The following is a 121896-nucleotide window of genomic DNA, read 5'->3' on the forward strand; positions in this document are numbered from 1 at the left end:
TAATTGTTACTATAAAGAGAGACTTTACCTTGGTAGAAAACTCTGTGTCGGGGTTGCACTGCAGGATGTCCCGCACCATAGTGGCATTGCCTTTCTCCACAGCCCAGTATAAGGCTGTTTTGTTATCCTAAACCATATACAAAAAGGCAAAAATTACAATCTGCAATATAAAATACAGGAACATATCTTAAGTCACATAATGTTAAATGAATTCTACACTGTTAAGGTATGAAAAAAAAAAAAAAAAGCAGTGAGAGAAATAAAATTGTCACGGGAGGCCAATATGGCCGGGTAGTGGCTCATGACTTGAAATCTGTTTTAGTGCAGAATTCATGAACCAAAAAGACAGATTGTATACATACTTATGACAAATGTGTATCATTTAGCAGAAATAAACCTGATGCAGCAAGTTTTTATGACAACAAAAGTACTTCAATCCAATTTACAGAACTTGGAAGGTTGCTTCCCAGTAAGCATAGAAACATAAGAATGTCCTTACCTGTCCTCTGATGTCAATGTCGGCGTACTTGTTCAACAAGGCCCTAACGATCTCCACGTGCCCACCTCGAACTGCGCCAATCAAAACAGTGTCTCCATTCTGCAAAGTAAAAAAAAATCAGCCTACTTCTATGCAATTCCAAAGCAGGTAGAAATCATCAAGACAGCTACTATTTCTCTGGTCTCTATAACCAAGACAAGATTCTTTATATTATTTTTAAAGGCAAACTAAGCGCTGGCAAACTTTCTTTCTCTTTGTGTATAATTAATGGCTTTTTATCGTTTATAGCAGCTGGTCAACTCCAGATTGTGGGTTAGACCGAGCGCTGGCACAATAGTGTGTTTCTAGCAGCTGGTCAACGCTACAGCGTGGGTTAGACCGAGCGCTGGCGATTTCTTTCTGTGTTTTGTGTACAAATTGTAGCCAAATTTTGCTTCTAGCTGCTATGTAGCCTTTAAACCAATGAATCACTTTCATGTGTGTGCTAATGAGCTGGGGCTTAAAAGCTCCTTGCTTTTCCACTAGAGCCTTTTTGAGCTAAAGGTAGGTGCAATAAGTCTTACTACTCAGTCACATTGTTTGCTGGGGGACTTTATTTTAATTGCATCACAGACTCAAAGTAATTAGACAGTGTAGGACTCACGTACAATGAGGGGCCTTGACGTGGCACGTGAGCTTACATATTTTGGCCAAAGTGTGGTACTACCACCTCATTTTTTGTAAAAATTATTTTTAAAGGCAAACTAAGCGCTGGCAAACTTTCTTTCTCTTTGTGTAAGATTCTTCATATAAATTTGTTGCTCATAGTATATATGAATATACTAAAGGAAAAAATTTAGTAGAAAGAGGGACTTACCTACTACTTAATAGTTCTGAATATACACTTACACGATCAGGGATGTTGACGTAGGTTCCTGCGTCTAAAAGGTCTTGCACAATTTCAGTGTGCCCCTCCTTTGCTGCAATGGTAAGTGCTGTATTCCCATCTTTATCTGTCAAGTTCACATTAGGGTTCCTTTTCAGAATCTCCTTTACTGTGTCCGTGTAACCACCTTTAACTGCTACTATGAGGGCAGTTATGGAGTTCTACAAAAGAAGCACAAATGGAATATAATCATATTAATCCTGACCACCAAACTGTAACTAAAAAAAAGCACGTATGTATTTTTAAACAAGTTACAAGAAGGCTTGGATCTGTGGGCAAGCCATAAAGTCACAGGTTTAAAGCAATAAAAATCTGATTGTGGCAAACTGCCTGCTGGCCAAATAACCCCCATCTGCACACAAATCAAAAATTTGCCCAGTTACAATAACTAAATTACAATAAATACATTTTTTGATCAGCCAAGGTCTACAGACTGCAAGCCCTTAGACTAGATGAGGAAGGAACATGTTTCCTTTCTGTTCCCTTGGACACAAAGACATTATTTTACAATGTTACTATTGATGCTAAAAGCTGGACATCTGTTTGACCACCTCAGTATAAATCCTCTGGACCCACAAACTAGAAAAAATAGCATCACCTTAGCCAATAACTAAACTTGAAGTGTTGGTGGATGATGAATTCTTGTGACTCTAGGACCATTTTAACTAGATAGAGCAGGGGTGCCCAGACTTTTTCCCCCTGACTTTTGACTCCTCCCAGTGTACGTATGCAATGCAGCGTACGTACGCATACCCAATAAACGCCCCGCGCTTATGCATTTCCCAGCTTCGATGTGGTCCACCAGAAATCCACAGGGGATCAACTGGTGGACCACGATCAATGTTTTGGCCAACCCTGAGAAAGAGTGATGAGTATTTTTTTCTGCCGTCAGTAGATGCACACCCTCTAGTTTACACGCCTATACAGGTCCTTTTAAAAAAATTAGCATATTGTGATAAAGTTCATTATTTTCTGTAATGTACTGATAAACATTAGACTTTCATATATTTTAGATTCATTACACACAACTGAAGTAGTTCAAGCCTTTTCTTGTTTTAATATTGATGATTGTGGCATACAGCTCATGAAAACCCAAAATTCCTATCTCAAAAAATTAGCATATCATGAAAAGGTTCTCTAAACGAGCTATTAACCTAATCATCTGAATCAACAAATTAACTCTAAAAACCTGCAAAAGATTCCTGAGGCTTTTAAAAACTCCCAGCCTGGTTCATTACTCAAAACCGCAATCATGGGTAAGACTGCCGACCTGACTGCTGTCCAGAAGGCCATCATTGACACCCTCAAGCAAGAGGGTAAGACACAAAAAGAAATTTCTGAACAAATAGGCTGTTCCCAGAGTGCTGTATCAAGGCACCTCAGTGGGAAGTCTGTGGGAAGGAAAAAGTGTGGCAGAAAACGCTGCACAACGAGAAGAGGTGACTGGGCCCTGAGGAAGATTGTGGAGAAGGACCGATTCCTGACCTTGGGGGACCTGCAGAAGCAGTGGACTGAGTCTGGAGTAGAAACATCCAGAGCCACCGTGTACAGGCGTGTGCAGGAAATGGGCTACAGGTGCTGCATTCCCCAGGTCAAGCCACTTTTGAACCAGAAACAGCGGCAGAAGCGCCTGACCTGGGCTACAGAGAAGCAGCACTGGACTGTTGCTCAGTGGTCCAAAGTATGTCATTCGGAAATCAAGGTGCCAGAGTCTGGAGGAAGACTGGGGAGAGGGAAATGCCAAAATGCCTGAAGTCCGGTGTCAAGTACCCACAGTCAGTGATGGTCTGGGGTGCCATGTCAGCTGCTGGTGTTGGTCCACTGTGTTTTATCAAGGGCAGGGTCAATGCAGCTAGCTATCAGGAGATTTTGGAGCACTTCATGCTTCCATCTGCTGAAAAGCTTTATGGAGATGAAGATTTCATTTTTCAGCATGACCTGGCACCTGCTCACAGTGCCAAAACCACTGGTAAATGGTTTACTGACCATGGTATTACTGTGCTCAATTGGCCTGCCAACTCTCCTGACCTGAACCCCATAGAGAATCTGTGGGATATTGTGAAGAGAAAGTTGAGAGACACAAGACCCAACACTCTGGATGAGCTTAAGGCCGCTATTGAAGCATCCTGGGCCTCCATAACAGCTCAGCAGTGCCACAGGCTGATTGCCTCCATGCCACGCCACATTGAAGCAGTCATTTCTGCAAAAGGATTCCCGACCAAGTATTGAGTGCATAACTGAACATAATTATTTGAAGGTTGACTTTTTTTGTATTAAAAACACTTTTCTTTTATTGGGCGGATGAAATATGCTAATTTTTTGAGATAGGAATTTTGGGTTTTCATGAGCTGTATGCCACAATCATCAATATTAAAACAAGAAAAGGCTTGAACTACTTCAGTTGTGTGTAATGAATCTAAAATATATGAAAGTCTAATGTTTATCAGTACATTACAGAAAATAATGAACTTTATCACAATATGCTAATTTTTTGAAAAGGACCTGTATATGACTTACATCTGCCTTATTTCTAATAAATGGGGTAGACCACTCCCCCCAAATATTTACCAGATGGGGCAAGCCAAGTAATTAACTGACAAGCTTAAAAAGGATATGGTACCAAACATTTATATATGCCATTTACAGTATAGGGAAATGTCAGTGGACATACATTAAAGGGGACCTGTCATCTTAAGAAATAATTCCAAATTGTTTTCTATTGTGTTTGTCAAGCAATATAAACTTTACATACATTATTTTAATCTTTTTTTCTTCAGCCTTGGAATTCACAATTGCAGCAAACAGGCAGGTGCCATTTTGTGGACACTGTTATCAAAGCAGGCATTGCATCCTGCCAAAATCTTGTTTCTGTGCCAGTATGAGGGGACCTAATGCCCATGCCCATGCACTGGTTACACAATTACATTCTGAGGAGGGAGGGGGAATGTGAGGAGTGCAGCAACATCTAAGGGCTCTGGTACACGGGGAGATTAGTCGCCCGCGGCAAAACTCCCTGCTCGCGGGCGACTAATCTCCCCGAGTTGCCTTCCCTCTGCCATCCCACCGGCGAACATGTAAGTCGCCGGCGGGATGGCAGACGCGGCGGGGCGATTTCGGGAAATCGCCGAAAAAGCCTCGCGAGTCTTTTTCGGCGATTTGCGCGAAATCGCGCCGCCGCGTCTGCCATCCCGCCGGCGACTTACATGTTCGCCGGTGGGATGGCAGAGGGAAGGCAACTCGGGGAGATTAGTCGCCCGCGAGCAGGGAGTTTTGCCGCGGGCGACTAATCTCCCCGTGTACCAGAGCCCTAAGAAGTTCTGAATTGAAAGTGAAAGTAACTTTCTGCCCCACCTCTATGCCTAAGGCATATAGAGGTGGGGCAGGCAATATATGACTGACAGCTGGGATTTTTAAATGCTTATATAATGGGTATGGATGTGTTAATAAAAAATTGAGTTTGGGTTTCATGTTTAATTTGAAAAGGGCTTTTATTATACAGCTTTTTATGTCTGGGTGACAGGTCCACTTTAATGTGCTGAATATGCTGCAATACCTTTATAGAAAGTGACACTATGGTTACCCAAATACAGCATCACAACAAACCAAAATAGGTAAAGATAAATTTGCTGACATGAGTCACTAGTGTAGTGCTAGCCATACAAAACAGCTGTTGCAATTGCATGCATCATACAGGGGAACAGTACTTACAGCCCCTTCCTGATCAACATCAGCTCCCATTTGCAGAAGATATTTGACACATTCCAGGTGTCCTTTTCTTGCAGCCCAGATAAGTGGTGTAGTCCCAAACTGCAAAGGAAAGAAAGCAAAGCATAAACAAAGATCTTCATTACAAATGCCTTAACTGAAAATGCAGTTAAGGCATTTAATAAAATCAGCACTCCCAATATGATTTATGGCTGAGAGTCTAACTGCGTACGCAAGCATTCTGTCACAGTGGTCAAAGGTCTTACTGAAACAGATTTTTTCCATTCAGGCTTCTTTTTTTTTTTTGGAGACAAAATTCCAATTTTGTTGCGATTTATCATGCAACAAAACCATGACATATCCAAATTAAAAAAATATGCCATCTAAAACCTGTTGAGATCATGTAGAAGTCAATGGAAGATATCCATTCTACATTTGGAAGGTCTTTCTTTGCTTCATGGTTTTAGAGGTTTTTGTACAATATGAAAAAAGTCACTGTTTTTAGGTTTTTGCGAGTCCTTTTTTTTTTTCATTCATGCTTTTAAAATCTAGATACTTTAATAAATGACTAGACATTCGTGGTTTTTATGGAAAGGAGTTTAGTCGTGGTTTCAAAAAAACTCTAAAACCACAATGTTGCTAAATGGGCCTCCAAGTGTTTATATTTCATTTTTTTGTTTAAAATGTCTGCAACTATATGGTTTCATTTTAAATTCATGTTGCATGCAGCATCCTATCTGACAGTCCTCATAAGCAACCGAAACAGCCGTGCACACACCTACCTTGTCTGAACAGTTGACTTTTGCCCCATATTGAAGGAGGAGTTTCACAATGTCAGAGTGACCTCGGCCGGCAGCCCAAATAACTGGGTAGACGCTGTATTGCTGAGAAAAAAGCCCAAGTGCTTATTATCATGGTTAAAGATTCTGACTTATTAAGATATTAAAAAAACATGTTTGCCTTTAAGGAGAAAAACATTCATCTAACAAAATATAATTATGACCACAATTTAGCTTCCACAGGAGCTCCAGCTATCTCAATCATGAACTTGACGGGATGTTTTGTGGCATGAATGAGTCAGTTTGTTTCCATTATTTATCCCACTGACTGTACATTCCTCTGCCCCAAAATAATATTTGTTATGGAACCAAAAGAAGAATTACGATGTGTTAAATATAATTGCGGTTGCAAAGAATACTGGTGGTTTTGAGTAATACACAGCAGGTCCCAAACAGGCCTGACAGCAGAGGACAAGCAGACAGCTTCTAATATGGAACAACAAAACTCGTACTAAACCCCAAAGCCCCAACTTCTGGCCCTTTAGTTGAATTAAACTCTCTGTTGCATTCTCAGTAAGCCAGGGATTTATTCAGCTATGGAGCCACAGGACTTGCGTAGTGGTGTTAAATCACTGCCACTCTGATGGAACGGTTCATGGAATAAATATCAGCACATACACTATAATGGGAGTAATTCAGCTGAAAAGTCTTAATATTCAAAATATTCAATCTACAAATATAAAACTATGACTTGTTCAAGCTTAGTTCCCTGGACAAAGTGACTTTAGAAATGAGAAAGCTGTTTTTCTTTTGTATATTTTTTTTTGGGGGGGGGGGGGGGGGGGGAGATTTTATTTTTCCTGCTTCTGTCTTCTTTGAGTAAAATGGAACATGATATATTCCATATCTAGAAATTCAGTAAAATTCATGTTTCTTTACCTTTAAAGGGGTTGATCCCTTGTAACATGTAACATGTAACTGTTAGTATGACGAAGAGTATATCTGAAAAGAATTTGCAATTTGTCCTATGTTTTTTTTACTTTTTGGTTAGCAACTGTACAGTTGGGTATTTCAGCAGTTTTCTGGTTGCTAGGGTTAAAATTACCATAGCAACTAGGGACTGCTTATGAATAGGAGAGAACCTGAATAGAAAAACAAAAAATAAAAAGTAACAATAACAATAAAATTGTAGCCTCACAGAGCAATAGTTTTTTGGCTGCTTGGGGTCTGTGACCCCCATTTGAAAGTTGGAAAGAATCAGAAGGCGGCAAATAATTAAAAGCAATAAAAAATAAAAAGTGAAGACCAATTGAAAAATTCCTTAGAATTGGCCATTCTGTGAGATACTAGAAGTTAACTAGAAGGTAAACCACCACTTTAAATAGAAAGTAAAGTATAAGGGTGTATTGCATGTGCAGCAAATGCCTACTCTGCATATCTGTATAAATACCTAAGTGGTAGCTGCCATATGGCTTGCTTTAGCTGGGGTGTTCTACAAGGATCACCAAGGAAAATTAAAAAAAAAAAAACAGAATAATGTCTAATTTTGCTCAGCTGTACAATATAGAATAGGCTGTATATACAATGTTCTTAATCTACCACCAGAACAACTACAAACAACCCAAAAATCAAGATGTCTCACCAGCCCAGTTATGTTTGGATTTGCGCCTTTTGACAGCAGAAGGTCCACCACATCAATGCTGCCTTTGTAAGATGCCCATATAAGGGCCGTCCATCCTCCCTGGAAATAAGGAAAGGGCAATCAGGCAGACAAAAACAATTTTGCTTTTAAAGACTAGAGAAATGCATTATCAGGACTTTTACCCCACAAATACCCCTATAGGGGTGTTGTTGAATCCTGCTAACATGGCACTTCTATAGCTTGTTCCATCTTTATTCACTCAGCACAAAGTTAGTGATTCAATCATTAGAAAGTGTATTTGTCGGTCAAGGTGCATAGCAATTTAGAAAGTGACAGCAGCTTTGTTTTTCTTCATTAAGCACTTAAGTAATATTTATCTGAATACCAATAGCACTAATACAGAGTTTAAAATAATCACCACCTGTTATTAAAAAACAGTTAAAGAACCTCGCCTATGTTCCTTGGACGGTTTGCACAGGGTGCAATAAAGCAGGTTTGGTATGTATTCTTGCACTTACAGGCAATATTGGGCTTATGGCTCACTGGCATTTTGACTGCCGCTGGAAGAGAACAGTGGTGGTGGTCAAAACAACCCTCTCCACTTTTCCCACTCCTGTGAATCCTATAAAGCACTTTTTATTTACTACCATCAGAAGTGAGGACAGGCGAAAAGGGGCATTTTTGCCATTGGTGCTTTCTGCCAGATGGCAGCAACAGACAGTGTGCTATAGCCATCAGTGCAGGGCAAAAGGGACATCTGCCCAGAGTCAGCAGGATCTGTACAGCCCTCTGTGTTGGGTCCACTTCTATTTGACTTGGGTGAGGCCATTGTAAGTAACGTATCAATGTTTGCAGATGACACGGGTTAGGTCCCATCTTAATATTCGTAAATGGTTTTTAAAGTGAGTGGAATTCTCTCCCTGATAAGTTCAAGAAGGGGTTGGTTGGCTTTTTAGTAAGTAAAGAAATACAGGGTTATCAAAAATAGCCCCTTGTACAGGCTGATGTCGGAATGGTCCAACTACTATTTTGGAGTCAGGAAGGAAATATTCTCCCCTCTACAGTAAATTAAAGACTTCAGGTTTTTTTTTTTGCCTTTCTCTGGATCAGCTAGCAGTTAGGCAGGTTATTTATAGGCATTAAGGTGATGGACTGTCATTTTTCAACCTAACAATATCTAACAAAAGATGAAAACTGTATATTGTATGAAGTAACAGAATTATACAAACAATGTCTGGCAGGTCTACAGAAGATAGACAAACAGCACATAATGAAAAAGAAATTGTGGTATCCTCTTCTCCCACACTATGGACAGGGAATTGGGGTTTGCCCACTCTCACCCGTATATTTAAAGTATGGTGCTGGGAATATATAGTAGCTGTTGTAAAAAACACTAGCAGGACTGTTCCTCCACCTCCTGGGGATTGAACTCTAACAAGTTCTATCAAGACAACAAGTAGAAAACAGCATACCATATCTCGGTGCTCCAAATTGGCATTGTAGCTGAGTAGTTCCCTCACAATTTCCAAGTGTCCCTCTTTAGCAGCTGAAATGAGTGCAGTCCAGTTATCCTATGAAAGAGAATGCCAGATTACCACAAAGTTCTAGGAGCTGAGAAGATGGCAGATATGTTGGAAACCCACCTACCAGATGATCGTACCAAGTAGACATTAGAGAGATATTAAATGTTGGGGAAGAAGCTCTCCATAGAATGTGTACTGAAGCTCTAAAAGTAAACACTGCCTACCTTGGTATTTGGGTAATGACAGTGTACACCCATTGTGAAAATTATAGGATGCCAAAGAAATAGCTCATCTTGTTTCTGAATAACATGTACATCGCTGCAGCAATATGGTAAGCAAAAGTATATACAAAGAGCATAGTGAATACAATATATATCAGCTCTAAGTGACTAGAGTAATAAAACCGGTCAGAAAAATGTCAGAAAACCCATTGACAAACATTTTCAGCAGGGGGCACTCCTGTAACATAGTTAAGATATTATAGTGTAAAACTGCTTATATCATGATATCGTAAAATATAAAATAAAAAAAAGGGAAATATAAAAAGAAATTTATTCCCCTGAAACTTTACATAAACATTCCTTAATCAACTAGGCATCATAAAATGCAAAACAAATGACTCCTATAGCTATAACGGTCTGGTGGCCCAAAATAACCTATGGCCTCTCCATTAGACATATAACCCATATCTGGCCAAGTGTTAGAAGACTTACAACATCCTCAAGGTTGCAGTTGGCTCTGTTTCTGAGCAGCTCTTGAACTATTTCGAGGTTGCCTTGCTCAGCTGCCAGCATCAATGCAGTCTGCCCATTCTGTAGAAACACATGGTGACATAAAGCTGTTAGCTAAAGTGTATGCAGGTGAAGTTAGCAGCAACTGGCCCATATCATATCATCAAGGCTGATGCCAGACGTGGTGTAGGGCTGATATTTTCGGCAAGTGGAAAAACGCTTGGCGAAAATACAGCCCTACGCCTGCTACTTGTGCCTGCACCCGAATGAATGAGATACGCTCGGGTGCAGGCACATGTAGCCGATATACGCATGAAAACGGGAGACTTTGCATTATCTTGCGTTTTCATGCGTATATCGGCTACATGTGCCTGCACCCGAGCGTATCTCATTCATTCGGGTGCAGGCACAAGTAGCAGGCGTAGGGCTGTATTTTCGCCAAGAGTTTTTCCGCTTGCCGAAAATATCAGCCCTACGCCACGTCTGGCATCAGCCTAATGTGAGATTCAGCATAACCCTACCTCATCATATCAAGAGTTGCATTACATTCTGTAGAGCAAGAAGTACAGATATAGAATGTGTTTCTAGAACAATGTTTTCCAATAAACCTCAAATAGAACATATTATTTTATCCTTTAATATCTAGTTTTACTCTTTTCAGAAAATATTCATACCCCTCTGCTAACCACTCATCCAGCCTAGTACAGGGAGACTTAGATCCCACACAGGCAGCGGCCCTGGGTCAGCTGGTCCCACCTCACAGCACCCCGCCAGCCCAGTCCAATCCTGCCTTTTACAAGCCCCACCATCTACTTCTCTCTGGTACCCTCTCTTTACCAAGCCCCTTTCTGCCAGCCATGCAAAAGGTATGAATTAAGCAACTCAGGGTCTCCTGGTAAAAATCAAATTGATTTCACTGAACTGAGTAACAGCGTGAGCAGTCATGACCACGCATTCTTAGCCCCTGGCCCCATAGGCATTAAGTGTTAGTCCTTCAAACCTGAATATCAGTAATTACCTATGCTATATATGTCAGACCTAGTTGTATTTTCTCAGACTTTACTTCCTAACACCAAGTATATCTGGGGCAGGCTACAACTGCAGGGGTAGCAATATAAAAAGATCACATGGTATCCCACAGTTAGATTAAACTAATACAAGTTGCAGTATTAAGCTTTCTGTTATAAAGCCACGTTATATTTTGTAGGTGGAACATACACCCATAGTTATATCATTATATTCCCACCCACCATTGACACCTCAAGTCTTACTACCCTTGCATATATCCGCTGAAATATGATTTCATATGCCCATTAATTCTGTCAATGAATATCAATACTACCCTGCAGCTGTTTTTCCCCTTGTTGCCCGCCTGTTCTCTTATGTAGGCTACTGGCTTTCTGTGTGAGTAAGAGAAACCCTACTTGTCCCAGAATGCCTCAGCTGGATGGGACATTTAACAGGTTATTGTATATCTGATATACCTGTGGCATCTACAATTCAACTGAATAGAAAGCAATCATGGGCAAATAGCAACTACCAAAAAGCGATGTATGCCATGGCCCTTGGGGGCTGTATAGAGAAATAGCTATAACTGTCTTATTCGGTAAATAAAATGTTGCTTTTAGTGTGCCAACTTTATATCACATGACTTTTAAATGTGCCTTGTGGAGCTACTAAAAGCCATAATATGAATTACCTCATTCCTTTCATCAACGTCCTTGCATTTTTCCAGAAGAGTTTTTAGAGCGGCAATATTGCCCTCTTCCACATAGGCGAGCAGGTTCTGAGGACCCAAGCCAGCCATTTCCCTCGATAAAGTTGAAATTCAGAAAAAAGCTGTAAAACAAACAAAAAAAAAAACATGCGTTAGGATAACTGAATAAGGACTTTTAATAATCAAGCAATGGCGTAGTTACACTTAATTGAATTTTATGGGCTGCTCAGCCACATAAATGGGACACAGGAGGAAATAAAATGAGGAGATTTAATTTTATAGTGCTCTCAGGGCGGAACGTTTTAATCTCATGAATATAAAATTCAACTGTTACAAAACATTTCCAAGTAAAAACACACACCAGTATTTAGCAGAAAACAGTAGCTACACTTGTACCAAGCGTTATTCACTTTGTTTATAATGCAAATACAAAGGACACACTAGCACATCATGCTATTAAAAGCTACAGAACTCCCACGTGTCTGGCTACCAGCACACAAGGCCAAATAGGGTTATTTTGACCTAAAGGCCATCATTGGGGTGTAGGGATATCAATCTTGATTCTAAATAGCCAATTCGTTAGCCATATACCAGTGAGGCTTCAGGTGAACCATACAACAGCCAATAAGCTACCAGCTTGGTCAAGAGGGGACCTGTTTGACAGCTTTTATCCATACATGGACCAATACCTTAAAAAAGTCCTAGTATTTTACAAGGATAGAAGTAACAGCGCCTGGTCAAATATCCCCTTTTACTGTGAAAATGCGTACATTTCTATGAAGATTTAATTTCTTAATGCTGAAGAAACCTTAATATATTAGCAAGCCAGGAATATAGTTTTTTATCAAGTCTTTCTGGAATCAGGCACCACTAACACCCCCCACCCCCAGTTTCTATAATATATGGCTACAGAGTTTCTCAAGGATTTCTGCCTACTGAAAGATTAAATAGGATTTACATTCACCGTGGCAAACCTTGTTTGTTCTGTAAATGGTGAGAAATGTAGCAGAATCCTGAACTCCATAAAGCAGCTAGATTAGTAAAACCGCATTACAAGACGACATTTTATATTGTGTTTATATCCTATAAAAATGGTTATTCACCTTTAAGTTAAGTTTTAATATGTTATATTAAATATTACTGAGCAACTATATTCTGAGCAACTTTTCAATTGGTCTTTATTTTTTATTTTGTATTGTTTTTTAATTATTTGCCTTTTTTGTGTGCCTCATTCCAGCTTTCAAATGGCGGTCACTGACAGCCAAAAAACTATTGCTCTGTGAGGCTACAGTTTTATTGCTATTGTTACTTTTTATTACTTATCTTTCTATTTGTCCCTCTACTATTAATATATCAGTGTCTCTCTTAAACCACTCCCAGATAACTGAGATAAATAGCACCCTAGCAATCAGATAACTGCTGATATTCCAAACTGAAGAGCTGCATAACAAAAAGTAAAATAATTTAAAAAAAAACTACCAGTAATAAAAAAAGACCAATTGCAAAATTGTCTCAAAATATTGCTCTCTACATGATACTAAAAGTTAACTCAAAGGTGAACAACCCCTTACATTTTAGCATATGAGTAGGAAATTACACTGTATTATATTGACTTGCTGGAAACAGCCACATTTACCTTCGAAAAGTACACTTTTTTTATATGAAATTAGAAAATAAAGCCGGCCATAAAGCAGCAGACTTAAGCTGGCCATACATGCACCAATAATATCATACGAAACCTCGTTTCGTACGATATTCGGTGCGTGTATGGAATTCGGTGCGTGTATGGCTATCGGCCAGGTCAAAAGATTTTGATCGGGGGCGCCATAGAAGGCACCTGAGCAAAATCTGCCGTCAGGGCTGAATCGGCAGAAGGAGGTAGAAATTCTATTGTTTCTACCTCCTTATCTGCCATTTAAGCCCTGAAGGTTAGTGGCGGGTCTGACGATCTTTCGTGTGACCAAAGATCGCAGATCACCACGTGTGTGGCCACCTTTAATATACCTATTCAGCCCCTACAGCCCAAATTGCCAGCTTATCTGCCATGAATGGGCTCTTCCAAGAGATATTTGGCAAGTTTAAAAATCTAATTGGGTAAGGACCACATCAGCATGTTGATACGGTCCTCTTCAAACAGGCCTCAATTATGCTTCCCTGGGCAAATACCTTCTTGTTTGGTGACTAGCTGATCTTTATGGGTATGGTCAGTTTAACCAACCTGTCCTAAATAAATTAGCTCTGACGCCTTTACAAACTGTAGGGAAGTCACCTAGCAAGGCTTTACCAGATTATCCCAAAAGACACCACTAACCAAACTGCCCTAATACACCAGAGTGTGTAACACTCCCCCTAGAAAACTACTATATGGGACACTGTTATGCCCATGATTTACCGAATACCACGTACAGCAGCCTCATGAAGACAAAGGAAAGATTTGCACCCCCTTCACTTAGAGAAAGGTTTCTTGGCCTCCCCATCTCCCTGCACCTTGGGGACCCCATACAAGCAGCTGGCTGTCCCGGGCCACAGGTCCCACATGCAAACACACATAAGCATGTGTCACTATTGTCTGGGGCAAATTAACGCAATGGGCTCTCCTAGGAAGGGAATTAAGAAGGCATTTATTTTTTAATTATAATAATGATTTACCCTGTAACACACTCTAAGCACTGCATACTTTTGTGGCACAATAACTACATAGAGAAAAGGGTTAATTGCTAATGGAGGAAACATGGCAAAACTATGATAACAAGAAAAGCTCTGGAGCTTGGTGGAGTAGATTATTTCAAATAATAATCCTTCTGCTTTGAAGGAGCTAGATGGCCCAATTTACTTCTCTCTGCTCTCTGTGCCACTAGGGAGCTCATGGAGGACAACATACCCCTCTCGGGCAATGCCAGGCATAATATAGAGACAGACTGTCGCTACGTGATTGGCCTTCGGGTACTAAAATAAGACAATTGTGGGCCAAAAATGTAATATCAATATCACTGAATTAAAAACATAAATAGAATGATAACAAGGTGTTTATCAGTTTAAAAGAGAAGAAAAGTATAATCACTGTCGGCCAGATGATGAGATCTTTTCAGCCAAATCAGTCAGGTAGGCCTGTCCGAGGGCCCCATACACAAGCCAATAAACTGGCTAAACATACCATCGGCAGCTTTTTTCAGCCCGTGTATGGCAACTTTTAAGACAATGTACTAAAGATTGGGCCCACCTTTAGGAGGGGTGGATTATACGACTCCAACCTGCAACAAATCCTGCTGCTGTCAACTACAACTCCCAGCATGGGTGGCAGGATATGGGACTTTGCAGTTGGACTACAGCTGTACAGGCAGTGTATGTGTAATGTAGCATTCATGTCATTTAAATATCAGCTTTCCCACCCAGTGCAAATGTACTTTCTGCCAATGCAAGAAACATCCCCTGCAAAGCTGGCCAGCTGCTGGGTGGCATTTGTAATGAATGTGGCACTAGCCATTGGGGCTGTAACCACGCCCTATCGAGGGACTGCTTTCCCTATGAAAGATGATCCATGCCAGGATGTAGCAATGGCTGGGGCTATAACAATGGCATATAGCAGATACAGGCTACAGCCTGGGATAATAACACAATACAGTCAGCAGCAGCACAGCCTTCCACTCTCCCCACAGTTACAGAACTACAACTCCCAGCAGCCCAGCAGCCCAGCAGCCAACCCCAGCAGTCAACAAAAGCTTTAGGCTGAAACCTGTTGTAGTAAACAAGCCAGTGTCTCGCCTCCCCCATACTCAGAACCATACCGGCGCAATACTATACTCATAAGCACCAAAGCCCACCATCAATCATTCACACCACCAACTGAATCACCTTCCTCCGCCCGACAGCCTTCGCAGCGTTCGCTGATTCTAAGCGCCGACAGCCACCATCTTGTCTGTCCTACAAGCAGGCAGCAGCAGGTCATGTGACATGTCAGGCTCACTCCAACACATGGGGCGGGGCTTACTGTAAGGGCTGCTCCTAGCATGGGGGTGTGGCTTATTGCAGCAGGCGGATATGTTGCCTAGTGAGCGGGGAGCTGTTGCCATAGTGATCGCCTAGGTTCTGGTACTTCACATTAGGTTAATAGATGCTCAGGAACCGTAATGCTGCTGGTTTTGTACATGTTCCTCACCATTCATATAGGGCTGGAATAACAGAGGGGGCTATTCATAATCCATGCAGAAGCAATATTCCAGTATATATGTAGGGATCCCCAAGATTTGGGGCCCCTAGAATGGGTTCTCCTTAGACAGGCACTAGAGCAGGGGTGGGCAAACTACGTCCCACGGGCCACATCCGGCCCCTTGGCCTTTTTAATCCGGCCCGCCGACGACGCCAAGTCTCATCACGCGAGACTTGGTGTCATTGGCGGGCCGGAATTAAACAGACTAAGGGGGCGTAACGCTGGCCTGGCCCTGCCCGCCCTGGTCCGGTCCGGCCCGGGGGTAAGTAAATGTGGCCCGTGAGCCCAAAAGTTTGCCCACCCCTGCACTAGAGGGTGGCCTTAGGGAATTGGACACCTAAAATAGGTCCTAGAATGGAGCACTTGGCGTGAGTACCGTAAGTGATCCAACAGAAAAAGGGTCTCAATGAGTAGTAAGGAGATATGCCCTGCATGCTGTATCCATAATATGTATCACTCCTGGAGAGGACTCTGCCTAATAAACCGTTGCATCGATTTCACATACAATACTGTGTCTGCTGTGAATATCTGCCAAGCCCAGAGGACCACTACCAGCTGGTAAGGAATAACTCCAAGAGGGAGTACATTACACCAGGAGTACATGGGTCCCAAGAGGGGCCTAGGAATCTATTAAGTTCCCAGGGGGTGGATTATAGTTCCACAACACCATCCCTGGGTGGAGGCACGCCATTTAAGGGAGAAATCCCTGTAAACCCCCATAGTAAGCGGGGGCTCAGGACTCCTGTAGAGCCAAACTAAAGTGAAACAGCAGGTAGTGCCACAAGCGTTTAAAAAGTGGGCTACATATATACCATGGGTAGGCAAATACAGCCAGCAAGATGGTTATTAAACTGCAAACAACTATGGTCCACTGTCAAAAGAATGCAGGGTCATCCTGAACAGGGATAGGGGGGCTTTACAATATGCTTCACAGTGAGCCATGATTGTGAGCAGTAGGTGGTCACTGTCCTGTAATGGGGCAGGGAGTCCAGTTATGGCAGGGGGTACCCATATGGTAGTGTGAAAATAATGAACTGCTAGGTATGGGGCTCAAAAATGCTTTCCGCTCTGTCTTCCTAAACAAAGATGACAAGGGTCTATGGGTTTAACTCAAGGGCATACAATACAGCCAGCAAGGACCACTTTTAATTTAAAGCATCCTATAGCTTTACTTGTCCTTACATGAGTGTCCCAGTGAAATGGACCTCAAAAGCCAGGGAGGTTGACATTTGGTTAGTTACTGTTTTAAATACCCCTGCAACCACAGGCTGATGATTTAACATCCCTTTAGCAAATTCTCAACTACTACGATCTATACAAATCATTGTTTCAATTTATTCAATTAATAGAATGACTGAAGTTTATCAGAGCACAGGTCACATGGCTGTGGCACCCTGGGAAATGAAGAATATGGCTAGCCCCATGTGAAAATTTAATATAAAAAAAAAATAGATTTCAATGCAGGATTCTGCTGAAAGAAAAGTTTTCCCATGACAGTATTCCTTTAACCTTTGTTGTCCTAACCTGTACATTATACTGTCTCATCTTAACTATGTGATTGCCCAGGACACCTATGTAAATAAGTCCCTGAGAAAGGTTGCATAGCAGGTAATAGTAGTCCTTCTGAATGACTTATTTACATAGCTGTCCTAAGGCCAGATATCCGATTGTGAAGGCAAGAAATACAGCTTTAGGCTAATGTTGCATAGACACTAGCCTTAGGTTAGGACAGTCTCACATTTACACACCAATAGACTGTTTAGAAACTTATAAAGGTAGTACTAGATAAGAATAAACATAGAGTAACATACTATATACAGTTAGAGAGCAAAGTAAAAACCACTCTGCCTTTTTATGGCACACTTGGCCTATTCTCCATCTGTGTTTCTCAACCAGCACAGCCAAAATCCCCGTCACCAGCAGTTTCCATTAAGACAGCACGGTTGAGTTTACATTATCACAAACCATAGGTACTTTAGTGCTTCATGATCCCTGATCTCCTCCCTCCTAGTGTATTTCATGCCATTGGGCACTTCATCAGAGAAGGTGGTATCCCAGGAACCTTCCCTTTTTATACCCAACAAGTATGACAAACACATCTCACAGGGCAAAGACATAAACAATATATCTTTTAAGGCCAAATGCTGCCACCTTTCTTTAACTGTTATATCACAGCTTGTCCACATACGTGCCAAGTAAAGCAAAAATACATATAGTGGTGCAAAACTCTTTGGGGGGAATTCCTAAAAGTGGAGGGAGCCCTTTTTTGGAGTAAAAGTGGTGGAAAAACTGGTGGAAAACACTTTCTCTAGAATCACAAACAGAAATCCGCCTAAATTCCGACTCAACCGCCACTTTTCTGTTTTTCGTGAAAGAAAGACAGTTTACAGACACTTTTGTGAATTTGTCATTTAAACGACATGTATACAACGTTTTAATGACATTTTTCCCCAACATTTTCAAAATGGAGTAAAGCTCAGTGTAACCAATTCTAAGCTCTTCTGTTTTGTTTGGTTTCCCCCAGTTTCCATTTCACACCCAAGGTAGGGGCCCCATTGGGGGGATCAGTAACATATTAATGGGGATTAGCAGCCTATTGTTAGGGGACAAGTTTCTGTCTCACCCTAGAACAATAGGTGCAAAAAGCCTCATTAACATTTTATAAACAAGCAAACCACTGATTAAAAAAAGTTTAATTTATATCTTATATATAAAAAGTTTTTACCTCACATTTGCATGATTATGCCAGTTTTAGCTTAATCAATGAGGCAATAATAACATTTTGAGTGAATATATTGTAAAATTTTTATTAAAAGGAAAAGTAAAGCCTCCCAGGCAAATTTTTAGTTTTAGCAGCAGTGCCCCCTCTTTAATCACTTCACTGACATTTGCCCCAACTTATCTGTGCCCCCATAGCATGTCCAGAACTACAGAGCTGCCTGACAGCATTGGCCCCCACCTGTTCCCAGCAGCCACCTTGGTGGCACATACACTGGCACCCAAACTGGGATATTGGGGTACAGGGCTGGACTGGCCCAACAGGGCACTGGATAAAAACCCAGTGGGCCCTAGTCCTGTTGGAGCTCTATTCACCGGGCATGTTGGTGTGGGGGCCGGATTGCTGCTGCCCAGTAATGAGTAGGGGCTAGAGAATAAGGTATTTAGACCCTTAAATCTTGTCACAGAAGTGGAATTACACAGAAATATAGAAAAAATGATAGATTGTCCTGAAAAAAATGCTGTATAGTTTCCCTGGGCAAACTAAAATTACCCCTCAGGAAATGCCCCCAAAGTGAAATGGCAAATGAAATGCAAAATCCTGCTGGTAAAATCCTTATCCCAAGGCTCCTGTAGCTGTGGGACTGGGTTTGATGGCACCGACAGATTTACTAAGAGCTAAAGGCAAATTCATAAAAAAATGTTGGGAAAATGACAAAATCTGAAAACTGTCTGTTTAAAAGACAAATTCAGTGGAGATAGAGGTTTGTGAATTAGGTGGAAAATCCAACAAATCTATCTCCACTTTTATTTTGTCTCAATATCACCATTTTTGTGAATTCCCCCCCAAATACAATAACAATTACAATTTTTATTAATGATATCCCTAAATGATTTGTGCCACTTACATAGGAAAAAGCTATGTGTCTAACGTGCTAAACTCTCGTAAATGCTTAATAAATCTGTTTCACAAAAAGTAATTTTTCTTTTTTTATACATTTTATATATGTATATATTTTACATTTTTTTTCCAGTGACAACCAACAGACTCACATGCTGTAAGTCACTGGCAGATTCATACTAGTAGTGACTCAGGGGACGACAAACACAGAATCATACAAACTGTATCTGGTTGCCAGAGAGTCATTGTAGGCTTTGCTCAAGAGTCAGCTGCTTCCACCCATCAAACAGAATCTTCTTATTTCTTTATACAACTATATTGAGTCCCAGCAAGGAGCTGAGCAGGAATCTGACCATCCTCCTACCCCACACTAATTACAAAAGGCCCATGCAAAACTAATACTGTGATCTAACACTGGGGGTGAGAGAACATGTATAGAAAATCAGTCATTTCAGGCTCCTTCATATGGATTGCCAAAAATCACATTTTCCAAGCCTGAAAAGGATTTTTGACTTTGAGAGGAACCGTGGATCTTTCTAGTTATGTCTAGCTGGGAGATAAGAAGCCTTGTTGAAATGTTAGTGAAGTGGGAATTATTATTATTATTAAGATGTATTTATAAAACTCTAATATATTCCACAGAATTATGCAATAGAAAGATGTATACATCAAACACGAGCTTATGATCTAAACCAAAAATGTCCATAGCAATGTATAACAGACTAGAATAAAGATATACTGTTACTCCCCTTCAGTTTAGTAAATAATTATGGCAGTATCTGTGCCTCAGTGATGGACCTTGACTTATGCAGCCTAAGCAGTGCAAGAATAACGCTAGGGCCACTGGAGTTACATCCCCAACCCATCACTCACTATGGGCCCATCATATTGTGCCAGTGACTCCCTGTGGTGGGTTTTTGAAGAGGAGTGGGGTGACTATGTACTGCTTTCTCCTTCCTTCCTGCCTGTATGATTTCTATCAGCCAAAATCTGCCCCATTGGCAAATTCCACAATATTCTATGATATGTGTAGAACAGATTGTTAGAAATAAATATGGCTTGGAGATTCCTTTGATTTACTCATTGCAGTCCAGTTATAAGAATAAGGTACATGACTCAAGACCTTAATGCTGCCATTGGTCCAGAGTTCTTTATACTGTAATAATACTTTGTAATATACTGTGTAATAAACCCCTTGGTGCAAGAACTCTCCAAGTTCAACAGCTAGTTATGCTCTGCAAATGAAGCAGCCCCGCAGTTTTAATCCAACATGCAATTTGAGAGATAGGAACTGCTAAAGTCCTACAGAAGGCAGGGGAACCCCAAAGGTGGCCCAGAGTCCAGGTGTATAAAACCAGAATTTTACCCTCAGCTACCCATATGCCAAATTAATTACACAATATTATAACTATGCTTGATTTGTAATGCGTGGTGCACCCTAACAACACTTTTTTACACATTTTTATAAATATGCCCGTTTATTTTGGATACAGACTGCACATGCTAGGGGCCAACACAAGGTGGCAGCATAACATAAGCTGTAGAAAGGCAGCTACATGAACAAGAAAGGCCAATTTGATTTATTTAATATTTGTATTCATTTTGTGCTGAAATAGAGAGATTCTTGGTTGTTTAAATACTAAAAAAGTAGACATCTTCCCTACATAATAGTGGATTTAGTTTTGTTCTTCTTCCAACTTCTTCTTTCTTCTTCTTCTTTCTATTTCTTTTTCTTCTTCTTTTAGTTCCACCTCATCCTCCCCCTTGTTTATATTTGTGTGTTTATTTTTTCTTACATTATTTAATTGGGCAAAGAATTCCTATTTATGCGCCAGTGTGCTAATAACCACAGGTTGTTGACTCGTTCAATAGGCAGTAAATCATTAGGTAGAACTCTATATCCATTCAGTTGCTACAAAGAGGTTGGACAGTGTGACTGCAGCCTGGCAGAGCAGGGTGGTTTGGCAGTACTGGGACAGTTGGTAGGACAGGGTCTAAACAGCATTGCTGGCTATGTGTTAGATATATAAATCACTCTGAACCCAAAATTGTATCTAGAATCCCTGCCATCAAGCAAGAAAGAACCACTGCTGGTCACATAACCAATGGCTTCCCCTGCAAGCATAAAAAGTAACTTTTTCATAAGTAAAGTAAAACTTTTTTTTCTGTAAAATGTTACAGTTTTGCACATGATTGCACTTTGTATTCAGGCACAAAAAAATAACATTGTGTACCTTACACTGATGGGGAGGCTCACCTAACAAACTCCTGTGCCTCCAGGTTCACCCCTATATCTATGAGGAACATTTCTTACATATACTAAATCCAAGGAGGTAATACCAATGGCTACCAAGTGTTTCTATAGGTTACACAGTTGTAATTGTGTCACACACGCATCATGAAAGTGCCTGCTTAATTATTCATCACATACTAACTGCCAGTTATACCAGGAGGCCTTCGTTCCCACATTCTGCATATGAATAATGCAGGACCAATCAGCCATGCCAGATGCACGGGCCAAGAATAACTGATCAAGGCACAAAAAACATATTGGGATTTTAAGAGTGTTTAATTTTTAAGGTGGCCTCAAACTTTCAAAGTTATAAATCATCAGTTGTGACTGCAAAATGCTGACTGTGAACATCAGACAGGATAGTTCAACATGAAAAATGTATGACGTGCTTGGATTAAGAGGGTACTTAACCCTTTTACGTCTGGCGCCTCATTGATCTGCTGCCTTGCTAACATCTAACTGGAAACTTAGGGGCAAATTTATCAATATCCAAGCCCAAGATTTGGCCGTGATTTGAGAATTGATCTAGAACATATTTTTTTCAAACTCAAATTTTTGAGATTTATCAAACCAAAAGAGTCTTGAAAATGTAAATAAAAAACTTTGGTGACTAAAAGCTGCAGAGTTTCTATAGAAGTCAATGGTGAGTGTATCTGAAGCATTCCAGCAAGCTGATATTCAAGTTGTGTAAAACAGTCAACATCTTGTAGCTTCACTGAAAATGAATGGAACAATGCAATTTTGCTTTTCTCTATTATTAATAATATTGGCATCAAGCATCATTTCTACTGGTCAGGCTGCAGGGCCCAAACTAGGGGTAGGCAGAAGAAGCATGTGCCTAGTGTGCAAGGATTGGGGGGCACTAGGACCTAAGGCATGTACCTTTTTAACCCCCCTAACTTTTGGACCCTCTGTATCAGATCAGCAGCTGTTGCAGGTGTCAAGGAGATTCTGAGCGGGGACCAGGTATGAGGGTCAAGTTGTTGAATGGAGCACTGGGGGGGCTTCTTTGTCTACTTCTGTTTTACATGCAGCTGCTACACTGGGGTAAGTGATAACAGATATAGAATTAAAAGTAATGGTAATTAGACAGACTTTTGCATTTATCCAGTTTCATATAATTCCAGTATGGACATGAAAATGATAAAGTGTATAGGATGGGTACCAGGTGGCAGTCGAAATACCTCATGTGCCATTAGTGTCCTATATACAGGTATCGGACCCCTTATCCGGAAACCCATTATCCAGAAAGCTCCGAATTACGGAAAGCCCGTCTCCCATAGACTCCATTATAATCAAATAATTCAGAATTGTAAAACTGATTTCCTTTTTCTATGTAGAAATAAAACAGTACATTGGAATTGATCCCAACTAAGATATAAATCATCCTTATTGGATGCAAAACAATCCTATTGGGTTTAATTAATGTTTTATTGATTTTTTAGTAGACTTAAGGTGTTGAGATCCAAATTACAGAAAGACCCCTTATCCGGAATACCCTTGGTCCCGAGCATTCTGGATAATGGGTCCTATACCTGTACAAGTTAGTAAGTTTCTATCAAGCAAAGAGAGCCGAATAGGGAAAATATAGCTCTACAAAGTAATGTGATTAAGATAAAAATGGGAGAGCATCACAAGACAGCTCATGATATCTGCAGTTCTTTTTTGGCTTAAGTTTAAGAAGGCTGATTCAAACAGATATTCCAGATGTTATTTGTTCTTGGTGGACAAGAGCAATCTGTTTCCAAAAAATAATTTGTAAAGAAGCCCTGTTTGTAGAAAAGAGGAATACGTGTGTCTTCTAAAGGGTCATTTACAATGCCCTATGCAGAGGGCAACTGCAAAAAAGGTCACAATTGCCCATTTTTTGCACTGGGCCACTGTGAGGGGCATTTTGGATATAGCCACAGGCTATTAGAGGCCTGCAGAGTGCTCTTTGAGTGTTGAACAGCCTGCCTTATGCTGCCCTAGATTCAAAAGGGGTAGTGGGGATATAATTTGCTCCTGCCCCCTTCCTTGTGCATTATTGTGAGGAGGCAGGTAGGATGGCAGGATACACCCTGCTGTGCCGCTTTGAGGCTGAGCTCTTCAAAATAAAAAATCCAGTGCTCAGTGCAGAGAACAGTGTAGAGGGGGCACAGGTGTGCCATATTGCACCCCCTTACTCTTTTGCTCAGTTTGCTTACACATCATATACCTATTGCCCAAACTGCTACCAATTTAGTCTTAGGGTTTGGCTTTAAATCAAGCTCTGGTTAATATAAATATATGTCTCTGGTCAAAGATGCCTAAATAGCCCTTTAGGACCATGCCACACGGGGCTAATTCTCAGCAAGCGAAAGCCGTTTCGGGCAGAAATACACTACGTGTGCCTTCACCCCAATGGATTCAATGCATCCAGGCACAGGCACAACAGGTTTTTAGAGCGAAGGGGTTGATTCTTGGTGAGTGTTTTTCCGCTTGCTGAGAATCAGTCCTGAGTGGTAAAAGCCCTTAAAATTGTTATTTCTAAAATGATGCTGAACTTTTGGAAAACCTGACCATATGGGGGTACTTGTGTGTTAATAGCCTTCTAAAATGCATACGCTATTAAATAGAAGGTCCGTGACAGGCCACTTACCCCATGTTGCAGGCATAGGATTATTCAGGATAACCTGATTTCAAATAGTTTAAGTTTAAATATTGTTTTAAATATCAGTGAGTGTGATTTCTTCTGGGGTTGTTTACAGAGACCCAGGATGCAATGCAGGTCCAAGAGCACTAAGTCCTAGGTGCAAAGAGGCAGCACTGTGAATGCAATGCTGTTATTGGCTATCCCCCTCCTATTGTGCTTCAGGCACAGACCATTAGGACAAGCCAACCCCTCATTTGAAACACAAATAGGGGCCATGGCAGATATATGGGGAGTTCAATATAAAGGCCATTTTTAAAGATAGTGATCATTCTTAGCCCATGAAACTTGCACGATATATTATTAAGTATTGCATACACGATTAGAGGGATTCAGTTATGTTATATGTCTCCTTTAAGCAGGGATGGACTGGGGGGTGAAGGGCCCACCAGGGCTCCCGCCCCAGGGGCCCTGCAGGTGCCCCCGCCGGCCGCATCCCCTAAGTCTCTCCCCCCCCCGCAGGGGCCCCCCTAACCCCCCCTCGCAGCGCCCCCCACCCGACGTCCTCCCCCGAGCACGCGTAATTTAACGTGTCAGGAGTAGCGGTCGGGCAGGGGGAGCACAACAAGGGTCTGGTCTGGGCCGCCGGGGCCCACTAGAGCTGGGGCCCACCGGGATTTTTCCCGGTGTCCCGGCAGCCCAGTCCGACCCTGCCTTTAAGTTAGGGCCCCCTTATTCTATGACAAGGTTATACTTATAGGGAAATATTGGTGTACCAGCCGGCCCTACATTTTTAGAACCATTAATCCAAGTAATTATACTACTGCCAAGATAAAGGCAAAGAAGAAGGGCTTTATTTTCCAACAATAGACCTGCATTCATTTAAAAAAATGTGGAAATATTGTACTGCCCCACTGGGGCATATGTAGTTTCATATATACTTACTGTATTGATAACCCACAGTCTTACATTATCTTCTTTGTTTTACTTGACTCAGTATAGAGCCATCTTGTGTTATATTCCTGTGGTGCAGCATGTTTAAAGGGAAACTATACCCCCAGAATGAATACTTAACCAACATATAGTTTATATTATGTTAAGTGGCCTATTAAAGAATCTCACCAAACTGGAATATATATCAGTAAATATTGCCCTTTTACATCCTTTCCCTTGAGCCGCCATTTAGTGATTTGCTGTGTGCGCCCTCAGAGATCAGCTGACAGGAAATAATGCAGCTCTAACTGTAACAGGAAGTAGCGTGGAAGCAAAAGGCAGAACTCTGCCCATTCATTGGCTGATGGGACCTAGCATGTATGTGTGCCTTGGCTTGTTTGTGTGCACTGTGAATCCTATGATCCCAGGGGGCGGCCCTTAATTCTTAAAATGGCAGTTTTCTATTTAGGATTACCCAATGGCACATACTACTAAAAAGTATATTTTTATGAAAATGGTTTATTTAGATGAAGCAGGGTTTTACATATGAGCTGTTTATGCAATATATTTTTTATAGAGACCTACATTGTTTGGGGGTATAGTTTTCCCTAAACTTGCTAGCCGACACCCGACTCAGGTCACTGGTTACTAATGAGCCATGTGATCATCAGATAGGACAGCCCTTTACATTCAAATACAGGGACAGGGTAGGTTATCTTATATGCCATTCTCCTTTGTCCAGCCTAGGGTGTGAAGGTATTCTGTTTTTATCTCAAGGAAATATCTTTTGGCAGGGTCGGACTGGGCCGCCAGGACATTGGGAAAAAACCTGGTGGGCCCCAGCGGCCCAGACCCAACCCTTGCTGGCGTTCCTGCGGCCGATGGTGTTCCTCCCCTGACGTGTTAAATTTACGCACGCTCAGAGGAGGATGTCGGGTGGAGGCCCCTGCGGGGGGTTAGGGAGGCTCAGTGGGGGCAGTGGGTTAGGGGTGCAGTGGGGGTCCCTAGGAGATGCGGGGGGCGCACCTGCAGGGCTCCTGGGGCAGCAGTCCCGGTGGGCCCTGCACCCCACAGCCCTACCCTGTCTTTTTTATCTTACAATAAAGGTCAAGGAATTAGCTACTGCTAAACGTAAGTTCAATCCTATTTTCTTACTACAACTTACTTGAGGCAGAATAAATATACTTAAAATTTTTTTTAAACTTACAGTTTAATCAAATTTTGAAGATACACATTAAAAAAAACATAGAGAAAGAAAGATAAAAACAGAGTGAGGAGATAGAAGAGTACAAACACAGCACTGCTGAGGTCCCCGGACTAGAAATCAGTAATCCGAAAATGATGACTTTACAATGCAAAGTACACGGTGGGATCTGAACTAAACACCGAGATCTGCCTCGTACAGCTATTAAAAAAAGAACACCTTTTTCAAAAAATAGATTCTGGATTATTAAAAATGAAGGTCACGTACACAACATCTTGTTTTGGATTGGGAAAATCTCCAAATACTGTGAATACAGACGGGGAAGCAATGGTTGAGATGGTGTATGTTGTTCTAGTCGTTTGTAAAGCCTCACTCGAGAAAGTCGCTCCTCCAGTCCAGTCAGCAAAATCAGTTTTTGGGGTACAGATAAGCGGATCAAACAGAATACACACACTTATGTAAAAAGGCGCACGTGGAACAATGATTAATGATTGAATATCTGCCCCCCCAGTGAAAATATGCCATATTGTGAATTCCTTAAAGGGGTGGTTCACCTTCAGGTTATCTTTCAGTATTTTATAGGCAATATTCGTAGCAACTTTTCAACTGGCCTTAATTTTTTATTTTTTTTAATTATTTGCGTTCCTCTGATTCTTTCCAGGTTTCAAATGGAGGTCAGTGACCCCAGCAGCCAAAAAAAACAACTCCTCTGTGAGGCAACAATATTATTGTAATTGTTACTTTGTATTACAGGTATGGGATCCGTTATCTGGAAACCCAATATCCAGAAAGCTCCAAATTACAGAAAGCCTGTATCCCATAGACTCCATTTTAATGAAATAATTCAGATTTTTAAAATTGATTTTTCTTTATTTCTGTAATAATAAAACAAAACATTGTATTTGATGCCATCTAAGATATAATTAACCCTTATTGGAGGCAAAACAATCCTATTGGGTTTAATTATTACTTTATTGTTTTTTCAAGTAGACTTAAGCTATGGAGATCCAAATTACGGAAAGACCCCTTATCCGGAATACCCTTGGTCCCGAGCATTCTGGATAATGGGTCCTATACCTGAACTTACAGTATCTTTCTATTTAGGCCCTCCTCTATTCATATTCTTGTGTCCCTTTCAAACCACTGCCAGGTTGCTATGTTAAACTGGATCCTAGCTGCTGAAATTCTGAACGGGAAAGCTGCTGAACAAAAAGCACAATCGTTTAAAAAAAACCAAAAATGAAGACCAATTGCAAATTGTCACAGAATAGCACTCTGTACATCATACTAAAATTTAAATTAAAGGTGAACAACCCCTTTAAATTGAAACCCCTTAAATGTAAGGCAACCTTACCACTGAGAGCCCATTTTGGACAATATACAGCACTCCATGGTGCTTCTCCAGGAATACCCAGGCCCCAGGCCATTATCTGCTAACAGGAGTACAGGCCCAGGGTATCCGTTAAATAAATATAATCACGGGAACTGGAGGAGGTGCCTAACATTTGGCACCCCCCCACTGATTATAAGTTTCCTTCTCCTTTAGGTGGATTGAGTTGGTGAGCTATTGAAACTGAAGGTCTAGATAAAGTGTCCTCCATCTATTGGTAATGGCTGCCGATATTTATTGCACAAACACGAAGGAAAGATTCTCTCCAAAAGGATTTGTGACTGCTGATCTGTTCATTCTTACTCCATCCTTTTGCAGCTTGAAGGTGTGATGTTAAATACACAATCCCTGTCTCTTCCCAATGAATTATTCATGTTGGAATGTTAGTCAAGGCACCTTCCGCTGTACACTTGATTTGGGTCCCAGTCAATAAAGAACCAAAGATCTAATTCTAAACAGTAATGGAATAAACTTGATTTGTCTTTCAATTGTAGAGATGTGTTCCTTAATTTACTCTCCAGGACCAGTATGAATCCAGGTTTTCATTATACCCCTGATTGAACACAGACTTCATATACTTGTAGTTCAGTTCTTTAGACTGTTTCACTCTAGGAAATACCATCAATACTTATATGTCAGTGGTCTTGGGCTGCATTCCTACTTCTGCATCTAAAAGAACCGTAGGATATCAATATTGTGGGCTGAAACTCCATGGCACCAATGACCATTTCAGGTAATATGAAGAGAGAGGTCCAGCTGGTGGGTTGAGCAGTGTGAGTGTATGTTTGGTATCCTGACAACATTTCAATGTTGTACAAATCTACATATACTGGATGTCAAAGCTGCAGAAAACTTTCTATATATAAGGTTTATGAAATAAAAAAGCCTGGTCCCAGTTGCCCAAGAACAACTTTTTGTTTGCATTGAATGTGCCTATGACAAAATCTAAGAAGCACACGTGGCTCAAAAGGTTCAGATTAACAATGGGCGATGTGATTTTGCATCCAGTGTAGAAAGATCTGCCCACTTGCCGTTCAGAGGTCTTGTGTCTCAGTTATACTGTATTTGTGGCCTACATCTATTTGTTCTCGCTGCTCTACAATAACAATGGTGGGGAAAATGTAAGATATAAATGTCTCAATCTTTTGAGCCAAGACCCATTTGTGTTATGCTTTAACCATAACGTACAAGAGTAATTACCCCCACCCCACACACACAACCAAACAGTCATAATAACATGCACAAAGTCACAATGAGAGGTATAGTGTGTCCCAATGGCTATTTTAATCTTGTAATCTTGTAATTAAAACTGAATAGTAAAGGGCACATTAATGCTTAAGGCAATAAGCCCTTACACTGAAGGGCACGTTTTAGCATTTCTTGTTGGCTTTAATGGGAACACAGTACAATCTCATTTGTTTTTTTTCCCCCAGATTCCCAACATAATTGTGCCCATTGAACGTTGCCTTAAATTCTGTGCAATATCATATACAAGTTTTGCTAGTGCAAGTTGCATCTGCACCATTACAGGGGCCCTATGAGTGGAGCAAGGGAGCCCTGTACTGTATGGAACACCTGGGCAGTACCAGGTATAAGGCTCCACTGTGCCTTAGGGTGCTGCACCTAGTGTAAGACTCACAGTAATGGGTGCATTGCTCCTTCTAGGTATGGCGTTTCCATGCATATTTGCACACATTTTGCACCTAAGACTGCTTCTGCCCCTGAACTAACTATCTATTATTTTGCTATGTGGAAACCAAAAACCCATTCTCCATTGGAAAGAAAAGTCATTCCCCTAACACAAACCTTCCTTTTAGGAGCTTCTGTGAATTATGGCTTCTAGTCTGAACCTAAAATCCACATATTACACTCTTTACCTTCCCACACCTTACTGCATTGCTGATCATTTGTAAATTGTAATTAAAACTGTTATATCTGAACATATCTCCTTCAATGTGGCAAAATATTTACTTGCTGTGCATTAAGGAGCGTGATTGTGTGTGCCCCTGGCTTTGGGCCAGTCAAAAAGCAGAAGCTGCTTCTGGAAAATTATCAGAAAGGAATCACAAGACTGGCTCATCTGGTCAGCAGACCAAGCAAATGTTGCTCCATCACAACCCATTTAATATCTCCTATAATCTTCTAATAAGACCACAGCATATAGTAACTCTGATCATGGAACAAGGCCAAGGATTTAAAGGCAAACTAATCATTTAGAAGTTCTAGTGATCTTGCTGTTGCCCGCAGTGGAAAAGAGACACCAAGTGGTGGGTTGCCCTATATCGCAGTCACCTCTTAAAAAGGTAACAGTCCTGCACTTAAATCAGTTTTGCTCCACACAACGTACTCTACATAAATCTTACAGACAGACAGACATTTATTCCCTTAATAAAAGAAAATTTAATCTGGACGGATTCATTTGACTGGATGTGACGTCAGTCCTTCCCTCCATACCCAAAAGTTTTATTTCAGTGTTCAGAGTAAAGTCTTGGGTGCTATCAGAAACATAAAGGCAAAAACGAATACACCAGCCCAACAAAACAGGACACAAGAAGAGCACCCACTTGGGCCATATGGCCAAAATGCGCTGAAGACCATTGGTAATACTATATACTTAAATGCTTGAGCTGCATAAAAATAAATGAAATGTTCTGATCTATGCTTAAATGAAATATCTAAGGGAAAGTAAACTTTGGCTTACTCTATATTACAGCTATATTGCCAGGTAAGGGGGGAAAAGTTTCTACTGTGCGAGCAGTAATTTCTAGGGTCATTTACAAACAGTGGGCAAAGTCGCACAGGTGCACTAACCCATTTGTTAGTTGCCATATTGTTCCTACCTACATCTACTCTGCATGACCCCCAGCGTGTGTATGGGGGGACAGCTCTGTTTAGCGGTAGCATAGCCAGCAGCAGTATACTTCTTAATTTACAACTTCCTTCAAACTGTAAGTAGGGAGTTCCTGCACCTCTGTACAGGTTCTAGGTTCTGGGCTTAAGAGAAGTGGTGGGCAGCAACAATGTAAACTGGAAGTATAATGGTGGTTACACTATGAGGCCTAGTGTATGGGTTTGAATGGGTCTATACTTACCTATAAGACAAATAAAACAGATATCTTACTATTGATTATGGTATAGTCTAATACAGCTCTGCTTTATCGCAATGTTATCGCACTTCTTCCCTCCAGCAAACGCCTTTATTCTGCTGTATGCTCATCCTGGCGTCTGCTTTGGTTTTCTGCCTTCAGGAAATATGGCAACGTTAATATTTTCAGGGTTATTTGAGGTTTGTTTGGAGAGACACAGCCTTGGGTTTAAACAAAGCCATCAGGCTCTTGTGTGTAATGCACAGTGTCATGTTTATGTGCCTTTTTTTGACTGAAGTGGAAGCTTTTAACTGCAAGAACTGCAGGCGGTGGTTGCGTGGGGCAGCCCCAAGCTATTATTCCTATTTATTCCTGTACAGTCATCAGCTTAGGCCCCTGAATAGCTTTAATTGTAATCTTTAATTAATGCATCGTTTGACTGGGCAATTATTAAACGGCAAATGCTAATAGATGTTGAAACTGGTTTAAAATACAGATATTATGTACAGTGAAAATAAAGCAACTTAGTGTTAGCATTAGCAGTAACCACTGGGCTAAAGCCCCCAGCAAATAAGGGGATGTTGGGAGTTGTTATTTAGCAAAAGTTGCTGAGGCAGAGGTTAAAGATCCCTGAACCACGATGACAAGGGTAGTCAACTCCACTAAGGCAGTTATGTCCAAACCTTTCCATCCAACAACAAACCCTATTAAAATAGTGTTAGTACAGGTATAGGATTCGTTATCCAGAAACCAGTTACCCAGAAAGCTCAGAATTGCAGGAAGGCCATGTTCCATTGACTCCATTATAATCAAATAATTCATTTTTTCTCTGTAATTATAAAACAGAACCTTGTACTCGATTCCAACTAAGATATAAGTATTCCTTTTTGGAGGCAAAACAATCCTATTAAGTGTATTTAATGTTTAATTTATTTTTTAGTAGATTTAAAGCAAAGCATAGAGATCCAAATTATGGAAAGATCCCTTATCCAGAGTTTCCAAGCATTCTGGATAACAGGTCCCATACCTGTATTTAAATGCATAAATGCCCATTGTGCCACTTTCTAAACAGGGGATTTACACAGGACATTTAGGGGCAAATGTTAATGCTGTAATTTACAGCAAACTCCCTTTTCTTCTATTATACCAGCTGTGTGACAACTGCTCTATGTAGAAATATGGTTTTGTCCAGTAATGCCAAAATATTTTTTTTGCCTGGCACCAATACATAAACCAATCATCATAAACTGCCAAGTGGAATGACTGCCTTGCCCTCATAAGTACACTTCCTTAGGTGGCTATAAATCAGATCCAAAACCTAACTTATATACTGCCCCTGGACAAACCATTAACCTGCCAGCCTTATTTCTTTATCTCATTAGGTAAAGAAAGAAGGACAGCATGCACAATCAGCTACTGTCCTACATATGGGTCAGTCACCTTCGGAAATATCTATATATACTGTTTGGCTTGTACAATGCACCCCTTTAACAAAAGGAGCTTCACCTCTCTCACTCAGTCCAGGCCCAGACTAGAAATCTATGGATTCTGGCAAAGAGGGGCTGCTGTAAGATGCCATAGACAGTCACTATTTATTGGGCTGCTGGGGGCTGTTTGGGCCTCTGTGGACTTGAAATGCCAGGGCCTATTCTGAATCCCAGTCCAGACATGACTCCGTCCTTAAACATTTAATCTCCATTCCTTTAGAAAAGGTAGCACCAGAGCTGTCTTTAGGAGGACTAAAAAGAGTCAGTTGTCCAAGATACCCTGAAGAGCAGTGTTTGAGAGTAGGTAGGAGGAATAACAGTTATGCCAAGGCTAGACGGCACACTGGGGCAACATGGCTACACTCTTTCCATCAGCATAGCCCAACCTGTGCATTCAGTTCTTATTGAAGTTCCATTTCTAGCGCCTATCATCAGAAGTTAGGCAATATGCTGGGCAGCCTTAAGTTACATAAATAATGGCGATAGTCAAGTCTGTTTTGCCCTGGAATGCTTTACCAGTAAAGGCTTATATTCGAGCTGGGTATCAATCACCCATGATATTACTCTTCCTATTGATAACTCTGTATGAACTAATAAGTAAAGCAGTAACTTTATAACCTTCTAGACTCCAAAGCTGCTGTTGTATGAGCCAACTGTATGAGCTAGTTCTGTCCTAAGCTCCCTTTGTATACCAAATACTGTATACAGGGTACTCTCCTGGGTACCATGAAACGGCACTTCTATAGCTTACAGAGCTGCAACCCCAATTCCCATGCAAGCTGAAGAAGTCATAAACCTTTGGCCTCCAATTTTTGTATATTGTGAATTAGAAATCCTGCCGCCATACATAGCTCTCATTTCTGGGGCTAGCAAACCAATGCCTGGATACAATACCTAGGTCACTAACAAAACCAGCTACTTACTGTAATACAATATTCTTGTAGCTGACACTTGCAACATACCATGCAGTTAACAAAACGTATGGCTCCCCGGCCATTGTTGGACTACATCTGCTGGCTGGCAAGGGACACTGGCATTGTAGTACATCAACCAGAGAGAGACACATTATGCAGAATTCCAGTCTTTAAAATGTATCATGATTTCTATTAAACAAGAACCCCGGGCAATATATTTTCCCTTAGAAATGGCAGCAGATAGCATTCCATATTGCTATTGTACAAAAAGGTCTTTCCAAATGAACTGGTTCGGTTTTTAACCCGTGCAGCTGTCCACTATTTTTGCTTCAAGTATATTTCTATTTACTAATTTCATTTACAAATTTAGTAGGCGGAAATCACTATCTTCGTTGGCGACGCGCTTGTAGAAATGACAAAATGTACACATGGGCGCACCGCCTAGTAATTCCATTCAGTACGTGGATGGATTAAGGCAAAGGGCTGAACAGGATTTTTCTAGTTATCTACATTTCAGTGACGTTATCGTTTAACCCCTACAATGCCGTTAGACAACATACGCTCATCAAAGGAACACGTACATAACTTGGCCCTTGGGACGCATGTTACAAGTCCTGAGTGCCCATTATAAAATAATGGAAATATTATGTGTAAGGCTAGGCCCACGTGGCGAGGCATTGCGGGGTTAACGATCTTCCTTTGCGTTTGGATCCTTACATAGAATGTATTGTTAATACCATCATGTCCTGTGCACAATTACAAACCAGTTAGAGGTTCTAAAAAAATGGAATTTAAAAAACATACAAAAGGCTATTCCCCTGTCATTGGGCAGCACTGGGACGTCGCCAGGCTGTCTCTTCCCTCTGATTGCTGTTGTTGTTTGTGGTGGAATGGCTGTTCTGTTCTGAGATATTGTCTTCTGTTCTCTGGTGGCCCACTGGCTGAGAGATGGGTGCCTTCTCTTCTTCTCTACCCTTTTTCCTTGCCCGAGCTGGCATTGCGAGCAGCACCAATATGCAGGCAATGTGCAGGCAGTAGTACCAGAAGCTGCATGAAGGGAGATTGTATTGTTAGATAGGTAATACAGTAAGAACTCAAAGAAACAAATGTCTCGGGGAGAAAGACAATAAAGTACTTTGACAAAGGAAAACCTGTGTATTTCATGTTCAGCTCTTTTAGAAATTGGGCAACATTATTGTATATCTCTGGGATTTGAGCACCAAATATTATCCTGTGTGCTGTTTGACACAGGGATTCAGTAAGCTTATATTATGTCCCATTGCCTTTCAGGGCAACTTGTACTGAAGGAGATGTTAAGAAATATGTACAACCCGAGATCCTTTAGGTTAAAAATCTGCTTGACTGGGGGTTGTTCTTATTTTGTTTTATTAATGTTTTGTCTTATTTTTCCTCTTATGATCGAGTTAATTCTCAGAATATTTTACTGAGAGTTGCTCTGCCTGCCCCTATGACCACTCAATGACCCAACCATTTTTACTTGTTGGATCTTGATAATATTCCATGAATCAACCCGAGCATTCTGTTCATGGAAGGATTAAGGCAATGGGTTGAACAGGATTTATATGAGGCTCCTGAAATTATTCCTGAACTCAAACGTTCAGTATAATTAATAAGAACTCCTCCCACTCAAAGAGAAGCTGGGAGCTGATTTTTAACCTCGAAGATCTCAGTTTGGACATATTTTATCTTCTTCGGTGCACCTTGACCTCCAGTTGCACAGACCTTCAAGGGAAAAGGACTTTACATTTTTGTTTGTTGGACCATGAGGCTCATTAAAGTATTCCATGAATCAATCCAAACATTGAGCGTCACTAGTAAGGCTCAAACATAAGTGTTTGGAAAAACCTATCCAACCACTTTGCCACCCTATAATATTCTTCACCGCATTGGGAACATCCTTGTATGCCTTTATGAAGTTAACCCAGTGTTACAGATAGCTGCATGGATTTTCAATACAGTAACAAGGTCCTTCAAGAACATTGTGACAGACGCATATTTTAATGCAATAAACAATGCGTTGCAGGCTTATACTTCACTTTCCAAAAGTGCAGTCTCCCTTTTCATCCCTTACAAAAACCTTGGGCCTTACGTGCGTTCTAAGTTATACAATAAAGTGACAGACTGAAAATAGGTTCTTGATGACACATTTAAGACACGGTAAAAAAAGAGAAATGAAGCGTGGGGCAAAAAGGGGAGGGAACAACAAACAAGAAGGCACAGAGCAAGGCAATAAGACGTAAATAAGTTTTCAGACAGGGCACTTAAATACCACAGTGCAAAATACAAATTTATATCAAATTGGCTAAGTCCTATTAAAACCGAAGTCATAGCAATCATAGTACTCATAGTTTACTTTCTGAATGCTCATATTTTCTCAGCTGTAAATGTCATTCTCAGGGCCTTCTCTTAGAAAATTCACACGGACTACTTAAACTATCATTATATTCACTCATTGTCTTTGTACCGATAGTTAGCACTGGGGTAATGGCCTATGTATCACTCCTTCTCTACAACATCACAAATGGGTTGCTGCCTGCCCAAAGCTGCAGTATCACAAAATAATGGGCATAATAATGGCAAAGGATTCATACTGATATAAAAACCTCTAGGTAAGAAAAGGGAGGAACATTGTTTACATTGTATACAAACATTCTGCCTGTTTAATCCCCTTACTATGCTGCTCTAGAAGATAAATACCTTCTAGAGCAGCATAGTAAGGGGATTAAACAGGCAGAATGGTTAGATCTGGGTTAGAATAGATTATGCCTAAATAAGAAGACCAAAGTCATTTCGGGAACTATTGGCTAGTATTTCTAGATTTCATTGTTCTCCATTGGAATAGTAGGTTAGTATTCTCCTACAAGACACTATGAAACCTAGACAGCCACAGCAACTACTAACCTCACATAAGCCTTAGTAGTACTCACCTATAAAACTGTAGGGAGGGTTTTACAGACAAAAGTACAAAGGGTGCCACCGTATAACTTATGGCTACTTGCGTTGCAATCCAGGTAATGACATCGTATACAAACATGAGCTCAGAAGAGTGCAGAAAATGGTGCCTGGCATTGTTTCTTATCTAAAAAAAATAGAGTAAAATGTGGCATTTGTTACATGTGCTTTTTTAGTTCAGTATTATATCCTAAAATAGCTAATATTCAGCTGAAAATATCCAAAATACAATCAGCTGGATTTATTCTCATTGGGGATAGAAATGAAAAAAGCACATAAATTACCAATAAAATTGCCAGCAAATCAAATCATTTTTGTAGCACTCCCAATGGGTAACAGCTTCTACTATACCTCTTCAATAACACCAGGGTGTTTTCTAATAAAGAGTTACCCAACTGTTTCCATACAGAATGCACATAAGGTGCTTTAATAAAACCGTTTGAGGCCAGATCCATTGTGAAATAATAATGCTATACAAGGAAATCTTGGGGAAATCTAAGGCAGGCTGAGGGGTATATAATGTGTCCCCTGTACCCCCAGTGGGACAGTCCTGGTCTGGCAGTATAGCTTAATTTACAAACATAGACACTAAAGTGCAGAAGGACACTTGCCAATAGTAATCACCATCTCAGCTTTATTTTTCCAACTTGTAGTAGACTATTCAAAACTGTTTGCTTATTGGTTTCCACTGGCCTTTGCACTTTAGCACCTACATTTGTGTGTTAGTGTATCATAATGTATTAGGTCTAAAAATGCCCTCCTTACCCTTCTTGCAGCCAGGGTCATCAGGCTGCCAGTGAAAAAGGTCATGTAATATCCTGGGTACACTCCATGCCAAATAGCTGACAGCAGGAAGGTCTTCGCTGTGGCACTGTATGTGGCACGCTCATAACATACTCTGAGGGAATAGAATGAGCACAGTATTAGTGAGATGTACAGCAAATACCTCACATATTATAATACAGGCATTGGATCCCTTATCCGGAAACCCGTTATCCCGAAAGCTCTGAATTACGGAAAGCCCGTCTCCCATAGACTCCATTTTAATCAAATAATTCAGAATTTTAAAACTGATTTCCTTTTTTTCTGTAATAATAAAACAGTGTAGAGAACCCTGTCCCCTGTTTCTCAGTCTGTGACATCATCCAGCCTAGCTACAGACTGGGGAGGAACCTAATTGGCTGGATGCCCCAGTGCACGTCTGGGAGAGGTATGCTTAAGGTTTGGAGCCAAAAATCTAGGGGCGGGCCCAGCAGTTTATAAAGGGAGCCCCTGTTGTTTTTGCCAGTGTTTAAAGAGAGATCCAGAGTGAGCAGCCAATACAAACTGTGTGAGTTCAGACTGCAAAGAGAGAAGTCTGCGGGGCTGCTGGTGATTACAAAGTCCTCTGTGGAATCTCTGTGTGTGTCCCCTGGTGAGAACAGGTATTGCTCATTTGCCTGCTACGTGGGAGCAGCCACCTTTCCATAGGGGAAGGTACTCTATGGCAAGTAGCGCTACATGGGGGACTTAAGAGCTCTTGGGGAAGGGACTGAACTGACTAAAAGGTTTGTGGTCTATCTGGATCCAAGTTGGGACTGGGCACCTATAGAGACTGTGCCAGCAGTGGATAGACTGCACGGGTTCCTCAGAGCAGGATAATCAGTTATCCCTAAAGCTGTTTTATATTCTATTTCAACAGTTATATAAAGTTTGATATTGCTGCAAAACTGTGTGTGATTATTCCTAGTGGAAAGTCCCTTGAGGTGTGTTCCTCAGTGTCCACTAGGTGGAGGCACTGTGCTAAATGCCAGTTCCCAGTATCTTATAACTCAAAGAGAACAAATTCTCCTGCTAAAACAAGTAAACAGCGCAGCAGAAGTGTGCCAAGAAAGGGTTACAAGTACCTTGTAATTGATCCCAACTAAGATATAATTAATCCTTATTGGGGCAGAACAGCCCTATTGGGTTTATTTAATGGTTAAATGATTCCCTTTTCTCTGTAATAATAAAACAGTACCTGTACTTGATCCCAACTAAGATATAATTACCCCTTATTGGGGGCAGAACAGCCCTATTGGGTTTATTTCATGGTTAAATGATTCCCTTTTCTCTGTAATAATAAAACAGTACCTTGTAATTGATCCCAACTAAAATATAATTAATCCTTATTGGATTCAAAACAATCCTATTGGGTTTAATTAATGTTTTATTGATTTTTTAGTAGACGTAAGGTATGGAGATCCAAATTACGGAACAACCCCTTATCCGGAATACCCTTGGTCCCGAGCATTCTGGATAACGGGTCCTTTACCTGTACTTGCAGACAGGTAATGGCTACCTCCAAATGGGCATCAGTGCCTATAATTTTACAATTTATTATAATGTATGGAGCAGAAACATGGATGTCCACCTATTTAACTTTTGTTCTGCTGCTCTTCAGTTTGGATTCTATGGTGCTGAGCTGCCAAGAATCAAACTGCCAGCGGCGTAGATTCTGCATTTCTGGTTTCCTCTTTGATTTATGCTGCAGGGTGTAGAAGTATGCATTTACACTGACCAATCCCTGTGCCCTTGAGTTTACAATCTGAGTAACAATAACAGGACCTCTACAAAACTGCTTTTATGTAGGTGCAACAATTGGTGGATTTGAGGGGTATCCTACCATAATATAGTCACTCTTTATAATGTTAGATTCTTATGTGTGTATGAAATTAAGCGAGAGCTGAGTTATTCCATCACACTTTGTAGTCCAGGAATGGGATCTGCTCAGTGTTGGACTGGTGTGTGGGGGGACCACAGGGGCTGTCACCTCAGGGACCCCACCCCAGTCACAAGCTCAGACCTTTGCTTTTGTTTTCTTGACCATTCAAATCTAATTGCTGATGTTTGTCTCTATTGTAAATTATCATATATAATTAATAATAATTAATTAATAATTGTTAATAATCCCTTAGTGTGCCGGGCAGAGTGCAAAGTAGTAGTAAGAGTAGTATAATTGTTGAGTCTTTGTCTCAGGGTGTTGGCTTCATTATATCATTCCTGCAACATTTCATTAGGAAGATATAGATGCTGTGGGCCACAAGGCAGATTGAGGGGAATGTGCCTAGGAAACTGGGGTACCATTCACATGTAGTACAGCAGTGCAGAGAAGGATATTTTTTTACTGAATAATTTTACCCCATCAAACTGATAGATTTCCTCTCCCTAAATTCTTCATCTAAACATTTCCCAGCAGCATCAGAGAAAGGCTGCCAACTAATGGTGGCCATACACTGTAATATCCATTAAATTAAACTGAGGGGCATAGGTGCATCAACAAGCAGGTGTGGCTCCCGATTTGAGGGCAAAAATCAAACCTGCTGATTGAGATCTGGGCAATTTCAGGGCAGATGTCGGTTGGGGAGGCCCATCAGGGGTGCCCATACATGGGAAGATAAGCTGCCAAATCGGCCTTAAGGACCAATATTGGCAGTTGAAATTTGTCTGTGTACGACTTTCTATACTTGTCAATTGTAACAGACATTATACCCATCAATTGCTCAGAGCGCCCTCTGCTGGGTGGGCAGGCAGAAAGGCGAAAGTTTAATTTACCGATGCAGGAGGCTTTCTCTGATGCTTCCCTGCTCTGTATGACAGGAGAGATAGAACTGAGCAGAGGAACATCAGGAGACACTTGCTGATAGGTTACTGGGCAAACTTTTACATAACATAACCCCAATAGAGTCAGTTCTGCTCACCTACCTCTTGAGCCACAGTGCCGTCTGTATGTTCCAATTATCGATAAACATCTTAAAGCTTGTTGAGAACTGTAATACAAAGAACAAATAGAATGAGTTGATAAATGAGAAACACCAGGCAACAGGAAAAACATCAGTCCCAAACATTGTCATCTCTAGCTATTACAGCTCAGTCCCTTAAATGGAACTGATTTACCCATATGCTCATTCAAGCGAGACTGTGGGTGTTTAAAATAATTTTGCATTGGTGCTATAATAATTTCATCTCCATCCACACTTCTTTGTATCCTCAGAAGGAAAAAGCTTTGCTCTCACTGTAAACTAATGGCTGATCCAATTACAGGGATCGTGCGCCCAATGCCTTTCTGACATTTTCCATTCATAAGCCTGCAGCCACATTCTGTAAAATGTACCTCCTGGCTTGCTGTCAAACTAATGCGAGGTTGTAAATACTCCTGCAATAAGCGGACCTGCTTAGAATAGACAGGTCTTTGCATTATTCAGAATAACATTGACTTTATAAGATGCAAATCACTTGCCGAGGCAAAATGATGTATAATCAGTGCATTTAGAAACACAACAGCTATCTTTAAAAGTATCCTGGGCTGGTTTCCCAAACCAGTTATTTATACAGAGAAGAATGTATGCCTGAGGCAGGCAGCACTGTATACAGAAAGAGGAGCACACAGAATATGCCTTCAGTCAAAATGCAAACTGCACTGGAACCCTTGGACTGGGCTGGTGGGACCCCAGGAGAAAGCTATTGGGGTGGGGGGCCCTTGAGGTGGCAGCCCCCAGTGGGCCCAAGACTCCCCAGTCTGACATTGCCTGTTTTTGTAAATGAGGTCCTGGGTGTATAAATACAGATTAAAGTGATACTAACATTTACCAGGTTTTGACATATCCAAAAAACCATGTCATATCACATATCCATATCACTTTAAAACTATTCCTGGTTAAGATTTAAATGCCCGAATGCATCACTCCCTCCCAATACAGGACCCTAACTGGGATTTTAAATAGGCACTGGTATTTCAAGTATACACAGAGACCCAAACAGGCCCCCAGCAGCCCACTAAGCATTGACTTTCTATTGAATCTCACAGCGGCGCCTCTGCCATTTGCCAGAATCCAAGGATTGCCAGTCTGGGCCTGCCTAGCCATGCCACTTGGTATGGGGACAGTGCAAACACTCTAATCTAAGTTGCTCCACCCTATCATGTCCTTGAACTACACTGAAGCCAAAGGATCCATGTTCAGTGCAACAGCCATGGGAGTCGGCTGCAAGAGTCAGGCACAGGCTGGCGAATGGCACAGGGTGAAACTGTAACAAACATTTATATAGCCAACAAGTCCACCTTCATATGCTTCTGGTTGATGGACAATACCTTGCACAATCTTATACCTGATCTATGACAGTATGATTACCTGATGAGCTACAGCCCAAAGGTTCATAAAGGCAACAACCACCTACCTCTATTTGCTTTATATTTAGATTTGACACTAAATCCCAGTTTTCTTCTCCATTCTTATCGTAGCCTTGGAATCCAAACCCAGCAGCATTATTGATAGCATCAGCTGAAAGGAGCGAGAAAAAGACAGTGGTTAGTGGTCTGTAACAGGCACGTATTGTATAGCAGCATTTGTAAATATACTCTGGTAATCTACCTATAGCACCTTTACACCATGTCTGCAGTTTCTTGTGGCTGATTTAAAAGAATAAGAAAAGTATTGTAGCCTTTCATATATATATATATATATATACTCGAGTATTACCTAAGAAAACTGAAAAAACTTATTGACGCTAAGCCTAGGGTGGGAAATGCAACTGCAACTGCTAAGTTTCAATAATCAAATAAATAACAGATAAATAGATAACTTTAGGGAAAGAAAAATGCTACAGCAGCAGATAAAAGCAAGTTTAGGAAGGCTAAGGAAGCTGCCATACTAATTATCAAGTACTTGGACCCCAGTGTACAAGTCCCACCACAGTACTACAATAGTAGTTACAAGGGCAAAATAATTCTTGATGCTGGACTCAAATTTTTTTACAAATTTTTGTAAATAACAAGTTATTGTACCAATTACTTACTCTGGCTCGTGCAGATGGATGTGCAGATGGATGTGCAGATGTAACGCACTCGTTGTGCGCACCCACCCTCCCTTCCTCCCTCCATTTGTGTCCATGCATACCTCCCTCCCTCCACTTGTGTCCGTGCATACCTGCCTACCCTGGATCTGCAGATGTAACGCTCTCGTTGCACGCACCCAAATCCCCCCGTGGACGGACGTGTATCCGTGCGTACCTGCCTGCGCATGCACTCACGTCAAGTGCGTGCAACGAACGTGTTCAACGAGCCAGAGTCAGCACATCCATATACTCAAATATAAGCCAATGGGTTACTTTTTCAGCACATGTTTAGTGCTGAAAACCTCGGCTTATACTCGAGTATATACGGTAAGTCCTTGAAAATGTTTTAGAGAGACATATATTTCCATAATATCCCATTTTTATGTTTATTCACACTAAATTAGTTATTGTAATTTGTAGCTACCTAAGCTTAATGGCAGAAGTAAGGTTGCCCCCTAGTTTTCCTGATCGTTTTTAGAAAGCTTCTAATTCTTTATTGTTAGGAGGGTAAGGATTTACTTCCTTCTCTTCTCTATGTCAGGTATAGTCTTAGCCAACAGGGTTGGGTCTGGAAGGTGTCCCCATGCAGGTGTAGACAAACCCTTTAGAAAGTGGGAAATCTCTCCTGTGTCAGGGATGTTAGTTAGGCAAAAATGTAATCTATACAAAGCCTGGAGTGAGCAGATTTCCAAAATAATAGTCAGAACTTGACTTGAGGGGGGGATATGTGACCACAAAGGAGCCAAATCCCTGTTGATGAGAGGACCACGTCAGAGTGCTGATGCAGTTCTCTCCTGATGGCCTGCATTAGAATATGTTAGTGAGGGTCAAATGATCAGATCATAACGATATTGCCCAGCACAAGGCAGCCATAGCAAGGAAAAATATACTCTTCTGGCAACCTCACCAAATGAGAGGATCTCCATATGTATGGCCACTTTTAGATTTAAGCTATCTAATAGAACCATTACAGGTTGAGTAGGATTAGTACCCCAGGCATGGTAGGCTCAAGCTATAAAGATTAGGTTTTGATGTGTGTGCAGCTACAATATGCTAAGGGCACCCTGATAGTGACACCTCCTCAAGGCAAGTTTTAACCCCAGAGCTCTTTTTTATCCCTGGGCCCTGTACATTGCAGGCAGTTATGGGCAATTATTTAGAGAAGGATGAACCAGTGCAGGGTGTAAGGCATGTGAACAAACTGTTGTAATAAATGTTGTGACCAGTGATATGATCAAGTCTCCAATAACTTCCCTCTCCCCCCCCCCCCCTTTCTTTTCCTATTTGTGATGCGCCAAGAAGGGCAAAACATCCCAAGTTACAAGTAACACCACAAGATGGCAGCCTCTCTCTGATTTCACGCAGGCATCTTACCGAGCGTCCATGCAAAGTAGTACTTTGGTCTTGCAGCCATTAAAGACAAGTAAAGATAAATGATCCTGTTGAGGACCGATGATGTTTCCTGAAATTGTTCATCGATGTTGTATTCCACTGGCAATATCCGCGTGGCCGTCATGTAAAATGCTAAGGAGACTGCAGAGACTATCACTTTATGAATAACAGCCGACTGAAAGACAAAGATGGAAACGATATGAAAGGAGTGGTTATTTCTCTAACCCCTCAGTTCTAATTGTATATTCCACTAGGACCATCAATGGACAGATATAATGTTGGCTTTCCAAAGATACCCTGACAAGCAATAGAGCAAATGCTATTTATTAGTCCATATTATTGTGCGTGTTTTATCTAATACATGCATTATCTTATCAATAGGGCCACTGGAAGTGTTATCACACACTGTACCAAACAAATGTGATTATAATCAGAAGTAGTTCAAAGGTAGGACTTTATTGGCTAAGTGAAAAGACACTTATAGCAAGCTATTCATTTTAAGGTGGCCATACATTGGCTGATTACAGCTGCCGAATCAGCCCACCCAACTTAGCTGCTCATATCTGGAAAAGATCCGCTCATTTGGCAACCATATTAATGTGTATGGCCACCTTAAGCCAACAGCACCACAATCTGTACTGGGTATAATAATAATAATAATAATAGAGGGAAAGATATGTGCTTACTGAAATACCCACCATGGACACCAATGGCAAGATGGAGTCCTGATGGGTGGACTGGAAGCCTGTCAGGGGCTCAGAATTAACTGGGACCCAGGACTGACACAAATAGAGTGAGCATTTATGCTGAAGGGTCAGGGTTTGGGTGTCTCAGAGAAAATCTGGTTGGATCTAAGGGCTCGGACAGGTGGACCCAGATGGAGCCTATTTGATTCCAGACAGCAACCTGCCTATTTAAAAGTAAACATATATTCAGGGCTATCAAATATTTATTTTAAACTGACAGAATAGAGTATTATATGCATAGGTTATTTCTTCTCTTCATACAGTGTTTGCGTATGTACATATGAATGGGGCTGAAGGCCACAGGTTAAATGTTCCTGTCAAATTGGGGGTTTGGGGTTCATCTCAGGCCAAAGTAAGATTATAACAGCTTTAGATAAGCAATGATCTGGGCACATATAGTCACATTATATACTATAGGGAAAATAAATGAAATAAATTCCCAATTTATAAAAAATATACATATATCTCTAAAGAAAGCTGAATGTGAAGCCACAGCCGATAATACTTCTTGCACACAATTCTAACTTTTAAGGCTCATTTCATTGTCCCTTTCAGTAGCAGTAAGTCCACAGTTTAATAAAAGAATGCGGCTGGTATTGTCTTGTCACTGCCAGAATCAGGAACGGGCAGATGTGATACGCACTGCTGGGCACTTGCGCTGAATGCGCTGTGACTTGTGGATATAAATGCTGCCAGCAACACTGCTGTATCAGCCTGAAAAGACGGGATATTATATTAGGCCTTGTCAGCCAGCATTATGTCGGGGACAGGAGAGAGAAGCTTTAACCGCAAGTTCAAGAAGGACACGTAGCCAATATGGTGATCACGCTACATCTACTTGATGTGTAGTCAAGGTATTACGTAAGCTGCAAGATGCCCTGTGTATGTATATATATATATATATATATATATATATATATATATATATATATATATATATATATATATATATATTAGAGTATATGCATGCACGTGATATACACACTTTATTTGCACTTCAGGTTTAACACTGGGAATTTACAGGGACAGTGCGTCCTTGACCCATAAAACCAATTATTGGTGCCCAAGGGGCATATAAAAATAATGTCACAGGGGTCTGACTGGAGCAAATTTCACAGTCACATTTCAGTGTTTTAATTCCCTGGGAGTTGTACTCAAAAAATGCTTTGTGTATTAAATGGTAATCATTCCCTGCAAGCTGCCATGGCAGTATGGTAGACCAACCCACTTCACGAGTCTCTGACTTTAGGTTAAAAAAAAAAAGTAATGTGATATAAATAGCCTCCATATAATAAGGCCACACTTGGCGATGGCTGATATGCTCATGAAATGGAACTTTATATTCATGTGTCTTAGTTTAGATGAAAGACTTACTATTCTGTGTCCCATTGAGGCAGTGTCAGAAACTACCTCTTAGGGCCAATGGAGAACCTGAAATCCCACTGGTACAGCTATCAGAAGTTTAGGAAGGTATTAGGAAGTATTTAGGAAGGTTTTGTGCACCTTTGCTTTAATTAGACCGCATAGGGTTAATCAAGCCAAGGACTGGGCCTTGTTAGGGTTAGGAGTGGGGAGCTGTTTTCCTTTCAGGCTACAGGTTTCCCTGGTAGTTCTAAAGATGGCCTGGGGTTTCAGGTTACCCCAATCTTTTAAAGGGGACAATAAGTAGAAGGGTTAGTACCCAGGTGTCATCTATCAGCTTAGGGCTTTGGGAAAGAAGTTTTTCCAAAACTTTGGGGTTTCTCACTTTTTAAAGGAAAATCCAATATAAATATGCCAGAAATCAATGTTTTGAACTAAACCCTGGTTAAGGAGACACTTGTGGGCCAGAGCTTAACTAAATGGGTATACCTATGCACAGCTTATTTTAACATAAGCAAAAGAATAGAACTTGAAAATGTATTCTATGTATTCTTTTAAAAAAAAAATATATATATACATTTTTTTCCTTTATATTTTTCTGTTATAAAGCAGTAAACTTGCTATACCCCTACCTCTCACTTTAATCAGCTTCATCAGTTTAACTAGAGATAATGAACTCTGTATAAACCAACCCACCCCTTGCCCCTGTGTGGTGTCTTTCTGGCTTAAACTAGGGAAGGGTCCTTTACGCAGAGGTTTTTCTGAGCACTGTTAATCTGATTACCTTCTCTTCCAATTACTTGCAAGAACTACAATTTTGGAAAAGTAACATACTTTCAGTTTCACTGTTTGCCCTAAAAATGTTACATAAATAAAACAATAATAAAGTTGTTAAAATAAAATAAAAAAATGTTAAGGACAACTCCTGTTCATTAATGTCACCCTATTATGTGTATTTATTGCTGCCCTCTATATCCCTGGTACTATAACAAGGTGGCTATTACTGGTGACTGGGTATATCCCCAAGACCCCAACCTTATTCTGGGCAATAAGGGGTCTGGGCAAATGTTTTACTACTAGACAGGGGGCAATGTAGCAATTCTATGAGAGCAATATTTGCAGACACCTAGTTAGTTGGTAGCGATATTTGTAATGGGAGAGAACTGGGTGTTGACTATGATAAGAATGTGAGAAATGAGTTAAGAGAACTGATTCTAGATCAGTACCTGCATGAAACACAATCTAAATACCCAGACACAGGAGATAAGAACCAGCTCGGTTACAATATCCCAGGGTGTGTACTGTGGGAGAAGTGAAATTATGTCTGGATTCCATAATCACAACAAGCTTGTGTGGGCACGTCCACTGCAGCAAACAGCCAAATATCCAAATATCATGGAGAATTACAGCCACTCCTCTAGCAGGGGGACAAGTGCTGAATTGAATAAGCAGGAACATAAATAACAATTAACTCTTAAAGGCTCATTTACTGGACCAGGGATGTATGCTGGTTTTATCCACAATGCAGCCTTTTCCCCACAAAATTTTAGAGTAATAGTTGGGGCTTTATTTACATATTGGCAGTTCCTAGGGCAGCAGCTTTAGGGGGGCCTCTTAAAAAAAGAATTGCTAAAAAAATCTCCCCACTGCCCACTAGACAGTTGCAGGTAAATACAGCAGAAAAGCTAGGGTTGCCACCTTTGCTGCTTGTAAACTCCAGGCAGAGAGGCGGAGCATGATATCACTGGGTGGGGCAGTAGCATCACAAGGTGGGGCTATGACAACAGCGACTGGCAATTGGGCAATCGTTGCGTCAAACTTGGAGACCAGAATATCCCCCCCTCCCTTCCCTTCAGCTATGTTAGGGTTGCCACCTGTTGACCCGGGCAGCCCAGATAGGGAAAACCGGGCAGGCAGTTAGACCTGGACAGCCCTATCGAAAACCAGGTTGCCTGCGTCAAAACCAGACAGGTGGCAACCCTTTGCAAAGCTGAAGGGGGGGATCCTAGTGGGCAATCCTAGTAATAGCCCTTTGGCCCCTACAATAGGGAAAGTTGCTCACCATTAAACATTTCTTTTTAGCCCAAGCTGCCTGTGTGACATTAGCTGTTCAGCTATTAATGTACTGCAACTCCCATTATCAACCAATAGTCTGAGGCTGGACATGAATTGTATAATATTTTTCTCAGGGTTGGGTGACCCCACTTTATGTTTAGGCAAAGGCACCCTGTTATCTGTCTCTGGCCTTGTTTGTGAAATTTCTTACAATCATTCTAAATCAGACAAAATATTTGCATGATAAATAAAACAGGATACACCCATTTGCTCATTGCGGTATCAGAATGTGACTCATGAACTGAATTAGTAAGATTAAACTATCTGTAGTACATAATGCATTTAGGCAAATTAATTACCAATACAATGTTTGAACTTTCACCACTGATATTAACTCTTGTGAATACTAACCATTCCAACATGATCAGGATTAAACATTTATAGCTAACATTCTGTTATTCTGAGCATGTGGATTTGTACAGTCGGAATCCTGTGCATGGCTGTAGGAAATGGGGGGTGAAGGAAATGGAAAGGAAAACATCCTTACGTTTGGACAAGGTTCTTTTTGTTCGTGCTTTGGGTCTTCTTTCCCGTTGGCTTCAAACTGTTTCAGCTGATATGATCTGCCTTCAATGAAAGCAATATAGTCTTTATATGAGCATAGTGGGCCTGCCAGGATACCCATGAAATTACAGTTGTAACTTAAATACTCCAGTAGACTTGGCATGCGTCTGTAATTCAAAGATAAGCAGCTGGTGAGATAGGGGGAAATGGGACAGGAAATAATCCTCCATCCTATAAAACCACACAAATTTTGCTCTATCAATAGGCACACTGCAACACGCCCTGGTTTAGTGCTTTATTACCTTTTGGGTTTTTATAACTGGCAGCAAAGCAGTGCTTCTAGACCTGTATAGTGTCCCATACACTTGAGCAATAACAATAGTTATATTGAGGAATAGTTTTAGCAGCACTTTATTACCAGTTCTGGCCAAGAGTCTTTCTTTAGGGCTACAAGTGAACATTGGAGACGTTCACAACCAGGCATTGTAAAAGAATAGCAGACTTGTGAGTCCATGAATATGTGCTTTGAAGCACAAAATGCACAAGGCTCTTTATTCTTTATATATGTTGTAACTCTTTTTTGGCTGTAATACAGACAAATCTAGCTAGGATGGATTAGAACACTGGGTACACTGGACTCTCTTTCTTAGGATGGGCTTTTACTATATGGAAGAGTATACTCCCAGCTATCTCTCCTGGTTGGAGCAAAGAAGCTGCTCTTGGTTACTATTCCTGATCTAACTCACTTTCCTAGAAAGTGCTATAACGCATACGTACAGGGCCGGAACTAGGGGTAGGCAGAATAGGGGCGCGCCAGGCAGGAGCCTCTCTTGCCTACCCCTAGTTCACTGGGGCCTTGTTGAGCCCAGGCTCAGTGGAACATCCACGTGGTTCAACAGATACAGACCAAAGGAGAAGTACCCACCTCCTGCTAAACATAATATCACAGTGCACAAGTGGTCAAATGGCTTGTGGCCAATAATGAACAATATGTAAATATAAGAAAATATACAAGGGCTTCTGCCTAGTAACTAGAAACAAGGAAATGTAGGTTTAAAAGCCATAGGCGCATAATAACCTTATAGGGCCCTACATGTTCCTTTAATAAAATCTTCTATTCTTTTACAACACCTGGTTGTGGGGGTTTTGTGAGAGCCAGCCCATTCTACTGGTAATCGGTTATCTCCTTCACACTTCTGGGCACCATATAACACTTACTGAGTCCTACTTTTTGTAACTGTAGTACTTCTTTTCCTTACCGATGCAACTGTTTACAGCTAAATATCTTTATAACACCGTATTTCAGAAAATAAAATGTGATATTCCATGCTGCCATTTGAATTATACTCGTGCTAAGTGAACCGATGTGGTCTAGTAGATGTGATACATATCAACATTATGGGAGCAAAGAGCCAAGAATGGGAAGTGCCAAGTGTATATACTTCATGCAGGATGCAGCTTTTAAGACTGATTTGTGCTTGTGATGTATGACTGTTTTACCATAAAAGCTCCTCGCACTTCCAGCACACAAATTGTGGCTGCTGTACCAAGACATCCTTTACAACAAGGCTTTTATGCAACTGTATCTTGTAGCGCTTGAGCAGATGATGGCTATGAATGTTGGGAGGGGCTTAGTAGAATGATTTATGGATGTCGTAATATACAAACCTTTCCCTTATACTTGGGCCTGGACTGAGATTCAAAATAGGCCCTGGCATTTCAAGTACACAGAAACCCAAAATGCACCCCAGCCAGCCCCCTAAATAGTGACTGCCAGTCTGGGTCTGTATATGTAGATAAAGCAATTTACACAAATAAATATAAATATATATATATGTGTGTCCACTTTAGATTTGTCCCAGGTATGGGGTGTTTATCTGCAGGTGAAACTAACAGACATGAGAACAGCGGGTCTACAGGAATTTCAGTACTTGCAGCAATATTGACCATAATTAGTTATCAATGGGATATGATGGATATTCTGTTTAATGTTTTGGACTTTTCCACTTCCCTTTGTTGTTGTTAATACATTCACACATTACTGTTTATAAGACTTTGGAGTGGCTCAGGAGCAAAATGTTGCTCACCAACCCCTTAGATGTAGGCTCCCAGTGGCTGCAGAGAAGGTGCTTTTTTTTCCAATTCCTGGTTTGGAGGCAAGTTTTGGTTGCATAAAACTATGTGTACTGCCAAACAAAGCCATGGGCATTTATGGCAGAAAGTTAGATTCTAACTTTCTAGACTGCAAAAGAAGTCTGAGAGTCTGAACGAAATATAATTGGAATTCAGTAAACAGAGCAACCAAAATGGCATTGCAGTTGCACATCCAGAACTTTGCAAGGTACCATACCAGTTACTTGATATATATCAAGGCCACACCAAAGTCTACATGTGCAAGTCACACTTTAGATTCCACCTTCCAAAGATCCACTTGTTTCTAAGTTTTCCCCTATGACCAACCACAGGATTCTTTAACCTGTATATTGAGAATTTCCACATCATAGAATAGAGGTACCCAAAATCTAGGGTTGCTCCCCTAGGTGCAACCCCCCCAGGTGCTCCTCTAGGTGTTCCAAAGTGGTGGATGCAGGGATGGCAACCCCCCAGAGCTTGTATTTAGAAGATTTCTGATTATCCCTGATTCACACCCCATCCAATGCCCCCAGTGCTGCCCCAGGCCAAGAAGTACATCTAGGAGACTCAGGCAGATGCCTGCATTTAGAAGACTATTCAAAAGGGTTTTCAACATTGCTAATGTTATGTTCACATTTTCATTTGTGGAAAAGATTGAAAAGCCCTAATGATAAACCCCAAATAGGAATTCTAAAAAAAAAAATGCCTAAAAACCCCTGTTTTCGATATCCTTAAACAGAGCAGTAAGGAGTTACCATCATAATTAAGATATTGTTCACAGTTCACCTCCACCACTGTGTAAAGTAAATAATGAATACTCAGTGTCTTTATATCGGTCTAAGTATATTTTATAAAATATTCCATTTATATCAATATTGATATAAAGTTTCCACAGCGTTGACATATTCCTCAGCACTTTTATAGAGATTATACATTATTCACATGGGTCCCTTAATAAGCAGAGCAAGCATATTTCATGCCGACATGAGAAGGCAAAGCATCTTATAGCTTGGAGCTTCTTGCTCAGATCCACTGCGCGTCCATTTACGCTGTGTGTGGCCCAATGCCGAACTCATTTTCTGCTGAGCTTTCAATGTGATTTTAAAACAGGCTTGGCCAGGTTATTAAGGCTATTATTAAGTTATAATATCTGATTATTATTATTATAAATCGCTTCCCCTTGGGCTTTTTAAAAATGTACAGTGTACACTAATATGGAAATACTCGTACAGGTATGGGACCTGTTATCCAGAATGCTTGGGGCCTGGGGTTTTCTGGATAAGAGGTCCGTAATTTGGATCTCCATAACTTAAGTCTACTAAAAATCATATAAATATTGAATAAACCCAATAGGCTTGTTTTGCCTCCAGTAAGGATTAATTATATATTAGTTAGGATCAAGTACAAGGTTTTGTTTTATAATTACAGAGAAAAAATCTAAAAATTAGATTTGCTTATAATGGAGTCTATGGGAGATGGCCTTTCCGTAATTCGGAGGTTTCTGGATAACGGGTTTACGGATAAGGGATCCCATACCTGTAGTTCATTTTATATTTTCATTTCCTTCTCTTTTAGACTCATGTATCAGTAAAATTGTATGAATTGGTAAGACGGTCCTGACCAATATCCACTGTATGTAGCATGGATATACAGTAAGTCAGTTCATCAACTGGGCAGGTTTATTTGCTGATGTGCCATGTTGGCCAGTGTATGCATTGGCAGCTGAGGAATAGAGTGGAACTGCTGCTCCTCTACATTTCCTGCTATTAGTTTAGGCGGCCCAAATGGAACAATAAAAAGGCGGCCATACAAAACCATCTATGGCAACTATTACGGTATCGATCTATTGGACACACAGGTTGGATGCAGTACAGGATTGGTCGCCACCTTAAGTGCATTTTCTGGCAATTGGCCATTGACAAGACTTGACAACTTTGCAGAGAACTTAGTATAGTATTATGCTTACTGTCATGGCAACTGGGACTAAATAAAATGAGAACTTTTCATGTATATGTTACAGATCTCTCTGATGCACTTGAAATAACAAATGTGCTTATCTACATCCTACTGGATATCACACTACCTTTCTAGTTACCATACATAAAATAAGCTTGCTAAGAATGCAGCCAACCCTAGGATACACGTACAATAAGTATGCTCCACTGGGCACTGCTGAGTTTTTATTTGGGAAATTTCCACGCTGGTTGTACATACCTCAGGAAAACCTCAGGAAAACAGGACATCAATGTCTAAACATACTGATGCCTGACTTTAGAAGCTCTACGCACAGATGACCATTTGACTTTTTGTTTCTCCATTATCAGAGTATAGTGGGGGGTTAAACAAGAAAGGGAATAGGAATGGTTATAAGTAATAGCCAGGCTACAACAGACAAAGCTAACATATTGAGGATTTTTCTATTTGTATAACTAGAGTGGGCTGAAATATATCACACATCTCACAGTTGCCCTTTAATGCCTTCATTCCTAAGGATATACTAAAGTACATCCCATGAAAAAGATACATATTGGTTATGCTGTACTTGGTTGATCGGACACATGAATATACAGATTTATACTTAAAATGATTTACTACAGATGAACCTCAGTCAGAACCTTGACCTTATAAAGTGAAATCAAGTTAATGGCTGGTCCTGTTACTATATGGTCAGAACTAAAGTTCCTGGTCTAAAATGACATTTAATACTCTAATCCACTTAACCATATTTAACCCTGCTTCAAGATGTAATAAGATATAAAACTTTTGCTATCTCAGTCTCAGTATAAGGCAGGCAAAGGGTAATATCAGGAGCATCATCGATCATGATCATCGATACAACCAACCAGCAGGTAGCATTTACAAGTCACCTGTTTAAAAGCAAGCATCTTATTGGTTGCTATGGGTTATTGCTCCTAGGCAAGCATTGTTCCTTTTATTACATATGGGGAATCAATTGCGTCTGTCTGAAATAAAGAATTAGGTTGAAGAAACGATTCATTATTCCACATCTCTGGGCTTATAAATCCAAATGAATAACATTGTCGGCAATGAAAACAAAACAAAGTTTCTTTAGGCCAGGGAGGCAATATCCACTTTAAAGTGAATAATGTAAGGCCAAGGAATAAGTATGGATTTAACTATAGATATATAAGAATCAATGTTCATCCAGTTGCCATATACGTAAAAGATATGAAATATGGGTAGTGAAAATACAGTGTATGTATTAGTGTGCCATTAGTCTGGAAGATAAATTAAATTATAAACTCCTCCATGGCAGGGATTAATATGAATGACTAAACATTCTGTCAAACAGACTATCATTCTCTAAAACACTACATAATACCAATGTGAGCCACTATAAGACGTGGCATGGGGCATATTAAATTGTCTTTACTTTACACTTTAGACCAGGGAACCCCAACCTTTCTTACTCGTGAGCCACAGTCAAATGTAAAAAGACTTGGAGAGCAACACAAGCACCATAAAAGTTGATAGAGGTGCCAAATAAGGGTTACAATTGGCTATTAGGCAGCCTCTATGCACCCTATCAGCTTACAGGAGGCTTTATTTGGTAGGAAATCTTGTTTTTATTCAACCAAAACTTGCCCCCAAGTCAGGAATTCAAAAATAACTCCCTGGTTTGGGGGCACTGAGAGCAACATCCAAGGGGTTGGGGAGCAACATGTTGCTCACGAGCCACTGGCTGGGGATCACTGCTTTAGACCATACAGCTCCTATTCCCTTTTCGTCCATATTCTAAAATGCCTACAGACTACAGTACATGTGGGCCCAGTGAAGACCCGGGTAGATATAGCTTCCCTTTAGGATCATATTTTAGAAGAGTGAAACACATGACTCTCCGCATTTCTCAGTGTTGGCTGAGGTAGAGGCAGATGTAGGTCTTTGAAATAATGCCCAGCATTGTCTCTTCTGAATGCTTCTGGCAACATCCGATAATTTTGGTTAGATTATAAATGCAGGGCTGTTTCAGAGACAACTTGGCTGAAATAAACGCTCGTAATGCCAAAAAAACAACGTTATTAAAAATGATGACCTTAAAATGTACTAGAAACACCATCAAACAGTTATAAGCGATCATTATAATCAGAGAGAAATAGCTTGCCCATTCACGTGCAAATAAAACACAAATAGATTCTTACCCCCCCCTTCATATCAGTTACAAATAGACTATTCTGTACAGATGCAAATATCTTTATAGGGACCCAGGAGCATGAATCTTATGATGATTAGAATTAGAGCTGCCTCCCAGTCTGAGGCTTATAGCAACTGTAAATAGGGATGTAGCGAACCTCAAAAAAAAAAAGTTTGCGAACCCGTTCGCGAACTTACGCCAAAAAGTGCGAATATTCGCGAACTTTGCGAACCCCATAGACTTCAATGGGAAGGCGAACTTTAAAACCTAGAAAAGCCATTTCTGGCCAGAAAACTGATTTTAAAGTTGTTTAAAGGGTGCCACGACCTGGACAGTGGCATGCAGGAGGGGGATCAAGGGCAAAAATTTCTCTGAAAAATACTTTGTTGACACAGGCAGCTGGCAGACCTAGCGGAAATACGCGGCGTTTTTTGCTATTTCGCACTATTAGCACCATGGAAACGGGATTTGCTGAAAAACGCCATGTGTGGCTTGTGCGGCATTTTTAGTCCGAGAAAAAACGCAGCGGAAAAACGCCACACGAACCCAAATTGCGAACATACGTGAAAAGTTTGCTAACTCACAAACACCCGATATTCGCGCGAATTTGTTCGCCGGCGAACAGTTCGCTACATCTCTAACTGTAAAATACTTTCAGCTCTGAACTGGGACCACCAACAGCGGGTTTAGAATAAAATATGGCAAACAACAGGCACCATATAAATGTAACTGTTACCAGTCTTGCTCTGGATACCTTGGGGGCTAACCCTACTGAAGTGAGGGCCACCCTGGCCAAAAATAAAACTATCAGTCAAAAAATAAAAATGTAAACCAATTGCAAAGTGTCCCAGAATATCAATGTCCGTGTCATAGTAAAATTTAATGTAAAGCTGAAAAAGCCTCAAACTGACTCTTTTCTGCCCCCTAGTGCACCAAGTATGCAAAGGGGCTTTTCAAATAAGAATCTTTCCATCTAGTACTTTGTCAGTGATACTGAAATTACCATTCAATACTAATTTGATAATATTACATGTAACACAAGCTGCAGAACACTGGTTGGGTGTTCAGAGCCAGAAAAGGCTGATTAAAAGAGAAGGAAAGGCTAATAAAGAGTTAATCTCAAGCTGCAGGCATACCTTCAGTTCTCTCAATAGTGCCCTTAATTCTCCCCATATTTCTCCTGTTCAGATGATCAGAAGCCTCATAGGAAAAAAAAAAAAAACACTGAGCTGTGTAAAGAAAGTTCCCATAATGCCTCACTCCTGCACTAAGACCAAGACCCACATACATGCTCAGTTAGTAAGACTATGAGGAAGCTTCCTGCTGATTGGCTCAGATCCACATTCCTAAGGGGGGAGGGACTTCTTGAGGGAGGGGGGAGCAGAAGAGAGAAGAGAGCTGCATGTCTCTGGTACAGGAAAACAAAGACAACAAATCTTTTGACAGAGAACTCAGTGCAGTGTTTCTGTGAGTGCTTATGGCTGTATTTACATAGACCTTTCTGATAAAGCTTACTTAGTTTTTACCTTTCTTTCTCCTTTAATGCCTTTGGCCCCATTCATTTGAACCACAAAGATTCAAATGTAAACAGAGCAGGTTGTTTTTTTCATTGGAAAATGGGGCCTAGCATGTATGTGTGCCTTGGCTTGTTTGTGTGCACTGTGACTCCTATGATCCCATGGGGCGGCCCTGAATTCTTAAAACGGCATTTTTCTATTTAGGAGTAGCCAATAGCACAAATTACTAAAAAAATATATTTTTATAAAAATGGTTTATTTAGATGAAGCAGGGTTTTACATATGAGCTGTTTATACAATATATTTTTATAGAGACCTACATTGATTGGGGGCATAGTTTTCCTTTAAGGAACCCTGTCTCAGATATAACCCACATTCAGTGCTAATTCTCTTTCAAGAAGAAAAGTTTGCAGTTTTCCATGAATACTGTGAGCCACTCAGGGTCTCAGGGATTTGCTTTAGAAAATTTCCAGCCTGCCATGTGCCTTTTCGGGACTATTCCAGCACTGGTATTTATGGAACAGCCATTGAAATTCACAGTACGGAACCCAGAAGGCCCTTCTGTGAATGCACAATGAGCCCATGCTGTAGGCTGTGACTAAATCATACACTTAGTGCTCATTCTTTCATTTACTCTTCCCAGCTGGAGCTCGCTCGCTGGCGAATATGATCCGTAGGACGAGGCCACGCACACAATAGAATAAGGGCGCAGAATGGAACAAAGATCCAGACAATTTGTTACAGATTAGAGAAACACTAATGCTCTGATATCACTGGTGTCCCCTGCAAAGAGCATGATGTACATGTCTTGTACTCGTATATAATACTCCATACTAATAGCCAGGGGGTCAAGGGCAGCCATATTAACTGCGCCACCTGCTTCAAGGGCACAAGATGAAATGTTAACAAGGCAATAAAAACGTCACTTCAATTCTTTAACAAATGAATCTGTAAATACAAATATATATAAATATATACACACATAGCTGATTTGCTGTAACATTAGACAGACAATTTCAAAAGGTGGCTCTTTAATATATAATCTTATTATTTCAGTTTTGGAAGAGAGAAAGCAGTATTGTTCCATCTTACCTAACGGCCAGTCTCCTTTGAGATGGTGTTAGCTCTTCTTCTTTACAAAATATTCCTTAAAGACAAATAGCATCGTGTTTAGAAAAGGGGAGAGAAAGAATTTATTACAATCTCATTTACTATAGGGGGCAAGCAACAGGGGCCGTCAAAGGGAATACAAGCCTTTCCAGCCACTCAGGCGTCTAATCCACTCAGGCTTCTAATCAGAACTGCACTGGGCAAGTCTTTTTATTTTGCATTTGGCTACAACTCAAATTAAACATTGTAAAGACAAGGTCTCCTTACCATCCCGAATCTCAAAAGCCAAGCTTGTTATTTTCTGCGTCATAATCATCATTGGCCTTTGATGACAGCAAAAGAAAAAGAAATCAAGTTAGGGTAAGGGAGCAATCGTTATGACATGTACATCTATGCACCACAGCTACTCTTTATCTTCACTACAGACAAATGTAATGATAAGGGAAACATTCATACACTGTTTCCATGCAGGAATAGAATACAGGCTTGCAGGGGTGCACCTAGGATACAAGAAATGGCTAAATGATGAAAAGTAGAGGGTAAAGGCTATTTTAGCAGTAAAGAGACAACTAACTTCATAAATACCTTTAGTTTTGGATTTGGAATGATATATTGGGCAGGGAAGAGTCTACTTACTTCTGCCTATATAGTGCATACAAAAAAAACCTTAGGTTTGGGATTCCTCTTGAGAACTAGATCTCGGTTTGGACCAAAGAGACCTCCATACTTTTAAAGAATATTGCTACAGAAAATCTCATTTTGGCTCAGTATTTGTCCACTAAACCCACACATTATTTATCAAAATTGTTCTTAGTTCAGGGGGATAACAATGCTTACATAGATTAATGGTATATCTGCCTGTACAGGCTAATGGAAAATCTAAGGAGCTTCTTCTGTTATAAGAAAGTCATTTAGGCAGTGTTCATGTAACTGGGGGACTATGTCATGCCCCTGGACTGTGAGATTAAAGCTGGCCATACACACACCGATACTATCGTACGAAACCTCGTTTCGTACGATATTCGGTGCGTGTATGGTATGTCGGCGAGTCGACCGATATCGCAGGAAGCTGCTGAAATCGGACGACTCGCCGATCGGCCAGGTTAGAAAATTTTGATCGGGCGCCATAGAAGGCGCCTGACCAAAATCTGCCGTCAGGGCTGAATCGGCAGAAGGAGGTAGAAATCCTATTGTTTCTACCTCCTTATCTGCTGTTTCAGCCCTGACTGTGTGTGGCGGATCTGAAGATGTTTCCTGCCACCGATGGTCTTACGAAACATCGTCAGATCGCCACGTGTATGGCCAGCTTAAGTCCAATTCTGCCAATAGGATGTCTGTGAGAAGTGAAAAAGAGTTTGAGCCAATCCTGCCAGTGAGTCAATGGCTACATGACTAAATCTACAAGCTGAGCCAGTAACATCTCCACAGAAGCTTGAAAGGGCAATTAATATTCCCTGAGCTCCAAATATTTCCATTAGACATACCTAAAGGGGGAAAAATGAAGGTATAGTAGCGCTGTAAGTAACAAGATTGCTGAGTCAAGGAGATCTAGGGTCAAGTCCTCTTCTCTGTAAACAAAATGTGACTGAATCTTGCAGGAGATGGTGCAGTTTGACCTGCTGTTGTGATGCAAAGTGAGAACATTCCCTCAGGAGGTAAGTTAAAGAGCCATACTTTAGATTTTATAGCAGGCACATGGTCTTTTTAAATGTAAGAAAGGCCAGGAGTGCTCCCCAAGCTAGTGAACAAGACTCAGCAGCACCCTCTGGTGTCTGGGAAGGGGCAAGGGACCATTGGGAAGCTTTGAGTGGTTGCCAGATTCATAGTCTGTTGGGCTCCCTAAGACCATTACTTAATTGCCCCTCCATAGCCCTACGCACCAAACTAGATTACATGTTTCATAAGGGAAGAGACCTGAAAAATTCTGTATATAGCCTTGCGTATAATTAGTAGCACCCTTTATTCATAAAGATATACATGATTTCAGATTATGTCAACACAGTACTTAATCTGAACTCAACTGGTTAAAGGAAAGCACTTACCCAGAGAAATCAGCTGAATACTGTCCATAGTCAAAAATATAGACTCTTGCAATTTGGCACAAAGTGAGGTATCCCAATGCAAACACAAAGCAGAATCTGAAAGAAAATAAATACATTAGAAATTAATATTAGTGTCATTCTCCCCTGCAGCTACAAGATGTTATATTTAAAATGATGAAATACCAGCATTATGTATATCATATATAAATACTGTATATGATTATAATCAACTAACAGTTATTAGTTGATTATAATATATCAAAACTTCCAGAAGTTGATTTATTATTATTACAAAGTTTCTTATTCATTGAATTCCATGGGGTCTATGGCCTGCCCCTGGCCAAAAAAGGGATGAAATAAAGCACACGAGGAGCCACAAGTCTATACCTATAACATATATCTTTATAACTTAGGGCCCTATTTATTAACATTGGAGACAAACATCACCGGTAAAGTTGCCTACAGCAACCAATCAGCAATTAGATCTGAATGGTTGCCTACAAGTTAGAAAACAAAAGCAAAGATCTGATTGGTTGCTATGATGTTTGTTTCCAATGTTAACAAATACGCCCCCTAGTATAACTGCAGTGTAGGCCTGGTTGGGTGATGAGAATAGTTGAGAGGACTTATCTTGCATTTATCCCAACCTTGAACTAATGTTCCCATCATCCTCAGCCAGACTGGTTCAGGTGACATGACCCAGAGCTTTGTTTAGTCTCATGGCTCACAGAACTTATTTTTAACCAACAAAGAAGCACTGTCATTACTTTTATTAGAAACCACCCATCACCAGAAGTGACATGCAGATTTCAGCCAGACAACCCTTTATTAAATTTAATGACAGACTCTTTGGTGGAGATTGGGTTGAGAACACCCTGCGTGCCATCTGTCTTTGACAAAAGCTGCCCACAAATGATAAGATTCTCTGATTTGGTGAGGTCAGCAAACAAGAAGATCTTTTCCCGATATGCCCACCTAAGGAGGATGATATCAGATGTAATCATTGGACCCTAACAACTAGGATAATGGCTGTTGGGCAAGCACTGCATGCAGTTGTTGCAGCCTCAATCCGAAGAGAAAAACAGACCTGCCCCATTGACATCTGGACAATTTTCAGCCAGATATTGATTAAGTAGGCCAGGGTTGGACTGGGGGGTGCAGGGCCCACTGGGGCTACTGCCTCAGAGGCCCGGGGCCCCCGCCGCAGCCTTCACACCCCCTTCACAAACCCCGCAGGGGCCTCCACCCCCCTGTCCGACCCCCCAAGCACACATAATTTAAACTTACCTTCAGCGCATTGGGGGAGGGAGACCGGCAGTTCAGGGTAGCACCCTGTTGGAATCAGGTCTGAGCCGCCAGGGCTCACCAGGTTTTTTCCCAACCCTGAAGTAGGCCCATTGGAAAGCCCAACACATGCCCAGGTAAGGCTTAACTTAAGGCTTTGACCAAGGAACCCTGAACTCTTTCATATAAAGTGAAGGACAACAACACTGAGAAAAGAGTTTAAAAGCAAATCCACCCACCCACCCATGGGTTAAACACAGAGCTTACCCCAACTCCCATTTATAATAGCCATATTCTGTTTGCTTGTATCTTTATTGAGGCTTATGGAAATGACCTCTGAACAAGGCGAAGGCACGCACAATACAATTATAGCTTAATATAAGCCAGAATGATTTTAATGTATATTTGTCAAACTCAACGACTCCGAGATGCCATGGTAACCAGGCTTATTAGATCTGCCAACTCAATGTAATGAATCCCAGCAATGTGGATTCCACACGTTCTGCCATTGTTCCCTAATAGAAAAGCTGAAGCGGGTTTTTGCTCTATTTTCTATCCGGCACAAAGAGAATGTAAAAGAGAATAAGTGGGGCATTAATGCAGAGTTCCCCTGCACGGGTCTCATACAGGGTGCAGAAGAGACACCGATTGGCTGAGATCTCCAGTACAGGGAGGGCATGGATTTGGCATCTCGGTGTGGGACCAGGAGAAAGTATAAAGATAAGCATGGTGGCTGTCCTGTAACGTTCACAGTGAAAGATAAACTAAACAATAAACTAGAATATATGTGAGTCCATGGAATGCTCCCCTAGTGCCCTAGGGGCAGTTCAACTTCACCCAACATATCAGTTGCAAGTTGTATCCTGCAAAAAATGACTTTAATTGGTTTCTGTGTTCTATTTTTAAATTTTTAACTTTATGTTATAGAATGTCCTATTTCTAGCAACTCAGCAATTGGTCTTCCTTATTTATTTTTAATAGATTTTGTCCTCTTCTGACTTTTTCCAGCTTTCAAATTGGGGTCACTGACCCCCAGCAGCCAAAAAACTATTGCTCTGTGATGCTACAATGTTATTGTTATTTTTATTCCTTATCTTTCTGTTTAGTCCCTCTCCTATTCATATTCTGTCTCTCATTCAAACCACTACATGGTTGCTAGGGAAAACAAGACCCTAGCAACCAGATAGCTGCTGAAATTCCAAACTGGAAAGCTGCTGAACAAAAAGCCAAATAACTGAAACCATAAAAAATATAAAATGAAGACCGACTGCAAATTGTCTCAGGATATCAATGTCTATTTCACACTAAAAGTTAATTTAAACGTGAGCAACCCCTATATAAACTCTGCAACTTTCTAAACTGGTAACATTTGATACAGGAGTTGGTACATTTCAAGCAAGCTCACTAGGCACTGATATTATATATCAACTAATGTATCAAATGGAAATAGAAAGTCAATCATCTGGTTACAAAGCTGCTATTGGGGACCATGAAAGTGGAAAAACAAAAAAAATAGTTTCCAACCACATTATTTGTGGTTGAAAACGATACGTTTGTGAAGGCGCACCAGGCCTCACCAAAAAGGGTGAGAATTTCAGTGTTTAAAGAGTAAATGACAAACGACTATGCTTGATGGACGCTTAATTAAAACGACATGCTTTCTCAGGAATAAGAACACCCAGTGGGGGGCACTGACATGAAGTACCAGACTTCAGAGCTTCAGAGCTTTATCATTCTATTCCACATATTAATCTACATTCCTTACTAAACCACTCGGTCCTTTCAATGTCAATTTATGTCATCTACAATCATTCATTTATTCAAAATTTGTACCCACAGTGCAGGGAGCTGCCGTACATGAAACGACGAACACCAAAGGTTCCGTTAATTACAGGCAGCTTGTGTGAGATCTGTGGCTTTAGGTTTTTAGTGGAACTGTAACATTCCAGAAGACTAAGGAATCCTGCCGTATTTAGCCCAGATCTGGGAACTGTTAGCTTAGACTGCTCTCAGATGGCTCAGTGGTAGAAGGGAAGATGCAGGTTATTATAGGGCTAATGGGCTTTTCCCATGTTAGTTTATTTAGAGCAGCAAAACTAATAAGTGCGGTGTTGCATTCTGCACTGAAGCTGTCATTCTATCTATTCTTTGGGTTTTTCAAAACTCAGCATTTCCACAGAATCCACAGCTTTTGTCAATGGTTTGTCAAAGTTTCTTGCCCATAGATTGCCAAACTTCCCTCCAAGGAAGGCTCAGATCAAGGACCAATAAGCACGAGTGCTCAGGTCAATACTGCTCCAGCCTAGAATGTAGGTCATACATGAGTCCACATTTTTTGAGGTATCCAGGACACCCTTGGAACTACAGCAAGATGACTAGGGATGAGCAAACATTTCATCTTGTGTTCGGTTTACCCAAAAAAAACACAGTTTGTTGCGCCGGGAAAAAAACATGGACATTATTATTAGCCACCCCTTTCCTTCCACATCAATCAAAGCCCTCCCCTCGCTACCTAAGGAGCTGTCCAGAAGAAATTGGCAATATGGGAGCCTATTTTTACTATGAAGAACAGTTGTAACATAGTAGGAAGAAGCTTCTCTAACAGGGCAAGGCAATGTGGATGCTATGGCAGAGCTAAAAACACCTTAACCAACATTTAATTTCACCTTCCCATTCACAACAATGCAGTTTGGTGGCATTTCACCATTTAGAAAAATTGTTGCAGTTTCCTGAACATGATTGATATCATATATCTGTATCCACCAGATCTAGACTGGGATTCAAAATAGGCCCTGGTATTTCAATTACACAGAGGCCCAAACAGCCCCCGCCAGCCCAATAAATAGTGAGTGTCTGTGGCGTCTTATAGCAGCCCCTCTGGCATTTGCCAGAACCCACAGATTGCCAGTCCAGGCCTGGTATCCATTCCATATGTGTATGTACCTAGGGCAGATCCAGATATTAATCTACTAATCGTACTGCACAAGCCAATTAGGTAGATAATGGGGCTGCTGAGGGGTTGGAATTGCAACTTTCTTTTAACCCCCAGCCCACTAGCGAGGGTGCAGTTGGGGGCACTGGGAGTTGTAGTACAGCAATAGCTAAAAGGCCAGAGGTAGGATGTCCCTACTATAAATTCTGCACTAGTCTTGCAATGCTACATTTTCTAAATACCTCAAATGTTTTTTCAAATCTCTTTTCACGGTTTTCGCTGAGTTCCAATTACAGTGAGTTTTGCTCTGTAGGAAAAAAATTGAATTCCCCATTGATTTCAAGACAAGAGAATCTTTCTCTGTGCAGAAGAACAGAACGTGGCACGAAACAAATGGCGTTGTTACAGCACGAGGCGCAGTGTCGATATTTAGGGCGGCAGGAGAAAAACAAGAATAAGTGGGTTTCATATCACAGCAATGTTCCGCCTGAGCAGAAGTCAGATATAATAGGGCACTCCAGTTATCTGTGGGTCAGGGCAGGTCGGCACGCTGAACAGAGGGCATTCTGTAACAGAATAACATCCAACTCCCTGTATCCTGCAACAGAATAACGTCCAACTCCCTGTATCCTGCAACAGAATAACATCCAACTCCCTGTATCCTGCAACAGAATAACGTCCAACTCCCTGTATCCTGCAACAGAATAACATCCAACTCCCTGTATCCTGCAACAGAATAACATCCAACTCCCTGTATCCTGCAACAGAATAACGTCCAACTCCCTGTATCCTGCAACAGAATAACATCCAACTCCCTGTATCCTGCAACAGAATAACATCCAACTCCCTGTATCCTGCAACAGAATAACATCCAACTCCCTGTATCCTGCAACAGAATAACATCCAACTCCCTGTATCCTGCAACAGAATAACGTCCAACTCCCTGTATCCTGCAACAGAATAACGTCCAACTCCCAGTATCCTGCAACAGAATAACGTCCAACTCCCTGTATCCTGCAACAGAATAACGTCCAACTCCCTGTATCCTGCAACAGAATAACGTCCAACTCCCTGTATCCTGCAACAGAATAACGTCCAACTCCCTGTATCCTGCAACAGAATAACATCCAACTCCCTGTATCCTGCAACAGAATAACATCCAACTCCCTGTATCCTGCAACAGAATAACATCCAACTCCCTGTATCCTGCAACAGAATAACATCCAACTCCCTGTATCCTGCAACAGAATAACATCCAACTCCCTGTATCCTGCAACAGAATAACATCCAACTCCCTGTATCCTGCAACAGAATAACATCCAACTCCCTGTATCCTGCAACAGAATAACATCCAACTCCCTGTATCCTGCAACAGAATAACATCCAACTCCCTGTATCCTGCAATAGAATAACATCCAACTCCCTGTATCCTGCAACAGAATAAAATCCAACCATTAAAACGGCTTGCATTCTGGGAAAACATTAAATCTGGGGGGGGAAAAAAACGCAGCTTGCCTGAATAGGACTGCAACAAAACGGCATTGATTCCAGGAACCTGTAAAATCTGGGGAAATAAAAGCCGAGTTCAACTGTATTTGTAATATAATTAAATATATTAGTGCTGGGCACAAACACTATCTGTATTTGCCCCCATTAGCCCACAGTTCATATATGTAAGGGGCCTAGGGCACAATTCACTGCTTTTGGCCCAATAATAGCAGAATAAACTGTTACTCCCTGAGCATGGCCCTCTAAAGCCAGCCATACACCCACGATAATATCGTACGAAACCGAGACCGATATCGCAAAAGGCTGCAGATATTGGTTGACGTGTCAATCGGCCAGGTTAAAAGATTTTGATTGGGCGCCATTGAATGCACTCATGCAAAACCTACGTTCAGGGCTGAATTGGCAGAAGGAGGTAGAATTTCTATTGTTTCTACCCCCATATCTGACGATCCAGCCCTGAACATCAGTGGAGAGTGGGGACAATCTTTTGTGCGACCAATGGTCACACGAAAGATCAAAATTGCTACGTGTATGGCCACCATAAGTGCTAGCAATACACCTGGCCATGTCTATCACACAAAACCCATTTAATAATACAAAGAAATAAAAGGTTAACGTTTATCTGTTATGCAAATAATTGTTCTTGCCCCATGGATTGCAGGAGCCATCAGTACAATAGGGGGCTTGGGGCCTTTAGATTGATTCCGCAGGTTATGTAACTAAAACATCAGTTTGTTGATATAATCAATTGTAGCATACCGACGCCAGCCTGTGAATAGCGCTGACAACATCCATTGTACTTTCTTGTTTTCTCAAAAATGGAAAGGTTTCCCTTTAAATGTGGCCTTTTCTTGTACTGTAAATAGTAAATAATGTCGCCATGCTACCAACTGCCTGGCTTTGTATTCTCCGTACTCACTGCCATCCATTCATTCTTTCTCTTTGTGCTCTGGACTCTGTCTCCTACAAACCCATGGAGTGAATGCAGCGCCGTGGGGCATATTGTGATCATGTTTGCGCTGTCAGGTAGGGCAGGAGCCATTAACTCCCAGTCTGGCCAGCTTGGGGGCTTCTCAGGCTACTCTATTCCCTCTCAATGCTTGCAAGAAACATCCCAGTAACCATGGTGATTATCTTGTTGAAGAGATTTATATGAACAAAACGCTGTCATTTTTTCAGGTGCAAGAGCATCACAGCCATTTAATGAGGCTCCCCTGTTAAGTACGGCTATGGCAGCCACGTCTTCATTCCTAATTTATCCAAGAATATTCTGGCATTTAGCCGCCTGCAGTTATCTAGCAAATGTCTTCATCTAATTGCGGTTAAGGCAGGCTAGGTGCAGAGATGGCCCAAATCTGTGCCAGTAGAAACCATGCAGAGACTATTGGATGGCTAAACCATGGCATGCTGGCATAAGGAAAATGATAGACAAGATTTAATGCAAAGGATAGCCTGAAAAAAAAAAATGTTATTGCTCTTTTTATCACACAAGTTATTTACCCTTTAACCTAATGGCTGATACCTGGCAGGGCCAAATAATGTACTGAACTGACTTACCTTTCCCTGCCATGTGTACAGTAGCGTGAAGGGATGAAGTGTCCCTTGAACACTTTCCATGTTGGCACTGGCTCCTATCTGATGGGCACGGCTTTTTACTGCCCTTTGCACTCAGCCGGCATTCTGCGCAGGTAGCACTGCTGTTTGCATGCAACATATAGAAAAACTGAAGCATAGTTTGTTTGAACTCGTACAGAAAAGCTGTGTAATTAACACTAGAATGGAAAGAGGCCTTGGAGTGGGCCATTTTATGACCATAAAATAATGGGAACATCAAAGGGTGAGGGCCACAAGAATATGCCCTCTCTGTCTAAAACTGGCCCATTGGCTAACCATCTAATCTGTGTGACAGACAATAGGGCACGGCCTTTCTTTCCCGGCTGATATGAAAACACTTGCCTCTAATGAGGCTCAGTTTAGAGCCCTGGGCATTGTGACTGAGTGCTGGTATCACTGTCCTGCCCAAGTCGCCCAAGCATTGATTTTTTAGCAGAGTAAAACAGGTTCTCTTGCAGTATTTCCCTGTTACAGATCTAATAAATGGTAGTGATGGTCCCCATCCCAAGGCAAGCAGAAGTATACACATTACTGACAGTGTAGGAAACTATCATGCCTTTGGGGTGGGGAAAAGACTGCTATAGTTAATAACCCGTGCCCCCCCCCCATCAGGTAACAGTGAGTGACAAACATCTCATAGTTCCAGGTTCCAAAAGCAGCTGCCTGTCATTATGTCATTACGTGTCCTTAGTTCCAGCCTCCCCCGGGAATACCAGCATTTAGCTGCAATGTGTGCAAATGCACAATCACCGGTGGTACCAAGGGACAAGGACAGATCTGTCAATTTGCTGTTCTTTCCCAAGGTTACCGAGCCCTGCTTCTAACCCATGGGAATTGACCAATTCTTGCATCCCCTAAGGAACCACTTATCTAGCACAGAAAATCTAACATAAGTAATAAAAGGGTAACGGCACAGAAGCGTTACTGCCTGACCCGCCACACCATGGTCACTTTTTTTTTTATCTAGCTGGCCAATATGTTCTATATTCATAAGTCTGAAGTTGCTGAACTACCACTCTCAAAATTCCACAAAGCCAGTAGGATTATTTTATAATTGAATAATATAAACTACAGTCACCCATAATTAATCCACCATTACTTTGTTCCAATTAATTACTGGACACTGCATAATTTATGGCAGTTATTTGGGTTAGTTTTTACCCTGCCCAATATAATTCCATCTGAATTAATCACTTTACATCCAGTACAATCATTTTTATAAAGTTAAATCGACTGCAGGATTGTACCAGTGGTTAACCAGTTGTAATATCACCTTAAAGGAACAGTAACACCAAAAAATGAGAGAGCTTTAAAGTAATAAAAATATAATGCACTGTTGCCCTGCACTGGTAAAACTGGGGTGTTTGCTACAGTAACCCTACTATAGTTTATATAATAAGCTGCTGTGTAGCCACGGGGGCAGCCATTCAAGCTGGAAAAAAGGAGAAAAGGCACAGGTTACATAGCAGATAACAGATAACAGATAAGCTCTGTAGAATACAATAGTGTTTTATCTGTTATCTGCTATGTGCCTGTGCCTTTTCTCCTTTGAATGGCTGCCTCCATGGCTACATAGCAGCTTATTTATATAAATTATAGTAGACCTTTTGAAGTAAACACACAACTTTTACCAGTGCAGGGCAGCAGCACATTATATTTTAGTTACTTTTATACACTTTCATTTTTTGGTGTTACTGTTCCTTTAATGCTACTGCATGGGGGAGTACATATGTATGGGGGGGGGGTGAGATGGGTTTGATGCAGTCAGCTAGATATGTTAGAACAGACAACTTTACAATGAGCTTTTCTAGCACTTTAGCTGTCCGGGCATATTGAAAGTTGTAGTTCAGCAGCAGATGGAGAGCTGCAGGGTACAGGTAGAGACTGCCATGGGAATATCAGACTGCTGACAATTTCCTTAGATATGCTGCTTAATCAAACCAGTCACGCCGTGCCACTTGGCATTTCAAAGTCTATCTGCCCAAGCAGCCTAGGGCAGGAATTGGTCCCTGGCTTGCAGAGGGCACACACTGCCCGAGGTACAGACTCTGCACTAAAGACAAGCTTGTCATTTACCATAACCTTTCCTCGTCAGATCTCCTTGGGCACTTTCCTAAATCTCTGTGTTACTGCTGTGCGGCTGCAAAGGCCTGTGTTTTATTTATAGAGATCGTGTAGGAAATCTTTGGGCTGCTTGTAAGACTGGCACCTTTCAAAGGCTTTTATAGTTCTGCAGAGCCTTGCTGCAAAGCCTCTGTCATTTTACTGAGTGGTTTAGTTGTACAGGAGGGGCTCTGAGAACAGAAGGCATTTTATAAAGCCAGCATTTGTACAAGCACCCAGGGTAAATAGCACCCTGTCACCCTGTGTGAAAAAGTGTGGTGCCTAAACGCCTACTGACAGTTTAAAAAGCAGTGCACAAAGTTGATAAAAAATATAACTTTTACCCAGACTGACAATCTGTGGATTCTGTGGGCCTGACAGAGGCCCAAACAGCCCTCACCACCCCAATAAATAGTGACTGTCTATGGCAGGGGTCTTTAAACTTTTTAAATGGGGGTCCCTCAGACTGTTGGTCGGTCAGACTATAGTTAGTCCTCAAACTACAGAACGTCCATGCCCCTGCTGCTTCCTCACCCCTGGCTACTACCTGTCTGCCTCAGTGTGGTCCTCGCCCCAGTGTGTCACTGTGTCCCACCAGCCGAACCTAATAACACCAGGGGTGAGGATGCAGCCTGGACAGGAGCCGATTAAACGACCTTGGGGAGCCGTATCCGGTCTGCGGGCTGTAGTTTGAGGACCCCTGGTCTATAGCACCTTACAGCAGCCCCTCTGGCATTTGCCAGAATCCACAGATTGCCAGCCCGGTCTGCTCCTGACCCACCCATCTGTGACATCACCAGAGGGGCAGGCAGGGGCAAATATATAATAATATCGAGTTTGGCCCACTACTCACCCACAACCTTTTAAAGACATGCTTTGCCTACCAAAACCTACCCGACCTGTGGGTTTCTATCTAGCGCCACTCCAACCATAAAGAGTCAGTGCTTAATCACTAGCTACTGATGTACTGTACAGCACTGTATAGAGACAACAAAGACACTTTAGACAAACTAATGTGTTTGTGTTGTATCCATCATTTTTGTAATAATGCAACCCCCCCAGAGTGCAGAACACATATTTTATTAACTGGGTGATCTGTTCTTTTAATGATCTTTGTTTTTATTTTTTTTTTTTTTAATTAATTTTTTTTTTTTTTATCCACATGGATTAAATAGGTGAATAAAACCCAATCCCTTTGCATAGGGTAGGCCAATAACAGAGAGGGGCTGCTTTTAATTAAATTCATAGCTCAATATTAAAGCGTGCAAGAGGTGCAGATTAGTGGCTCTCATGTGAGAGGCAGCCCCTCTTCAATGTAAAGCAATGCCAGCACTCCTCTAACTGCTCTACACGCTAATAAATCTTATTGTATAGCAGCAAAACTGCTGAGCCAAATGAATGATTAACTCTCATCAGCTGTTTGCTCCCACAGCTACCAAAGGCGCTTTGTAAATACATGCAGTTTGCTATAGTTCTGCATAAATAGGTCCCTGGGAAAAGGCATTTTATGGCCCCCTATTCCATAAGGCTGAGTAATTACTGTACAACTGTACAACAGACATGCCAAGAGCATTATTGTATCTTTCATTCTGTTAGTTAATTTCATCCATAGTAAAAGGGTTAAAAAGGCAGCAAGAGGAGGGGACTGGGATTTATTACAGAACAAAATAAATTTGACTTTTGTTCAATAAATACCCAACATTTCAGCTAAACTGGAGAAAGAAACATAGACAGTTGGAATATATGAGTGATTGGGATATAAACATTATAAAGACTGTGTACATAAGAAAGTCAACAGCAATAGATGGAAGTTAGAGGTGATTAAATAAAACACATGTAGCACCAGTAAAGGAACAATGTCGCAGCCCCAGGGGAAGGTACAAAGTGGCAGTTAGGAGAAGATCATTACAGTTTCCCTTTACAGTGAACAGATGAGTGGGTGATTGCCCCTTTGCCAAGGAACCATATAGCAGTACGTGTATCTTTAAGGCTGTCCAGCTCCAAATATAACTATGGGGCTGATTGATATACATAGACACAAATAATAGGCAATTATAGTTTTGAACAATCTTATACAAGTTGGCAACTGCATTTGGTAAACAGAAACTACTAATCCCTCTGTACTGTAAGTTTGAAATTAGGGTCACTAGTGAATCAGACAGTTTGACCAGCATTCCTATGAGCTAAACAGGCTTGAATGCCAACAATGAGCTCTTTTCAACATGCACATACAGAACCAATTTACTGGACAGGGGGACATTGAGATCAGAACTCTGTTGGGTCCAAGGTGCCCCAGGCCACTTTTTTGACTGCACAGTATACACAGCCATGAATATCTGGGGAGTTTATTTACATACATAAGTGCTATATAGCACAAGTGCAGTTGCCAATAGCAACCAATGGCAGCAGCACTGGGGCAATTTAGCACCTAGGTTCCTAAATCAGTCCCAGGGCGTATATGTGCCCAAGAAATGGATAAAAGGCTTGCACCTGTGGTGCTGAGAATCTGGAAAGGAATTCCATAGGAAGGTTGGGCTGCACTCACAATACAGAACTCAGTAGGATGTACAGTCTAATAAAAAAATGCTGCAATAAAAACCAAAGCGTTGGGCCGCCTGGATTCATAGCCGCCATGTCTGTATTATTATTATTATGGAGAGTTCATTTAATTCCACTTCCTGGCATTTATCTTCACAGAAGGGTGCCGAGTCCCGCAGGGGTGCACTCACATTCAGTTCCAGACACGGGAAATAAACATGGAAAGAGAATGATTCATTCTCCTATAATGATAACCTTCTGTACAGACTAAAGAGACCCGGAGAGGAAAAACATCACAGGGACACCCAGTCACTTCTAATACCCAAACAAAAATACCACTGTCTATAAGAATTATATATTTTTCCTAAACTCCCATGTAATGAGTGACCGTCTAAGTCTGATACAGTAAGTAATTCATTTTAATAAAAAATAACTTGTTTTTCTGGGGAGTTGGGGTCTAGTAACCAGGAGCAACAGGTAGCAGCTGGAGTTGTACTGCAATAGAAACTGAAGGGCCATAATTTGGGCAGCGCAAATATAACGCATATCTCCCAAGTCTCCCCATTTTCACAGGACAGTCCCTCTTTTGACAGCTCAACCCACAGTCCCAGATTCATACTGAAAAGTCCCTCATTTCCCTTTGATCTCCTGCACCAAAGCTAAAAAAGATACAAATTTAATTGAAAGTAGCTTTTGGCAGAGAGCCCAGAAATCTTAACGACTGTCACCTGCACTTAGAAACATTGTTTCTTGCTTTTAATAAAATAAGTGGGCTTTTGGCAGAGAGCCCAGAAAGGTAAAAAGCCCCCCCCTGCACTGAGATACAAGTGTAACTAATAAACTAAAAAAAAAGTAAAAAAAATTCAAAAACCACAAATAAAAAATGAAGACCAATTGCAAATTGCAAAATGCAAAATTAAACCCAGGGAACAAAATACACAATAAAGGCCGTATTTCCATCACCATTCACGGGACAGGCGCAGTGCTCTCTCCGCTGATCCATCGGGGCTCTTGACTTATAAAATATTTGCCACTGGAAGCAAGTTGCTATTTTCATGTTTCATGTTGCAATTACCGCCCGGGCGGCACAGCGTTATCTACAAAATCGATTCGCTTTTGTGTAGTGTCATATTTTTTGCCATGGGACGCAGTCTTTCTGATAAGGGTCACAGCACACATATCTGCTGTTATGATTCTATTTGCCATGGCGCGGTCGTGCCGCTCTCCCTCTATTAGTTGTCCAGTTCAGCATTTCTATTACAAGCGGAAAAATAAATGAGACGAGCAGCAACCTTACCCTTTGCTGAGCGGAGAGAGAAAGAACTGGGGACAGTGTTATATGTAACATACATGCTGCATTTGTACATAAGGGATAGCAAGGAAAGGGATCTGGACCTGCCATGTCTTCCTATACATGTTATTAAGTAGAATATTTGGGATACACTGGGCCAGACTCAGAGCAATGACAAAAGCAACTTTATTATTGTCCACATTTACCCTTATGACATATTTTATATCATTTTGAATCATTTTTTAATTATTATGGCTATTATTACTTTTTTATTACTTATCATTCTATTTAGGTCCTATCCTATTCATATTCCAGTCTCTCGTTCAATCCAATCCCTGGTTGCTAGGGTAATTTGGACCCAAGCAACCAGATAGCTGCTGCAATTCCAAACTGGAGAGCTGCTGAACAAAAAGCTAAATAATTCAAAAGCCTTGAATAAAAAAAAAAGAAGACCAATTGCAATGATAACCATTGAGTCTATCTGGGCTGTACCTTGCACCACAATTTCTAAATAGATTGAAACACAGAGCACAGCCGCACTGATCTTGGGCAGGGGCACTAGTGGCAAAGGTTTGGGCCCAAAGGGGCACCGCATTGCACTGAAAGAGGATATATACACAAGTACGGAGGGAGATAATGGGCTATATATATTTATACATGAATGAAATGCTAAAGCTCCCTTCTGTGCATAGCTCCTCTCTATTAAAAGGCAAGCACACCATTAGCAGTATATTAGCAGAAGCCTGAGAATAAGATAACTCCCTGTCCCAGCCAATATACCATAAAAAAGACGGGCTTTGTTACATTCAGTCAGCCTGTCAGAGATTCTGAAGGGGAAAACAAAGAATGACAGCAGTTTCTTTGTCTGTGTGCCACTCGCCGTCTATTCCAGTCAGCCTCCTTGGGAGAGAATATCATGTTTTGTGACTAAAAGGAATGATTTGACACAGTTCTGGAGCAGTGAAGTCTTTGCGGTGGATATTGCCAAGCTGAGATAGCTGGTGGGGAACATGTCATTATATGCCAACCTTGTGCCCCTTCAATCCACCTGAAACCTTCTCACAGTTCCTTTCAGATCCCCAGCCAGAGACCAGATGGCAACGCTGGACCATATTCGGATCAGGAGCTTCCTTCAGACGCTGAATGTGCAATCAAAAGGAATTTGTGCTGTTCTGATGTGGGCAATAGGCAGTGGTTAGTTGGGCAGTCTGTGCGGGGCTGATTTTAGTGAACGGCAGAAACAGCACCAGCATAAAAGAAGCCCCTTGGGATGATAAATGATAAGGACATGTTATATGGTGGTACAATTAGGCCTCCAGTTGTGTAACTGCAACTTCTAGGAGTTCTGGGGCAGGGTGGACATCCTTGATATATGTTATATTCCCCCATTAGTAAGAGGGTCAGTCTTCCTGCATTCTGAGGGCCCATCTTTTGGGTATGGTCCTGAATCTACCCATAGTTGCTCAGCCTACGGCAATCAATATAATACACAAAATGACAAAAAAAGAGTCTCCAAGTCACCTGCAACTTATCTTGGTCAGTGACACAGAGCGGTAGCCAAGGGTGCCAGTGCCCATTGTACTTTGAGCAGCAGCAGGAGGGAATGGCATTAGATGGGTACAGTAAGAGCGAGACAGCAGTTCAGCATACCAAGGGCAATGAGTGCACAGAGCTGCTATAGGCTGGGAAATGTAAAGCAGTCTAGCCCATGCAAACAAATGAAATATGCACAGCACCTGGCAGCCATGTGAATGCAAAGCTGGACCTTGAACCTGGAACTAATGTGAAACAGCGACCGGCTGCTGTATATCTACATTTACAAATAGCTGAAAGCTATGTGGTCTCTACCCCTTCCTCTGTTTTACATTGCCAGTAAAAGCCGCCTGGCAGCCAGGAACAGCTGATAGAAAGCAATTTTGCTAAACGCCAGAGATTAAAATGAATTAAACTTTTAGTATAATAATTTAAATCAAATTACTGATTATTCTTCCCTTTCCAAATATTCCATCCTATAGTATAGTAGGTTTATCCCCCTTTTGTACTTGAACTAAATCCTATCAGCACCACCATTTACCTACTGAAATAAATCCAGATTCCAGCCAGTCAAAAAGAGCACCCCTGCCACCTCCCATTCAGTTCAGTAAGAGATTTTTTAACCAATGCAAACGTATTCCACAACACTGAACATTATAAGGGAGATTTATCTATTTCAAAAGTTGTCATTGTTATTATATGAGGTGCTACAATCAGGCCCAGACTGGCAATCTATGGGTTCTGGCAAATGCCAGAGGGGCTGTAAGATGCCATAGACAGTCACTATTTATTGGGCGGGTGGGGGGGGGGCAGTTTGGGCCTCTGTGTACTTGATATGCCGGGGCCTATTTTTAGTCTTAGTCCGGGCTTGGCTACAATGCTTCATTTAGCACAGTCCCTGCCCCACAGAGCTTACAATTAAATCACCGATACTTATAGGTAGACAAATCCAAGGTCACCCTGAGCCTTGTATAACAACCTAGTGTCTCACTTGCTGAGCAATTCCTGCCATACAGCTTTACTGGGCTTTCTCCAGCGCCACACACTTTTATTAGGCATTCTATCCAAATGTCACTTAAGCGAAGAAGCCATGGCGGAATGACTAACGTGCAGAATAAAAATGGAACTTGGGCCTGGGTATTCTGAGCATGGCAATGGCAGCAGCAGTGAATCACAGCCACCCGCACCTGTAATTCAGTCCTCGCTCACATCTTAACCGCCAGTTAATGATAACTAGCAAGCAATAAAATATAGAGGGTTTTATGGCAATTGCCTCTCTCCAGGCTTCACGCAACAGTTACCTAATTGTAATGTAATCTGCACGTAAACTGTGCGCCTCATAGGCAGAAGGGTGATGGAAGCAAAATAATGCAAAAAGGGAGAATTCTTAAATCATGTACAGACAGTAAAATAGGCAAAACAAGTCCTAGAGCACAAACATACGCTAAAAGTGAAGAAAATGGGCGATTTTATAGACATTATGATAGAAATGTATTCTATTTCGCTGCAGATTTGCATTATATGTAATGGATACCAGAAAGGCTGTCTTTGGCTGGGACAGGGCCCACTGCAGATCAGATTACCTGGGCCTTATTATTTATGAAATGTGGGCAGCCTGTGGGTGGGTGCTGGGAGTCACATAACTGAAGGACTGAATTTTGGACCAATAATAAGTTGCTATTGTCACCATCTTGCCTTACAAGAGCTCCTATTCTCCAGTCCAGAATGGTTATGTGTTTGAGAAACAATAAGTAGGATGAAAACAAATCACCATTATACAGAATAATAATAAAATGCTCCTCATCTCAAAGCCAAAAGCTGCATTTGGAGGAAGGGAGTGACTGGTCATTTCTCCTAGGGACTGAAGGGGGTTATAAGGATTGAGAACTGTCTGTACAGGCCACATAACATTGGTTTATCTTTTGGTTACTCCCCTTGACACCAAGATTGTTATAATCATGGGAACAGAAACATGAAACCCCAGCCATCAAGTAGATGTGAATTTCAGTTCAAGTGTACCAATCATAGTTTGGTAATTATTTATGTGTCATTTAACAGTCATTTGGCATCGACATTTTCATTTTTTCTTCTTCATCTCCTCATTAAGAGAGGGCATAGTGCCAACTGCTGTACAAAGGCAGTCAACTGAAACTGAAGAAATACTGAAACAAATAATTAGTTGTATTAAAAATAGCTTCTTGGCACTTAACTTTCCCTCACTGTCCAGCTTATGTAGGTCAGGTTTCTCCCTGTCTCGGTGGTTTTAATATCTACAGACTTTTTATTGCTGGATCAATAACTGTGGGTTGGATGGTGCAGAGAATGGAGTCAATGCCAGTTAAGGGGCATATTTATTATAGTGTGTAAGCCAACATCACTGGTGATGTTGCCCATAACAACCAAATAGCGATTCGATTTTAAAGGAAAACTATACCCCCAAACAATGTAGGTCTCTATAAAAATATATTGCATAAACAGCTCATATGTAAATCCCTGCTTCATCTAAATAAACCATTTTCATAAAAATATACTTTTTAGTAGTATGTGCCATTGGGTAATACTAAATAGAAAATTGCCATTTTAAGTTCTAAGGGCCGCCCCTGGGATCATAGGATTCACAGTGCACACAAACAAGCCAAGGCACACATACATGCTAGGCCCCATCAGCCAATTAATGGACAGAGTTCTGTCTTTTACTCCCACACTACTTCCTGTTACAGATAGAGCTGCATTATTTCCTGTCTCTGAGGGAACACACAGCCCATCACAAAATGGCGGCTCAAGGGAAAGGATGTAAAAGGGCAATATTTACTGATATATATATTCCAGTTTGGTGAGATTCTTTAATAGGTCAATTAACATAATATAAACTATCTGTTGGTTAAGTATTCATTCTGGGGGTATAGTTTTCCTTTAATGGTCAATTACAAGAAAACAAAAGCAAAGATTTGATTGGTTGCTATCAGCAACATCACCAGTGATGCTGGCTTACACACTATAATAAATAAGCCCCACAATTTCTGTTGTTACAGTCTGGGCATTGGCAGCTCTGTGACATTTTCCTGATGGTTGCAAGTTCTTAGGTTTGGCCCCTGTGGAATGCACCAATGAGCAAGTCAATGCCCCTGATGAATCGGGAGCCTGTTATGTGCAGGGTGCAACTGCTGTGGTTACATTTCCTTAATGATTGCCAATGGATTTATTGGTGTCACATGAAGACAAATTGCCCTGTAGAATAGGTTACTGAGGTTTAATTCCTAGAAAACCCAAGAACAGGAATATAACGCTGGTTTCTGCGTGTATCTCTGGCTCCATTCCCTACCTAATAAAACATATAAACTGTACGCTAAATACAATGTTCATTTTCCTGAAGTTTATAATTTCAGTGCTGCTAGAGAGTAGTGTTTCAATGAAGATTGTCGCCCTAGCTGAGAGACTAATTCTTTTTCCACGTACATTTTCCCTTTAAGAATTATGGGATTTTAGGCCACTGAATTAGGTGTTTATTGTGGAATTATGCTTGATGCACAGATCCAAATGATAATAATAACTCTCTTTATTTATCCTACACACTTTTCAACATTCCGACGTTTCTAATCAAAAAAGTTTCTGTTGTAATGCTTTAATAATATGAGTATAGTGCATATTATAGGTCAGATTTACCAAATCCAGTGCCAGCAATATTGCTTTGTTACCCCAGATACAGTCAGGTGATCCCAATGGAGCTAATAAAAGGGCAACCATATGGGAGTTTTAACCTTATACCCAAGCATGTTGCAGGTAAAACTTAGTCCCTTTGCTCAGTACTAATCTTAAATTACTTATATAGGTCAGTTAGGGTAGGACTGGCCAGAAGGGATGACTTTGACGTAGTTGGCCAGCTTGAAGTATATTGCAATGTACGGACAAACAATCCCTCTTTTTGGAGGTGGGGAGGGAAGGCATTTCTTAGTAGCTGAATGCACGGAAATGCCCTAGTGTCCTATTTCTACATATTGATAATGGGTGAGTGCAGAGGATTTTTTGCGGTTGTTTATTGTTACCCCAGATATCCACCCACTAGGAGAGTTTAATTGATGATTGGATGAGGCTCATAGAGGTCTCTCTGCTAATGTTCCTGTGTGGGGATCCGGCCCCACTGGGGATACCTGAGTGCTAGCATCTCGTGGTGCATGTCAGCGAGCCGGGGAAATGCCATTAAGTATGCTTTGTCCTTGTACCATAATTAGCCTGCTACACCATGACTATTGGTTCTGCATCTTTTATTGTCAGAGGGCTTATTTGTCTGAAGAGAACCAAGGCCAGATTTTGGAGATCTGGAGACAAGAGAAAAACAAGTCAGATTTTGCACAGTGTGCCCCAGCCTCATCCTCATCTCTGCAACATAAATTCTCATTGACTGCACCAACTATCAATCAATCAACCCAGCTTCACATTTAGAATTGTCTCTGAGCTGTATTTTTTGCCAGGTTCCCATGTCCATGGCACAGGCTAGCAGGCCACTAGTTCTTGCTGCTGACTAGGGTGCCAGGGGCCCACACTGAAACTGAAGATTAAGGGGCATAATGTGAGTTTAGAGCCTAATGCATTAAAAACTCACCCACGTTCTATTCATTCCATTTTAAGAATAATATTTATCAGTGGATGAAATTAAGAACTGACCATTTGATAAATATGCTTCTAAAAATCCCTTAGGGATGAACAGATTGTGGGTGAGTTTTTATGTAATAAGGTCTAAACTCACATGTTGATAAATCTGCCCCATAGGGTCCAATATATCTTCTCCACTCTCATAAAAAATCTTACTTACCATCTTTTCACATTATTTTATCCTTACTCCCTACTTCTCTCTCTACTACTCCCTATTTCTCTCTCTACTACTCCCTACTTCAAAATGTTTTATTTCCTTTTCTGTCTCTTATCAGCAATTTATGTTATTATCTTCTGCTCCTCTTCTTCCCTCTCTTCTTTCCTTCATTTCATATCATTTCTCATATTCTCTCCATTCTCTCTTCAGTTGCCATAGAGAAAGAGGAATGGTCATGGTTCATGCCTGGGGGACCTACTAAGGCCTATATGCTATCATAGGATAATATTTTTTGAACTGAACATGGCAGCAGCTTTAGTGCCATGATAGCTACACTCCAGGTTCTATTAAATGAATTTTAACACCACGAGTTTATTTTAATACTGGTAATTTAAGTTATTTCAGATGAATCCTTGGTCCAAAGAAAAGAATGCACAAATAGATAGTATAAAAATGAACAAAATCCCCTGATCTGCTGATGCTTTTTCAAAACTGGGCCATTCTCTCCAACGCTTATTTAGTTCTAAATGAATTCTCAGATCCTCCGATGACCTCCTACCTTAGGGGTAATATATTATGTAATGACCTGGTTCACATTGAGGTCAAGGAATGTTGTTAAGATGCCATAAAGCATCCAAGTCCTTCAAAGATGACAGGTTGTACAGAACAAGGGATTGTTATACATGTGCCCCTATATGCTCACCCCTACATGTGGATCTATCAGATAAGACAATTCAGGTATGGGATCTATTAAGCTGTAATTAGCCAAGTACAGCAGGTGAAATCTGTCACCGACTCACAGCATGTTAGGTTGAGGAACTCACAAATAAATCAATAAATATATAAACAACTATACGCGTCCTACGTTTAGTGGAGTTTTATAATAGCGACACAACTTTAGGAACTGTAATAACTACTAGGTATTTGTCTTCGCAATTGCCAGGATATTACCACTTTAAAATGAGTATGCAAATGTATTTTGTAGATATGTAGGCAATATCTCACAATCTGGCATTCATCTTTATATGCTGGTTGCCATGGTTACATCACTATGTTTTTCTTGACATCGAGTAGATGTCACGTGGTTGCAGTGTGACGGGGCCGCTGCCACATATCTGCCACGTGATAGTGTACTCACTTCATGAGAAATGTACGTATTGAAATGGGACTTTTATATAGATATGAAAATATATTCAGCAAATGGCTCAAGTACCAGTCAGTTAATAAAAGAAGACTAATCATGTAAAATGGATGGATTTATCATAGATCAGCAAGTGAAAAGGCAATTCCACTGAAAACAGATGAGAAGTACCACTCAGTTTGCCTGAATATTGATAGATCTTCAAAAAATACAAATGTAAGCCTTTAAGTCAGCTAGATAACCCGAGCAATCAGTGTAAAATGTGCATTTTCTTAAAGGTAATTACATTTGCATGTCTTGCTCTTTTATTTGCTTACTCTGTATATATCAGTCAGCTTTTTAACCCGCTTTGCATGTTATGGAAATTGCATAGGAATATGCAAGTGAGACCCGGCAGATGTAGTACAAGCAGCAGTCTTTTATAGTAAAGAGAAAAATAAATAAGGTTGAGGAGACTGCCTCATACAGACAAAAGCAAACAAAAGGAATTCTGGGAATGAATAAAAAAAATTCCATTTACATGGGTTTATCCTATAGGCTAAAGCTCACCCACTGGGTTTAAAGCAGAAGCCAGTATAATAGCTGATCAGATTCCCAACTACAGACCGGTTTCGCCCTTCTTGAGGCTCATCAGTGTAGTGCAGGGTTTTCTGATCAGCTTAGGTAGAGTCACCATGTAGCCTATAGGATAAACCCATGTAAATGGGATTTTTTTTTAAGAGTTTGGAATTCATTCCCAGAATTCCTTTTGTTTGCTTTTGTCTGTATGAGGCAGTCTCCTCAACCTTATTTATTTGTTTGTAGAACCACATGGTGACTCTACCTAAGTTGATCAGAAAACCCTGCACTACACTGATGAGCCTCAAGAAAGGCGAAACCGGTCTGTAGTTGGGAATCTGATCAGCTATTATCCTGGCTTCGGCTTCAAACCCAGTGGGTGAGATTTAGCCTATAGGATAAACAAATGTAAATGGGATTTTTTTTAAGAGTTTGGAATTCATAGTAAAGAGACCAAACACAGTCTGGAAGGTTATAGGCTAGTGGTTCCTATTAGGAAGGCTCAGACCAATAGCTAGATGGGTCTAGGTAGCCACTGCTCTAAGCCCTTCCAGGGGGAAGGCCACTAAGGGTAAGATTTGCGCAGATTTGCCTAGTTGCTTTTCTATATCATCCTGAAAGCCCAGATTGAAGCTCAAGTGAACACTGCTTGCTGCTTCCTACATAATCCTGGAACTATTGCTAAATGGTTGGGCTACAGTCTTTCTGCCTTTCCAGGGGCCCTCTGTTCCTCTAATTCCAGTCATATCTTTTACCAACCAACCAGCCTGTATATTATCCTGATTACAGCCCATTCCTGCTTGTTGAGTGGTTAATCTATTGATGTTTGTTTCACTGAGTTGGGTCACAGAGGCCAACAATTTCATAATCAGATCTTCAGAGAAACACTAACAGAAATGCGCCACAGCCAAGAGGATAAAACAAACTGTTACAGCACTTTTTGTGCTGAGGTTGCTCAGTTCAACACAAGTGCACAATAACAAGCTTAAATAATGAATTGTGGAAATACTAAATGATCCTTGTCGTGCTGTTTAATGAAGGGAAGAGAGATTAACGTGATGCTTAGCATGAAGAGATATAGTTATGAACAGATAAAACGTGAAGCTCATCTAACAGATATTGTACTGACAGATATTTCATTGTTCTCATTGCCGTTTGGTTGGCTTTACCCTCCTAAAGCAACGTCTTCCCACCCCCACACCAACACACCTTCTGCCACTTCTAATCAATGCTGCTTGACTTCATTCTGCTCCTTCTACCCAGCTGTGTCCTGACTTTTTGGGTTCTTGTCTCCCTGTTATTGGCCAATGGTTGGTGAGGCCCCTAGGCACAGGCCCCACTTCCCACCTAACAAGGTTACTGATATATGAAAACCTCATCTATAAATGTATTACAGTCATAGGAATATCTAGGAGAATTATGTTTTTAATCCAAATATAACCCTAACTGGCCAACAGGCTGAGCTTCCAAAATATCTAGCACAGCATTTAAACATTTAATCCCTAATCTCTTGCCCTCCATCCTTGGCAACCTTGACTATAATTCCTATCCCAGCCAGTACATTTCTGAGCATTTATTGTTGTGCAGCTAAAGAAAATGCTTCTGGAATTCATTCAATATGTTGGAGTATTTCCAACAAAGGTCGAACTGTGGTACATACATTTTAGAATGTGGCCCTGGTATGGATATGTAGCTCTTATTTCTGGGCTTGAAGCCTACATCAAAGTCAGCCTGACATTCCAGAATGGTTGAATAAAGGCTCAATAAACAGCACACAGAGCTGACAAATTTTAAAAACAAGTGGGTTACTAAAGCAAGCAAATGTACATAGCGTCTCTAGGGATAATGTGCCCAAAGCACATGTGCCAGGTAATTTGTTGTCCAGGAGGTAAGAAAAATAAGTCTCAGATACCCAATGTCATCTCTCTATGGGGAATGCACAAATAGCAGCGTCCATTCAGAGGTATAAATGCAAATATGGAGAAATAATTGTCACTGGCTCATTCCCCGTTTCCAATAATGCACACAAGGCCTTTGTGACTTATGGGATACTGGATACTTGATATAAATGTACCCAGAAACCTCAATATTACATACCCTACTTTAGAAGTTTCCCTCATTTTACTCCTTTTTTGTGCTTTCATAAATATATAAATCATAATGCATTCCCTGAGACAATATAAAGGGTTAATAAAGGGTATAGTAGTGTTAAAGGACATATAAACCCCCCACAAGAAAAATGAATTAGTCAACAGCCTTAAATACCTGCCACTCCATTTTTTTAAAGATCAATAATCACTAAAGATTTCTTCTCCTCCTCTAACCCACTCGGCCCCCTCCCTCAGGAATTTACTTTGGCTGTTGGCTACTGAGCATGCTCAGTTCTTCCCAGCTCAGATTACTAAACACACCCTTTAGTCTAGCAGCCAGTGAAGAGATGCCATTGTTATTTCTATAGAAACTCTCCTCTAGCTCCTATTTTTTTTCTCTTAACCTAATGGTTAAGCTCAGCTTAACCATTACAGTACTCAATCAAAACAGAACTTTTTATCAAAGTAAGTCCTGCCTGTGTAAGCCTGCATTCTCGATTGCGTTTACATCTGCAAACAGCATGTGTGCTGTAAAGTTAACGTCACTGATAAAGTCAGAGTGACAATGGCTGCCAGTTGAAAGCTGCTATTTGTTTTAGGAAAATGTGATGGCACAGGCAAACGTATGTAACACTTGTTTGGCTATGATATGGCAAAACCCAGGCTAGTGATAGGTATAGAGCATGTGTTACATGCGACCTTAATACACAGGAGTGGGCCTCCGCTATATGGGAGGTATTGATGGAGCCGAGGGTGTAGTTGAACTACAACTAGGTAGAGCTTGTGTGGTGCAGATGGAATAATGGACGCCAGAAAGGTTCTTGCTCATGAACTATAGTACAATTTATTGGACAAAGGCACAGCTTAATAGTGCAGCAGGGTTATACTCACAGACACAGCAGTGTATGATGTCACAGATAGTACAACAGATGTGACACTTTAGGCACAGAATAACCCACTTGGAGGATGCACCGAGGATTAGTTGACACCTGAGATATAGACCTTTCAGAAGGGAGTGTTCTGGCCGACTGTGGTCCAGGGGAGAGCTCCTAACACTGGTACCTGGCGTCTAATAAAACCGGTCCCTAAAGAACGACTACAGAGCCGGGGTGGACTAAACCCTTTGTTACAACTCCTGGTTGGGGCTATTAACTGGCCTTGCTAAATAGGCTGACTACAATCACCTCTCCTAGAGGGTGCTATAAATGAAACTGTCTGTGCTGGCTTTACCTCGTTCACGGGGCCCTGTCCCCGACTTAGCACTAGGGTAGGTGGTCCCCTAGGGTACAAATGGCTTCTGGGCCTATGTTCTGGTCCAGGCTCAGTTGGGATCTGTCCAGAACACAGCATGCAGCCAAAAGAGGAAGCCACTTCCTTGTGCAAGACACTATATAGTCTGCCAAGGGGAGTGGTCAACCTGGGCTAAACCTATAGAGGGCAGCCTAATAACAGTAACCTGATATCAGAGGGCTCTGCCCTATAACAATACAGATTAGATAAAGATAAGGGATAACACCATAGGGAGCTTAACCCTATGGGTCCCTACACGTATATACATTGTGAATAAATCTGTATATCAAGAAACATTTCATATCTATACATCCAATATTTAGAATAACAGACCATGTTGTACATTACCAATACATGCTGTACATACATTCAAGAGAAAGCCTCCACACTGCCAATTAAGACATAAATACATACATACATGTACATATCCCTGGGTATTAGATAGCAGCAGTATACATTTCCAAGATTGCTCATGCTCTCAGTGGAGATGAATATTTATATCTTGAACCTGAAGCTTCTAGGGGCTATGCAGCTGCACTCATCTTAGTTTATTTGTATGGGGTTGCACTGCAGCACAATCAATATATCCGCACGGCAAAGTCTTGACCCCATTATCCTTTGATGCAGAAAACAGGAAAGACGTATTTTATTCAAGGACACTGCACTCCCATGGTGTACAAAGCTGTACATGGATCTAAATATTGTTGTTGCAAGAAGAGCCTCTGGAACATGTAGCATCACATATAAGGACAAACACTGAGCAGTGTTCCCTGTAAGCTGTATGCTCATGCATGCACACAAGGTAGGGCACCCGTGCACACAAAACATCATGGAGTGCACATACAATTCAGCATGCACACCAGTACTAGGAACCATGAACATCTCTGCATACGTTCTCACAGTGTTATCCTAATTAAAGCGCAATATAAATTGTACTTCTTAACCTTTACAATTGCCCACCAGTCAAGGTCATGGGACCTTTATACTCTTGAACCTCTCCAGAAGCCACTTGGGCCCTTGCCTGTGTCCATATTGTAGAGGAAATAATGAAAACAATTAGGAAGAACCTTCTTCTGAACCCAACACAAGACAACTTTACCTAACTTAAATATATCTGTAGGCAAAATAGTATATCATCCATAAGCCCTGACTTATTGCCTTTATCTCTATTACACATCTACTGGGTCTTAGTAGCTATCAGAAAGACTTCAAATTAGCACCTAATGGAACTACATGTTTCAACCATGGTGTTTTTAATATGTGATTTGACTCCTAAAACCCTTTCTCTATTTATTGATCTTCTCAAAGCCGTATTTGTGTATTTATTTAAGCACAATGATACGCAGCGTTTGCACAACCTTCTCTTTGGTAACCACCATAACTGCTTACCTTAGTGTATTGACTACAAAACCAGGCAACAGTTATGACCCTTCAACAGTTCAAGTACAGCTCAAGATGAATTCATTTCTGTATTGGTTACAATTGTGCTTGAATTATCCATTGCAGCATGTATGTATATGACCCACCCCCATGACCAAAATGCTATGTATCACTGCCTATATTAGTTATGTAGGCATCTAGACATTAACAGAACCATGGATCTTCATTGTTCTGCTGTTTTGTTAATGGCACATTCTGCATTTACATCTCCTGTTAATGGAGTGCATGCATTTCAGTTTCCAGTATGTGCGATCCTTTCAAGAAAAGCCAATGAGCACCTGAATATTGCATTTACTATACCTTTAGTACAGAAAATATTCTTACTTGTGCATGTTTTCCAGTCTTCCGGCGATCATTATGTAATATGCAATTCCGCTTTGCACAATAAAATGTAAGGCATACCTATGGAAGAAAACAAGATTGAATGAGCCCTTTTAGGAGATCCTTACAAAGAACAAGAGACTTTGGTTGTTTTAGCCGTGTATGTTTGGGCGACTGAACCCTGTGGAGGACGAAATGCCCGACACGGATTCATGTGCCACTTCCAAACCTTTTATATCTGCCAGCAGCTTGTTCCCACAATTCCCTGCATATGTAAAGTCAATAAGGAAAGGAACGTAACAGTGCAATGCATTCTGGGTTATGTAGTTCCTGCATGCTGTCTGTAAGCTGTGGAAAAACTTGTAACATCCATGTTTTAGTCCCTCCTCCCCTGCCAGGATTTCAAATGATGCAGAAAGAGAAGAACTGTTTTGCAGCTGGATTTCTGCATATAAAAATTGTATTGTTTTCATACTTTTTGAAGGAAAAGATTACATTGATAGGTATATTAGGGCTTTCTGTGTTGTGTGGGCTCTTTAACAAATTGTTTTGGAAGCTGGAGTTCTCCTTAAAAGAAAGGCACCATTAAGGCTTAGTAAATCTTGCATACAGACATATTTTGTCATATGTGTTTATTAAAAACTTTAGCCATTTTCGTTTCAAATAAATCTCAAAGTAATTACTCTTTTAAGCCCCAGAAAAACCTATCCCTGTCCTTAATAACCTTCAGAGTTTTTCCAGCTGTCAATGGGAAACACCCCCCAACTCTAGCCAATTATTTATATATGGCTGCCCTACAATGCAGAGCTCATCATAAAAAAACAGTTTAGGCTAGAGGTTAAAAGGATACAAGTAGAACATGTTTAGATAAATTAGTGCTGTCCAACATTTAGCACAGTGTGCCAGATTTGCACTACTTAATGTTCTAGGGACAAACTGTACTGAAATAATAATGTTATACAAAGATGTGTATGGAGCCTGTGCATAGATCTGCATCTGGCACTGAGCTAAATAGGAAATAAACTGCAATTGTAGAGCATTTTAAAATAAAACAGATCTTGATAAAGCAAAAAAAAACACCATTTAAAAAGCATAATTTTTTTCCTCAATATCAGCTTTACTAACTTTATGCACAAGTAAGTTGTTTTCAACATTGGCAGTTTTCAATCAAGACCTGCTTTGGTGCAAGAAGAGTTAAGGTGGCCATACACAGGCCGATTGTAGCTGCCGATATGGGTCCCTTGGACCGATTCGGCAGCTTATCGGCCCGTGTAGGGGAAGAAACGAGGGGCCTGCCCGACCGATATCTGGCCTGAAATTGGCCAGATATCGATTGGGCAGGTTAAAAGATTAAAGCTGGCCATACACGCACCGATACTATCGTACGAAACCTCGTTTCATACGATATTCGGTGCGTGTATGGCATGTCGGCGAGTCGACCAATATCGCAGGAAGCTGCTGATATCGGACGACTCGCCGATTGGCCAGGTTATAAAATTTTGATCGGGCGCCATAGAAGGCGCCTGACCAAAATCTGCCGTCAGTGCTGAATCGGCAGAAGGAGGTAGAAATCCTATTGTTTCTACCTCCTTATCTGCTGTTTCAGCCCTGACTGTGTGTGGCGGATCTGAGGATGTTTCGTGCGACCATCGGTCCATCGTCAGATTGCCACGTGTATGGCCAGCTTTAGTTGGATCCCCGAACCGACTGCCCCATTGCCGCCATTATAATTCGATCTTTTGGCCCCAGGGCCAAACGATCAAATTAGCCTACATGTTCCCCGATATTGCCCACCCATAGGTGGAGATATCTGGAGAAGATCCGCTCACTTGGCGAGGTCTTCACGTGTATGGGCACCTTTAGTTCCGCCAAGTTCTCCAATAATGATGGTAGACAACCAGAAAAAGCACCTTGGAGACATTATAACGGTCAATTCATATGTAGCTGTAGGAATCCTCTTTATGGCTAAGAATTATGCCGTCAGTCAAGTAGCAATTCTGCCATTTTGGCTGAAACATTGGGCTTTGCTTACTTGGTGCCACTTCCACCATGGTCGGTAGTACTCAAACATGTATTCAGTGGTTATAAATAGGTGTACTAACCCTGCAGCTGGGACAGTCAGTTTATACTACATATGAAGGTCCAACTTTGTCCCCATAGCTAATATTAAGGTTAGAGATCTAGGAAAAAAGTGGCTTGTTAGCTATCCAGCCAGAATGTGTGTGTCCCACACAATCTAACCTTAACATTACTTCAAGGTTTTCAGGTTATATAGGAAATACAATTATACCCAAATCTCACCCTAACTGGCCTTTAGGCTGAGCCCCCACTGCCCAAGCCCCCCCAGTTTGGGAACTACTGCTACACCATTCCCAAAATGAAAAAATAAAATATATAAAATAGCAGAACTTACCATCCGAAGCAAAAAAGTGCAAGGTACAGGCCCAGCAGTGTTGCGACTACATGTCGGATTAAGGGACTAGTTTTGCTTGAATGTAGGTAGATGCGGAACCAAATAGCAGCAAGCAAGGCAAAGACTTGGCACGCTACGAAGTTAACCTGCAGGGGGAAGAGAAACATATTTATTACTATCAAGCTGGGAAACCTGAGTCATTTAGTCAGTTATCTTATATGAAGAAGGCCACCGGTCACGGTTTTGTTTCAGTGGCGCCTAACATAGTGAATTACACTCAGTTTGCCCGCAATTGAAAAACACTCTGCAGATAATAGATACTATACATGTGTGCAAGACTGGATTTTTTTTATGTCTAAGCAAAGCCTGAGCTTTAGAAGCGTCACACAAACCAGGGTTGTTTATAGGTTATCTGTCACCCACATATAAAAATTATATAATAAAAGTCCTTTGAAAATTAAACATAGAACCAAAAATTATTTTTTACTAAAACATCCATACCTAAATTTAACACCTGAGCTGTCAATCATATATTTGCTGCTCCGCCTCTATGCCTTAGGCGGGCAGTCAATTACTTTTACTTTACATTTAGCACTTCCTAGATATCAGTGCACTCCTCACATTCTCTTTCCCCCTAATTGTGCAGCCTTTGCATGGATTTAGGCATTAGTCCCCCTATTCTAGTGCATACACAAGGCTTTGGGATGATGCAAAGCTTGGCACCTGCCTTCTTGCTGTGATTGTGAATTCCAAGACTGAAGGAAACAAAATGAAAATAATTTTTATTATGTAAATAATGTTTATTTTGCTCAACTAACAGATTTTTCAACTAAGGGATTTTGAATTATTTCTTAGGGTAACAGGTCCCCTTTAAAAAATAACAAAAACTCTTATTTTGTATACAAAACTGCAATCAGACATGATCTAGAACACTGGGGGGTTTTGCCTTTTGGCTCAAGCCCACCTTTGATGGCTAGGATCTGGTTGAGGCTCTTCTTAGCTCGCAGCCAAGTTACTGATATATAAATATATTGCAGTATCAGTCATTCAGCCATACTGTAGCTCCAAGAAAATGTAGGACAATCTCACCCTAAAAGGCCTTCAAGCTTGACTGCGGCAAGCTTTTTCCCAAAGCCCACCTCTACTGGCCTGTATGTTGGGTTCATCACAGTCTCTGCTACAGGGCCCCTGGTCACTCAGTTTGGGGAACACTGATCTAGAGCTCAAGAGACAGGCACAGAGTCACCCACAGTAGAAATTCCTAGTTACCTCAGGCAACTTAGCTAGTCTGTGCAGGCTACAAAGGCAAAAGTTTGGATGGGCAGGAAGGTTAGAAGAGAATATGTATGGGTATGGGGACAAAGTGAAATGGGCATTACAAAGAGAAAGGGAGTACGGAAGACCAAAGAAAATTTTAAAAATGTTATCTTGGTCTGTGGAATCATTGTCTAAAGGGGAAAACCCATGGGAAGATTGCTGTGCTGATGCCCAACATGGAGGTCAGGAGGCAACCAGATTTTCATTCTGAACAAGTCAACTGTCTAATAATGGGACTCCATAATGGATGTGAGACCTGTCACCATAAAGTTGGGCGGTCCAGTCAAAATACACTCTGCTTTCTGTGTGTAGCCAGCGTAGGCTTTCCTGGTCAGTGCTCTCTTCTCAAAGCAACACTGCAGAGGGACATTAAAAGGGCAGAAAATAATAAATCTGCTGGGTAAGAAATATTCTTATATATATACTGTGGGGATTTAGCTGGTAGCAGCCGGTAGCGGATGGAAATCTGGGCAGACAACTCTGGTTTGCAACCAAAATGATAAGGCTCCTGCCTGTGCTTTATTTTCCACAGTAAAGCAGTATATATCACAACTTGGTATTTGCAAGTAAACAGTTCAAGAAAACAGAAGTCTCACCAGACTGTAGTTTCAACACACGGGATACCCAAATCCTCACTGCCAACGCTCGGCAGTGCTCTTCTGGAGTCCCAGAATCAGGGGAGCTTGTCATCAGTCCAGCCTGCCCCTCTCAGTCTCTCTCAGAAACTGAACTATCTGGTCGTGACTCCCACTGCTCCCTCACAGTGGCAGGTGGCACCCCCAGCTCCTCTGGGAGTCCCCAACACAGGCAGCCCTCCTGCTCTGTGCCCTGCTCTGGGAGTGACCTCCAATCAGACAAGGATTAACCTCCAAGTCTCCCAGCAAACTGAACTCCTGCTGCACACCCAGGCTCACCTTAAATGATTCAGGTGTTGCCTAATTGGCTCCAGCATTCCCTAATTGGCTCCAGCTTTCCCTAGCCATACTTCAGGGTCCTAGCCTCTCCTGCCCTGGAGATTTAAAGGAGCCAGTACCTCAGCCTGGGTGTTATATACCTGCCATCCAACAGACAAGTCTCACTGAGACAAGCCTTTTTGTCACAATACATATACATATATATAGACAGCCAGTTGGTGCATACCACTAACAATGATTACACCTGGGTGCAAGAGCAAATATAGTACAATAAGACAAAAAAGTGTCAGCACTCGCAGGATTTAAATTATTAAATTGAATTATTAATTTAAATCCTGTGAGTGCTGACACTTTTTTGTCTTTCATATATATATATATATACAATCCATAGGTTTTCAGCACACCAACAGACCGAATGACCTGGGTGCTACCAGATTATGCAAGGTTATCCAGAAAATCAGGAAAAAACAGGTGCACTCCAGGAACCTTTAAAAATAAAAGTCAAGATTCTTTATTTAAGTCATTTTAAAAATATATCGGGCCTGATACATTTTTAAAATGACTTAAATAAAGAATCTTGACTTTTATTTTTAAAGGTTCCTGGAGTGCACCTGTTTTTTCCTGATTTTCTATATATATATATGTAGAATTTGAAAGGCAGAGCACTCGCCCAAAAAAGACAAGAAAAGCCCAGGTGCTGCCACAAAAAATAATATCAGCATGTAGAACTCAGAGCCCTCATGGGACTTACATTATGTGCAAAAATGTATTGGTGTAAGGCATATATACATATTAATACACATTAATACACAAGAGCCATGAATATCCTGTAAATAATATCCTTACAAACAGTGCTTAGTGATGTCATCAGTTATGATCGGTGCTTAATGATGTAATTCCTGTCACAGACTCACTAAAACTTGTCTCTTATAATATATAATGCACCCCCTGTTGAAAAATATGAGGATATTGTTACTCAGAATTCTGTGACCTGTATAAAAGCACTCAGCCTTCATGCTTTTATATGGTTATGAATTGGTGACTTATAATATCCTTATATTTTACAACAGGGGGTACATGATTCATTATATATATAAAATACACACACACACATATTATGAATCAAGGTCTTCTTTGACAATGCATGACTTTTTGGTTTAAGTAACATTAGGGAAATAAGGCTTGGAAGGCAGGATAATATAGCAGGTTTGTGATTTTCCCAGCAGAACCCGACAGAACCAATTATCACACAGACACACAGAGCGGAGCCGGGCACGGAATCTGCGTCACTCACTATACACCTAATAAATACAACTGAACAAGGCTCAGTAATGGGCGCACAATAATAAGCAGGGCTGCAATGGACTGCACATAGGCAATAGGATAACATCACCAGCAGATCAGGTTATAAGTGTTTGTACTGGAGCTAATGGCCTAAAGCTGCTATTGAACTACAGCTCCCAGCATCTCATGGCACTAAATCACTACACATTTCATATTGTGCAAGTTATTTGTACTTTGTGTGTATAATACACATTATATCTCACACTGTGACACTGTTAACTTTTAGTATGTTATAGATGGCCAATTCTAAGAAACGTTATCTTTTTTTATAGGTTTTGATTTATTTGCCTTCTTCTTTTAACCTGTTGCAGCTTTAAAATGGGGTCAATGACCTCCGCAGCCAAAAAAACATTTCTTTGTGAAACTACAGTTTACTTGTTATCGTTATTTTTTAGTACTTATTTTTCTATTCAGGTCCTCTCCTATTCATATACAGGTATGGAATCCCTTATCCGGAAACCCATTATCCAGAAAGCTCCAAATTATAGAATGCCCGTCTCCCATAGACTCCATTTTAATCAAATAATTCAGAAATTTAAAACTGATTTCTTTTTTCTCTGTAGTAATAAAACAGTACCTTGTAATTGATCCCAACTAAGATATAAATAATCCTTATTGGGGGCAGAACAGTCCTATTGGGTTTATTTAATGGTTAAATGATTCCCTTTTCTCTGTAATAATAAAACAGTACCTGTACTTGATCCCAACTAAGATATAATTACCCCTTATTGGGGCAGAACAGCCCTATTGGGTTTATTTCATGGTTAAATGATTCCCTTTTCTCTGTAATAATAAAACAGTACCTGTACTTGATCCCAACTAAGATATAATTACCCCTTATTGGGGCAGAACAGCCCTATTGGGTTTATTTCATGGTTAAATGATTCCCTTTTCTCTGTAATAATAAAACAGTACCTGTACTTGATCCCAACTAAGATATAATTACCCCTTATTGGGGGCAGAACAGCCCTATTGGGTTTATTTCATGGTTAAATGATTCCCTTTTCTCTGTAATAATAAAACAGTACCTGTACTTGATCCCAACTAAGATTTCAATAAACCTTATTGGATGCAAAACAAGCCTATTGGGTTTAATTAATGTTTTATTGATTCTTTAGTAGACTTAAGGTATGGAGATCCAAATTACGGAAAGACCCCTTATCCGGAATACCCTTGGTCCCGAGCATTCTGGATAACGGGTCCTATACCTGTATTAGTCTTTCATTCAAACCACACCCTGATTGCTACAGTAATTTGGATCCTAGCAACCAAATAGCCAAATAATAAAAAATGAAAACCAGTTGCAAATTGTCTCAGAATATTACTCTCTACATTATACTAAAAGTTAACTCAAAGGTGAACAACCCCTTTAACCCAGTGAAGTAAAGGCCTCTAACTGCGCCTAAGTGACTACTTTGTGCTCCACATTACACTTCCCTTTAGTGGGAAGGCCAAGATGGCAGCTCCCCTTCATGACTGCAGTTTAGATCATAGAGATTTCTCAGCAAACTATGTTGTAACAATCTTAGGAATGGACGACTATGTTGTGCAGCGGGGAGTTACAATGACTTTATGTTTTCATGTAGATTCTGTCAACAATTTCTTGTATAACTGGGCAGACTGGAAACAGAAGTAAAACACATTCAGCTTCCAAGCCAACATGAAAGCAATGTTTGTATTAGCCAGGGGCAGCCTTTAGCTGCAAGTGGTTTCTAAGTGTTCTACTTCAACAACTAAAGGGTCACTGATTAACAACACTAATGCCAAGTGATAAATTGCCCACAGTCTGTTACCAGAGGCTACTATCTCAACCGTTACTATAGGCACCATCTCTCCCTACTATACCTGCTATCCCACAGCCACAGTCCCTTCCCAGAGGCTATTATCCCCCCACTGTTACTATAGGCACCATCTCTCCCTACTATACCTGCTATCCCACAGCCCCAGTCCCTTCCCAGAGGCTATTATCCCCCACTGCTACTATAGGCACCATCTCTCCCTACTATACCTGCTATCCCACAGCCCCAGTCCCTTCCCAGAGACTATTATCCCCCCACTGTTACTATAGGCACCATCTCTCCCTACTATACCTGCTATCCCACAGCCACAGTCCCTTCCCAGAGGCTATTATCCCCCCACTGCTACTATAGGCACCATCTCTCCCTACTATACCTGCTATCCCACAGCCACAGTCCCTTCCCAGAGGCTATTATCCCCCCACTGCTACTATAGGCACCATCTCTCCCTACTATACCTGCTATCCCACAGCCCCAGTCCCTTCCCAGAGGCTATTATCCCCCCACTGCTACTATAGGCACCATCTCTCCCTACTATACCTGCTATCCCACAGCCCCAGTCCCTTCCCAGAGGCTATTATCCCCCCACTGCTACTATAGGCACCATCTCTCCCTACTATACCTGCTATCCCACAGCCACAGTCCCTTCCCAGAGGCTATTATCCCCCCACTACTACTATAGGCACCATCTCTCCCTACTATACCTGCTATCCCACAGCCACAGTCCCTTCCCAGAGGCTATTATCCCACTGCTACTATAGGCACCATCTCTCCCTACTATACCTGCTATCCCACAGCCCCAGTCCCTTCTCAGAGGCTATTATCCCACTGCTACTATAGGCACCATCTCTCCCTGCTATACTTGCTATTCTGCAGGCAGTTTCTTTCCAGGGGCTATTATCCCACTGCTACTATAGGCACCATCTCTCCCTACTATACCTGCTATCCCACAGCCCCAGTCCCTTCTCAGAGGCTATTATCCCACTGCTACTATAGGCACCATCTCTCCCTGCTATACTTGCTATTCTGCAGGCAGTTTCTTTCCAGGGGCTATTATCCCACTGCTGTTGTGCAACCTGAACAGGCAAGAAAAACACTGCAGTGCTCTCCTAGGGTGCCACTATGTGCCAGATCTATGGAAGCTGCCCCTATTTGGGCCTCAAAAGGCAGTTCTGTTCTTAAAATAGATGGAATTTACTGTCCAAATGAATTTTTTTTTTGCTGATTTTATACTGCAACAGTTTTATAGGACATAAGGATTGGTGGGATCCTAGCAAGATACAGAACCTAAACAGATGGTTAAAGTAACTGTAGTGTAATTGTCTCAGATTGCAGCTGTATTCTGTCTCAGTTCCTAGGGTATCATATGCTACAGTGTGAAGAAGAAGCAATAAGTCTGGCTCCCAGTCATGTGAATAATTGCATAACTGTGTAATTCCCATGGCAATACAATGGACTTTAGCATCCAAAAAAAATGGCATTTATCATTAGCAAACCCAAGGCAACTATCACATCACAAGTACAGTATGTCCCAGGGGTCCATCTTACTATTCTGCCTGTAATATATGATGCAGGTTTCTGTCAGTGAATTAAAGAATGTCAGCATTAACATTCCAAGACACCCCTGAGCATGTCCTCAAAATATTAAGGTTAAGCTCTAGTTACACATAGCAACTAATCAGAACACTGCGTTACCTGGTCTGCTGTATAAAAGCAAATATCTTGTTGCTATGGGTTACTTGAGGTGGAGCAAATTTCCATGTGTTATTATATTATTCCAATACATAATGAATATATAATTCTTTATACAGCCCTGACGCACTTTACGTAGATTATACATCAGTCCCTGCCCCGTAGAGTTTACATATTAAGTCCATATTATATTATGATCAATTTTATCAGAAGCAAATTAACCTGCCTGTATGTTTTTGGAGTGTGGGGGGCAACCAGCAGTGCTACCCATTGCACCCCATTACATGAATATAATGGAGTAATGTTCCTAATAACAATATGATGGATTCAAATTTAAAACTCCCACTCACCCAAAAAAGTGCTGCAACTGCCCTGAACTGATCACTTAGTGAGTCAAACCATGGAAGGGAACAGAGGCTCAATTTAGTGGAGATGGTGGAGGTTTTTAATAGTAATTCATTAAATTTGTGTTTCATTATTGACTTTAGTAATTATTCAGCGGAGAGCTGAAGGAGTTAAAGTTGGGAGCAGCTTATACAGTAAGGATTGAGCATTTAATTCTCTATTTTGTAGGGATTCAGGATGTGTTTTGGGTACTTAGGGGTCTTAGATTGCGTAGGATATTGAGATGAACATGATTCTATTGCTCAGGCCTGCACTCTTTAGGGATTATTTTTTTCTAGAGGGGCTATTTTTTGGAATCAGGTGTGTCAGGGGCTATGCCTTGGAATCTTCGATTTCCCCCTTTCTATATGTCTACAGCTGCAATGATTTGTTGATCAATAATAAAAATAAAGTGAGGTTGTGGTGGTTAAAAAACACAAATGATAATAATCAAAATCTAAATGCCGTTATAGATTTGGTCAAATTAGCAGCAAGACAAGTAGATACACATATAATACAATGTATGTGGGCTTCCTATTGCTGCTAGCCTGCTTATACACTTATACATACACCTCAAGGAACATTTTCCTATAGTACGTGTGTAAATTTGCCAGACAAAACAGCAGTCCTCTTTTGCTTTATGACAGGGTACTATATTTATCAGCCAATGCTTAAAAAGGTGAACTAGCATAAATAAATTATTCTATAACATTTTCTACATTACTGTTTGGAGCTATTCGACAAAGGATCGGGCTGATACAGTATCAGCTGGGAAGGTTTGACATCCCAAGGGGGCCAAATGATCAGATCAACTCAGTTTGCTCCACTGCCTGGAGAAAAAAAACACTGGAATTTTCAACAATACATGTACTTAGGGATCAGTTTCTTAGATTGCGTAGAATGTTGAGATGAACATGGTTCTATTACTCAGGCCTGCGCTCTAGGTATAGTTTTTTTCTGGAGGGGCTATATCTTGGAATCAGGCACATCAGGGGCTATGCCTTGGAATCTTTGATTTCCCCCTTTCTATATGTCTACAGCAGCAATGATGTGTTGATCAATAATAAAAAATAAAGTGAGGCTGCGGTGGTTAAAAAACAAAAATGATAATAATCAAAATCTAAATGCCGTTATAATCTATGTTTTTAATTTTGTTTCCTTTAAATGGCATACTTTGAAGTAGTACTAATGAGCCAAGCCTGGCTTGTTTTTATCCTGCCTGAGCTGATGGGGGTTTGTTGGAGCATGCCTGTAACTGCATACAAAGGGACACTTTCCATAGATTTGGTCAAATTAGCAGCAAGACAAGTACATACACATATAATACAATGTATGTGGGCTTCCTATTGCTGCTAGCCTGCTTATACACCTCATGGAACATTACAGTACGTGTGTAATTTCCCAAACAAAACAGCAGTCCTCTTTTGCTTTATGACAGGGTACTCTAATTATCAGCCAATGCTTAAAAAGGTGAACTAGAATAAATAAATTATTCTATAACATTTACTACATTACTGTTTGGAGATATTCGACAAAGGATCAGGCTGATACAGTATCAGCTGGGAAGGTTTGACATCCCAAGGGGGGCAAATGATCAGATCAACTCAGTTTGCTCCACTGCCTGGAGAAAAAAAAACACTGGAATTTTCAATATAAACATATGATACCTCAGCCTCTCATGGGACTAGTAGGTGTTTAGTGTAAGATAATAGATATTAAAACAAAAGGGGTTGGATATGTGATGGCAGAATAGCGGTCATGTACCTTTATTGGGTTGTTCTGGATTTAATTAAAGAGCAGGGCTGGAACTAGGGGTAGGCAGAAGAGGCACCGGCCTAGGGCACAACGGTGGGGGGTGCCAGGCAGATACCAGGCCTTTCGACTACCACTAGATCCAGGCCCTTTCCCCACACTGCCGTAACCCCCACCAGCAGCCCTGGCAACCCCCCTGTGTGCACATGCATCGTGCGCTCGATTTGCCCGGCACTGATAAAGAGTATAATCCTACTGCTGTGTAATATAACCAAGTAACTAAGTAAAATACCCATAAGCAATGGCACAATATTGTAGGTTACAGATCTCATCTGCAGCTCTCCAGCCGAGACTCAAAAGGTGCATTAAGTATAATGGGGGTTATGTAATAAAACAGATGCACATTTTACACTGTTATTTTTAAGTTCCAACGGAAGAAAAAGCACGTAAAAGAATTAGCCAGGCGATGTGTGGCACATTTTGTTGCTGTTTTTAACACAGTATAATGAATAGGCGCCCAAGTTTTCCCAGATGCAGTAACTCATAGCAACCAATTAGCAGGTAACATTTACTGGTCACTAGTGATGAGCGAATCTGTCCCGTTTCACCAGCGAAACGCATTTGACGTGCATTTTTTTGCCGCACTGGTCTTTTTTTTTGTCGTCCACATCTTTTTGTGCCCAATTTGACGCAACCACGACTTTTTTCGAAGCACAACAAATTTTTCTATGGCGAGAGAGAGCCAGAGCTTTAGAGCCACGGTGCTACCCAGGCCCAGACTGGCAATCTGTGGGTTCTGGCAAATGCCAGAGGGGCTGCTGTAATATGCCACAGACAGTCACTATTTATTGGGCTGGCGGGGGCTGTTAGGGCCTCTGTATATTTGAAATGCCAGGGCCTATTTTGAGTCCGAGTCCAGACCTGATATTACTTTGGCTATTGAGTTCCAGCCATAAGGGAACACAGAATGTGTCTATTAACAGGATCTATGTAATATATGCAAGGAGTTCTATAAAAAGTGTTAACCTACTTCTATTGAAAGCATAGAACTGTAAGGTTATTTATTTGTGGTTTATAATGCAGTTACAAAATGCTGGGGCTGTTAGAGATCTGTTAGAGATCTGTAATTGTGTTTTCCCATTAGCTGCACTTGTGTGCTCTTAAGGTGGCCATACACGCACCGATATTATCGTACGAAACCTCGTTTCGTACGATAATCGGTGCGTGTATGGCATGTCAGCGAGCCGACCGATATCGCAGGAAGCTGCTGAAATCGGTCGGCTCGCCGATCGGCCAAGTTAGAAAATTTTGATCGGGCGCCATAGAAGGCGCCTGACCAAAATTCTCCCTTCAGAGCTGAATCGGCAGAAGGAGGTAGAAATCCTATTGTTTCTACCTCCTTACCTGCCGATTCAGCCCTGAATGGTGTGTGGCGGATCTGACGATGTTTCGTGCGACCGACGGTCGTACGAAACATCGTGAGATCGCCACGTGTATGGCCAGCTTTAATCCAATGCACTCCCAATATGCTCATTCATACATCTGCTACATACATGTACTTCCCACACACACAGCCAAATGCCATTGATCGGAAGCTGCGGAACTGCTGTACAGCAAATGTTAATGCTGCAGGGCCTCACAGCAGGGTTCCACATGAAAAAGAATCCATAAATGTTTATCATTAGGGGGTGAATGGGAAGCAGAACCTCTCTGGGCAGGGAGGGGGGACAAGATATGAAATTGTAAATAGAAGCCTACTTTTATTTCCCATTAGAATAAAGGGCAAGCACGCACTGAAATCCATGACTCACCTCCCGCTATAAATATCACGTGTAAAACACTGCTAACAGCAGCTCTAAGGTCGGACCTGATGGACTGGTACGTGTTATTCAGCCATGCTGACTGTAATTATGTAAGCTTTTCGGCTAAAGGTGACCTATCTGTTCCAGTGGCCCGGGAAATTAGCAATAATAATAATTAGAAGGGGATCATTGGACCTGCAGCAGCTTTTATATGGGAGAGGGAAGCACAGCTGGTGCCAGCTAAGGCTCAGGGTAACGTTTAGGGCTCTGGCACACGGGGGAGATTAGTCGCCCGCGACAAAACTCCCTGATGACCCGCCATCCCGCCGGCAAATATGTAAGTCGCCGGCGGGATGGCACACGCGGCGGGGCGATTTCAGGAAATCGCCGAAAAAGACTCGCGATTTTCGGCGATTTGCGCGAAATCACGCCACCGCGTCTGCCATCCCGCCGGCGACTTACATGTTCGCCGGTGGGATGGCAGGGGTAGGCAACTCGGGGAGATTAGTCGCCCGCGAACAGGGAGTTTTTGAAGACACACAGAGCTACTAGTAGCAGCTACTTGTCACAGCTACTAAAATAGACAATGCTGATCATTTACTGATAATTGTCTCTATGTGTGTTTTAGCAGAGGCAATTCTCAGTATTATCTATGGCAGGGTATTTTTTGGAGTTCTAGTAGCTGCTACTAGTAGCTCTGTGTGTCCCCCTTAGAATTATTGCTTTATCCACAGTTATATGAAAACAATGTAGTAAGATAATGTATTTACTTCTCAAGTTGAAACCTTTCACACAGAGCACCCAAAATGCCTATTATTATTGCTGCAAATGATCTCATTTGCTAACCATCAATTTTTAATTTCAAAATCAATTTAAAATAACTTTTCTGAGATTTACTTTGCCACTAAATGGCTAAAAATCCAAATTCGACAATTTGCCAGATTAAACTTGCCGAGTTCATGTAGAAGTCAATGGCAAAGGTCCCTTTACTTGATGTTTTTTCTTGTTGCTGGGTTTTGTCTGAAAAAATCATTTTTTTGTGACATCCACTTTTCCGTGCAACATTTATTAGTAAATATTCGACTTTCAGGAAAACGAGTCAAAATTGAAAATGAGAAAATTAGAAATGATGGCGTTTTAGTAAATCTGCCCCTTGCTATCCATGTTCCCTTCATTATCCTTGGGAGCTTAGCTATACTGACACACAGGTCCAAGCATCATTCCTTCTGACATAACTCATTCATTAACAGAAATATTGGGTGATTAAAATGGTAAGAGCATTAATCCTAAAAGGGATGGTGATCACCTCTTAGTACTGGAGAGATTTTGTATGATATTCTGTAGTTAGGGTTGGGATACAATAGGTCAATACTTTGTGTTGATGACCATTTATAGGCAGACCTGGACTGGCAATCTATGGATTCTGGCATATGCCAGAGGGGCTGCTGGGAGATGCCATAGACACTATTTATTGGGCTAGTGGGGGGGCTGTTTTGAATCTCAGTCCAGACCAGATTATAGGGGTTTAAATTCTTAGGGGCTGATTTATTAAGACACGATTTCGAATCCGAATTGAAAAAATTCCGATTGGAAATGAACGTTTTGCGACTTTTTCGTATTTTTTGCGATTTTTTTCGGCGTCTTTACGATTTTTGCGTAAAAACGCGAGTTTTTCGGCGTTTTTACGATTTTTGCGTAAAAACGCGAGTTTTTCGTAGCCATTACGAAAGTTTCGCAAAGTCGCGATTTTTTCGTAGTGTTAACACTTGCGCGCAAAGTCGCACCTTTTTCGTAGCGTTAAAACTTAAAAGGCGCGACGTTTCGCGCAAGTTTTAACGCTACGAAAAAATCGCGACTTTGCGCAACTTTCCTAAAGACGCCGAAAAACTCGCGTTTTTACACAAAAATCGTAAAGACGCCGAAAAAACCGATCATTACGAAAAAAACGCAATCGGACGCATTCGGCCCGTTCGTGGGTTAGTAAATGTGCCCCTTAGTGTGGCTACGGTGTTTCTATGATTACATTCTTCTTCCTCTCCATTCAGCAACATAAGAGTAATGTTGATAGGCTGGAACACAGATTAGTGCTTTACACCAACCTGTGTGCTTTTTGGCACAATGTTTGCTGTTATGCTATTTCATATACTAGGCTGCTTCCATACTGTTGGTGCCTGATGATGGGGATTATATAGTGAATAATGTACCCCTTGTTGTAAAGTATAAGAATATTATAAGTCACTGAGGAGTTCCATGACCATATTAAGGAACAAGGCTGAAGGTCGAGGCCAAAAGTTTCAAAATCATTTGACAGAAACTACATTACTAAGCCCCAATAATAACTGATGATATAAAAGTGCCATTTATGAGGATGTCATTTACAGAATATTCATGGCTCTTGTGTATTATGTATTTATTATAACTGGCTGAAGAGCAGCACATTAGGAAACAGACTGGCAAGTAAAGGTAAGCTAATTAATGTAATTCAACAAGTTGCGCTACTGTTTAAACAAGCTGCAGGCAAGATACAGTGTGCTAGCGCTTAACAAAGCAATTACAAGAGACTGAATAGCAATTACTTCTGTACAGAATCATACCCTGTGTTCTCTTATTTTAAGTTTCTGGAGTAAATTGGCTGATTTTATTGCTAATTGCCTTTCCCTGTCTTTACCTCTACTAACCTATGTGCCCAGGTTAATGCCCAGTCTAGACCTTGGATCTACACCAGTATGTATTCTGTGCACATATTTTATAAATATTTTCCATCTTATTGTGGGAACCTTTGTACCACTGTATACTGCAGCACTAGCAGAGCAGGCAGGACTATTTCATTAATTATATTGCACATAAGATGCCACATGTGCTTCAAGTGCAGCACAATAACAAACATCACTGTTTTGTCAGATTATGCTAGAGGGAGAAAAATGGTGCAATAATAAGAAACAATAAAAAAAACATGTTGGCTCATTGATCCTTTCAGAGGTAATTCTGTAAACATCTGACATGCAAACATGATGGTTGAAAGAAAGTTCTAGCACTTCAGCTCCGGGGATATCAGAATAGCCATAAATACAGAAAAAAGCAGCAACCAACCTGATTTAGGTTGGTCTAACTTTTGAGAAATGTCAAATGTTCTGGTTTCCCATAGGTCGGTTTAACACTGTGAAAATGGCAATGCTCCTAATCCAGACACAGGGTGTTTAGAGCCCAGCCAGGATACAGTACAGTACAATTACAGTAGGCGTTCACATGCCAGTTATGGCAAATGCACATTGGTGATTTTAAGGCCTTCAGCCCACTGTGTTCTGTGTTAAAACTATACATAAGTCACATTTTAAAGTTGAACTGAGTCAGTACAGCTACCCATTTTGTTGGATATCATCAAAACTGCAGCACAAATGAAAGAAAGACAGAAAGAAAGAAATAAAGAAAAAACAGCAAGAGATGCTGCTTTTTGGAAACAGGTAGAACAAACAGGGCTGTTTTAGGGGGGCATAGTGGTGCACCTGAGAAGGAAGGAAAGTGGGATTGTAACTTTAAGGGGAAGATTTAATAAAATGTGAGATTAGAGCTCAACCCAGAAAAACTCACCCACTTTCTATTCATTCCTATGGGATTTTCAGAAGCATATTTATCTGATGGTGAACTCTAAAGGTGGCCATACACGCACCGATATTATCGTACGAAACCTCGTTTCGTACGATAATCGGTGCGTGTATGGCATGTCGGCGAGTCGACCGATATTGCAGGAAGCTGCCGATATCGGACGACTCGCCGATCGGACAAGTTTGAAAATTTTGATCGGGCGCCATAGAAGGCGCCTGACCAAAATTCTCCCTTCAGAGCTGAATCGGCAGAAGGAGGTAGAAATCCTATTGTTTCTACCTCCTTACCTGCCGATTCAGCCCTGAATGGTGTGTGGCGGATCTTACGATGTTTCGTGCGACCGATGGTCGTACGAAACATCGTCGGATCGCCACGTGTATGGCCACCTTAACTTTTACCTATTGAAAAATACACTTCTAAAAATACCAGTGGACTGAATAGAAAGTGGGTACATGTTTCTGTGGTGAGCTCTAATCTCACACTGGCCATACACGTTACAATTACAATGGGTGCAGGAAAGATCGCTCGTACCCTCCGCTAACGTTTACAGCTGAATTGTCAGATATGGAGGTAGAAACAATAGGAATTCTACCCCTTTCTGACCCCTTTAACGGCTCCCGATCACAATTTTCTGTCCTGCCCAATCAACGAGGCGACCGATATCCAAGTCCTTTGCGATATCTGTCACCTCATCAATCCATCATACATGCACCAAATATCGTATGAAATATCGGTGTGTGTATGGCCACTTTACCCTCATTCTCTGGGTCCCTGCTCCCAACCTGTATCTATAGAGTGCTTACTGTTACTAGGGTTCAATGCTTATTCTCTGTAGGTCAATAAGAGACCCAAGGGGCTACAGGCTACTGTACTTTAGCAGGAGTCTTGCAATAGACAAGGTGATGGGTCAGTAAAATAACATATAGGCACAAACACTGTTCTACTTGGCTGCAACTGAAGTGAAGCCCAAACTATTTGCCACCCTTTGAGTAAAGTACACATTAACTAAGCCATTTTATTGCAGATCCTCATGGAATGAGGTTTTGATTTTCAGCTGGTGCTTTATCAGCGGCTCCTGGCAGGTAAATAGATATCCGCAGAAGAAACTCAACTGCACCTGGATGCCTTCAAACCCAAGTGTCATGCCAGTCTAATGTGTAAAGATCTTCTCTGTATTGTTTTCTGAAACTGATACTGTGCAATGTATTAAAGGGAAATGATCATGAAAAATACAAGTAGCACTTTAAAACTTAAGTAGCTCAGAACACTGGTGCCTTTAGAGATGTGCCAAATATAACACTTTGCATCATGAAAACAAATTAAGCAACTTCATTTCATTTCTATTATTCTTCCCCTCCTGATAGTAAAAGTAACCGCTCATGGGTTGCTATGAGTTACAAGCCCCGGGGCAAAATTAGCTTGTTAGAGCATTCCTATTTGGAGATCTGTCTTCCTTTACATGCACAAAATAAAAAAAAGAATAAATGTGCTGAAAACAATAATAATTATACCTGTACTGATAGGGATTGCTTCCCCTTTCGCTTTACAAAATTAAGCCAGGCATGCAATATTCTGCACTGGGCTGTCAAGGAAAGTGTTAGCAGCTCAATGATCCATCGGATATTGCCCAAACCAGCTGAAGAACTAAAGTTTTATGCCTCTCTGTGATAAGGCACAGCTCTTTATTTCAGCAGGTTGAGGGCCAACAAAAGCTTGAGTCACTGGAGAGGGTGGGGGGGAATTGTTATTCACTTGACAGTGACATTAATGTCTTACTTTTATCCCCAAGCTGCGGTTTTTCTTCATTAAAAAAGCACATCGGCCCTGGGTAATTTTCCTCCAATGGGACGTCACCATCTGAGGGGTAAGTGGGAGGTGCCTTACTATCTGCCACCCCCAGAGATGGGGGTGGCAGATAGTAAGGTCTATCACAAGTCTGTCTTAGTAAGGTTTACACAAGTCTGTCTTTCCTAGTGTAGGTGAGGCCAGGGGCAAGACTTTCTTGTGCCTAATTATTTATATAAAGTAGTTTTTGTCCCCATCTATGGCTCTTCATACCCTCATTATATCTATTTTCTCCTTTGATGTGTACTAAAGGGAATCATTTCTTTCTGGAGAAATACACTATAGGAGAATACATGCAGAGAAGGCCAGAGGAAACTCCCAAAATTCCATCCAGTGGTTTTGCTGCCATCCATTTTTATCCGGTCTGCAAAGCATTGACAGTGGATTTCAAACCAGACACAGAGATATACAATACTGTGACCTATTTCTTTTGATAGTAATCAAAGTAAGGGGTTGTGTTTAACCCCATCAATTTTGCACACATCTTCTAGAATTATCAACCTAAATAACTCATTCTTCAGATCCAAAACACACTGCCTGGCATGTAGGCTATGCAATGATTCCAAGTTATTAGGGATGTACCTAATCCAGGAATTCAGGTTGGGATTGGGCAGAATCCCAGCACTTTATGCAGGATTTAGATTAAGGAGAGTTTGGGTTTGGATTTGGTCATATGACTCTGAACAACTGAAGAAATACGCAATTGCAGGTTGGAATTCAGGTCAATTTTCAGCCAGATATTGTGTGTAGGCTTCACACAGATTTAAACATGATGGATTCATATTTTTCTTCTAATAAAGGAATCCTGTGGCCCTGCCATATGTGCCATGGGCCTAAGGCTAATTTTAGAATGGGTTGTTTGACCAGACAAAAAAATGGCAGTTAAGTTTCCCCGCCCTGCCTCTCGCTGCTTTCTATATCAATCTAGCAAAACACTGCGTTGAAAGTACATAGTGGTGACAGGTAAATATCTGCTCAAAAATGCCCAAGAAAGTGCCAGGCTGAGATGCTGTTTTGGCTGCTGCTGTTTCCCACCTGATGACAAGGGCAGTCACCCAGTCTGTCATTACAGAACAGTTAAAGATGGCAGCAAAGGTTCTGTATTGTCTGCGTTTTCTTTCTTCCCTTGTGTTCCAGCTCGATGCAACCTGCTGGATGCTGCCCTACTAAGGAATTAGCAACCAACTTGCCCAAGAGCTCCATACACCTCTTTATATAGCACTATATTACTATAAAACAGCCCCAAAATATGTTATAATACCTTCCACCATTTCTAATTCAAAGCTTTATGTCACAACCCTGATCCATGTCTATTAAGTTACTACTTTCTCAGAAAAAAAATGCTAGCACTATTGCATAATTTCCAAATAATGCACCAGTTCTGCCAGAAATGAGTTGAAGTTAACAATGCCATGGTATTCACATATGTAAACACTGAACTGTTCTGAAGTGACCAGCAATGAAATCCCATTGAACACTTCTGGAGAGATCTAAAATCTGCAGTTGGATGAAGGCATCATTGAAATGTGAAAGGAGTGGAGCAGTTTCCAAAAGAAAAGGGGTCCATACTGTCAACAGAGAATTATAAGCAGTTAATTCATGGCCAGAGAAGGCATTTAACTTCAGTTATTTCACTGTTGAGGAATGAGGAAGACGAGGATGGAGTGCTTTCTTGGCTTTCCCAAAGATAACTTTTGAAGAAAACAATTCTCATTCCCAAGAGTGTGCCATCTCTAACAAGAAAAGTCATTTTTTCTAAAGTGTCCAGTCAATCATCCATCTTCTTGTTCATGATGTACAATTTGGCCGGCACAATGTATCTGTATAGATTTTTCGCTGACTAAGGATAATTGAGCCTGCATTAAATGAAACCTCTGTGCCTTTTTTCATTCACAGCTGCATGTTGCTATCATATTGGACAGCTTAATTTGTCTGCTAAGTCAGAATTACACATCCACTTGCTGATCTAATGAGGCGTCTGTGGGAACACGCTCTGTTTAGAGGGGAAGGAAGCACAGAATATATAGTGTATATTCACTGTACATAATTTTATAGAACAGAATATTCGGTATCAAACAGAAACGGCTGCAAAAGTGGTTGAACATTATTGTTTGCTGATTAGAGCAAAGGAATGAGGCAGAGTTGGTGTACGCCCAAGCAGCCATTGTGTTCTGCAAATGGAATGTCAATTATTCGCATTTAATCTCATTTCTGTAAAATCTTTTAACTTACTATGACCCCAAGCCTAATATTAACAGAAATAAAAATACACTCTGTTGTACAAAATAAGTACCCACCCTACCAAGACATTGAATGGCCATATAAAAGGAACAAGTGTTGCAAAAGTAAAATGGCCCTCAGCTACAGAACTAGTGGGGGTCGACAAAAGAGGAAACTGCCAAAGACACAACCATTTTGGCTGCAGTGAATTACGACAGTTTATGCTCTTTTCTTGTCCATATCCAACAAAATATTGTGTCCTATATGTGCCCCCACTTTGTGCATTCGCCTGCACACAGACACTCTTAGTGGGGTCAAGCAAGTTCCACTTGGCTGGTGGTGACACCAGGACAATGTGCAACTGAATAATCCATTTCTATCCACTGCCAACCTGTTCTATAATGATTTATAAGGGATTCTTTGGAGCAAGAAATTAGCCAGCATTAAGCAGACCCTGCATAGCTGAGCATAATTGTGGTACCACAAAAATGCACCTACACTAAAGTTAACATCAACAGAGTCTTCTTGTCTGCCGACTGCCCTGTCCTCATCCAGTTCCTTAGACTTTTCTGCTAGCTGCCTACCCTGACCTGTGCCATATGGACTTTTCTCCTTGTGGCCAATCCTTGATCTTCTTTGTCATGAAATTGACTTTGCTGCTCCCTGGTCCTGACCTCTGTATGCCTTACCCTTCTATTGCATTCTCCTTGCTTCCAGAAAGGCCTAGACATTCCACCTACACTGCCAAAATATGTCACTATAAAAGCTGAACTCACCAACTTAGTGCTGCACACTCTATCTATAGGATACCTGAAGAAACAATATATTATAGCAAGAGAGCTACAGTAGCAACCAGAAATACAGACCCATGGCTCCCAGCAAAGACCAGTAATGAAGAACACAAAGTGCAGAATACTAAATAGTAAATGGGCTATTCTTGAATCTGGTTTTATTGACAAAAAACCTCTATACCAGCCCTAGTTATACAGACAAGGTGGGCATAATGTGGTTGTGAGGAAATCTAATCCTCCTCCTCATCTGCTGTTCCTTTCACTGTCATTACCTGCAGACTGTACTGCAACTTGCATAATCATCCAATACATCATTTACTATAATCATTGTCTGCCAACAGAATATTTTGCATTGCTGATTTGCTTTTTGCATAAATTAGTAATTTGTACTTTCCTAACAAGAAACATTAAAGTTACTCAGAAGTTGATTTGCTTTCTCATCATAAATACATCCCAACGTTTGAAAATTAGAGAAAGCAAAAAACTTCCATACTAAAATAGGTAAAATACCCAGGTATAATAACCACAGCTAATAAGGTATAAAATAGGTATAATATACAGGTATAATAAGGAATATAATGAGTATAATAACCACAGCTAATAAGGTATAAAATAGGTATAATATACAGGTATAATAAGGAATATAATAAGTATAATAACCACAGCTAATAAGGTATAAAATAGGATTAATACCCAGGTATAATAAGTATAATAACCACAGCTAATAAGGTATAATAACCAGGTATAATAAGGAATATAATAGGTATAATAACCAGGGCTAATAAGATATAAAATAGGTATAATACCCAGGGCTAATAAGGTATAAATAGGTATAATACCCATAGCTAATAAGATATAAAATAGGTATAATACCCAGGGCTAATAAGATATAAAATAGGTATAATAACCAGGGCTAATAAGATATAAAATAGGTATAATAACCAGGGCTAATAAGATATAAAATAGGTATAATAACCAGGGCTAATAAGATATAAAATAGGTATAATACCCAGGGCTAATAAGGTATAAATAGGTATAATACCCAGGGCTAATAAGGTATAAATAGGTATAATACCCAGGGCTAATAAGGTATAAATAGGTATAATACCCAGGGCTACTAAGGTTTAAATAGGTATAATACACAGGGATAAAAAGGCATAAAATAGGTATAACACCCAGGGCTAATAAGATATAAAATAGGTATAATAACCAGGGCTAATAAGATATAAAATAGGTATAATACCCAGGGCTAATAAGGTATAAATAGGTATAATACCCTGGGCTAATAAGGTATAAATAGGTATAATACCCAGGGATAATAAGGAATAAAATAGGTATAATACCCAGGGCTACTAAGGTTTAAATAGGTATAATACACAGGGATAAAAAGGCATAAAATAGGTATAATACCCAGGGCTAATAAGATATAAAATAGGTATAAAACCTGGGGCCAATTTTACAACTGCCCACCCCTGCCATTCACTTATCCTACAGCACATCTCCAAAGGCCACAATGGGAACGTTGTTGAAGTGCTGCCACCTGGAACCCATTTTGCCCCATCAGTGACAGACCCTGGTGCAATTGCACCCCCTGCCCCATTAGCAGTTGGGCAAATTCAAGAGACTGGTCTGACTGTGGAAAACCATTAGCTTCTGCTTTCATAGAGCCAGTGCCATCCAGCTAGATACTTTGGCAGTTCCCCACACTAGGCAGGCTTGCAACAGCCAATGGGAGACTCAGCCTGAGGACCAGATAAGTGTAATTATCAAACAGCTCTTTGGCCATCCAGTTACATAATTACATAGGCTTGAAAAAAGACCAGAGTTCATCAAGTTCAACCCTTCCAAGTAAACCCAGTCACTGACTGTGCATATGCAGTAAAATCCATGACAAATAGAAGAGAAATTGGAACTCTGATAATGCCAGTGCGAGCCTTCTGATAAACATGTTTTTGTGTGTGAATAATAACTTCTTATATAACATTCCGCAAGTCATAGTTCACAGATATGTGCTGTGTAACAGCGTGGTGCATTCCATCATTACTAATATCATAAACATATAAATAGCAGGTCGAGCCCGGGATACCGGATCCCAAGGACACTGCAGCTGTCCCCAATTCTTGACTCGCTCTGCTACTGTACAGACAAATTCAGCCGGGTAAATCCCAGCAGATTATAGGGTGCTGCCAAGATTTCTCCCTTCCCCGGCTTAGTGAAAGCGCAGGCAAAGATCAGCCGGAAAACGCAGCATTTAATCCTTAATGTCCAATAAAACCCATGCAGCTGGTAGCTGTAATAAAGCAACGAGGTTAAAAAACAGAAACATATTCATCAAGGTCAGCACTTGCTGAGATTTCAGGCAATGGATTTGAAGGAGAAAAAAAAATCTCCAATTTGCCTGAAAGGATGGGGAAAAAAATTCTTCCTTCCGGCAGTTGGAGAACAGTAGAAATATTTACAAGCACTGACATTTTTTCCCCAGCATCCGACCCTTTTACTTGAAACTGTCAATTGTAACTGAGCTGCCAATACAGCCTTTTGGAAAAGTGTTCCTTATATTAAAGGGGAACTCCACCCAAACACAACTTTTTGAAAAGTAAACATAATTTCATGCTACTTTGCTATATACATCAGTTAAAAAATATGCAGCCTTTTATGAATGTTTTAATGTAATAATATGGTTTGGAACAGTTCCCTAAGCCCCGCCCCCTGTTCCCCTGCTGATCTGGCTGACTGCTTTGAGACTCAAATAAAATGTAACAGTAGTCGCCTGTCCTCAACCTGCCTTCAACCTGCATCCTCCCAATCCCACAATTCCCTGCACATGTGATGTCAGTGAGGAAATTAACATTGGAGTGCAATGCATTGTGGGTTATGTAGTTCCTGCATGCTGGCTGTAAGCTGTGGAGAAGTTGTTAGAATTTGTAACATCAATGTTTTAGTCCCTCCTCCCCTGCCAGGATTTCAAATAATGCAGAGTGAAAAGAACTGTTTTGCAGCTGGATATCAGCACATAAAATAATAATAATAGTGATCCCGGGCCTTGCAGCCCACTGAGCCTTGCATTGATAATAATCCTGAATGATGCACCAATTAGGGGATATGCAAGCTGGCACCTACAGGCCTCTCTACCTGCCTAGGGGTTGCCAATTTTTCTGGAAAGCTGACGCCAAAATACTAATGAATACTGATCCCTAAACAAGCAAGACTTTCCCATCTTTTTAATTTTCACCAAGAGAAACACGGGTCTTAAATACACTCATATTGTAATAATGAAACCCAGTTGGCATGTGATGCATTGTGGGCACCCCTATAGGTACTCATGTGATGCCAAAAACTCCCCAGAAGTTATTTACAAATGCTGAGAGCTATATAGAGGGGAAGTGATTCCTGTCTAACGTTACTGGGCTCTAAATTGAGAACCTAAACTCATGTTGAAAACATATTTAATTCACACAGACTATCTGGGCTGGGCTGAAGAGCAAAATCAGCCCAAAGGAGTTCCTTGGTAGGCTTGATAACCTGGGCCCATAGGCTTACACACAATGCCCCAGACACAATGTATTTCTGCCTTCATTGATTAGTGCAGCGTCACGGGCATAGAGCTTAAATACAGGCTGACTAGGCTGCTCCTGGGTTGAATTTGTTATCGGTTGCCCTGTATCATAAGTCTCTTGAGATCCTCATCCCGCCCTTAACTGCTGCTTTGTAGCAAGCTGTACTCTTTCATTAATGGGAAATCTGGGACCCTCTCCAGCTTTCATTAGTATGAAATGTGCAGTATTCAGTCTGACATCTATCAACCAAAACAGCCATAAATGTTAGGGTATGTGGGCCATACCTCTAAGAGGAGCACAGGAGAGGACAAAAAGTTGCATTTGTGCTCTTTATGTGCTCTTTTCTTATTCTATACCAGATTAGGGACCCGCAAGTAGCTAGATCATACCCCCCAATTGTCCCGCTTTCTGTCCCGGTTATAATAGCGCATCCCGCTGTCCCAGGTAGTTCAATGAATGTCCCGCATTTACGGAGCAGGAGGGAAGTTTACATCTGCTTCTGTATGAGAATCTCTACTGACAGGAATTAAGGCATATCCATTGTTATGGTGAATGTAACCTATTCAGATGGAAAATAAAGGAAAATAAGTATATATTTCTGGCAAAACAAACCTTTATATCCTATAAGACTTTTCTCTTTTCTCTCTGATTTTCCTAATATTCCTAAATCTGTTTCTAATACAGGTATATGATCCAGAATGCTCTGGACCTGAGGTTTTTTGCATAAGGGATCTTTGCATAATCTGGATCACCATTCCTTAAGTCTGCTAAAATATTATTAAACATCAAATAAGCCCAATAGGACTGCTTTGCCACCAATATGGATTCATGAAACTTATTTAGCGTCAAGTACACGGTACTGTTTTATTATTAGAGAGAAAAAGGAAATCACCTTTGAAAAATGAGAATTATTTGTTTAAAATGGACTCTATAGGAGATGGTCTTCCCATAATTTGGAGCTTTCCATACAATGGGTTTTCAAATAAGGGATCCCAAACCTGTAATACACACCCATTTACAGTCACCCTATGTTAAATTTATGTGCTCCAGCATTAACGGGACTATTTGTTCCCCTCCAACATCCACCTTCCTGCCTTACATGCTATATACCAGTTTGCTCCTGGGCACCTGGTTCATTCATATGGACTACCATTTGCCCCTGGGTACCTTGTGCATGCATGCTGGTTACCAGCTTGCCGTGGATAAGTAAACACACTGCTATATAGCAGGCTTCACAAACACAACTGGCCACTTCACTGGAAACACAAATTTCTTATCCGCTCATCTCTAGCGTTGAGGCATCTACAAGGTTTTTCATCAAATCGAAGACACTGCTGGAAATCAATACAGGGTGTACATAGGAGATTGTATTCATAGGGCTCACAGCATCAGCAATCATTGCTGGAACAATGATTAGCAATCTGTGCACTCAACCAGCTTTTTTATATATAGGGAGATCAGTGCATAACACAGAGCTTTCCCTATGCTGCTTTTGGTAAAACATTTGATTTCATGCATGATGTGATCCTGGGGAACTGCAGCTCCCATCCATTGCAACAGCTAGAAGTATGCAGGCTGGCCTCCCTGTTGGCTGGCTGAGGATTATGGTAACTGTTGTTCTGCCGGAGCAGGAGAGGTACATGCACAAAGGGAATCAGTTTTCTAGACGAGTGAATGAACAATGAATCTTGTGATGTAACTAGGAATGAAGTTTGACATTCAGAATGAATATACATTAGGGAAACACAAATGCTAAAACCCCAATTAGGAAACAGCAGGTTGTAACGTTCAGAGACAAAATGGGAAACATGGCCTTGCGTTGCAGGATGTAATCACGTGGCTTTGTGTTTCTTGCTGAACTACAAATCCCAGGGGCACTACAGGCGCAACACTGTACTCTCTTTACTAATTCTATAAAACATGCCTTTATTATATGTAATATATCTGGCCCTCCCCCCCACACCACTATTGGAAAAAAAGGGGCGTAAAATCGAATGACGTTATAGGAGTATGCATGTCATCATGTCAATTCATGTTTTCATTCCATATAATAATCCAAGTGAATGCTCCAGGATTGTTAATGTGCAGCCGTTATTGGACTACAAATGACAAGAGAGCTACGGGCACAAAGGCATCACAAGGAAAGTGCTGTTTGGCAACACTCCTACCCAGAAGCAGGACCCCTGTAACTCAGATATATGAGTTGTCATAATATATTGTCATAATATTTACCCTGCTATAGATCCAGGATTACCCAGAAAATCAGTATGCACCCAGTCTGCCTCCTAGAGGGGCCTGCCCAACAGTCTGGGAACAGAGGCGATCTGGACACTTTTGCCATCTAATGTAACAAAGCTGAGCCTCCCACACTATCCGCCCTTGAGCCCCTTTGCATTAGTAGTGACATATAGGGTGCAAACCCCACGACATCCAAAGTTACATCCCTGTCCAAAAGGTCCATGGAAACTTGTAACTTCTGCAGGTGGCTATTGGCCGCCCCTGTGAAACCGAACTGCCTGAGAAACAAATTGCAGCTTGGAGTCTAAACCAGAGATGTACAACTCCTAGTACCTCACCAATAGCCAAAGGCTGCAGGCTGCCAGTCACTGATAAAGTACTGTAAATAAAAGCTTCAGTATTGTACTTATTTTATAATGTTTGGTAGTTTAGCTAGGTCTGATACTGTGGGGCCACCAGTATATAATCAAAAAGGCCAATATATATTAATCACCTTCCTAAAGGTGGCTATACATGCACCAATATTATCGTTCAAAGCGAGGTTTAGTGCAATGTATGGTGCATGTATGGTGCATGTATGGTGAGTTGATGAGGCGACCGAGCGACCAATATCGACAACAGCCTTGGATATTGGTTGTCTTGTTGATCGGCACCCAAATGCTGAATTATCACATAGGGGTAGAATGCTGTTGTTTCTACCTGCATATCTGACGCTTCAGCTCTAAAAGTTATTGGAGTGGACGAACGATCGTTCCTGGAACCAATTGTCCCAGGAAAGATCGTTATTGTATGTATGGCCGTATGTATGGCCACCTTTAGGGGAATATATATGATAGGCATCTTCCTGCTTCATGTTTCTATACAGCAGTTGGACACAATAGGCAGACAATACTCATTAGGCTGTAATGAACAGGCTTCTGTAGTGGCACATTGCCCACGTTATGTATCACTTTCCTTCTTTGGAGATAGGCAGTGGGCTGCCAGACAGTGTGTATCTGCTGGCACAAAGGCAAATTGGGTATCTAGTGACTGACTGGCTCCTGTCTATGATGGTATCTCCCAGCACAATAGGGATTCCTAGGAGCGCTGCTTGAACAGTTTACAGTTAATTATTTCATTCCTTATTATATATATATATTTTTTTTTTTATTAGATCCCTTCTTTTCTTTGATTCTGTTTTTGAGGGGGATTCTGTGATCTACCTCCCCTGTTATCTCCTATTTAATTCATTTTTACATTTTTAGTGAGGCCTCCTTCCTATTACTTGACCATCAAATTTCATCATTGTGTCCATATGCACAACTGTTCAAAGAGGGGTGCAAAGAGTTGCTGGTGTATTCTGTATGCAGCATTGGAGATGCTTATATGGGCAGGTGGTGGGCAGGATGCGGGTAGCCCTGAAATGGCCCTAGCTTGCCCATATGGCAGGGGTTAAGTACGGGGTTAGAGGACTTTTTAATTCAACACAAGGTGCAGAACACAGACACTGCCTGGAAGCAAGTGCTCAGTGCATAGGCACTTAAGGTGGCCATACACACTAAGATCCGCTCGCTTGGCGAGGTCGGCAAGTTGAGGTCGCCAAGCAAGCGGATCTTCTCCCGACGGGTGGGCGATATCGGGCTAATCCAAACAACTGAATTAGAAAGACGGGTATAGGCGTCCGTTGGTTCTGACTAAATTTTCTAACCTGCCTGATCGAGATTTGGACGATTTCAGGCCAGATGTTGGTCGGGCAGGCCCGTTGTTAGTGCCCATAAGCTGCAGAATCAGTCTTAGGGACCTATATTGGCCCGAGTATGGCCACCTTTAGGGACACTAGGGGCATAGAAAGAATCTTTTTTAGCTATTTTTCTCTACTGACCTGTATAAAAACATTCATTCCTAAGGCTAGACGCTAAATTGTATTTAGGTTTCCACCTAAGTGTGATTCCACATAAAATGCTGACATTTACTGCCCATTATTATAAGATGCAACAAAGATAATAACTCCAATATAAGACACTTTTAGTGCAACTGGTCAAGTCACATCAAGTTTGTCCAGAACATCAAGCTGGTCCGACTGGTGAAACCACATCAAGTTGTCCAGGTAATTGTGTCACATCAAATAAATCCAACTGGTTGGGTCACTTCAAGCTAGACATAGTAAATTGCTAATAGCCTCAGCCAGACTTTCCAATTTAGCAATTTTAACTGTCATCTGTTTAGGTGGTAATATCTACAGCAGGAACGGCACAGACTGGGGACATGTAACAATTAGCCCTCTAGTTGTTGCAGAACTACAAGGATGACCATTCCAGGATTAGATTCATTAGAGGCACAGAACCCCCTTATGCACTGTTAAGACAGAATATCCAAGGCTATTGTGATAGTTTATGTATGTGAGTGTATAGATTGGTAGGTGTGGGTTGTGGGTGCTGGGTTTACTTGGATGGGTTGAACTTGATGGACTCTGGTCTTTTTTCAACCCTATGTAACTATGTAACTATGTAAGATGGACATACGCAGACAGATTTAAGATTTTCAGCCCTGTCAGACCAAGTCAGCAGCTCATCTGCCCACGTAAGGGCCTTTTCTGAATTCATATATCTATTAGTCAGGTTTAAAAATTCCATCAGGATGAGGACAACATCGGCTATTTGATGCGGCCCTATCCCAACAGCTAGCATGGACCTCTGTTATGCTCCATCAGGGCCAAATGATTCGATTAGCCCAATTTAGTCCAGCATATAGGTGTCCATATCAGACAAATATCCACTTGCTTGGCGGCTCTGCCTCAATTTTATTTATGCACTGTTTTTAAGATCATCTCAATATCTGGGCACTGCAGGGCTGGAAGGACAGGGGATAATTCCTTATGGAAGAGCTTCTTGGCTCAAAAGCCTCCGTGCATGGGCTGCTCACTCTTGTTGATGCTCAGTAATCTTGGTGGCTTCTCGCTACCCTAAGCAGATAATTCTACACTTTCAGATATACTCACAACATTATATTTCATTGCAGCATGAAGTGATGGAAGTAGATTTCAGAGATTTACTTCTATTACATGGTATTCGTAGTATTATTAGGCCTTTCCTCGATTTAACCACACAAGGCTTGTGGGGTCACTGCAAAACATTTGCCTTTATTTGTTATCTGGGAGCCGACACAGAACCTTGAGATTTACATGTGTAAGGCAGGGGGAGTACAAACAATAATGCAACAGATTCCTGGAGCAATAGGCATCATGTTAGAAGTATGGCCTTGTCAGTAATGAAGCCACCTCCCATTGACATCAGTGACAGTCAAGGAGGAAACTGCCTGGAGTTATACAACTGAACAGTTGCCTAGGTCACCAACCCAGGTTTGACTCCAAGTCTATTAATCCACACCAACCAACCAGATTTGACCTCCTGATTAGTTGCCATGAGTTACTAGACCTGGGGCAATGCAGCTCCTGTTGTTACATTTACATATAAAGGCCTTTATATTTCCCTAACTGATTGCTGTAATGCAGCATATTTGGCCAGTAAAAGAGTTTAAATGGCATTACCAACACTGAACTAGCTCTTCAGGCAAAGCCCAGTGGGTCCCAGCATCAGATGACCCTCCTGCTCACCCAACCATGTGGCCTTCTATGTATGAGAGAGGGGGTAGGGGAGACAAGAAAAGAATGAGGAATGGAAGTGAAAATGTGAAAAAGTAAGAAGGGGGGAGAAGAAAGGACAGAAAAAGAAAGAGGAAAATATTAACAAGATAAAGAAGAGGTAGAGAAGAGAGGAGTAACATCAAGGAAATAGAAAAAATGACAATGTCTTTCCTGTCCCCACAGCATTTAGCCCTGCCCCACACTAGGCATCACATGGAGTCAAGAGCACCCTCTTGACAGGTGCAATGGCCCCTTTACTGACACTTAAGAGTGAATTTGCTCATTAAAAAGTGTCCCAATGGCAATAAAAAAATCATATTTGATATTAACTATCCAATAGTAATATTAGCATACCTCAAGATGTCTATTGACAAGTTGTTTTGCTTTTTGGCATATGATACTCTACTATACCTGCTATCCCACAGCCACAGTCCCTTCCCAGAGGCTATTATCCCCCCACTGCTACTATAGGCACCATCTCTCCCTACTATACCTGCTATCCCACAGCCCCAGTCCCTTCCCAGAGGCTATTATCCCCCCACTGCTACTATAGGCACAATCTCTCCCTACTATACCTGCTATCCCACAGCCACCTTCCCTCCCCGGAGGCTATTATCCCCCCATTGCTACTATAGGCACCATCTCTCCCTACTATACCTGCTATCCCACAGCCACCTTCCCTCCCCGGAGGCTATTATCCCCCCATTGCTACTATAGGCACCATCTCTCCCTACTATACCTGCTATCCCACAGCCACAGTCCCTTCCCAGAGGCTATTATCCCCCCACTGCTACTATAGGCACCATCTCTCCCTACTATACCTGCTATCCCACAGCCACCTTCCCTCCCCGGAGGCTATTATCCCCCCATTGCTACTATAGGCACCATCTCTCCCTACTATACCTGCTATCCCACAGCCACAGTCCCTTCCCAGAGGCTATTATCCCCGCACTGTTACTATAGGCACCATCTCTCCCTACTATACATGCTATCCCACAGCCACAGTCCCTTACAGAGGCTATTATCCCCCCACTGTTACTATAGGCACCATCTCTCCCTACTATACATGCTATCCCACAGCCACAGTCCCTTCCCAGAGGCTATTATCCCCCCACTGCTACTATAGGCACCATCTCTCCCTACTATACATGCTATCCCACAGCCTCAGTCCCTTCCCAGAGGCTATTATCCCACTGCTACTATAGGCACCATCTCTCCCTACTATACATGCTATCCCACAGTCACAGTCCCTTCCCAGAGGCTATTATCCCACTGCTACTATAGGCACCATCTCTCCCTAGTATACCTGCTATCCCACAGCCCCAGTCTCTTCCCAGAGGCTATTATCCCCACTGCTACTATAGGCACCATCTCTCCCTACTATACCTGCTATCCCACAGCCACAGTCCCTTGCCAGAGGCTATTATCCCCCCACTGCTACTATAGGCACCATCTCTCCCTACTATACCTGCTATCCCACAGCCACAGTCCCTTCCCAGAGGCTATTATCCCCCCACTGCTACTATAGGCACCATCTCTCCCTACTATACCTGCTAACCCACAGCCACAGTCCCTTCCCAGAGGCTATTATCCCACTGCTACTATAGGCACCATCTCTCCCTACTATACATGCTATCCCACAGCCTCAGTCCCTTCCCAGAGGCTATTATCCCACTGCTACTATAGGCACCATCTCTCCCTACTATACCTGCTATCCCACAGTCACAGTCCCTTCCCAGAGGCTATTATCCCCACTGCTACTATAGGCACCATCTCTCCCTACTATACCTGCTATCCCACAGCCACAGTCCCTTCCCAGAGGCTATTATCCCCCCACTGCTACTATAGGCACCATCTCTCCCTACTATACCTGCTATCCCACAGCCACAGTCCCTTCCCAGAGGCTATTATCCCCCCACTGCTACTATAGGCACCATCTCTCCCTACTATACCTGCTATCCCACAGCCCCAGTCCCTTCCCAGAGGCTATTATCCCCCCACTGTTACTATAGGCACCATCTCTCCCTACTATACCTGCTATCCCACAGCCACAGTCCCTTCCCAGAGGCTATTATCCCCCCACTGTTATTATAGGCACCATCTCTCCCTACTATACCTGCTATCCCACAGCCCCAGTCCCTTCCCAGAGGCTATTATCCCCCCACTGCTACTATAGGCACCATCTCTCCCTACTATACCTGCTATCCCACAGCCACAGTCCCTTCCCAGAGGCTATTATCCCACTGCTACTATAGGCACCATCTCTCCCTACTATACCTGCTATCCCACAGCCCCAGTCCCTTTCCAGAGGCTATTATCCCCCCACTGCTACTATAGGCACCATCTCTCCCTACTATACCTGCTATCCCACAGCCCCAGTCCCTTCCCAGAGGCTATTATCCCCCCACTGTTACTATAGGCACCACCTCTCCCTACTATACCTGCTACCCCACAGCCACAGTCCCTTCCCAGAGGCTATTATCCCCCCACTGCTACTATAGGCACCATCTCTCCCTACTATACCTGCTATCCCACAGCCCCAGTCCCTTCCCAGAGGCTATTATCCCCCCACTGCTACTATAGGCACCATCTCTCCCTACTATACCAGCTATCCCACAGCCACAGTCCCTTCCCAGAGGCTATTATCCCCCCACCGTTACTATAGGCACCATCACTCCCTACTATACCTGCTATCCCACAGCCACAGTCCCTTCCCAGAGGCTATTATCCCCCCACTACTACTATAGGCACCATCTCTCCCTACTATACCTGCTATCCCACAGCCCCAGTCCCTTCCCAGAAACCTGTTATACCATAGTCACCATACCATACCATACCATACCATAGTTCTTTCTCATAAGACTCACTGTCCATTGCCAGAGGCTACAAGCATTATTAATAGTTGACGCCTGCAAAGTCAAGAGATTTATGTCTGTGTTACTAAGAGTCAGAAACTCTACCTTGATAGAATAACTAGCTGCTCAGAAGGGACCCTAAAACCTGTAGGGCCCAGAACAGACTTCAGTCTGTAACCAGCAACAGTAGCGTGCTACCTAAAACAACTAATTTAGATGAACCACTATTTTGAAGCACAATTTAAAATATTAGATGTGAAACACGATGTATTGTATATTGAGTGTAAAGTAATTAACTCTAACAATGAAGATGCGGTGTTCACTCTTGATGGAGAAACTTTACTATGAGTAGATCAATCTCTGGGGCAATTATACCTCTATTCTGTACACAGATATGTCCTAGAGAATTCCGTTAGCCTCCTGTCTGATGGAAACAATGTAGCACTTCTCTGCAAAGAGGCACCATATGGAGTAACCCATAACATTATTGCCACAGAAGGGAATACCCCCCTGTAAGCATGTGCATGCAAGCCGCCCACCCCCGCCTGCTAATACCCAATCCCGGAAGCTTTTACCTGATCTACGGGCAGCTGTACTGCTCTGCTGAGGGGCAGAAGCAGCGTGGAGCCAGTGGTACTGGTAGCCATGGCAATCTTTGTGATGATGAAAAAAGATGAAGAATAAGCTCTAGATGCTTTCGCTCTGCTCCAAATTCCGAGACTCCCAGAAAAGGGCAACGAACTTCACTTTAATCATCCAGAGATGACCAAAAATAACCCCCCCAAAAAATGACAGCTAGCCGGACGATCGGCCACTTCCAGGGCACTAACTAAACGCTGCCAGTGCCAAAACTACAGGGAGTCAAAGGCACCCCTGGAAAATAACAATTCAAAAATAAAAAAAAAGAAAATCTTGCCATGCAAAAGCTAAAGAAGCAAAAATTGCAAAAATATACAGTGGTGGCACTTTGTAAATCCCATGACTGAGAGCAGAAAAGCAATGAGTCCCTGACAAGGATACAGCAGTCTATCCATGCACTGAAATCACAAAGCCACTGCCTTCTCCACCTCCTCTCACTGCTCAGTGTGCTGAATGCAGAATTACACCCAGGGTGGGAGGGAGCGCTGGGCAGGCAGAGCTGCAAAACACAACTATGGAAGCCTAGGAAGCACAATATTCTTACTGGCATTCTCCAAATCACGGCTACGCCAGCGACTCTGTCCTTCTGCTGCAACCCGTGGGTGCATAGGAATTAAGGGCAAATAAGGCTGCTGGATACTTACACATCGCAGATTTCATTGATTTGGAGTTTTTTTTCCAATGTTCTGGTTTTAAAGCAGAAAAATAAAAAACAATCTTGCGGATTATAACAGCTTTCTAAATTGGGTAATAGCTGAATTGAAGGAATGTATGTATGTATGTCTTTATTTATAAAGCGCTACTTATGTACGCAGAGCTGTACAGTAGAGCAATAAATCAATACAACAGGGGGTTATTAAAATAACAGATAAATACAAAGTATGATAATAAATACAAATACAAGGTACAGTTGCAATAATTTAAGAGACAAAGCGACAATAGGAATTATACCCAATTTTTGCTTGTCAAAAAAAGTATGTGTCAAATGTTTGTTTTAGCTAAAGAGATCAAATTAGGAGATTGTTAGAGACAGAGAGATTTTGTCCACAGTGTAGTTTTTCGCTATTTAGCTTCAGCAGCTCAAATATTTCAGCACCGATCTGGTTGCTGGGGTCTTCTTAACCTAGGCAACCAGCCAGTGGTTAAAATGTGAGACTGGAATATGAATAGGAAGGACTGAATAGAAAATAAATATAGGTATGGGACCTGTTATCCAGAATGCTAGGGACCTGGAGATTGTTCAGATAATAGGTCTTTCTGTAATTTGCATCTCCTTACCTTAAGTCTACTGAAAAATCATAATAAATAATATTTAATTTAATTTAGAAGGGTTGTTTGCCTCCAATAAAGATGAATTATATCTTAGTTGGGATCAAGTACAGGTACTGTTTTATTATTACAGACAAAAGCGAATCATTTAACCATTAAATAAACCCAATAGGGCTGTTCTGCCCCCAATAAGGGGTAATTATATCTTAGTTGGGATCAAGTACAGGTAC

The 121896-nt window shown here is 41.3% G+C and overlaps 2 protein-coding genes across 8 annotated transcripts in view; both read right to left on the reverse strand.

The window, feature by feature from the left end:
* kidins220 (kinase D-interacting substrate 220kDa) overlaps positions 1-15499 on the reverse strand; it is a 90262-nt gene extending 74763 nt beyond the window's left edge. For 4 of the 6 annotated variants that reach the window (XM_012962723.3, XM_012962722.3, XM_012962719.3 and 1 more), the window contains exons 1-10: positions 15374-15499; positions 11504-11643; positions 9787-9885; positions 9023-9121; positions 7551-7649; positions 5912-6013; positions 5133-5231; positions 1388-1585; positions 500-598; positions 29-127 (exon numbers count right to left, since the gene is read on the reverse strand). In XM_012962723.3, the coding sequence (XP_012818177.1) occupies positions 29-127; positions 500-598; positions 1388-1585; positions 5133-5231; positions 5912-6013; positions 7551-7649; positions 9023-9121; positions 9787-9885; positions 11504-11611 (1002 nt within the window). In that variant the 5' untranslated portion in view covers positions 11612-11643; positions 15374-15499. 6 annotated transcript variants of the gene reach the window in all.
* Positions 15500-27011: 11512 nt separating this feature from the next.
* Positions 27012-120736, reverse strand: mboat2 (membrane bound O-acyltransferase domain containing 2). 2 transcript variants are annotated; one of them, NM_001102685.1, is given in 13 exon segments: positions 27012-34312; positions 36214-36365; positions 37004-37136; positions 39962-40026; positions 41432-41535; positions 43463-43655; positions 48191-48374; positions 57103-57157; positions 57388-57443; positions 59163-59258; positions 85617-85694; positions 88027-88172; positions 120334-120736. In NM_001102685.1, coding segments are annotated over 13 exon segments (1560 nt in total). In that variant the 5' UTR covers positions 120406-120736; the 3' UTR covers positions 27012-34086.
* Positions 120737-121896: the final 1160 nt, after the last annotated feature.

This window comes from Xenopus tropicalis, chromosome 5, assembly GCF_000004195.4.
Source record: "Xenopus tropicalis strain Nigerian chromosome 5, UCB_Xtro_10.0, whole genome shotgun sequence".
NCBI classification, from domain to species: domain Eukaryota; kingdom Metazoa; phylum Chordata; class Amphibia; order Anura; family Pipidae; genus Xenopus; species Xenopus tropicalis.

Excerpts from the sequence above, each read along its gene's own strand:
- mboat2 (XM_018093749.2), bottom strand. The coding sequence starts at position 85,648 with ATGATCGCCGGAAGACTGGAAAACATGCACAA. Across the intron at positions 57,444-59,162 it reads TATTCAGCTGATTTCTCTGG|GCCAATGATGATTATGACGC; the intron begins GTAAGTGCTTTC and ends CTGTCATCAAAG. Across the intron at positions 48,375-57,102 it reads CAAAGGAGACTGGCCGTTAG|ACGCATGCCAAGTCTACTGG; the intron begins GTAAGATGGAAC and ends TTTGAATTACAG.